Source organism: Taudactylus pleione, unplaced genomic scaffold (assembly GCF_031769625.1).
Source record: "Taudactylus pleione unplaced genomic scaffold, aTauple2 ptg000374l, whole genome shotgun sequence".
NCBI classification, from domain to species: Eukaryota; Metazoa; Chordata; class Amphibia; order Anura; family Myobatrachidae; genus Taudactylus; species Taudactylus pleione.
In genome coordinates, this window is record NW_028284775.1 from 3,912,341 (window position 1) to 4,056,519 (window position 144,179).

Below are 144,179 nucleotides of genomic sequence, written 5' to 3' on the forward strand. Positions count from 1 at the left end.
GAATTTTTTTATTGTTTGTGGAGTGCACTTTGAGGGTTACACCACCCTTTAACAGACAGACGCACACTTGTCGCTGCTGCTTTAAGGATGCAGGTACGGCTACAGTCCACACATTTCACAAAGACAGAAAAAAAAGAAGAATTTTTTTATTGTTTGTGGAGTGCACTTTGAGGGTTACACCACCCTTTAACAGACAGATGCACGCTTGTCGCTGCTGCTTTGAGGATGCAAGTGCGGCTACAGCCCACACAATTCACAAAGACAGAAAAAAAAGAAGAATTTTTTTATTGTTTGTGGAGCGCACTTTGAGGTTACACCACCCTTTAACAGACAGATGCACGCTTGTCGCTGCTGCTTTAAGGAAGCAGGTGCGGCTACAGCCCACACATTTCACAAAGACAGAAAAAAAAAGAAGAATTTTTTTATTGTTTGTGGAGCACACTTTGAGGGTGTCACCACCCTTTAACAGACAGACGCACGCTTGTCGCTGCTGCTTTAAGGATGCAGGTGCGGCTACAGCCCACACATTTCACAAAGACAGAAAAAAAAGAAGAATTTTTTTATTGTTTGTGGAGTGCACTTTGAGGGTTACACCACCCTTTAACAGACAGACGCACGCTTGTCGCTGCTGCTTTGAGGACAGTATCATATACAGTGACAGTAGACTTGTCAGAAATTGTTGGCACCTCCTTCAGTCTGGACCAGATGTCCAAACCGGCCCTTGACTTATGACACAGGCGCACGCTTGGCGCTGCTACTGTGTTGATGCACGTGCGGCTACTTCGCACACAAGTCACAAACACATAAAAAAAATAGTTTTTTATTTTTTGGAGCACTTTGAGGGTTACACCACCCTTTAACAGACAGACGCACGCTTGTCGCTGCTGCTTTAAGGATGCAAGTGCGGCTACAGCCCACACAATTCACAAAGAGAAAAAAAGAAGAATTTTTTTATTGTTTGTGGAGCGCACTTTGAGGGTTACACCACCCTTTAACAGACAGACGCACGCTTGTCGCTGCTGCTTTATGGATGCAGGTACGGCTGCAGCCCACACATTTCACAAAGACAGAAAAAAAAGAAGAATTTTTTTATTGTTTGTGGAGCGCACTTTGAGGGTTACACCACCCTTTAACAGACAGATGCACGCTTGTCGCTGCTGCTTTGAGGACAGTATCATATGCAGTGACAGTAGACTTGTCAGAAATTGTTGGCGCGTCCTTCAGTCCGGACCAGATGTCCAAACCGGCCCTTGACTTATGACACAGGCGAACGCTTGGCGCTGCTACTGTGTTGATGCACGTGCAGCTACATCGCACACAAGTAACAAACACATAAAAAAAATTGTTTTTTATTTTTTGGGGCACTTTGAGGGTTAAACCACCCTTTAACAGACAGACGCACGCTTGTCGCTGCTGCTTTAAGGTTGCAAGTGTGGCTACAGCCCACACAATTCACAAAGAGAAAAAAAGAAGAATTTTTTTATTGTTTGTGGAGCGCACTTTGAGGGTTACACCACCCTTTAACAGACAGACGCACGCTTGTCGCTGCTACTTTAAGGAAGCAGGTGCGGCTACAGCCCTCACATTTCACAAAGACAGAAAAAAAAAGAAGAATTATTTTATTGTTTGTGGAGCGCACTTTGAGGGTTACACCACCCTTTAACAGACAGACGCACGCTTGTCGCTGCTGCTTTGAGGACAGATTCATATGCAGTGACAGTAGACTTGTCAGAAATTGTTGGCACGTCTTTCAGTCCGGACCAGATGTCCAAATCGGCCCTTGACTTATGACACATGTGCATGCTTGGCGCTGCTACTGTGTTGATGCACGTGCGGCTACATCGCACACGTCACAAACACATAAAAAAAAAAGTTTTTTATTTTTTGGAGCACTTTGAGGGTTACACCACCCTTTAACAGACAGACGCACGCTTGTCGCTGCTGCTTTGAGGATGCAAGTTCGGCTACAGCCCACACATTTCACAAAGACAGAAAAAAAAGAAGAATTTTTTTATTGTTTATGGAGCGTACTTTGAGGGTTATACCACCCTTTAACAGACAGACGCACACTTGTCGCTGCTGCTTTAAGGATGCAAGTGCGGCTACAGCCCACACATTTCACAAAGAGAAAAAAAGAAGAATTTTTTATTGTTTGTGGAGCGCACTTTGAGGGTGACATCACCCTTTAACAGACAGACGCACGCTTGTCGCTGCTGCTTTAAGGATGCAGGTGCAGCTACAGCCCAAACATTTCACAAAAACAGAAAAAAGAAGAATTTTTTTATTGTTTGTGGAGTGCACTTTGAGGTTACACCACCCTTTAACAGACAGATGCACGCTTGTCGCTGCTGCTTTAAGGATGCAAGTGCGGCTACAGCCCACACATTTCACAAAGACAGAAAAAAAAAGAAGAATTTTTTTATTGTTTGTGGAGCACACTTTGAGGGTGTCACCACCCTTTAACAGACAGACGCACGCTTGTCGCTGCTGCTTTAAGGATGCAGGTGCGGCTACAGCCCACACATTTCACAAAGGCAGAAAAAAAAGAAGAATTTTTTTATTGTTTGTGGAGCGCACTTTGAGGGTTACACCACCCTTTAACAGACAGACGCATGCTTGTCGCTGCTGCTTTGAGGACAGTATCATATACAGTGACAGTAGACTTGTCAGAAATTGTTGGCACGTCATTCAGTCTGGACCAGATGTCCAAACCGGCCCTTGACTTATGACACAGGCGCACGCTTGGCGCTGCTACTGTGTTGATGCACGTGCGGCTACATCGCACACAAGTCACAAACACATAAAAAAAATAGTTTTTTATTTTTTGGAGCACTTTGAGGGTTACACCACCCTTTAACAGACAGACGCACGCTTGTCGCTGCTGCTTTAAGGATGCAAGTGCGGCTACAGCCCACACATTTCACAAAGAGAAAAAAAGAAGAATTTTTTATTGTTTGTGGAGCGCACTTTGAGGTTACACCACCCTTTAACAGACAGATGCACGCTTGTCGCTGCTGCTTTAAGGATGCAAGTGCGGCTACAGCCCACACAATTCACAAAGAGAAAAAAAGAAGAATTTTTTTATTGTTTGTGGAGTGCACTTTGAGGGTTACACCACCCTTTAACAGACAGACGCACACTTGTCGCTGCTGCTTTAAGGATGCAGGTGCGGCTACAGCCCACACATTTCACAAAGACAGAAAAAAAAGAAGAATTTTTTTATTGTTTGTGGAGCGCACTTTGAGAGTTACACCACCCTTTAACAGACAGACGCACGCTTGTCGCTGCTGCTTTGAGGACAGTATCATATGCAGTGACAGTAGACTTGTCAGAATTTGTTGGCACGTCTTTCAGTCCGGACCAGATGTCCAAATCGGCCCTTGACTTATGACACATGTGCATGCTTGGCGCTGCTACTGTGTTGATGCACGTGCGGCTACATCGCACATGTCACAAACACATAAAAAAAATAGTTTTTTATTTTTTGGAGCACTTTGAGGGTTACACCACACTTTAACAGACAGACGCACGCTTGTCGCTGCTGCTTTGAGGATGCAAGTTCGGCTACAGCCCACACATTTCACAAAGACAGAAAAAAAAGAAGAATTTTTTTATTGTTTATGGAGCGCACTTTGAGGGTTATACCACCCTTTAACAGACAGACGCACGCTTGTCGCTGCTGCTTTAAGGATGCAAGTGCGGCTACAGCCCACACATTTCACAAAGAGAAAAAAAGAAGAATTTTTTATTGTTTATGGAGCGCACTTTGAGGGTGACATCACCCTTTAACAGACAGACGCACGCTTGTCGCTGCTGCTTTAAGGATGCAGGTGCAGCTACAGCCCAAACATTTCACAAAGACAGAAAAAAGAAGAATTTTTTTATTGTTTGTGGAGCACACTTTGAGGAAGTCACCACCCTTTAACAGACAGACGCACGCTTGTCACTGCTGCTTTAAGGATGCAGGTACGGCTACAGCCCACACATTTCACAAAGACAGAAAAAAAAAGAAGAATTTTTTTATTGTTTGTGGAGTGCACTTTGAGGTTACACCACCCTTTAACAGACAGATGCACGCTTTTCGCTGCTGCTTTAAGGATGCAAGTGCGGCTACAGCCCACACATTTCACAAAGACAGAAAAAAAAGAAGAATTTTTTTATTGTTTGTGGAGCACGCTTTGAGGGTGTCACCACCCTTTAACAGACAGACGCACGCTTGTCACTGCTGCTTTAAGGATGCAGGTGCGGCTACAGCCCACACATTTCACAAAGGCAGAAAAAAAAGAAGAATTTTTTTATTGTTTGTGGAGCGCACTTTGAGGGTTACACCACCCTTTAACAGACAGACGCATGCTTGTCGCTGCTGCTTTGAGGACAGTATCATATACAGTGACAGTAGACTTGTCAGAAATTGTTGGCACGTCCTTCAGTCTGGACCAGATGTCCAAACCGGCCCTTGACTTATGACACAGGCACATGCTTGGCGCTGCTACTGTGTTGATGCACGTGCGCCTACATCGCACACAAGTCACAAACACATAAAAAATATAGTTTTTTATTTTTTGGAGCACTTTGAGGGTTACACCACCCTTTAACAGACAGACGCACGCTTGTCGCTGCTGCTTTAAGGATGCAAGTGCGGCTACAGCCCACACAATTCACAAAGAGAAAAAAAGAAGATTTTTTTTATTGTTTGTGGAGCGCACTTTGAGGGTTATACCACCCTTTAACAGACAGACGCACGCTTGTCGCTGCTGCTTTAAGGATGCAAGTGCGGCTACAGCCCACACATTTCACAAAGAGAAAAAAAGAAGAATTTTTTATTGTTTGTGGAGCGCACTTTGAGGGTTACATCACCCTTTAACAGACAGACGCACGCTTGTCGCTGCTGCTTTGAGGATGCAAGTGCGACTACAGCCCACACAATTCACAAAGACAGAAAAAAAAATGAAGAATTTTTTTATTGTTTGTGGAGCGCACTTTGAGGTTACACCACCCTTTAACAGACAGATGCACGCTTGTCGCTGCTGCTTTAAGGATGCAAATGCGGCTACAGCCCACACAATTCACAAAGAGAAAAAAAGAAGAATTTTTTTATTGTTTGTGGAGTGCACTTTGAGGGTTACACCACCCTTTAACAGACAGACGCACACTTGTCGCTGCTGCTTTAAGGATGCAGGTACGGCTACAGCCCACACATTTCACAAAGACAGAAAAAAAAGAAGAATTTTTTTATTGTTTGTGGAGCGCACTTTGAGGGTTACACCACCCTTTAACAGACAGATGCACGCTTGTCGCTGCTGCTTTGAGGACAGTATCATATGCAGTGACAGTAGACTTGTCAGAAATTGTTGGCGCGTCCTTCAGTCCAGACCAGATGTCCAAACCGGTCCTTGACTTATGACACAGGCGCACGCTTGGCGCTGCTACTGTGTTGATGCACGTGCGGCTACATCGCACACAAGTCACAAACACATAAAAAAAATTGTTTTTTATTTTTTGGAGCACTTTGAGGGTTACACCACCCTTTAACAGACAGACGCACGCTTGTCGCTGCTGCTTTGAGGATGCAAGTGCGGCTACAGCCCACACAATTCACAAAGACAGAAAAAAAAAGAAGAATTTTTTTATTGTTTGTGGAGCGCACTTTGAGGTTACACCACCCTTTAACAGACAGATGCACGCTTGTCGCTGCTGCTTTAAGGAAGCAGGTGCGGCTACAGCCCACACATTTCACAAAGACAGAAAAAAAAAGAAGAATTTTTTTATTGTTTGTGGAGCACACTTTGAGGGTGTCACCACCCTTTAACAGACAGACGCACGCTTGTCGCTGCTGCTTTAAGGATGCAGGTGCGGCTACAGCCCACACATTTCACAAAGACAGAAAAAAAAGAAGAATTTTTTTATTGTTTGTGGAGCGCACTTTGAGGGTTACACCACCCTTTAACAGACAGACGCACGCTTGTCGCTGCTGCTTTGAGGACAGTATCATATACAGTGACAGTAGACTTGTCAGAAATTGTTGGCACGTCCTTCAGTCTGGACCAGATGTCCAAACCGGCCCTTGACTTATGACACAGGCGCACACTTGGCGCTGCTACTGTGTTGATGCACGTGCGGCTACATCGCACACAAGTCACAAACACATAAAAAAAATAGTTTTTTATTTTTTGGAGCAATTTGAGGGTTACACCACCCTTTAACAGACAGACGCACGCTTGTCGCTGCTGCTTTAAGGATGCAAGTGCGGCTACAGCCCACACAATTCACAAAGAGAAAAAAAGAAGAATTTTTTTATTGTTTGTGGAGCGCACTTTGAGGGTTACACCACCCTTTAACAGACAGACGCACGCTTGTCGCTGCTGCTTTAAGGATGCAGGTACGGCTACAGCCCACACATTTCACAAAGACAGAAAAAAAAGAAGAATTTTTTTATTGTTTGTGGAGCGCACTTTGAGGGTTACACCACCCTTTAACAGATAGATGCACGCTTGTCGCTGCTGCTTTGAGGACAGTATCATATGCAGTGACAGTAGACTTGTCAGAAATTGTTGGCACGTCTTTCAGTCCGGACCAGATGTCCAAATCGGCCCTTGACTTATGACACATGTGCATGCTTGGCGCTGCTACTGTGTTGATGCACGTGCGGCTACATCGCACACGTCACAAACACATAAAAAAAAAAGTTTTTTATTTTTTGGAGCACTTTGAGGGTTACACCACCCTTTAACAGACAGACGCACGCTTGTCACTGCTGCTTTGAGGATGCAAGTTCGGCTACAGCCCACACATTTCACAAAGAGAGAAAAAAAAGAAGAATTTTTTTATTGTTTATGGAGCGCACTTTGAGGGTTATACCACCCTTTAACAGACAGACGAACGCTTGTCGCTGCTGCTTTAAGGATGCAAGTGCGGCTACAGCCCACACATTTCACAAAGAGAAAAAAAGAAGAATTTTTTATTGTTTGTGGAGCGCACATTGAGGGTGACATCACCCTTTAACAGACAGATGCACGCTTGTCGCTGCTGCTTTAAGGATGCAGGTGCAGCTACAGCCCAAACATTTCACAAAGACAGAAAAAAGAAGAATTTTTTTATTGTTTGTGGAGCACACTTTGAGGAAGTCACCACCCTTTAACAGACAGATGCACGCTTGTCACTGCTGCTTTAAGGATGCAGGTACGGCTACAGCCCACACATTTCACAAAGACAGAAAAAAAAAGAATAATTTTTTTATTGTTTGTGGAGCGCACTTTGAGGGTTACACCACCCTTTAACAGACAGACACACGCTTGTCGCTGCTGCTTTGAGGACAGTATCATATGCAGTGACAGTAGACTTGTCAGAAATTGTTGGCGCGTCCTTCAGTCCGGACCAGATGTCCAAACCGGTCCTTGACTTATGACACAGGCGCACGCTTGGCGCTGCTACTGTGTTGATGCACGTGCGGCTACATCGCACACAAGTCACAAACACATAAAAAAAATAGTTTTTTATTTTTTGGAGCACTTTGAGGGTTACACCACCCTTTAACAGACAGACGCACGCTTGTCGCTGCTGCTTTAAGGATGCAAGTGCGGCTACAGCCCACACATTTCACAAAGACAGAAAAAAAAAGAAGAATTTTTTTATTGTTTGTGGAGCGCACTTTGAGAGTTACACCACCCTTTAACAGACAGACGCACGTTTGTCGCTGCTGCTTTGAGGACAGTATCATATGCAGTGACAGTAGACTTGTCAGAATTTGTTGGCACGTCTTTCAGTCCGGACCAGATGTCCAAATCGGCCCTTGACTTATGACACATGTGCATGCTTGGCGCTGCTACTGTGTTGATGCACGTGCGGCTACATCGCACATGTCACAAACACATAAAAAAAATAGTTTTTTATTTTTTGGAGCACTTTGAGGGTTACACCACACTTTAACAGACAGACGCACGCTTGTCGCTGCTGCTTTGAGGATGCAAGTTCGGCTACAGCCCACACATTTCACAAAGACAGAAAAAAAAGAAGAATTTTTTTATTGTTTATGGAGCGCACTTTGAGGGTTATACCACCCTTTAACAGACAGACGCACGCTTGTCGCTGCTGCTTTAAGGATGCAAGTGCGGCTACAGCCCACACATTTCACAAAGAGAAAAAAAGAAGAATTTTTTATTGTTTATGGAGCGCACTTTGAGGGTGACATCACCCTTTAACAGACAGACGCACGCTTGTCGCTGCTGCTTTAAGGATGCAGGTGCAGCTACAGCCCAAACATTTCACAAAGACAGAAAAAAGAAGAATTTTTTTATTGTTTGTGGAGCACACTTTGAGGAAGTCACCACCCTTTAACAGACAGACGCACGCTTGTCACTGCTGCTTTAAGGATGCAGGTACGGCTACAGCCCACACATTTCACAAAGACAGAAAAAAAAAGAAGAATTTTTTTATTGTTTGTGGAGTGCACTTTGAGGTTACACCACCCTTTAACAGACAGATGCACGCTTTTCGCTGCTGCTTTAAGGATGCAAGTGCGGCTACAGCCCACACATTTCACAAAGACAGAAAAAAAAGAAGAATTTTTTTATTGTTTGTGGAGCACGCTTTGAGGGTGTCACCACCCTTTAACAGACAGACGCACGCTTGTCACTGCTGCTTTAAGGATGCAGGTGCGGCTACAGCCCACACATTTCACAAAGGCAGAAAAAAAAGAAGAATTTTTTTATTGTTTGTGGAGCGCACTTTGAGGGTTACACCACCCTTTAACAGACAGACGCATGCTTGTCGCTGCTGCTTTGAGGACAGTATCATATACAGTGACAGTAGACTTGTCAGAAATTGTTGGCACGTCCTTCAGTCTGGACCAGATGTCCAAACCGGCCCTTGACTTATGACACAGGCACACGCTTGGCGCTGCTACTGTGTTGATGCACGTGCGCCTACATCGCACACAAGTCACAAACACATAAAAAATATAGTTTTTTATTTTTTGGAGCACTTTGAGGGTTACACCACCCTTTAACAGACAGACGCACGCTTGTCGCTGCTGCTTTAAGGATGCAAGTGCGGCTACAGCCCACACAATTCACAAAGAGAAAAAAAGAAGATTTTTTTTATTGTTTGTGGAGCGCACTTTGAGGGTTATACCACCCTTTAACAGACAGACGCACGCTTGTCGCTGCTGCTTTAAGGATGCAAGTGCGGCTACAGCCCACACATTTCACAAAGAGAAAAAAAGAAGAATTTTTTATTGTTTGTGGAGCGCACTTTGAGGGTTACATCACCCTTTAACAGACAGACGCACGCTTGTCGCTGCTGCTTTGAGGATGCAAGTGCGACTACAGCCCACACAATTCACAAAGACAGAAAAAAAAATGAAGAATTTTTTTATTGTTTGTGGAGCGCACTTTGAGGTTACACCACCCTTTAACAGACAGATGCACGCTTGTCGCTGCTGCTTTAAGGATGCAAGTGCGGCTACAGCCCACACAATTCACAAAGAGAAAAAAAGAAGAATTTTTTTATTGTTTGTGGAGTGCACTTTGAGGGTTACACCACCCTTTAACAGACAGACGCACACTTGTCGCTGCTGCTTTAAGGATGCAGGTACGGCTACAGCCCACACATTTCACAAAGACAGAAAAAAAAGAAGAATTTTTTTATTGTTTGTGGAGCGCACTTTGAGGGTTACACCACCCTTTAACAGACAGATGCACGCTTGTCGCTGCTGCTTTGAGGACAGTATCATATGCAGTGACAGTAGACTTGTCAGAAATTGTTGGCGCGTCCTTCAGTCCAGACCAGATGTCCAAACCGGTCCTTGACTTATGACACAGGCGCACGCTTGGCGCTGCTACTGTGTTGATGCACGTGCGGCTACATCGCACACAAGTCACAAACACATAAAAAAAATTGTTTTTTATTTTTTGGAGCACTTTGAGGGTTACACCACCCTTTAACAGACAGACGCACGCTTGTCGCTGCTGCTTTGAGGATGCAAGTGCGGCTACAGCCCACACAATTCACAAAGACAGAAAAAAAAAGAAGAATTTTTTTATTGTTTGTGGAGCGCACTTTGAGGTTACACCACCCTTTAACAGACAGATGCACGCTTGTCGCTGCTGCTTTAAGGATGCAGGTACGGCTACAGCCCACACATTTCACAAAGACAGAAAAAAAAAGAAGAATTTTTTTATTGTTTGTGGAGTGCACTTTGAGGTTACACCACCCTTTAACAGACAGATGCACGCTTTTCGCTGCTGCTTTAAGGATGCAAGTGCGGCTACAGCCCACACATTTCACAAAGACAGAAAAAAAAGAAGAATTTTTTTATTGTTTGTGGAGCACGCTTTGAGGGTGTCACCACCCTTTAACAGACAGACGCACGCTTGTCACTGCTGCTTTAAGGATGCAGGTGCGGCTACAGCCCACACATTTCACAAAGGCAGAAAAAAAAGAAGAATTTTTTTATTGTTTGTGGAGCGCACTTTGAGGGTTACACCACCCTTTAACAGACAGACGCATGCTTGTCGCTGCTGCTTTGAGGACAGTATCATATACAGTGACAGTAGACTTGTCAGAAATTGTTGGCACGTCCTTCAGTCTGGACCAGATGTCCAAACCGGCCCTTGACTTATGACACAGGCACACGCTTGGCGCTGCTACTGTGTTGATGCACGTGCGCCTACATCGCACACAAGTCACAAACACATAAAAAATATAGTTTTTTATTTTTTGGAGCACTTTGAGGGTTACACCACCCTTTAACAGACAGACGCACGCTTGTCGCTGCTGCTTTAAGGATGCAAGTGCGGCTACAGCCCACACAATTCACAAAGAGAAAAAAAGAAGATTTTTTTTATTGTTTGTGGAGCGCACTTTGAGGGTTATACCACCCTTTAACAGACAGACGCACGCTTGTCGCTGCTGCTTTAAGGATGCAAGTGCGGCTACAGCCCACACATTTCACAAAGAGAAAAAAAGAAGAATTTTTTATTGTTTGTGGAGCGCACTTTGAGGGTTACATCACCCTTTAACAGACAGACGCACGCTTGTCGCTGCTGCTTTGAGGATGCAAGTGCGACTACAGCCCACACAATTCACAAAGACAGAAAAAAAAATGAAGAATTTTTTTATTGTTTGTGGAGCGCACTTTGAGGTTACACCACCCTTTAACAGACAGATGCACGCTTGTCGCTGCTGCTTTAAGGATGCAAGTGCGGCTACAGCCCACACAATTCACAAAGAGAAAAAAAGAAGAATTTTTTTATTGTTTGTGGAGTGCACTTTGAGGGTTACACCACCCTTTAACAGACAGACGCACACTTGTTGCTGCTGCTTTAAGGATGCAGGTACGGCTACAGCCCACACATTTCACAAAGACAGAAAAAAAAGAAGAATTTTTTTATTGTTTGTGGAGCGCACTTTGAGGGTTACACCACCCTTTAACAGACAGATGCACGCTTGTCGCTGCTGCTTTGAGGACAGTATCATATGCAGTGACAGTAGACTTGTCAGAAATTGTTGGCGCGTCCTTCAGTCCAGACCAGATGTCCAAACCGGTCCTTGACTTATGACACAGGCGCACGCTTGGCGCTGCTACTGTGTTGATGCACGTGCGGCTACATCGCACACAAGTCACAAACACATAAAAAAAATTGTTTTTTATTTTTTGGAGCACTTTGAGGGTTACACCACCCTTTAACAGACAGACGCACGCTTGTCGCTGCTGCTTTGAGGATGCAAGTGCGGCTACAGCCCACACAATTCACAAAGACAGAAAAAAAAAGAAGAATTTTTTTATTGTTTGTGGAGCGCACTTTGAGGTTACACCACCCTTTAACAGACAGATGCACGCTTGTCGCTGCTGCTTTAAGGATGCAGGTGCGGCTACAGCCCACACATTTCACAAAGACAGAAAAAAAAGAAGAATTTTTTTATTGTTTGTGGAGCGCACTTTGAGGGTTACACCACCCTTTAACAGACAGACGCACGCTTGTCGCTGCTGCTTTGAGGACAGTATCATATACAGTGACAGTAGACTTGTCAGAAATTGTTGGCACGTCCTTCAGTCTGGACCAGATGTCCAAACCGGCCCTTGACTTATGACACAGGCGCACGCTTGGCGCTGCTACTGTGTTGATGCACGTGCGGCTACATCGCACACAAGTCACAAACACATAAAAAAAATAGTTTTTTATTTTTTGGAGCAATTTGAGGGTTACACCACCCTTTAACAGACAGACGCACGCTTGTCGCTGCTGCTTTAAGGATGCAAGTGCGGCTACAGCCCACACAATTCACAAAGAGAAAAAAAGAAGAATTTTTTTATTGTTTGTGGAGCGCACTTTGAGGGTTACACCACCCTTTAACAGACAGACGCACGCTTGTCGCTGCTGCTTTAAGGATGCAGGTACGGCTACAGCCCACACATTTCACAAAGACAGAAAAAAAAGAAGAATTTTTTTATTGTTTGTGGAGCGCACTTTGAGGGTTACACCACCCTTTAACAGATAGATGCACGCTTGTCGCTGCTGCTTTGAGGACAGTATCATATGCAGTGACAGTAGACTTGTCAGAAATTGTTGGCACGTCTTTCAGTCCGGACCAGATGTCCAAATCGGCCCTTGACTTATGACACATGTGCATGCTTGGCGCTGCTACTGTGTTGATGCACGTGCGGCTACATCGCACACGTCACAAACACATAAAAAAAAAAGTTTTTTATTTTTTGGAGCACTTTGAGGGTTACACCACCCTTTAACAGACAGACGCACGCTTGTCGCTGCTGCTTTGAGGATGCAAGTTCGGCTACAGCCCACACATTTCACAAAGAGAGAAAAAAAAGAAGAATTTTTTTATTGTTTATGGAGCGCACTTTGAGGGTTATACCACCCTTTAACAGACAGACGAACGCTTGTCGCTGCTGCTTTAAGGATGCAAGTGCGGCTACAGCCCACACATTTCACAAAGAGAAAAAAAGAAGAATTTTTTATTGTTTGTGGAGCGCACATTGAGGGTGACATCACCCTTTAACAGACAGATGCACGCTTGTCGCTGCTGCTTTAAGGATGCAGGTGCAGCTACAGCCCAAACATTTCACAAAGACAGAAAAAAGAAGAATTTTTTTATTGTTTGTGGAGCACACTTTGAGGAAGTCACCACCCTTTAACAGACAGACGCACGCTTGTCACTGCTGCTTTAAGGATGCAGGTACGGCTACAGCCCACACATTTCACAAAGACAGAAAAAAAAAGAATAATTTTTTTATTGTTTGTGGAGCGCACTTTGAGGGTTACACCACCCTTTAACAGACAGACGCACGCTTGTCGCTGCTGCTTTGAGGACAGTATCATATGCAGTGACAGTAGACTTGTCAGAAATTGTTGGCGCGTCCTTCAGTCCGGACCAGATGTCCAAACCGGTCCTTGACTTATGACACAGGCGCACGCTTGGCGCTGCTACTGTGTTGATGCACGTGCGGCTACATCGCAAACAAGTCACAAACACATAAAAAAAATAGTTTTTTATTTTTTGGAGCACTTTGAGGGTTACACCACCCTTTAACAGACAGACGCACGCTTGTCGCTGCTGCTTTAAGGATGCAAGTGCGGCTACAGCCCACACATTTCACAAAGACAGAAAAAAAAAGAAGAATTTTTTTATTGTTTGTGGAGTGCACTTTGAGGTTACACCACCCTTTAACAGACAGATGCACGCTTGTCGCTGCTGCTTTAAGGATGCAAGTGCGGCTACAGCCCACACATTTCACAAAGACAGAAAAAAAAAAGAATTTTTTTATTGTTTGTGGAGCACACTTTGAGGGTGTCACCACCCTTTAACAGACAGACGCACGCTTGTCGCTGCTGCTTTAAGGATGCAGGTGCGGCTACAGCACACACATATCACAAAGGCAGAAAAAAAAGAAGAATTTTTTTATTGTTTGTGGAGCGCACTTTGAGGGTTACACCACCCTTTAACAGACAGACGCATGCTTGTCGCTGCTGCTTTGAGGACAGTATCATATACAGTGACAGTAGACTTGTCAGAAATTGTTGGCACGTCCTTCAGTCTGGACCAGATGTCCAAACCGGCCCTTGACTTATGACACAGGCGCACGCTTGGCGCTGCTACTGTGTTGATGCACGTGCGGCTACATCGCACACAAGTCACAAACACATAAAAAAAATAGTTTTTTATTTTTTGTAGCACTTTGAGGGTTACACCACCCTTTAACAGACAGACGCACGCTTGTCGCTGCTGCTTTAAGGATGCAAGTGCGGCTACAGCCCACACAATTCACAAAGAGAAAAAAAGAAGAATTTTTTTATTGTTTGCGGAGCGCACTTTGAGGGTTATACCACCCTTTAACAGACAGACGCACGCTTGTCGCTGCTGCTTTAAGGATGCAAGTGCGGCTACAGCCCACACATTTCACAAAGAGAAAAAAAGAAGAATTTTTTATTGTTTGTGGAGCGCACTTTGAGGGTTACATCACCCTTTAACAGACAGACGCACGCTTGTCGCTGCTGCTTTGAGGATGCAAGTGCGGCTACAGCCCACACAATTCACAAAGACAGAAAAAAAAAAAGAAGAATTTTTTTATTGTTTGTGGAGCGCACTTTGAGGTTACACCACTCTTTAACAGACAGATGCACGCTTGTCGCTGCTGCTTTAAGGATGCAAGTGCGGCTACAGCCCACACAATTCACAAAGAGAAAAAAAGAAGAATTTTTTTATTGTTTGTGGAGTGCACTTTGAGGGTTAGACCACCCTTTAACAGACAGACGCACACTTGTCGCTGCTGCTTTAAGGATGCAGGTGCGGCTACAGCCCACACATTTCACAAAGACAGAAAAAAAAGAAGAATTTTTTTATTGTTTGTGGAGCGCACTTTGAGAGTTACACCACCCTTTAACAGACAGACGCACGCTTGTCGCTGCTGCTTTGAGGACAGTATCATATGCAGTGACAGTAGACTTGTCAGAATTTGTTGGCACGTCTTTCAGTCCGGACCAGATGTCCAAATCGGCCCTTGACTTATGACACATGTGCATGCTTGGCGCTGCTACTGTGTTGATGCACGTGCGGCTACATCGCACACGTCACAAACACATAAAAAAAAATGTTTTTTATTTTTTGGAGCACTTTGAGGGTTACACCACACTTTAACAGACAGACGCACGCTTGTCGCTGCTGCTTTGAGGATGCAAGTTCGGCTACAGCCCACACATTTCACAAAGACAGAAAAAAAAGAAGAATTTTTTTATTGTTTATGGAGCGCACTTTGAGGGTTATACCACCCTTTAACAGACAGACGCACGCTTGTCGCTGCTGCTTTAAGGATGCAAGTGCGGCTACAGCCCACACATTTCACAAAGAGAAAAAAAGAAGAATTTTTTATTGTTTATGGAGCGCACTTTGAGGGTGACATCACCCTTTAACAGACAGACGCACGCTTGTCGCTGCTGCTTTAAGGATGCAGGTGCAGCTACAGCCCAAACATTTCACAAAGACAGAAAAAAGAAGAATTTTTTTATTGTTTGTGGAGCACACTTTGAGGAAGTCACCACCCTTTAACAGACAGACGCACGCTTGTCACTGCTGCTTTAAGGATGCAGGTACGGCTACAGCCCACACATTTCACAAAGACAGAAAAAAAAAGAATAATTTTTTTATTGTTTGTGGAGCGCACTTTGAGGGTTACACCACCCTTTAACAGACAGATGCACGCTTGTCGCTGCTGCTTTGAGGACAGTATCATATGCAGTGACAGTAGACTTGTCAGAAATTGTTGGCGCGTCCTTCAGTCCGGACCAGATGTCCAAACCGGTCCTTGACTTATGACACAGGCACACGCTTGGCGCTGCTACTGTGTTGATGCACGTGCGGCTACATCGCACACAAGTCACAAACACATAAAAAAATTTGTTTTTTATTTTTTGGAGCACTTTGAGGGTTACACCACCCTTTAACAGACAGACGCACGCTTGTCGCTGCTGCTTTAAGGATGCAAGTGCGGCTACAGCCCACACAATTCACAAAGAGAAAAAAAGAAGAATTTTTTTATTGTTTGTGGAGCGCACTTTGAGGGTTATACCACCCTTTAACAGACAGACGCACGCTTGTCGCTGCTGCTTTAAGGATGCAAGTGCGGCTACAGCCCGCACATTTCACAAAGACAGAAAAAAAAAGAAGAATTTTTTTATTGTTTGTGGAGTGCACTTTGAGGTTACACCACCCTTTAACAGACAGATGCACGCTTGTCGCTGCTGCTTTAAGGATGCAAGTGCGGCTACAGCCCACACATTTCACAAAGACAGAAAAAAAAGAAGAATTTTTTTATTGTTTGTGGAGCACACTTTGAAGGTGTCACCACCCTTTAACAGACAGACGCACGCTTGTCGCTGCTTATTCAAGGATGCAGGTGCGGCTACAGCCCACACATTTCACAAAGGCAGAAAAAAAAGAAGAATTTTTTTATTGTTTGTGGAGCGCACTTTGAGGGTTACACCACCCTTTAACAGACAGACGCATGCTTGTCGCTGCTGCTTTGAGGACAGTATCATATACAGTGACAGTAGACTTGTCAGAAATTGTTGGCACGTCCTTCAGTCTGGACCAGATGTCCAAACCGGCCCTTGACTTATGACACAGGCGCATGCTTGGCGCTACTACTGTGTTGATGCACGTGCGGCTACATCGCATACAAGTCACAAACACATAAAAAATATAGTTTTTTATTTTTTGGAGCACTTTGAGGGTTACACCACCCTTTAACAGACAGACGCACGCTTGTCGCTGCTGCTTTAAGGATGCAAGTGCGGCTACAGCCCACACAATTCACAAAGAGAAAAAAAAGAATTTTTTTATTGTTTGTGGAGCGCACTTTGAGGGTTATACCACCCTTTAACAGACAGACGCACGCTTGTTGCTGCTGCTTTAAGGATGCAAGTGCGGCTACAGCCCACACATTTCACAAAGAGAAAAAAAGAAGAATTTTTTATTGTTTGTGGAGCGCACTTTGAGGGTTACATCACCCTTTAACAGACAGACGCACGCTTGTCGCTGCTGCTTTGAGGATGCAAGTGCGGCTACAGCCCACACAATTCACAAAGACAGAAAAAAAAAAAACAAATTTTTTTATTGTTTGTGGAGCGCACTTTGAGGTTACACCACCCTTTAACAGACAGATGCACGCTTGTCGCTGCTGCTTTAAGGATGCAAGTGCGGCTACAGCCCACACAATTCACAAAGAGAAAAAAAGAAGAATTTTTTTATTGTTTGTGGAGTGCACTTTGAGGGTTACACCACCCTTTAACAGACAGACGCACACTTGTCGCTGCTGCTTTAAGGATGCAGGTACGGCTACACCCCACACATTTCACAAAGACAGAAAAAAAAGAAGAATTTTTTTATTGTTTGTGGAGCGCACTTTGAGGGTTACATCACCCTTTAACAGACAGATGCACGCTTGTCGCTGCTGCTTTGAGGACAGTATCATATGCAGTGACAGTAGACTTGTCAGAAATTGTTGGCGCGTCCTTCAGTCCAGACCAGATGTCCAAACCGGTCCTTGACTTATGACACAGGCGCACGCTTGGCGCTGCTACTGTGTTGATGCACGTGCGGCTACATCGCACACAAGTCACAAACACATAAAAAAAATTGTTTTTTATTTTTTGGAGCACTTTGAGGGTTACACCACCCTTTAACAGACAGACGCACGCTTGTCGCTGCTGCTTTGAGGAGGCAAGTGCGGCTACAGCCCACACAATTCACAAAGACAGAAAAAAAAAGAAGAATTTTTTTATTGTTTGTGGAGCGCACTTTGAGGTTACACCACCCTTTAACAGACAGATGCACGCTTGTCGCTGCTGCTTTAAGGAAGCAGGTGCGGCTACAGCCCACACATTTCACAAAGACAGAAAAAAAAGAAGAATTTTTTTATTGTTTGTGGAGCACACTTTGAGGGTGTCACCACCCTTTAACAGACAGACGCACGCTTGTCGCTGCTGCTTTAAGGATGCAGGTGCGGCTACAGCCCACACATTTCACAAAGACAGAAAAAAAAGAAGAATTTTTTTATTGTTTGTGGAGCGCACTTTGAGGGTTACACCACCCTTTAACAGACAGACGCACGCTTGTCGCTGCTGCTTTGAGGACAGTATCATATACAGTGACAGTAGACTTGTCAGAAATTGTTGGCACGTCCTTCAGTCTGGACCAGATGTCCAAACCGGCCCTTGACTTATGACACAGGCGCACGCTTGGCGCTGCTACTGTGTTGATGCACGTGCGGCTACATCGCACACAAGTCACAAACACATAAAAAAAATAGTTTTTTATTTTTTGGAGCAATTTGAGGGTTACACCACCCTTTAACAGACAGACGCACGCTTGTCGCTGCTGCTTTAAGGATGCAAGTGCGGCTACAGCCCACACAATTCACAAAGAGAAAAAAAGAAGAATTTTTTTATTGTTTGTGGAGCGCACTTTGAGGGTTACACCACCCTTTAACAGACAGACGCATGCTTGTCGCTGCTGCTTTGAGGACAGTATCATATACAGTGACAGTAGACTTGTCAGAAATTGTTGGCACGTCCTTCAGTCTGGACCAGATGTCCAAACCGGCCCTTGACTTATGACACAGGCGCACGCTTGGCGCTGCTACTGTGTTGATGCACGTGCGGCTACATCGCACACAAGTCACAAACACATAAAAAATATAGTTTTTTATTTTTTGGAGCACTTTGAGGGTTACACCACCCTTTAACAGACAGACGCACGCTTGTCGCTGCTGCTTTAAGGATGCAAGTGCGGCTACAGCCCACACAATTCACAAAGAGAAAAAAAGAAGAATTTTTTTATTGTTTGTGGAGCGCACTTTGAGGGTTATACCACCCTTTAACAGACAGACGCACGCTTGTCGCTGCTGCTTTAAGGATGCAAGTGCGGCTACAGCCCACACATTTCACAAAGAGAAAAAAAGAAGAATTTTTTATTGTTTGTGGAGCGCACTTTGAGGGTTACATCACCCTTTAACAGACAGACGCACGCTTGTCGCTGCTGCTTTGAGGATGCAAGTGCGGCTACAGCCCACACAATTCACAAAGACAGAAAAAAAAAAGAAGAATTTTTTTATTGTTTGTGGAGCGCACTTTGAGGTTACACCACCCTTTAACAGACAGATGCACGCTTGTCGCTGCTGCTTTAAGGATGCAAGTGCGGCTACAGCCCACACAATTCACAAAGAGAAAAAAAGAAGAATTTTTTTATTGTTTGTGGAGTGCACTTTGAGGGTTACACCACCCTTTAACAGACAGACGCACACTTGTCGCTGCTGCTTTAAGGATGCAGGTACGGCTACAGCCCACACATTTCACAAAGACAGAAAAAAAAGAAGAATTTTTTTATTGTTTGTGGAGCGCACTTTGAGGGTTACACCACCCTTTAACAGACAGATGCACGCTTGTCGCTGCTGCTTTGAGGACAGTATCATATGCAGTGACAGTAGACTTGTCAGAAATTGTTGGCGCGTCCTTCAGTCCAGACCAGATGTCCAAACCGGTCCTTGACTTATGACACAGGCGCACGCTTGGCGCTGCTACTGTGTTGATGCACGTGCGGCTACATCGCACACAAGTCACAAACACATAAAAAAAATTGTTTTTTATTTTTTGGAGCACTTTGAGGGTTACACCACCCTTTAACAGACAGACGCACGCTTGTCGCTGCTGCTTTGAGGATGCAAGTGCGGCTACAGCCCACACAATTCACAAAGACAGAAAAAAAAAGAAGAATTTTTTTATTGTTTGTGGAGCGCACTTTGAGGTTACACCACCCTTTAACAGACAGATGCACGCTTGTCGCTGCTGCTTTAAGGAAGCAGGTGCGGCTTCAGCCCACACATTTCACAAAGACAGAAAAAAAAGAAGAATTTTTTTATTGTTTGTGGAGCACACTTTGAGGGTGTCACCAACCTTTAACAGACAGACGCACGCTTGTCGCTGCTGCTTTAAGGATGCAGGTGCGGCTACAGCCCACACATTTCACAAAGACAGAAAAAAAAGAAGAATTTTTTTATTGTTTGTGGAGCGCACTTTGAGGGTTACACCACCCTTTAACAGACAGACGCACGCTTGTCGCTGCTGCTTTGAGGACAGTATCATATACAGTGACAGTAGACTTGTCAGAAATTGTTGGCACGTCCTTCAGTCTGGACCAGATGTCCAAACCGGCCCTTGACTTATGACACAGGTGCATGCTTGGCGCTGCTACTGTGTTGATGCACGTGCGGCTACATCGCACACAAGTCACAAACACATTAAAAAAATAGTTTTTTATTTTTTGGAGCAATTTGAGGGTTACACCACCCTTTAACAAACAGACGCACGCTTGTCGCTGCTGCTTTAAGGATGCAAGTGCGGCTACAGCCCACACAATTCACAAAGAGAAAAAAAGAAGAATTTTTTTATTGTTTGTGGAGCGCACTTTGAGGGTTACACCACCCTTTAACAGACAGACGCATGCTTGTCGCTGCTGCTTTGAGGACAGTATCATATACAGTGACAGTAGACTTGTCAGAAATTGTTGGCACGTCCTTCAGTCTAGACCAGATGTCCAAACCGGCCCTTGACTTATGACACAGGCGCACGCTTGGCGCTGCTACTGTGTTGATGCACGTGCGGCTACATCGCACACAAGTCACAAACACATAAAAAATATAGTTTTTTATTTTTTGGAGCACTTTGAGGGTTACACCACCCTTTAACAGACAGACACACGCTTGTCGCTGCTGCTTTAAGGATGCAAGTGCGGCTACAGCCCACACAATTCACAAAGAGAAAAAAAGAAGAATTTTTTTATTGTTTGTGGAGAACACTTTGAGGGTTATACCACCCTTTAACAGACAGACGCACGCTTGTCGCTGCTGCTTTAAGGATGCAAGTGCGGCTACAGCCCACACATTTCACAAAGAGAAAAAAAGAAGAATTTTTTATTGTTTGTGGAGCGCACTTTGAGGGTTACATCACCCTTTAACAGACAGACGCACGCTTGTCGCTGCTGCTTTGAGGATGCAAGTGCGGCTACAGCCCACACAATTCACAAAGACAGAAAAAAAAAAAGAAGAATTTTTTTATTGTTTGTGGAGCGCACTTTGAGGTTACACCACCCTTTAACAGACAGATGCACGCTTGTCGCTGCTGCTTTAAGGATGCAAGTGCGGCTACAGCCCACACAATTCACAAAGAGAAAAAAAGAAGAATTTTTTTATTGTTTGTGGAGTGCACTTTGAGGGTTACACCACCCTTTAACAGACAGACGCACACTTGTCGCTGCTGCTTTAAGGATGCAGGTACGGCTACAGCCCACACATTTCACAAAGACAGAAAAAAAAGAAGAATTTTTTTATTGTTTGTGGAGCGCACTTTGAGGGTTACACCACCCTTTAACAGACAGATGCACGCTTGTCGCTGCTGCTTTGAGGACAGTATCATATGCAGTGACAGTAGACTTGTCAGAAATTGTTGGCGCGTCCTTCAGTCCAGACCAGATGTCCAAACCGGTCCTTGACTTATGACACAGGCGCACGCTTGGCGCTGCTACTGTGTTGATGCACGTGCGGCTACATCGCACACAAGTCACAAACACATAAAAAAAATTGTTTTTTATTTTTTGGAGCACTTTGAGGGTTACACCACCCTTTAACAGACAGACGCACGCTTGTCGCTGCTGCTTTGAGGAGGCAAGTGCGGCTACAGCCCACACAATTCACAAAGACAGAAAAAAAAAGAAGAATTTTTTTATTGTTTGTGGAGCGCACTTTGAGGTTACACCACCCTTTAACAGACAGATGCACGCTTGTCGCTGCTGCTTTAAGGAAGCAGGTGCGGCTACAGCCCACACATTTCACAAAGACAGAAAAAAAAGAAGAATTTTTTTATTGTTTGTGGAGCACACTTTGAGGGTGTCACCACCCTTTAACAGACAGACGCACGCTTGTCGCTGCTGCTTTAAGGATGCAGGTGCGGCTACAGCCCACACATTTCACAAAGACAGAAAAAAAAGAAGAATTTTTTTATTGTTTGTGGAGCGCACTTTGAGGGTTACACCACCCTTTAACAGACAGACGCACGCTTGTCGCTGCTGCTTTGAGGACAGTATCATATACAGTGACAGTAGACTTGTCAGAAATTGTTGGCACGTCCTTCAGTCTGGACCAGATGTCCAAACCGGCCCTTGACTTATGACACAGGCGCACGCTTGGCGCTGCTACTGTGTTGATGCACGTGCGGCTACATCGCACACAAGTCACAAACACATAAAAAAAATAGTTTTTTATTTTTTGGAGCAATTTGAGGGTTACACCACCCTTTAACAGACAGACGCACGCTTGTCGCTGCTGCTTTAAGGATGCAAGTGCGGCTACAGCCCACACAATTCACAAAGAGAAAAAAAGAAGAATTTTTTTATTGTTTGTGGAGCGCACTTTGAGGGTTACACCACCCTTTAACAGACAGACGCATGCTTGTCGCTGCTGCTTTGAGGACAGTATCATATACAGTGACAGTAGACTTGTCAGAAATTGTTGGCACGTCCTTCAGTCTGGACCAGATGTCCAAACCGGCCCTTGACTTATGACACAGGCGCACGCTTGGCGCTGCTACTGTGTTGATGCACGTGCGGCTACATCGCACACAAGTCACAAACACATAAAAAATATAGTTTTTTATTTTTTGGAGCACTTTGAGGGTTACACCACCCTTTAACAGACAGACGCACGCTTGTCGCTGCTGCTTTAAGGATGCAAGTGCGGCTACAGCCCACACAATTCACAAAGAGAAAAAAAGAAGAATTTTTTTATTGTTTGTGGAGCGCACTTTGAGGGTTATACCACCCTTTAACAGACAGACGCACGCTTGTCGCTGCTGCTTTAAGGATGCAAGTGTGGCTACAGCCCACACATTTCACAAAGAGAAAAAAAGAAGAATTTTTTATTGTTTGTGGAGCGCACTTTGAGGGTTACATCACCCTTTAACAGACAGACGCACGCTTGTCGCTGCTGCTTTGAGGATGCAAGTGCGGCTACAGCCCACACAATTCACAAAGACAGAAAAAAAAAAGAAGAATTTTTTTATTGTTTGTGGAGCGCACTTTGAGGTTACACCACCCTTTAACAGACAGATGCACGCTTGTCGCTGCTGCTTTAAGGATGCAAGTGCGGCTACAGCCCACACAATTCACAAAGAGAAAAAAAGAAGAATTTTTTTATTGTTTGTGGAGTGCACTTTGAGGGTTACACCACCCTTTAACAGACAGACGCACACTTGTCGCTGCTGCTTTAAGGATGCAGGTACGGCTACAGCCCACACATTTCACAAAGACAGAAAAAAAAGAAGAATTTTTTTATTGTTTGTGGAGCGCACTTTGAGGGTTACACCACCCTTTAACAGACAGATGCACGCTTGTCGCTGCTGCTTTGAGGACAGTATCATATGCAGTGACAGTAGACTTGTCAGAAATTGTTGGCGCGTCCTTCAGTCCAGACCAGATGTCCAAACCGGTCCTTGACTTATGACACAGGCGCACGCTTGGCGCTGCTACTGTGTTGATGCACGTGCGGCTACATCGCACACAAGTCACAAACACATAAAAAAAATTGTTTTTTATTTTTTGGAGCACTTTGAGGGTTACACCACCCTTTAACAGACAGACGCACGCTTGTCGCTGCTGCTTTGAGGATGCAAGTGCGGCTACAGCCCACACAATTCACAAAGACAGAAAAAAAAAGAAGAATTTTTTTATTGTTTGTGGAGCGCACTTTGAGGTTACACCACCCTTTAACAGACAGATGCACGCTTGTCGCTGCTGCTTTAAGGAAGCAGGTGCGGCTTCAGCCCACACATTTCACAAAGACAGAAAAAAAAGAAGAATTTTTTTATTGTTTGTGGAGCACACTTTGAGGGTGTCACCAACCTTTAACAGACAGACGCACGCTTGTCGCTGCTGCTTTAAGGATGCAGGTGCGGCTACAGCCCACACATTTCACAAAGACAGAAAAAAAAGAAGAATTTTTTTATTGTTTGTGGAGCGCACTTTGAGGGTTACACCACCCTTTAACAGACAGACGCACGCTTGTCGCTGCTGCTTTGAGGACAGTATCATATACAGTGACAGTAGACTTGTCAGAAATTGTTGGCACGTCCTTCAGTCTGGACCAGATGTCCAAACCGGCCCTTGACTTATGACACAGGTGCATGCTTGGCGCTGCTACTGTGTTGATGCACGTGCGGCTACATCGCACACAAGTCACAAACACATTAAAAAAATAGTTTTTTATTTTTTGGAGCAATTTGAGGGTTACACCACCCTTTAACAAACAGACGCACGCTTGTCGCTGCTGCTTTAAGGATGCAAGTGCGGCTACAGCCCACACAATTCACAAAGAGAAAAAAAGAAGAATTTTTTTATTGTTTGTGGAGCGCACTTTGAGGGTTACACCACCCTTTAACAGACAGACGCATGCTTGTCGCTGCTGCTTTGAGGACAGTATCATATACAGTGACAGTAGACTTGTCAGAAATTGTTGGCACGTCCTTCAGTCTAGACCAGATGTCCAAACCGGCCCTTGACTTATGACACAGGCGCACGCTTGGCGCTGCTACTGTGTTGATGCACGTGCGGCTACATCGCACACAAGTCACAAACACATAAAAAATATAGTTTTTTATTTTTTGGAGCACTTTGAGGGTTACACCACCCTTTAACAGACAGACACACGCTTGTCGCTGCTGCTTTAAGGATGCAAGTGCGGCTACAGCCCACACAATTCACAAAGAGAAAAAAAGAAGAATTTTTTTATTGTTTGTGGAGAACACTTTGAGGGTTATACCACCCTTTAACAGACAGACGCACGCTTGTCGCTGCTGCTTTAAGGATGCAAGTGCGGCTACAGCCCACACATTTCACAAAGAGAAAAAAAGAAGAATTTTTTATTGTTTGTGGAGCGCACTTTGAGGGTTACATCACCCTTTAACAGACAGACGCACGCTTGTCGCTGCTGCTTTGAGGATGCAAGTGCGGCTACAGCCCACACAATTCACAAAGACAGAAAAAAAAAAAGAAGAATTTTTTTATTGTTTGTGGAGCGCACTTTGAGGTTACACCACCCTTTAACAGACAGATGCACGCTTGTCGCTGCTGCTTTAAGGATGCAAGTGCGGCTACAGCCCACACAATTCACAAAGAGAAAAAAAGAAGAATTTTTTTATTGTTTGTGGAGTGCACTTTGAGGGTTACACCACCCTTTAACAGACAGACGCACACTTGTCGCTGCTGCTTTAAGGATGCAGGTACGGCTACAGCCCACACATTTCACAAAGACAGAAAAAAAAGAAGAATTTTTTTATTGTTTGTGGAGCGCACTTTGAGGGTTACACCACCCTTTAACAGACAGATGCACGCTTGTCGCTGCTGCTTTGAGGACAGTATCATATGCAGTGACAGTAGACTTGTCAGAAATTGTTGGCGCGTCCTTCAGTCCAGACCAGATGTCCAAACCGGTCCTTGACTTATGACACAGGCGCACGCTTGGCGCTGCTACTGTGTTGATGCACGTGCGGCTACATCGCACACAAGTCACAAACACATAAAAAAAATTGTTTTTTATTTTTTGGAGCACTTTGAGGGTTACACCACCCTTTAACAGACAGACGCACGCTTGTCGCTGCTGCTTTGAGGATGCAAGTGCGGCTACAGCCCACACAATTCACAAAGACAGAAAAAAAAAGAAGAATTTTTTTATTGTTTGTGGAGCGCACTTTGAGGTTACACCACCCTTTCACAGACAGATGCACGCTTGTCGCTGCTGCTTTAAGGAAGCAGGTGCGGCTACAGCCCACACATTTCACAAAGACAGAAAAAAAAGAAGAATTTTTTTATTGTTTGTGGAGCACACTTTGAGGGTGTCACCACCCTTTAACAGACAGATGCACGCTTGTCGCTGCTGCTTTAAGGATGCAGGTGCGGCTACAGCCCACACATTTCACAAAGACAGAAAAAAAAGAAGAATTTTTTTATTGTTTGTGGAGCGCACTTTGAGGGTTACACCACCCTTTAACAGACAGACGCACGCTTGTCGCTGCTGCTTTGAGGACAGTATCATATACAGTGACAGTAGACTTGTCAGAAATAGTTGGCACGTCCTTCAGTCTGGACCAGATGTCCAAACCGGCCCTTGACTTATGACACAGGTGCATGCTTGGCGCTGCTACTGTGTTGATGCACGTGCGGCTACATCGCACACAAGTCACAAACACATTAAAAAAATAGTTTTTTATTTTTTGGAGCAATTTGAGGGTTACACCACCCTTTAACAAACAGACGCACGCTTGTCGCTGCTGCTTTAAGGATGCAAGTGCGGCTACAGCCCACACAATTCACAAAGAGAAAAAAAGAAGAATTTTTTTATTGTTTGTGGAGCGCACTTTGAGGGTTACACCACCCTTTAACAGACAGACGCATGCTTGTCGCTGCTGCTTTGAGGACAGTATCATATACAGTGACAGTAGACTTGTCAGAAATTGTTGGCACGTCCTTCAGTCTGGACCAGATGTCCAAACCGGCCCTTGACTTATGACACAGGCGCACGCTTGGCGCTGCTACTGTGTTGATGCACGTGCGGCTACATCGCACACAAGTCACAAACACATAAAAAAAATTGTTTTTTATTTTTTGGAGCACTTTGAGGGTTACACCACCCTTTAACAGACAGACGCACGCTTGTCGCTGCTGCTTTGAGGATGCAAGTGCGGCTACAGCCCACACAATTCACAAAGACAGAAAAAAAAGAAGAATTTTTTTATTGTTTGTGGAGCGCACTTTGAGGTTACACCACCCTTTAACAGACAGATGCACGCTTGTCGCTGCTGCTTTAAGGAAGCAGGTGCGGCTACAGCCCACACATTTCACAAAGACAGAAAAAAAAAGAAGAATTATTTTATTGTTTGTGGAGCGCACTTTGAGGGTTACACCACCCTTTAACAGACAGATACACGCTTGTCGCTGCTGCTTTGAGGACAGTATCATATGCAGTTACAGTAGACTTGTCAGAAATTGTTGGCACGTCTTTCAGTCCGGACCAGATGTCCAAATCGGCCCTTGACTTATGACACATGTGCATGCTTGGCGCTGCTACTGTGTTGATGCACGTGCGGCTACATCGCACACGTCACAAACACATAAAAAAAAAAGTTTTTTATTTTTTGGAGCACTTTGAGGGTTACACCACCATTTAACAGACAGACGCACGCTTGTCGCTGCTGCTTTGAGGATGCAAGTTCGGCTACAGCCCACACATATCACAAAGACAGAAAAAAAAGAAGAATTTTTTTATTGTTTATGGAGCGCACTTTGAGGGTTATACCACCCTTTAACAGACAGACGCACGCTTGTCGCTGCTGCTTTAAGGATGCAAGTGCGGCTACAGCCCACACATTTCACAAAGAGAAAAAAAGAAGATTTTTTTATTGTTTGTGGAGCGCACTTTGAGGGTGACATCACCCTTTAACAGACAGACGCACGCTTGTCGCTGCTGCTTTAAGGATGCAGGTGCAGCTACAGCCCAAACATTTCACAAAGACAGAAAAAAGAAGAATTTTTTTATTGTTTGTGGAGTGCACTTTGAGGTTACACCACCCTTTAACAGACAGATGCACGCTTGTCGCTGCTGCTTTAAGGATGCAAGTGCGGCTACAGCCCACACATTTCACAAAGACAGAAAAAAAAAGAAGAATTTTTTTATTGTTTGTGGAGCACACTTTGAGGGTGTCACCACCCTTTAACAGACAGACGCACACTTGTCGCTGCTGCTTTAAGGATGCAGGTGCGGCTACAGCCCACACATTTCACAAAGGCAGAAAAAAAAGAAGAATTTTTTTATTGTTTGTGGAGCGCACTTTGAGGGTTACACCACCCTTTAACAGACAGACGCATGCTTGTCGCTGCTGCTTTGAGGACAGTATCATATACAGTGACAGTAGACTTGTCAGAAATTGTTGGCACGTCCTTCAGTCTGGACCAGATGTCCAAACCGGCCCTTGACTTATGACACAGGCGCATGCTTGGCGCTGCTACTGTGTTGATGCACGTGCGGCTACATCGCACACAAGTCACAAACACATAAAAAAAATAGTTTTTTATTTTTTGGAGCACTTTGAGGGTTACACCACCCTTTAACAGACAGACGCACGCTTGTCGCTGCTGCTTTAAGGATGCAAGTGCGGCTACAGCCCACACAATTCACAAAGAGAAAAAAAGAAGAATTTTTTTATTGTTTGTGGAGCGCACTTTGAGGGTTATACCACCCTTTAACAGACAGACGCACGCTTGTCGCTGCTGCTTTAAGGATGCAAGTGCGGCTACAGCCCACACATTTCACAAAGAGAAAAAAAGAAGATTTTTTTTATTGTTTGTGGAGCGCACTTTGAGGGTTACATCACCCTCTAACAGACAGATGCATGCTTGTCGCTGCTGCTTTGAGGATGCAAGTGCGGCTACAGCCCACACAATTCACAAAGACAGAAAAAAAAACAACGAATTTTTTTATTGTTTGTGGAGCGCACTTTGAGGTTACACCACCCTTTAACAGACAGATGCACGCTTGTCGCTGCTGCTTTAAGGATGCAAGTGCGGCTACAGCCCACACAATTCACAAAGAGAAAAAAAGAAGAATTTTTTTATTGTTTGTGGAGTGCACTTTGAGGGTTACACCACCCTTTAACAGACAGACGCACACTTGTCGCTGCTGCTTTAAGGATGCAGGTACGGCTACAGCCCACACATTTCACAAAGACAGAAAAAAAAGAAGAATTTTTTTATTGTTTGTGGAGCGCACTTTGAGGGTTACACCACCCTTTAACAGACAGATGCACGCTTGTCGCTGCTGCTTTGAGGACAGTATCATATGCAGTGACAGTAGACTTGTCAGAAATTGTTGGCGCGTCCTTCAGTCCAGACCAGATGTCCAAACCGGTCCTTGACTTATGACACAGGTGCACGCTTGGCGCTGCTACTGTGTTGATGCACGTGCGGCTACATCGCACACAAGTCACAAACACATAAAAAAAATTGTTTTTTATTTTTTGGAGCACTTTGAGGGTTACACCACCCTTTAACAGACAGACGCACGCTTGTCGCTGCTGCTTTGAGGATGCAAGTGCGGCTACAGCCCACACAATTCACAAAGACAGAAAAAAAAGAAGAATTTTTTTATTGTTTGTGGAGCGCACTTTGAGGTTACACCACCCTTTAACAGACAGATGCACGCTTGTCGCTGCTGCTTTAAGGAAGCAGGTGCGGCTACAGCCCACACATTTCACAAAGACAGAAAAAAAAGAAGAATTTTTTTATTGTTTGTGGAGCACACTTTGAGGGTGTCACCACCCTTTAACAGACAGACGCACGCTTGTCGCTGCTGCTTTAAGGATGCAGGTGCGGCTACAGCCCACACATTTCACAAAGACAGAAAAAAAGAAGAATTTTTTTTATTGTTTGTGGAGCGCACTTTGAGGGTTACACCACCCTTTAACAGACAGACGCACGCTTGTCGCTGCTGCTTTGAGGACAGTATCATATACAGTGACAGTAGACTTGTCAGAAATTGTTGGCACGTCCTTCAGTCTGGACCAGATGTCCAAACCGGCCCTTGACTTATGACACAGGCGCACGCTTGGCGCTGCTACTGTGTTGATGCACGTGCGGCTACATCGCACACAAGTCACAAACACATAAAAAAAATAGTTTTTTATTTTTTGGAGCAATTTGAGGTTTACACCACCCTTTAACAGACAGACGCACGCTTGTCGCTGCTGCTTTAAGGATGCAGGTACGGCTACAGCCCACACATTTCACAAAGAGAAAAAAAGAAGATTTTTTTTATTGTTTGTGGAGCGCACTTTGAGGGTTACATCACCCTCTAACAGACAGACGCACGCTTGTCGCTGCTGCTTTGAGGATGCAAGTGCGGCTACAGCCCACACAATTCACAAAGACAGAAAAAAAAACAACAAATTTTTTTATTGTTTGTGGAGCGCACTTTGAGGTTACACCACCCTTTAACAGACAGATGCACGCTTGTCGCTGCTGCTTTAAGGATGCAAGTGTGGCTACAGCCCACACAATTCACAAAGAGAAAAAAAGAAGAATTTTTTTATTGTTTGTGGAGTGCACTTTGAGGGTTACACCACCCTTTAACAGACAGACGCACACTTGTCGCTGCTGCTTTAAGGATGCAGGTACGGCTACAGCCCACACATTTCACAAAGACAGAAAAAAAAGAAGAATTTTTTTATTGTTTGTGGAGCGCACTTTGAGGGTTACACCACCCTTTAACAGACAGATGCACGCTTGTCGCTGCTGCTTTGAGGACAGTATCATATGCAGTGACAGTAGACTTGTCAGAAATTGTTGGCGCGTCCTTCAGTCCAGACCAGATGTCCAAACCGGTCCTTGACTTATGACACAGGCGCACGCTTGGCGCTGCTACTGTGTTGATGCATGTGCGGCTACATCGCACACAAGTCACAAACACATAAAAAAAATTGTTTTTTATTTTTTGGAGCACTTTGAGGGTTACACCACCCTTTAACAGACAGACGCACGCTTGTCGCTGCTGCTCAGAGGATGCAAGTGCGGCTACAGCCCACACAATTCACAAAGACAGAAAAAAAAAGAAGAATTTTTTTATTGTTTGTGGAGCGCACTTTGAGGTTACACCACCCTTTAACAGACAGATGCACGCTTGTCGCTGCTGCTTTAAGGAAGCAGGTGCGGCTACAGCCCACACATTTCACAAAGACAGAAAAAAAAAGAAGAATTTTTTTATTGTTTGTGGAGCACACTTTGAGGGTGTCACCACCCTTTAACAGACAGACGCACGCTTGTCGCTGCTGCTTTAAGGATGCAGGTGCGGCTACAGCCCACACATTTCACAAAGGCAGAAAAAAAAGAAGAATTTTTTTATTGTCTGTGGAGTGCACTTTGAGGGTTACACCACCCTTTAACAGACAGACGCATGCTTGTCGCTGCTGCTTTGAGGACAGTATCATATACAGTGACAGTAGACTTGTCAGAAATTGTTGGCACGTCCTTCAGTCTGGACCAGATGTCCAAACCGGCCCTTGACTTATGACACAGGCGCACGCTTGGCGCTGCTACTGTGTTGATGCACGTGCGGCTACATCGCACACAAGTCACAAACACATAAAAAAAATAGTTTTTTATTTTTTGGAGCACTTTGAGGGTTACACCACCCTTTAACAGACAGACGCACGCTTGTCGCTGCTGCTTTAAGGATGCAAGTGCGGCTACAGCCCACACAATTCACAAAGAGAAAAAAAGAAGAATTTTTTTATTGTTTGTGGAGCGCACTTTGAGGGTTACACCACCCTTTAACAGACAGACGCACGCTTGTCGCTGCTGCTTTAAGGATGCAGGTACGGCTACAGCCCACACATTTCACAAAGACAGAAAAAAAAGAAGAATTTTTTTATTGTTTGTGGAGCGCACTTTGAGGGTTACACCACCCTTTAACAGACAGATGCACACTTGTCGCTGCTGCTTTGAGGACAGTATCATATGCAGTGACAGTAGACTTGTCAGAAATTGTTGGCGCGTCCTTCAGTCCGGACCAGATGTCCAAACCGGCCCTTGACTTATGACACAGGCGAACGCTTGGCGCTGCTACTGTGTTGATGCACATGTGGCTACATCGCACACAAGTCACAAACACATTAAAAAAATTGTTTTTTATTTTTTGGAGCACTTTGAGGGTTAAACCACCCTTTAACAGACAGACGCACGCTTGTCGCTGCTGCTTTAAGGATGCAAGTGCGGCTACAGCCCACACAATTCACAAAGAGAAAAAAAGAAGAATTTTTTTATTGTTTGTGGAGCGCACTTTGAGGGTTACACCACCCTTTAACAGACAGACGCACGCTTGTCGCTGCTACTTTAAGGAAGCAGGTGCGGCTACAGCCCACACATTTCACAAAGACAGAAAAAAAAAGAAGAATTATTTTATTGTTTGTGGAGCGCACTTTGAGGGTTACACCACCCTTTAACAGACAGATGTACGCTTGTCGCTGCTGCTTTGAGGACAGTATCATATGCAGTGACAGTAGACTTGTCAGAAATTGTTGGCACGTCTTTCAGTCCGGACCAGATGTCCAAATCGGCCCTTGACTTATGACACATGTGCATGCTTGGCGCTGCTACTGTGTTGATGCACGTGCGGCTACATCGCACACGTCACAAACACATAAAAAAAAAAGTTTTTTATTTTTTGGAGCACTTTGAGGGTTACACCACCCTTTAACAGACAGACGCACGCTTGTCGCTGCTGCTTTGAGGATGCAAGTTCGGCTACAGCCCACACATTTCACAAAGACAGAAAAAAAAGAAGAATTTTTTTATTGTTTATGGAGCGCACTTTGAGGGTTATACCACCCTTTAACAGACAGACGCACGCTTGTCGCTGCTGCTTTAAGGATGCAAGTGCGGCTACAGCCCACACAATTCACAAAGAGAAAAAAAGAAGAATTTTTTTATTGTTTGTGGAGCGCACTTTGAGGGTTACACCCCCCTTTAACAGACAGACGCACGCTTGTCGCTGCTGCTTTAAGGATGCAGGTACGGCTACAGCCCACACATTTCACAAAGCCAGATAAAAAAGAAGAATTTTTTTATTGTTTGTGGAGCGCACTTTGAGGGTTACACCACCTTTTAACAGACAGATGCATGCTTGTCGCTGCTGCTTTGAGGACAGTATCATATGCAGTGACAGTAGACTTGTCAGAAATTGTTGGCGCGTCCTTCAGTCCGGACCAGATGTCCAAACCGGCCCTTGACTTATGACACAGGCGCACGCTTGGCGCTGCTACTGTGTTGATGCACGTGCGGCTACATCGCACACAAGTCACAAACACATAAAAAAATTTGTTTTTTAATTTTTGGAGCACTTTGAGGGTTACACCAGCCTTTAACAGACAGACGCACGCTTGTCGCTGCTACTTTAAGGAAGCAGGTGCGGCTACAGCCCACACATTTCACAAAGACAGAAAAAAAAGGAAGAATTTTTTTATTGTTTGTGGAGCGCACTTTGAGGGTTACACCACCCTTTAACAGACAGATGCACGTTTGTCGCTGCTGCTTTGAGGACAGTATCATATGCAGTGACAGTAGACTTGTCAGAAATTGTTGGCGCGTCCTTCAGTCCAGACCAGATGTCCAAACCGGTCCTTTACTTATGACACAGGCGCACGCTTGGCGCTGCTACTGTGTTGATACACGTGCGGCTACATCGCACACAAGTCACAAACACACAAAAAATATTGTTTTTTATTTTTTGGAGCACTTTGAGGGTTACACCACCCTTTAACAGACAGACGCACGCTTGTCGCTGCTGCTTTGAGGATGCAAGTGCGGCTACAGCCCACACAATTCACAAAGACAGAAAAAAAAAGAAGAATTTTTTTATTGTTTGTGGAGCGCACTTTGAGGTTACACCACCCTTTAACAGACAGATGCACGCTTGTCGCTGCTGCTTTAAGGAAGCAGGTGCGGCTACAGCCCACACATTTCACAAAGACAGAAAAAAAAAGAAGAATTATTTTATTGTTTGTGGAGCGCACTTTGAGGGTTACACCACCCTTTAACAGACAGACGCACGCTTGTCGCTGCTGCTTTGAGGACAGTATCATATGCAGTTACAGTAGACTTGTCAGAAATTGTTGGCACGTCTTTCAGTCTGGACCAGATGTCCAAACCGGCCCTTGACTTATGACACAGGCGCACGCTTGGCGCTGCTACTGTGTTGATGCACGTGCGGCTACATCGCACACAAGTCACAAACACATAAAAAAAATAGTTTTTATTTTTTGGAGCAATTTGAGGGTTACACCACCCTTTAACAGACAGACGCACGCTTGTCGCTGCTGCTTTAAGGATGCAAGTGCGGCTACAGCCCACACAATTCACAAAGAGAAAAAAAGAAGAATTTTTTTATTGTTTGTGGAGCGCACTTTGAGGGTTACACCACCCTTTAACAGACAGACGCACGCTTGTCGCTGCTGCTTTAAGGATGCAGGTACGGCTACAGCCCACACATTTCACAAAGACAGAAAAAAAAGAATTTTTTTATTGTTTGTGGAGCGCACTTTGAGGGTTACACCACCCTTTAACAGACAGATGCACACTTGTCGCTGCTGCTTTGAGGACAGTATCATATGCAGTGACAGTAGACTTGTCAGAAATTGTTGGCGCGTCCTTCAGTCCGGACCAGATGTCCAAACCGGCCCTTGACTTATGACACAGGCGAACGCTTGGCGCTGCTACTGTGTTGATGCACGTGCGGCTACATCGCACACAAGTCACAAACACATAAAAAAAATTGTTTTTTATTTTTTGGAGCACTTTGAGGGTTAAACCACCCTTTAACAGACAGACGCACACTTGTCGCTGCTGCTTTAAGGATGCAAGTGCGGCTACAGCCCACACAATTCACAAAGAGAAAAAAAGAAGAATTTTTTTATTGTTTGTGGAGCGCACTTTGAGGGTTACACCACCCTTTAACAGACAGACGCACGCTTGTCGCTGCTACTTTAAGGAAGCAGGTGCGGCTACAGCCCACACATTTCACAAAGACAGAAAAAAAAAGAAGAATTATTTTATTGTTTGTGGAGCGCACTTTGAGGGTTACAACACCCTTTAACAGACAGATGTACGCTTGTCGCTGCTGCTTTGAGGACAGTATCATATGCAGTGACAGTAGACTTGTCAGAAATTGTTGGCACGTCTTTCAGTCCGGACCAGATGTCCAAATCGGCCCTTGACTTATGACACATGTGCATGCTTGGCGCTGCTACTGTGTTGATGCACGTGCGGCTACATCGCACACGTCACAAACACATAAAAAAAAAAGTTTTTTATTTTTTGGAGCACTTTGAGGGTTACACCACCCTTTAACAGACAGACGCACGCTTGTCGCTGCTGCTTTGAGGATGCAAGTTCGGCTACAGCCCACACATTTCACAAAGACAGAAAAAAAAGAAGAATTTTTTTATTGTTTGTGGAGCGCACTTTGAGGGTTATACCACCCTTTAACAGACAGACGCACGCTTGTCGCTGCTGCTTTAAGGATGCAAGTGCGGCTACAGCCCACACAATTCACAAAGAGAAAAAAAGAAGAATTTTTTTATTGTTTGTGGAGCGCACTTTGAGGGTTACACCACCCTTTAACAGACAGATGCACGCTTGTCGCTGCTGCTTTGAGGACAGTATCATATGCAGTGACAGTAGACTTGTCAGAAATTGTTGGCGCGTCCTTCAGTCCGGACCAGATGTCCAAACCGGCCCTTGACTTATGACACAGGCGCACGCTTGGCGCTGCTACTGTGTTGATGCACGTGCGGCTACATCGCACACAAGTCACAAACACATAAAAAAATTTGTTTTTTATTTTTTGGAGCACTTTGAGGGTTACACCACCCTTTAACAGACAGACGCACGCTTGTCGCTGCTGCTTTAAGGATGCAAGTGCGGCTACAGCCCACACAATTCACAAAGAGAAAAAAAGAAGAATTTTTTTATTGTTTGTGGAGCGCACTTTGAGGGTTACACCAGCCTTTAACAGACAGACGCACGCTTGTCGCTGCTACTTTAAGGAAGCAGGTGCGGCTATAGCCCACACATTTCACAAAGACAGAAAAAAAAAGAAGAATTTTTTTATTGTTTGTGGAGCGCACTTTGAGGGTTACACCACCCTTTAACAGACAGACGCACGCTTGTCGCTGCTGCTTTGAGGACAGTATCATATGCAGTGACAGTAGACTTGTCAGAAATTGTTGGCACGTCTTTCAGTCCGGACCAGATGTCCAAATCGGCCCTTGACTTATGACACATGTGCATGCTTGGCGCTGCTACTGTGTTGATGCACGTGCGGCTACATCGCACACGTCACAAACACATAAAAAAAATAGTTTTTTATTTTTTGGAGCACTTTGAGGGTTACACCACCCTTTAACAGACAGACGCACGCTTGTCGCTGCTGCTTTGAGGATGCAAGTTCGGCTACAGCCCACACATTTCACAAAGACAGAAAAAAAAGAAGAATTTTTTTATTGTTTATGGAGCGCACTTTGAGGGTTATACCACCCTTTAACAGACAGACGCACGCTTGTCGCTGCTGCTTTAAGGATGCAAGTGCGGCTACAGCCCACACATTTCACAAAGAGAAAAAAAAAGAAGAATTTTTTTATTGTTTGTGGAGCACACTTTGAGGGTGTCACCACCCTTTAACAGACAGACGCACGCTTGTCGCTGCTGCTTTGAGGATGCAAGTGCGGCTACAGCCCACACAATTCACAAAGACAGAAAAAAAAAAGAAGAATTTTTTTATTGTTTGTGGAGCGCACTTTGAGGTTACACCACCCTTTAACAGACAGATGCACGCTTGTCGCTGCTGCTTTAAGGATGCAAGTGCGGCTACAGCCCACACAATTCACAAAGAGAAAAAAAGAAGAATTTTTTTATTGTTTGTGGAGTGCACTTTGAGGGTTACACCACCCTTTAACAGACAGACGCACACTTGTCGCTGCTGCTTTAAGGATGCAGGTACGGCTACAGCCCACACATTTCACAAAGACAGAAAAAAAAGAAGAATTTTTTTATTGTTTGTGGAGCGCACTTTGAGGGTTACACCACCCTTTAACAGACAGATGCACGCTTGTCGCTGCTGCTTTGAGGACAGTATCATATGCAGTGACAGTAGACTTGTCAGAAATTGTTGGCGCGTCCTTCAGTCCAGACCAGATGTCCAAACCGGTCCTTGACTTATGACACAGGCGCACGCTTGGCGCTGCTACTGTGTTGATGCACGTGCGGCTACATCGCACACAAGTCACAAACACATAAAAAAAATTGTTTTTTATTTTTTGGAGCACTTTGAGGGTTACACCACCCTTTAACAGACAGACGCACGCTTGTCGCTGCTGCTTTGAGGATGCAAGTGCGGCTACAGCCCACACAATTCACAAAGACAGAAAAAAAAAGAAGAATTTTTTTATTGTTTGTGGAGCGCACTTTGAGGTTACACCACCCTTTAACAGACAGATGCACGCTTGTCGCTGCTGCTTTAAGGAAGCAGGTGCGGCTACAGCCCACACATTTCACAAAGACAGAAAAAAAAGAAGAATTTTTTTATTGTTTGTGGAGCACACTTTGAGGGTGTCACCACCCTTTAACAGACAGATGCACGCTTGTCGCTGCTGCTTTAAGGATGCAGGTGCGGCTACAGCCCACACATTTCACAAAGACAGAAAAAAAAGAAGAATTTTTTTATTGTTTGTGGAGCGCACTTTGAGGGTTACACCACCCTTTAACAGACAGACGCACGCTTGTCGCTGCTGCTTTGAGGACAGTATCATATACAGTGACAGTAGACTTGTCAGAAATAGTTGGCACGTCCTTCAGTCTGGACCAGATGTCCAAACCGGCCCTTGACTTATGACACAGGTGCATGCTTGGCGCTGCTACTGTGTTGATGCACGTGCGGCTACATCGCACACAAGTCACAAACACATTAAAAAAATAGTTTTTTATTTTTTGGAGCAATTTGAGGGTTACACCACCCTTTAACAAACAGACGCACGCTTGTCGCTGCTGCTTTAAGGATGCAAGTGCGGCTACAGCCCACACAATTCACAAAGAGAAAAAAAGAAGAATTTTTTTATTGTTTGTGGAGCGCACTTTGAGGGTTACACCACCCTTTAACAGACAGACGCATGCTTGTCGCTGCTGCTTTGAGGACAGTATCATATACAGTGACAGTAGACTTGTCAGAAATTGTTGGCACGTCCTTCAGTCTGGACCAGATGTCCAAACCGGCCCTTGACTTATGACACAGGCGCACGCTTGGCGCTGCTACTGTGTTGATGCACGTGCGGCTACATCGCACACAAGTCACAAACACATAAAAAAAATTGTTTTTTATTTTTTGGAGCACTTTGAGGGTTACACCACCCTTTAACAGACAGACGCACGCTTGTCGCTGCTGCTTTGAGGATGCAAGTGCGGCTACAGCCCACACAATTCACAAAGACAGAAAAAAAAGAAGAATTTTTTTATTGTTTGTGGAGCGCACTTTGAGGTTACACCACCCTTTAACAGACAGATGCACGCTTGTCGCTGCTGCTTTAAGGAAGCAGGTGCGGCTACAGCCCACACATTTCACAAAGACAGAAAAAAAAAGAAGAATTATTTTATTGTTTGTGGAGCGCACTTTGAGGGTTACACCACCCTTTAACAGACAGATACACGCTTGTCGCTGCTGCTTTGAGGACAGTATCATATGCAGTTACAGTAGACTTGTCAGAAATTGTTGGCACGTCTTTCAGTCCGGACCAGATGTCCAAATCGGCCCTTGACTTATGACACATGTGCATGCTTGGCGCTGCTACTGTGTTGATGCACGTGCGGCTACATCGCACACGTCACAAACACATAAAAAAAAAAGTTTTTTATTTTTTGGAGCACTTTGAGGGTTACACCACCATTTAACAGACAGACGCACGCTTGTCGCTGCTGCTTTGAGGATGCAAGTTCGGCTACAGCCCACACATATCACAAAGACAGAAAAAAAAGAAGAATTTTTTTATTGTTTATGGAGCGCACTTTGAGGGTTATACCACCCTTTAACAGACAGACGCACGCTTGTCGCTGCTGCTTTAAGGATGCAAGTGCGGCTACAGCCCACACATTTCACAAAGAGAAAAAAAGAAGATTTTTTTATTGTTTGTGGAGCGCACTTTGAGGGTGACATCACCCTTTAACAGACAGACGCACGCTTGTCGCTGCTGCTTTAAGGATGCAGGTGCAGCTACAGCCCAAACATTTCACAAAGACAGAAAAAAGAAGAATTTTTTTATTGTTTGTGGAGCACACTTTGAGGAAGTCACCACCCTTTAACAGACAGACGCACGCTTGTCACTGCTGCTTTAAGGATGCAGGTACGGCTACAGCCCACACATTTCACAAAGACAGAAAAAAAAAGAATAATTTTTTTATTGTTTGTGGAGCGCACTTTGAGGGTTACACCACCCTTTAACAGACAGACGCACGCTTGTCGCTGCTGCTTTGAGGACAGTATCATATGCAGTGACAGTAGACTTGTCAGAAATTGTTGGCGCGTCCTTCAGTCCGGACTAGATGTCCAAACCGGTCCTTGACTTATGACACAGGCGCACGCTTGGCGCTGCTACTGTGTTGATGCACGTGCGGCTACATCGCACACAAGTCACAAACACATAAAAAAATTTGTTTTTTATTTTTTGGAGCACTTTGAGGGTTACACCACCCTTTAACAGACAGACGCACGCTTGTCGCTGCTGCTTTAAGGATGCAAGTGTGGCTACAGCCCACACATTTCACAAAGACAGAAAAAAAAAGAAGAATTATTTTATTGTTTGTGGAGTGCACTTTGAGGTTACACCACCCTTTAACAGACAGATGCACGCTTGTCGCTGCTGCTTTAAGGATGCAAGTGCGGCTACAGCCCACACATTTCACAAAGACAGAAAAAAAAGAAGAATTTTTTTATTGTTTGTGGAGCACACTTTGAGGGTGTCACCACCCTTTAACAGACAGACGCACACTTGTCGCTGCTGCTTTAAGGATGCAGGTGCGGCTACAGCCCACACATTTCACAAAGGCAGAAAAAAAAGAAGAATTTTTTTATTGTTTGTGGAGCGCACTTTGAGGGTTACACCACCCTTTAACAGACAGACGCATGCTTGTCGCTGCTGCTTTGAGGACAGTATCATATACAGTGACAGTAGACTTGTCAGAAATTGTTGGCACGTCCTTCAGTCTGGACCAGATGTCCAAACCGGCCCTTGACTTATGACACAGGCGCATGCTTGGCGCTGCTACTGTGTTGATGCACGTGCGGCTACATCGCACACAAGTCACAAACACATAAAAAAAATAGTTTTTTATTTTTTGGAGCACTTTGAGGGTTACACCACCCTTTAACAGACAGACGCACGCTTGTCACTGCTGCTTTAAGGATGCAAGTGCGGCTACAGCCCACACAATTCACAAAGAGAAAAAAAGAAGAATTTTTTTATTGTTTGTGGAGCGCACTTTGAGGGTTATACCACCCTTTAACAGACAGACGCACGCTTGTCGCTGCTGCTTTAAGGATGCAAGTGCGGCTACAGCCCACACATTTCACAAAGAGAAAAAAAGAAGATTTTTTTTATTGTTTGTGGAGCGCACTTTGAGGGTTACATCACCCTCTAACAGACAGATGCATGCTTGTCGCTGCTGCTTTGAGGATGCAAGTGCGGCTACAGCCCACACAATTCACAAAGACAGAAAAAAAAACAACGAATTTTTTTATTGTTTGTGGAGCGCACTTTGAGGTTACACCACCCTTTAACAGACAGATGCACGCTTGTCGCTGCTGCTTTAAGGATGCAAGTGCGGCTACAGCCCACACAATTCACAAAGAGAAAAAAAGAAGAATTTTTTTATTGTTTGTGGAGTGCACTTTGAGGGTTACACCACCCTTTAACAGACAGACGCACACTTGTCGCTGCTGCTTTAAGGATGCAGGTACGGCTACAGCCCACACATTTCACAAAGACAGAAAAAAAAGAAGAATTTTTTTATTGTTTGTGGAGCGCACTTTGAGGGTTACACCACCCTTTAACAGACAGATGCACGCTTGTCGCTGCTGCTTTGAGGACAGTATCATATGCAGTGACAGTAGACTTGTCAGAAATTGTTGGCGCGTCCTTCAGTCCAGACCAGATGTCCAAACCGGTCCTTGACTTATGACACAGGTGCACGCTTGGCGCTGCTACTGTGTTGATGCACGTGCGGCTACATCGCACACAAGTCACAAACACATAAAAAAAATTGTTTTTTATTTTTTGGAGCACTTTGAGGGTTACACCACCCTTTAACAGACAGACGCACGCTTGTCGCTGCTGCTTTGAGGATGCAAGTGCGGCTACAGCCCACACAATTCACAAAGACAGAAAAAAAAGAAGAATTTTTTTATTGTTTGTGGAGCGCACTTTGAGGTTACACCACCCTTTAACAGACAGATGCACGCTTGTCGCTGCTGCTTTAAGGAAGCAGGTGCGGCTACAGCCCACACATTTCACAAAGACAGAAAAAAAAAGAAGAATTTTTTTATTGTTTGTGGAGCACACTTTGAGGGTGTCACCACCCTTTAACAGACAGACGCACGCTTGTCGCTGCTGCTTTAAGGATGCAGGTGCGGCTACAGCCCACACATTTCACAAAGACAGAAAAAAAGAAGAATTTTTTTTATTGTTTGTGGAGCGCACTTTGAGGGTTACACCACCCTTTAACAGACAGACGCACGCTTGTCGCTGCTGCTTTGAGGACAGTATCATATACAGTGACAGTAGACTTGTCAGAAATTGTTGGCACGTCCTTCAGTCTGGACCAGATGTCCAAACCGGCCCTTGACTTATGACACAGGCGCACGCTTGGCGCTGCTACTGTGTTGATGCACGTGCGGCTACATCGCACACAAGTCACAAACACATAAAAAAAATAGTTTTTTATTTTTTGGAGCAATTTGAGGTTTACACCACCCTTTAACAGACAGACGCACGCTTGTCGCTGCTGCTTTAAGGATGCAGGTACGGCTACAGCCCACACATTTCACAAAGAGAAAAAAAGAAGATTTTTTTTATTGTTTGTGGAGCGCACTTTGAGGGTTACATCACCCTCTAACAGACAGACGCACGCTTGTCGCTGCTGCTTTGAGGATGCAAGTGCGGCTACAGCCCACACAATTCACAAAGACAGAAAAAAAAACAACAAATTTTTTTATTGTTTGTGGAGCGCACTTTGAGGTTACACCACCCTTTAACAGACAGATGCACGCTTGTCGCTGCTGCTTTAAGGATGCAAGTGTGGCTACAGCCCACACAATTCACAAAGAGAAAAAAAGAAGAATTTTTTTATTGTTTGTGGAGTGCACTTTGAGGGTTACACCACCCTTTAACAGACAGACGCACACTTGTCGCTGCTGCTTTAAGGATGCAGGTACGGCTACAGCCCACACATTTCACAAAGACAGAAAAAAAAGAAGAATTTTTTTATTGTTTGTGGAGCGCACTTTGAGGGTTACACCACCCTTTAACAGACAGATGCACGCTTGTCGCTGCTGCTTTGAGGACAGTATCATATGCAGTGACAGTAGACTTGTCAGAAATTGTTGGCGCGTCCTTCAGTCCAGACCAGATGTCCAAACCGGTCCTTGACTTATGACACAGGCGCACGCTTGGCGCTGCTACTGTGTTGATGCATGTGCGGCTACATCGCACACAAGTCACAAACACATAAAAAAAATTGTTTTTTATTTTTTGGAGCACTTTGAGGGTTACACCACCCTTTAACAGACAGACGCACGCTTGTCGCTGCTGCTCAGAGGATGCAAGTGCGGCTACAGCCCACACAATTCACAAAGACAGAAAAAAAAAGAAGAATTTTTTTATTGTTTGTGGAGCGCACTTTGAGGTTACACCACCCTTTAACAGACAGATGCACGCTTGTCGCTGCTGCTTTAAGGAAGCAGGTGCGGCTACAGCCCACACATTTCACAAAGACAGAAAAAAAAAGAAGAATTTTTTTATTGTTTGTGGAGCACACTTTGAGGGTGTCACCACCCTTTAACAGACAGACGCACGCTTGTCGCTGCTGCTTTAAGGATGCAGGTGCGGCTACAGCCCACACATTTCACAAAGGCAGAAAAAAAAGAAGAATTTTTTTTATTGTCTGTGGAGTGCACTTTGAGGGTTACACCACCCTTTAACAGACAGACGCATGCTTGTCGCTGCTGCTTTGAGGACAGTATCATATACAGTGACAGTAGACTTGTCAGAAATTGTTGGCACGTCCTTCAGTCTGGACCAGATGTCCAAACCGGCCCTTGACTTATGACACAGGCGCACGCTTGGCGCTGCTACTGTGTTGATGCACGTGCGGCTACATCGCACACAAGTCACAAACACATAAAAAAAATAGTTTTTTATTTTTTGGAGCACTTTGAGGGTTACACCACCCTTTAACAGACAGACGCACGCTTGTCGCTGCTGCTTTAAGGATGCAAGTGCGGCTACAGCCCACACAATTCACAAAGAGAAAAAAAGAAGAATTTTTTTATTGTTTGTGGAGCGCACTTTGAGGGTTACACCACCCTTTAACAGACAGACGCACGCTTGTCGCTGCTGCTTTAAGGATGCAGGTACGGCTACAGCCCACACATTTCACAAAGACAGAAAAAAAAGAAGAATTTTTTTATTGTTTGTGGAGCGCACTTTGAGGGTTACACCACCCTTTAACAGACAGATGCACACTTGTCGCTGCTGCTTTGAGGACAGTATCATATGCAGTGACAGTAGACTTGTCAGAAATTGTTGGCGCGTCCTTCAGTCCGGACCAGATGTCCAAACCGGCCCTTGACTTATGACACAGGCGAACGCTTGGCGCTGCTACTGTGTTGATGCACGTGTGGCTACATCGCACACAAGTCACAAACACATTAAAAAAATTGTTTTTTATTTTTTGGAGCACTTTGAGGGTTAAACCACCCTTTAACAGACAGACGCACGCTTGTCGCTGCTGCTTTAAGGATGCAAGTGCGGCTACAGCCCACACAATTCACAAAGAGAAAAAAAGAAGAATTTTTTTATTGTTTGTGGAGCGCACTTTGAGGGTTACACCACCCTTTAACAGACAGACGCACGCTTGTCGCTGCTACTTTAAGGAAGCAGGTGCGGCTACAGCCCACACATTTCACAAAGACAGAAAAAAAAAGAAGAATTATTTTATTGTTTGTGGAGCGCACTTTGAGGGTTACACCACCCTTTAACAGACAGATGTACGCTTGTCGCTGCTGCTTTGAGGACAGTATCATATGCAGTGACAGTAGACTTGTCAGAAATTGTTGGCACGTCTTTCAGTCCGGACCAGATGTCCAAATCGGCCCTTGACTTATGACACATGTGCATGCTTGGCGCTGCTACTGTGTTGATGCACGTGCGGCTACATCGCACACGTCACAAACACATAAAAAAAAAAGTTTTTTATTTTTTGGAGCACTTTGAGGGTTACACCACCCTTTAACAGACAGACGCACGCTTGTCGCTGCTGCTTTGAGGATGCAAGTTCGGCTACAGCCCACACATTTCACAAAGACAGAAAAAAAAGAAGAATTTTTTTATTGTTTATGGAGCGCACTTTGAGGGTTATACCACCCTTTAACAGACAGACGCACGCTTGTCGCTGCTGCTTTAAGGATGCAAGTGCGGCTACAGCCCACACAATTCACAAAGAGAAAAAAAGAAGAATTTTTTTATTGTTTGTGGAGCGCACTTTGAGGGTTACACCACCCTTTAACAGACAGACGCACGCTTGTCGCTGCTGCTTTAAGGATGCAGGTACGGCTACAGCCCACACATTTCACAAAGCCAGATAAAAAAGAAGAATTTTTTTATTGTTTGTGGAGCGCACTTTGAGGGTTACACCACCTTTTAACAGACAGATGCATGCTTGTCGCTGCTGCTTTGAGGACAGTATCATATGCAGTGACAGTAGACTTGTCAGAAATTGTTGGCGCGTCCTTCAGTCCGGACCAGATGTCCAAACCGGCCCTTGACTTATGACACAGGCGCACGCTTGGCGCTGCTACTGTGTTGATGCACGTGCGGCTACATCGCACACAAGTCACAAACACATAAAAAAATTTGTTTTTTAATTTTTGGAGCACTTTGAGGGTTACACCAGCCTTTAACAGACAGACGCACGCTTGTCGCTGCTACTTTAAGGAAGCAGGTGCGGCTACAGCCCACACATTTCACAAAGATAGAAAAAAAAGGAAGAATTTTTTTATTGTTTGTGGAGCGCACTTTGAGGGTTACACCACCCTTTAACAGACAGATGCACGTTTGTCGCTGCTGCTTTGAGGACAGTATCAAATGCAGTGACAGTAGACTTGTCAGAAATTGTTGGCGCGTCCTTCAGTCCAGACCAGATGTCCAAACCGGTCCTTTACTTATGACACAGGCGCACGCTTGGCGCTGCTACTGTGTTGATACACGTGCGGCTACATCGCACACAAGTCACAAACACATAAAAAATATTGTTTTTTATTTTTTGGAGCACTTTGAGGGTTACACCACCCTTTAACAGACAGACGCACGCTTGTCGCTGCTGCTTTGAGGATGCAAGTGCGGCTACAGCCCACACAATTCACAAAGACAGAAAAAAAAAGAAGAATTTTTTTATTGTTTGTGGAGCGCACTTTGAGGTTACACCACCCTTTAACAGACAGATGCACGCTTGTCGCTGCTGCTTTAAGGAAGCAGGTGCGGCTACAGCCCACACATTTCACAAAGACAGAAAAAAAAAGAAGAATTATTTTATTGTTTGTGGAGCGCACTTTGAGGGTTACACCACCCTTTAACAGACAGACGCACGCTTGTCGCTGCTGCTTTGAGGACAGTATCATATGCAGTTACAGTAGACTTGTCAGAAATTGTTGGCACGTCTTTCAGTCTGGACCAGATGTCCAAACCGGCCCTTGACTTATGACACAGGCGCACGCTTGGCGCTGCTACTGTGTTGATGCACGTGCGGCTACATCGCACACAAGTCACAAACACATAAAAAAAATAGTTTTTATTTTTTGGAGCAATTTGAGGGTTACACCACCCTTTAACAGACAGACGCACGCTTGTCGCTGCTGCTTTAAGGATGCAAGTGCGGCTACAGCCCACACAATTCACAAAGAGAAAAAAAGAAGAATTTTTTTATTGTTTGTGGAGCGCACTTTGAGGGTTACACCACCCTTTAACAGACAGACGCACGCTTGTCGCTGCTGCTTTAAGGATGCAGGTACGGCTACAGCCCACACATTTCACAAAGACAGAAAAAAAAGAATTTTTTTATTGTTTGTGGAGCGCACTTTGAGGGTTACACCACCCTTTAACAGACAGATGCACACTTGTCGCTGCTGCTTTGAGGACAGTATCATATGCAGTGACAGTAGACTTGTCAGAAATTGTTGGCGCGTCCTTCAGTCCGGACCAGATGTCCAAACCGGCCCTTGACTTATGACACAGGCGAACGCTTGGCGCTGCTACTGTGTTGATGCACGTGCGGCTACATCGCACACAAGTCACAAACACATAAAAAAAATTGTTTTTTATTTTTTGGAGCACTTTGAGGGTTAAACCACCCTTTAACAGACAGACGCACACTTGTCGCTGCTGCTTTAAGGATGCAAGTGCGGCTACAGCCCACACAATTCACAAAGAGAAAAAAAGAAGAATTTTTTTATTGTTTGTGGAGCGCACTTTGAGGGTTACACCACCCTTTAACAGACAGACGCACGCTTGTCGCTGCTACTTTAAGGAAGCAGGTGCGGCTACAGCCCACACATTTCACAAAGACAGAAAAAAAAAGAAGAATTATTTTATTGTTTGTGGAGCGCACTTTGAGGGTTACAACACCCTTTAACAGACAGATGTACGCTTGTCGCTGCTGCTTTGAGGACAGTATCATATGCAGTGACAGTAGACTTGTCAGAAATTGTTGGCACGTCTTTCAGTCCGGACCAGATGTCCAAATCGGCCCTTGACTTATGACACATGTGCATGCTTGGCGCTGCTACTGTGTTGATGCACGTGCGGCTACATCGCACACGTCACAAACACATAAAAAAAAAAGTTTTTTATTTTTTGGAGCACTTTGAGGGTTACACCACCCTTTAACAGACAGACGCACGCTTGTCGCTGCTGCATTGAGGATGCAAGTTCGGCTACAGCCCACACATTTCACAAAGACAGAAAAAAAAGAAGAATTTTTTTATTGTTTGTGGAGCGCACTTTGAGGGTTATACCACCCTTTAACAGACAGACGCACGCTTGTCGCTGCTGCTTTAAGGATGCAAGTGCGGCTACAGCCCACACAATTCACAAAGAGAAAAAAAGAAGAATTTTTTTTTTGTTTGTGGAGCGCACTTTGAGGGTTACACCACCCTTTAACAGACAGATGCACGCTTGTCGCTGCTGCTTTGAGGACAGTATCATATGCAGTGACAGTAGACTTGTCAGAAATTGTTGGCGCGTCCTTCAGTCCGGACCAGATGTCCAAACCGGCCCTTGACTTATGACACAGGCGCACGCTTGGCGCTGCTACTGTGTTGATGCACGTGCGGCTACATCGCACACAAGTCACAAACACATAAAAAAATTTGTTTTTTATTTTTTGGAGCACTTTGAGGGTTACACCACCCTTTAACAGACAGACGCACGCTTGTCGCTGCTGCTTTAAGGATGCAAGTGCGGCTACAGCACACACAATTCACAAAGAGAAAAAAAGAAGAATTTTTTTATTGTTTGTGGAGCGCACTTTGAGGGTTACACCAGCCTTTAACAGACAGACGCACGCTTGTCGCTGCTACTTTAAGGAAGCAGGTGCGGCTATAGCCCACACATTTCACAAAGACAGAAAAAAAAAGAAGAATTTTTTTATTGTTTGTGGAGCGCACTTTGAGGGTTACACCACCCTTTAACAGACAGACGCACGCTTGTCGCTGCTGCTTTGAGGACAGTATCATATGCAGTGACAGTAGACTTGTCAGAAATTGTTGGCACGTCTTTCAGTCCGGACCAGATGTCCAAATCGGCCCTTGACTTATGACACATGTGCATGCTTGGCGCTGCTACTGTGTTGATGCACGTGCGGCTACATCGCACACGTCACAAACACATAAAAAAAATAGTTTTTTATTTTTTGGAGCACTTTGAGGGTTACACCACCCTTTAACAGACAGACGCACGCTTGTCGCTGCTGCTTTGAGGATGCAAGTTCGGCTACAGCCCACACATTTCACAAAGACAGAAAAAAAAGAAGAATTTTTTTATTGTTTATGGAGCGCACTTTGAGGGTTATACCACCCTTTAACAGACAGACGCACGCTTGTCGCTGCTGCTTTAAGGATGCAAGTGCGGCTACAGCCCACACATTTCACAAAGAGAAAAAAAAAGAAGAATTTTTTTATTGTTTGTGGAGCACACTTTGAGGGTGTCACCACCCTTTAACAGACAGACGCACGCTTGTCGCTGCTGCTTTAAGGATGCAGGTGCGGCTACAGCCCACACATTTCACAAAGGCAGAAAAAAAAGAAGAATTTTTTTATTGTTTGTGGAGCGCACTTTGAGGGTTACACCACCCTTTAACAGACAGATGCATGCTTGTCGCTGCTGCTTTGAGGACAGTATCATATACAGTGACAGTAGACTTGTCAGAAATTGCTGGCACGTCCTTCAGTCTGGACCAGATGTCCAAACCGGCCCTTGACTTATGACACAGGCGCACGCTTGGCGATGCTACTGTGTTGATGCACGTGCGGCTACATCGCACACAAGTCACAAACACATAAAAAAAATAGTTTTTTATTTTTTGGAGCACTTTGAGGGTTACACCACCCTTTAACAGACAGACGCACGCTTGTCGCTGCTGCTTTAAGGATGCAAGTGCGGCTACAGCCCACACAATTCACAAAGAGAAAAAAAGAAGAATTTTTTTATTGTTTGTGGAGCGCACTTTGAGGGTTATACCACCCTTTAACAGACAGACGCATGCTTGTCGCTGCTGCTTTAAGGATGCAAGTGCGGTTACAGCCCACACATTTCACAAAGAGAAAAAAAGAAGATTTTTTTTATTGTTTGTGGAGTGCCCTTTGAGGGTTACATCACCCTTTAACAGACAGACGCACGCTTGTCGCTGCTGCTTTGAGGATGCAAGTGCGGCTACAGCCCACACAATTCACAAAGACAGAAAAAAAAAAAAAGAATTTTTTTATTGTTTGTGGAGCGCACTTTGAGGTTACACCACCCTTTAACAGACAGATGCACGCTTGTCGCTGCTGCTTTAAGGATGCAAGTGCGGCTACAGCCCACACAATTCACAAAGAGAAAAAAAGAAGAATTTTTTTATTGTTTGTGGAGTGCACTTTGAGGGTTACACCACCCTTTAACAGACAGACGCACACTTGTCGCTGCTGCTTTAAGGATGCAGGTACGGCTACAGCCCACACATTTCACAAAGACAGAAAAAAAAGAAGAATTTTTTTATTGTTTGTGGAGCGCACTTTGAGGGTTACACCACCCTTTAACAGACAGATGCACGCTTGTCGCTGCTGCTTTGAGGACAGTATCATATGCAGTGACAGTAGACTTGTCAGAAATTGTTGGCGCGTCCTTCTGTCCAGACCAGATGTCCAAACCGGTCCTTGACTTATGACACAGGCGCACGCTTGGCGCTGCTACTGTGTTGATGCACGTGCGGCTACATCGCACACAAGTCACAAACACATTAAAAAAATTGTTTTTTATTTTTTGGAGCACTTTGAGGGTTACACCACCCTTTAACAGACAGACGCACGCTTGTCGCTGCTGCTTTGAGGATGCAAGTGCGGCTACAGCCCACACAATTCACAAAGACAGAAAAAAAAAGAAGAATTTTTTTATTGTTTGTGGAGTGCACTTTGAGGTTACACCACCCTTTAACAGACAGATGCACGCTTGTCGCTGCTGCTTTAAGGAAGCAGGTGCGGCTACAGCCCACACATTTCACAAAGACAGAAAAAAAAAGAAGAATTTTTTTATTGTTTGTGGAGCACACTTTGAGGGTGTCACCACCCTTTAACAGACAGACGCACGCTTGTCGCTGCTGCTTTAAGGATGCAAGTGCGGCTACAGCCCACACAATTCACAAAGAGAAAAAAAGAAGAATTTTTTTATTGTTTGTGGAGCGCACTTTGAGGGTTACACCACCCTTTAACAGACAGACGCACGCTTGTCGCTGCTGCTTTAAGGATGCAAGTGCGGCTACAGCCCACACAATTCACAAAGAGAAAAAAAGAAGAATTTTTTTATTGTTTGTGGAGCGCACTTTGAGGGTTACACCACCCTTTAACAGACAGACGCACGCTTGTCGCTGCTGCTTTAAGGATGCAGGTACGGCTACAGCCCACACATTTCACAAAGACAGAAAAAAAAGAAGAATTTTTTTATTGTTTGTGGAGCGCACTTTGAGGGTTACACCACCCTTTAACAGACAGATGCACACTTGTCGCTGCTGCTTTGAGGACAGTATCATATGCAGTGACAGTAGACTTGTCAGAAATTGTTGGCGCGTCCTTCAGTCCGGACCAGATGTCCAAACCGGCCCTTGACTTATGACACAGGCGAACGCTTGGCGCTGCTACTGTGTTGATGCACGTGCGGCTACATCGCACACAAGTCACAAACACATTAAAAAAATTGTTTTTTATTTTTTGGAGCACTTTGAGGGTTAAACCACACTTTAACAGACAGACGCACGCTTGTCGCTGCTGCTTTAAGGATGCAAGTGCGGCTACAGCCCACACAATTCACAAAGAGAAAAAAAGAAGAATTTTTTTATTGTTTGTGGAGCGCACTTTGAGGGTTACACCACCCTTTAACAGACAGACGCACGCTTGTCGCTGCTACTTTAAGGAAGCAGGTGCGGCTACAGCCCACACATTTCACAAAGACAGAAAAAAAAAGAAGAATTATTTTATTGTTTGTGGAGCGCACTTTGAGGTTTACACCACCCTTTAACAGACAGATGTACGCTTGTCGCTGCTGCTTTGAGGATAGTATCATATGCAGTGACAGTAGACTTGTCAGAAATTGTTGGCACGTCTTTCAGTCCGGACCAGATGTCCAAATCGGCCCTTGACTTATGACACATGTGCATGCTTGGCGCTGCTACTGTGTTGATGCACGTGCGGCTACATCGCACACGTCACAAACACATAAAAAAAAAAGTTTTTTATTTTTTGGAGCACTTTGAGGGTTACACCACCCTTTAACAGACAGACGCACGCTTGTCGCTGCTGCTTTGAGGATGCAAGTTCGGCTACAGCCCACACATTTCACAAAGACAGAAAAAAAAGAAGAATTTTTTTATTGTTTATGGAGCGCACTTTGAGGGCTATACCACCCTTTAACAGACAGACGCACGCTTGTCGCTGCTGCTTTAAGGATGCAAGTGCGGCTACAGCCCACACAATTCACAAAGAGAAAAAAAGAAGAATTTTTTTATTGTTTGTGGAGCGCACTTTGAGGGTTACACCACCCTTTAACAGACAGACGCATGCTTGTCGCTGCTGCTTTAAGGATGCAGGTACGGCTACAGCCCACACATTTCACAAAGCCAGAAAAAAAAGAAGAATTTTTTTATTGTTTGTGGAGCGCACTTTGAGGGTTACACCACCCTTTAACAGACAGATGCACGCTTGTCGCTGCTGCTTTGAGGACAGTATCATATGCAGTGACAGTAGACTTGTCAGAAATTGTTGGCGCGTCCTTCAGTCCGGACCAGATGTCCAAACCGGCCCTTGACTTATGACACAGGCGCATGCTTGGCGCTGCTACTGTGTTGATACACGTGCGGCTACATCGCACACAAGTCACAAACACATAAAAAAAATTGTTTTTTATTTTTTGGAGCACTTTGAGGGTTACACCACCCTTTAACAGACAGACGCACGCTTGTCACTGCTGCTTTAAGGATGCAAGTGCGGCTACAGCCCACACAATTCACAAAGAGAAAAAAAGAAGAATTTTTTTATTGTTTGTGGAGCGCACTTTGAGGGTTACACCACCCTTTAACAGACGCACGCTTGTCGCTGCTACTTTAAGGAAGCAGGTGCGGCTACAGCCCACACATTTCACAAAGACAGAAAAAAAAAGAAGAATTTTTTTATTGTTTGTGGAGCGCACTTTGAGGGTTACACCACCCTTTAACAGACAGACGCACGCTTGTTGCTGCTGCTTTGAGGACAGTATCATATGCAGTGACAGTAGACTTGTCAGAAATTGTTGGCACGTCTTTCAGTCCGGACCAGATGTCCAAATCGGCCCTTGACTTATGACACATGTGCATGCTTGGCGCTGCTACTGTGTTGATGCACGTGCGGCTACATCGCACACGTCACAAACACATAAAAAAAATAGTTTTTTATTTTTTGGAGCACTTCGAGGGTTACACCACCCTTTAACAGACAGACGCACGCTTGTCGCTGCTGCTTTGAGGATGCAAGTTCGGCTACAGCCCACACATTTCACAAAGACAGAAAAAAAAGAAGAATTTTTTTATTGTTTATGGAGCGCACTTTGAGGGTTATACCACCCTTTAACAGACAGACGCACGCTTGTCGCTGTTGCTTTAAGGATCCAAGTGCGGCTACAGCCCACACATTTCACAAAGAGAAAAAAAGAATTTTTTATTGTTTGTGGAGGGCACTTTGAGGGTGACATCACCCTTTAACAGACAGACGCACGCTTGTCACTGCTGCTTTAAGGATGCAGGTGCGGCTACAGCCCACACATTTCACAAAGGCAGAAAAAAAAGAAGAATTTTTTTATTGTTTGTGGAGCGCACTTTGAGGGTTACACCACCCTTTAACAGACAGACGCATGCTTGTCGCTGCTGCTTTGAGGACAGTATCATATACAGTGACAGTAGACTTGTCAGAAATTGTTGGCACGTCCTTCAGTCTGGACCAGATGTCCAAACCGGCCCTTGACTTATGACACAGGCGCACGCTTGGCGCTGCTACTGTGTTGATGCACGTGCGGCTACATCGCACACAAGTCACAAACACATAAAAAAAATAGTTTGCTTTTTTTGGAGCACTTTGAGGGTTACACCACCCTTTAACAGACAGACGCACGCTTGTCACTGCTGCTTTAAGGATGCAAGTGCGGCTACAGCCCACACAATTCACAAAGAGAAAAAAAGAAGAATTTTTTTAGTGTTTGTGGAGCGCACTTTGAGGGTTATACCACCCTTTAACAGACAGACGCACGCTTGTCGCTGCTGCTTTAAGGATGCAAGTGCGGCTACAGCCCACACATTTCACAAAGAGAAAAAAAGAAGAATTTTTGATTGTTTGTGGAGCGCACTTTGAGGGTTACATCACCCTTTAACAGACAGATGCACGCTTGTCGCTGCTGCTTTGAGGATGCAAGTGTGGCTACAGCCCACACAATTCACAAAGACAGAAAAAAAAAAAGAATAATTTTTTTATTGTTTGTGGAGCGCACTTTGAGGTTACACCTCCCTTTAACAGACAGATGCACGCTTGTCGCTGCTGCTTTAAAGATGCAAGTGCGGCTACAACCCACACATTTCACAAAGACAGAAAAAAAAAGAAGAATTTTTTTATTGTTTGTGGAGCACACTTTGAGGGTGTCACCACCCTTTAACAGACAGACGCACGCTTGTCGCTGCTGCTTTAAGGATGCAGGTGCGGCTACAGCCCACACATTTCACAAAGACAGAAAAAAAAGAAGAATTTTTTTATTGTTTGTGGAGCGCACTTTGAGGGTTACACCACCCTTTAACAGACAGATGCATGCTTGTCGCTGCTGCTTTGAGGACAGTATCATATACAGTGACAGTAGACTTGTCAGAAATTGTTGGCACGTCCTTCAGTCCGGACCAGATGTCCAAACCGGCCCTTGACTTATGACACAGGCGCACGCTTGGCGCTGCTACTGTGTTGATGCACGTGCGGCTACATCGCACACAAGTCACAAACACATAAAAAAATAGTTTTTTATTTTTTGGAGCACTTTGAGGGTTACACCACCCTTTAACAGACAGACGCACGCTTGTCGCTGCTGCTTTAAGGATGCAAGTGCGGCTACAGCCCACACAATTCACAAAGAGATAAAAAGAAGAATTTTTTTATTGTTTGTCTAGCGCACTTTGAGGGTTACACCACCCTTTAACAGACAGACGCACGCTTGTCGCTGCTACTTTAAGGAAGCAGGTGCGGCTACAGCCCACACATTTCACAAAGACAGAAAAAAAAAGAAGAATTTTTTTATTGTTTGTGGAGCGCACTTTGAGGGTTACACCACCCTTTAACAGACAGACGCACGCTTGTCGCTGCTGCTTTGAGGACAGTATCATATGCAGTGACAGTAGACTTGTCAGAAATTGTTGGCACGTCCTTCAGTCGGGACCAGATGTCCAAATTGGCCCTTGACTTATGACACAGGTGCACGCTTGGCGCTGTTACTGTGTTGATGCACGTGCGGCTACATCGCACACGTCACAAACACATAAAAAAAATAGTTTTTTATTTTTTGGAGCACTTTGAGGGTTACACCACCCTTTAACAGACAGACGCACGCTTGTCGCTGCTGCTTTGAGGATGCAAGTGCGGCTACAGCCCACACAATTCACAAAGACAGAAAAAAAGATGAATTTTTTTATTGTTTGTGGAGCGCACTTTGAGGGTTACACCACCCTTTAACAGACAGACGCACGCTTGTCGCTGCTGATTTAAGGATGCAGGTGCGGCTACAGCCCACACATTTCACAAAGAGAACAAAAAAGAAGAATTTTTTTATTGTTTGTGGAGTGCACTTTGAGGGTTACATCACCCTTTAACAGACAGATGCACGCTTGTCGCTGCTGCTTTGAGGATGCAGGTGGAATCTAGACGGGATTTGGAACCAGGGACACACTACCTCCATCAATTGTCTAAATCCCACTGCTCTAATGGCGGATACCGGCCGCACGTCTAACACCAACATAGCAGTCAAGGCCTCAGTTATACGTTTTGCTTCAGGATGACTGCTGTCGTACTTCATCCTCCTCGCTAAGGACTGTTGGAGGGTCAATTGTTTAGTAAAAGTAGTGGTGTTCCTACTTCCTCTCTGGGATGATGAACAACTCCCAGCAGCAGCAACAGCACTAGGAGGAAGTGGTTCTTGATCTTTCCCTATTTTATTTTTATCGGAGAAAGTTTGGTCCTCCATTTATGTTATATTGATATATACGTGCGGCTAAGGCGCACACAAACACAGAAAATATTTTTTTATTTTTGTTGGAGAGTAGTGCACTTTGTGGGTTACACCACCCTTTAAGAAATGAGCCAGCCGGCTCTTTACTTATGGGACACAGGCGCATGCTTGGCGCTGCTCCTTGTTGATGCACGTGCGGCTACAGTGCACACAAATCACAAACACAGAAAATATTTTTTTATTTTGTTTGGAGTGCCCTTTGGGGGTTACAGCACCCTTTAGCGGTCAATCCATCCGGCCCTTTATTTATGGGACACAGGCGCACGCTTGGCACTACTTTGTTGATGTACGTACGGCTACTGCGCACACAATTCACAAACACAAAAAAAAAAAATATTTTTATATTTTGTTTGGAGTGCCCTTTGGGGTTTACACCGCCCTTTAACGGACAAGCCAGCCGGCCTTTTACTTATGGGACACAGGCGCACGCTTGGCGCTGCTCCTTTGTTGATGCACGTGGAGCCACAGTGCACACAATTCACAAACACAGGAAAAAAAAAAATTTTTTTACCACTTGGGGGGAGCACCCCTGATGGACAGAGCACCCCCTGGACAACACTACAGCACCACTTTAGGACTGGGACACTGCACAGGACTTTGGAGTGGACACAGCCCCTATGGACAACTGACTGCACAACACAGTCCAGCCAGCCCCTATGGACTTTGAAGTAGTGGACACAGCCCCTATGGACAACAGCAGCACAGCACAACACTACACTGCACTGCACTACACTACACTACAACACTACACTACACTACACAGCCCAGCCAGCCCTAACTCCCACCCTCCCTCTTCACTGTCCACAGCCGAGTGAGAAAATGGCCGCGACACGGGTACCTTATATAGTCCCGGAAGGCGGGATGATGACTTTTTGCCTCGATTTCAGATCCGAGTCAGGCGGGAAAAGTCGAGCCTGACTCGGATCGGCCTCGGATCGGGGGGGCTCGGGGGGGTTCGGATTTCAGAAATCCGAACCCGCTCACCCCTAATATATATATATATATATATATATATATATATATATATATATATATATGGATGTAGTCGGGATCCACAAACACAGAAAATATTTTTTTATTTTTGCTGGAGAATAGTGCACTTTGTGGGTTACACCACCCTTTAAGAAATGAGCCAGCCGGCTATTTACTTATGGGACACAGGCGCACGCTTGGCGCTGCTCCTTTGTTGATGCACGTGCAGCCACAGTGCACACAATTCACAAACACAGAAAATAATTTTTTTTTTGGTTTGGACTGGAGTGTACTTTGGGGGTTACAGCACCCTTTAACGGTCAAGCCAGCCCGCCCTTTACTTATGACACAGGCGCACGCTTGGCACTACTTTGTTGATGCACGTGCGGCTCCTGCACACACAATTCACAAACACAGAAAATATATATTTTTTTGGTTTGGAGTGTACTTTGGGGGTTACAGCACCCTTTAACGGTCAAGCCAGCCTGCCCTTTACTTATGACACAGGCGCACGCTTGGCACTACTTTGTTGATGCACGTGCGGCTACTGTGCACACAATTCACAAACATAGAAAATAATTTTTTTTTGGTTTGGACTGGAGTGTACTTTGGGGGTTACAGCACCCTTTAACGGTCAAGCCAGCCGGCCCTTTACTTATGACACAGGCGCACGCTTGGCACTACTTTGTTGATGCACGTGCGGCTACTGCGCACACAATTCACAAACACACAAAAAATATAATTTTTTTAGCACTTGGGGGGAGCACCCCTGATGGACAGAGCACCCCCTGGACAACACTACAGCACCCCTTTAGGACTGGGACACTGCACAGGACTTTGGAGTGGACACAGCCCCTATGGAGAACTGACTGCACAACACAGTCCAGCCAGCCCCTATGGACTTTGTAGAAGCGGACACAGCCCCTATTAACAACAGCAGCACAGCATAACACAGCCAGCCCCTATGGACTTTGAAGTAGTGGACAACAGCAGCACAGCGCAGCACAACACTGCTCTGCACTACACTACACTACACAGCCCAGCCAGCCCTAACTCCCACCCTCCCTCTTCACTGTCCACAGCCAAGTGAGAAAATGGCGCCGACGCGGGTACCTTATATAGGTTCCAAAACCCGCGAGACTCGGAAGGCGGGATGATGACGTTTTGCCTCGATTTCAGATCCGAGTCAGGCAGGAAAAGTCGAGCCTGACTCGGATCTGCCTCGGATCGGGGGGGCTCGGGGGGGTTCGGATTTCAGAAATCCGAACCCGCTCACCCCTATAATATATATATATATATATATATATATATATACACACCCACACAAAGATCAGTGAAGGGTGGTAATGATCAATAATCATCACCCTTCAGAGGTGTCGCAGACCGTGGACGGCAGCTGTGTCAGCCTCCTAAATCAGCTCTGCTTCACTACAGCGCAGCCGCAGGCCCAATGTGTCTGTTGTGACACACTGGCTGCAGTACACACAGTATGGAGGGAGGCAGGAGTGAAGGATGGAGGAGTTAGGCGGAGACAGGGCTTTGCTGCATTTTACAGATCTACCAGCAGCTAGCTATCTGATTTATCCCATTTCAGGGACCATAGTGTATGGCTATGATGTCCTCTGTATTTTGTGGTGGTCGTTGGTGCGCTCTGTATTATATGGCACTCAATGCAATGTTCTTTGTAGTGTATGGTGGTCGCTTTGACGCTTAGGGGCATATCCAATTAGCCGCGTTTAATTGCCGGGCAAAAGTCCTGTGACGCTGGGATTAGATATTCAATGAAATAGCTTTTTCCCCGCGTCATTAAAACAGGAGTCAAGCGTGAGAACCCACTAATTCCGTGAGAACTGCGGAATCAGTGTGTTATACCCTCTCGCACGAGGCCGAATAGGCCGGCTTCACACGGATTTTACCTCGCACCTACATGAGGTGCGAGGTAAAGTCTGACAGCGGGGACTTGCGCACGAGATCTAGGGGACACCCGTGTGTGGAATCCCCGCTAATTGAATCCCAACCAACGCGATAATTAGCCGCGGGTGATACTCCATGGCTAATTGGATATGCCCCTTAGTGTATTATATGATGGGCAATGATGCACTGTATTATATGGCACTCACCGCAATGCTCTCTGTATTATATGGTGGTCTACTGTAATGCTCTGTATTATATGGTGGTCACTGTGATGCTCTGTATTATATGGCTGTCACTGTGATATTAATTGTAACAGAGGCCATGAATTATGAGTTATGACCAATCTGTGTGTAGTTTATATGTCCCCCATTTTCGTTTGTATGGATTTTGCCACAGCACTTGTAACCCCCTGCAGTGGCACACAATAGGCCCTTCCTAAATTTCAGCTCCAGGCCCATGTGGACCTTAATCTGGCACTGCCAAGAGGTTCCTGGAATTAGATAGCTGCAAGAAAGTGTCAGACAAGGTATTATTATTATTATTATTATTATTATCCTTTATTTATATGGCGCCACAAAGGTTCCGCAGCGCCTTACACAGTACATAAATGAGCACACAAGAAAAACAGTTAATAGTAATACAAAACAATGCAGGACAAGGACAAGGTTATAAACTCAGCTGCAAAACACAAGCAGCAGGACATGAGCAACCAGGTGTTAGGTGCTGTTGTGGGGAGTTAGGAGTAAATGATACTATAAGTAGGGGGAGGAGAAACACGTGAGGATGAGGGCCCTGCTCGTGAGAGCTTACATTCTAAAGGGGAAGGGCAGACAGACAGGGACGACACAGAGGGGTAGATAGTGAAGAAGGAGCATGGAGCAGTGGGTTAGGATATGTGCTGCGGAATGTGTGTGTATTAGATGACCTGATGTTATGTAAAAATTAAGTCATTCATACATCTATCTCTATGATAGAAAATAGATTGTTTGTGTTATTTACATGAGAGATGTACAAAGTAAAGTAGAAGCACTTTAATTTGTGTGTTACATTTTAGCATCTATATACAGCCTGACAAGAAATGCAGCTATTATGGGACTGTCCCGCCATCCTAATACAGTAGTGACTACTTTAGTTCCAGCTGCTGGGTGCTATGCCATGCTCCTGTGAGTGGGTGCATCTCATGCTAGACCCACTCACAAATGGGTGCAGCCATAAATGATGTGGTCCCACAGGATGTTGCAGTACCCGGGCCCAGAATTTCTCTTGGCAGCCCAAGGTATTATTGTTACTGTTATTTATCTATTACTATTTCCTTATATCCATACTCAGAAGTGTGCAGGGCTGGACTAGCCATCTTGCACTTCTGGCAAATGTCAGATGGGCTGATGGACCGGTCCGGAGTGAAACCCTGGCCAAGCAGCTCCGCCTCCCGGTGCACTGCTCAGCCAGGATACTGAGAGACGGGGGCTTGTGGTGAGGTCATGCCCATGTGTGGCAAAACCACACCACGCCTGGTGAGGTTACGCTCCGGTAGGTGAGGTCACGCCCCCCAGCCAGGGCTGGACTGAAGCCGGGTCCGTCCATGGTAGTGTGTAATAAGTGGGAAAATAGGACTGCTGAGGTATGTACATACACATGCATTTCTCCATTCTGACTATATAACTGCTATTTCTAGTCTAGTACTTGCTGGCAATTGTGTTGGTGTATTTCCAGAGATCCAGCCTGACTGTCAATGGATACACCTGGCTCAATTTTTACAACGCACTATAAGTATTTCCCCTCTGTGATTAGTCAGATACAGCTGGAGATAGATCCCTAAAAACTTATTAGCCAAGTTATAGGTTATTTATTCACATAAATACTAGTTACTGTTTGTCCACATAATAAAGGAGACATGGCCAAATGTAATAGGATGTGATCGGTTGATATATGCAGTTGGATGTAAAGCAGAAATTTATTAATAAAAATCTATTCCAGGTTGATTTTGCCTTTAATAAAATTGCTGCTTTAAGTCTAGTGGCAAAATCAATAAAACATCTGCACTTTTGACAAACTGCATATTATATTTATACCAATGTGTTGAAATGATATATCCCACACATACTTGCCTACTTTTGATAAACCATATGGAAAGCAACACCTATGAGTGTGCGTTAAAGTGGGCGTGCACTCCTACATCTGAGAGGCGTGTCATAAGATTGATTTATATCCAAATGTAAATTAGGCCAAAAGCAGTTAGGGGTAAATTTACTAAGATGGGAGTTCTATTTAAGAAGTGATGTTGCCCATAGCAACCAATCAGAGTCTACTTCTCATTTATCTAGCACCTTCTAGAAAATAATACCTGGAATCTGATTGGTTGCTATGGGCAATATCACTTCTTAATAGAACTCCCATCTTAGTAAATTTACCCCTTAGTAAGAAATACTTGTTGATGAAAACATACTGATATTTTTCAGAAAATACTTGTAGACATAGGGATCATTGTGCCTTATAAAACTCATGATATATTTGAAAGTTTCTATCATGTCCCCGCTTTCCATTCTATGCTTCAAACTATACATATTAAGATCTTTTAGTCTTTCCTGGTAACGTTTGTGATGTAGGCTATGCACCATTTTAGTTTCCCTTCTTTGTACAATCTCTAATGTATTTATATCCTTCTGGAGATGTAGCCTCCAGAACTGAACACAGTATCCTAGATAAGGCCATAATAATTACCTTTACAGTGTCATTATTACTTCTTTCTTCCTACTAATGATTCCTCTCCCTATGCAACTAATCTAACTTGCCTTTCTTATTGCTTTGTTACATTGCTTACCTGCCTTTAAGTCACCTGAAATAATAGACCCCTCAGGGCTGTAACTAGGGCGGTGCAGCCGGTATGCCCGCACAGAGCGCACATGCTCTGTGGGCGGAACTGGCTGCCTCCACCCGCAATCACCCCTCTCATCTGAATTGGACGTCTGATGCCATGTATAATAGTAATGGTCCACCCCCTCCCTGTCTGTTGTAGTGTCATGACGTCTCTCCCATTCCAGTCCCAGAGTGCCCTGCACCGAGGAGCTGTTCCTGTGGCATTTGGCTGCAGCCCAGTGCAGAGAGGAGGCAGCACAAGGGAGGACAGAGACAGCGGCAGTGACTTGCTCAGGAGATGGGGCTATACAGTAAGTGCTGAGAGACCTCGGGGGGTGAGGGGGGCTTTGTACCGTGTGGCATACGGCTCTATTTACTACAATCCGCATACTGAATGCATATTGTAGTGTGATATTATCGACTGAATTCACATTGCGAATTCAGGCAATATCACAGGGATTTACTACAAATCCCTTGCAGGCAGGGCCGGACTGGCCATCGGGAAATTCTGGCAAATGCCAGAAGGGCCGATGACCAGATGGGCCGGTCTGGCTGTCGCTGTCCGCAGGACCGATCGAGCAGCCCTGCCTCCCTCTCTTGCAGATACATACTGACTGTGTCCTCTGCCCCGCCTCCTTCCTGATGCTTTCTCAGCTCCGCCTCTCTAGCCGACACTGTCCTTTGGGTGTCAGCGCAGCTGCCGGGTGCCTGTGACTCCTGCCCTTCAGTATCTGTTGTGCATGTGACATCATGACGCACGCGCGTATGACGTCACATACGCGCATGCGTCATGATGTCAAACACACTACAGAAACTGCATTGCAGGAGAGAGGAGCCGGGACAAACACAGACCACAGAGCCGGGACGCGCATGGAGAGAGGAGCCGGGACGCACACAGACCACAGAGCCGGGACGCGCATTGAGAGAGGAGCCGGGACGCACACAGACCACAGAGCCGGGACGCGCATGGAGAGAGGAGCCGGGACGCACACAGAGCACAGAGCCGGGACGCGCATGGAGACAGGAGCCGGGACGCACAGAGAGCACAGAGCCGGGACGCGCATGGAGAGAGGAGCCGGGACACACACAGACCACAGAGCCGTGACGCACATGGAGAGAGGAGCCGGGACGCACACAGAGCACAGAGCCGGGACGCGCATGGAGACAGGAGCCGGGACGCACACAGAGCACAGAGCCGTGACGCGCATGGAGAGAGGAGCCGGGACGCACACAGAGCACAGAGCCGGGACGCGCATTGAGAGAGGAGCCGGGACACACACAGACCACAGAGCCGGGACGCGCATGGAGACAGGAGCCGGGATGCACACAGAGAAGTTCAAGTAGATGTTGAGGTAAGTTTCTTGCTGTGGACCCAGCGGGTGCCTGCTCCTGCCAGTATTGTTATTTTCATTTTGTAACTCACACGACCAGCCTACTCTTATTATGATGGGTGAGGTGGGGGTGGGGGTGAGCAGTGTTATTTAAAATAGTGTCAGTAATTTCTATGATTTATTTGGGGGGGGGACTTGTATATAATGCAGCCACACTGACTGAAGGATGTAATAATCTTTATTATAAGGCATACAGGACCTGCTAGGATCCTACAATCAATGAGGGAGGCACCTTAAAAAGTGGGAGGCACATATAGAAACCGTTGTAATTCCTACACCGTTCACCTGATTTGGATGTAATTACCCTCAAATTAAAACTGAAAGTCTGCAGTTAAAGCACATCTTGTTGGTTTCATTTCAAAGCCATTGTGGTGGCCAAAATATGAAAATTCTGTCAATGTCCCAATATTTATGGACCTGACTGTATATAATGCAGACATACTAATGGTTGTAATAATAAGTATTATAAAAGTGCCTTCCCCTTGCCCTCTCACTGATTGTAGCAGCCTAGCAGGTCTTCCATCCCTTATACTACATATTATTCCACCCCTCAGACAGTGACTATATTAATTTTTATTGTTATTAATGCAATGATTACAAAATATGTGCTACAGCTTGCATTTATGCGATACAGGCAGTTGAGGGGTATGCAGTCAGGAAGCCAGCGGTCAAAATGCAGACTGCCGGCTTCCCGAACAGCGTAATCCCACCAAGGGATTTAATACCGATGCCTATGTTAATCCCGACGTCGGAACACCGACCCCTGCCATCCCGATCGTCCGTGATGGGTAAGTAGAACACTTAGCCCAGGGATGGGGGGTTAGGTTTAGGAACCCCCGGGAGGACTTAGGGTTAGACACCCCCCCAGGGAAGGTTAGAGTTAAGCTAGGGGAAGGGGGGGTTAAGGTTAGGCACTAGGGAGTGAGGTTGGGGTTAAGCAACCCAAAAGATTGTTAGGTTTAGGGTGCGGGGAGGGGGGTTATGTTTAGACACCTCTGGGACGAGGTTAGGGTTAGGCACCACTAAAGGAGGGTTATGGGAGGGACAGGGTTAGGGATAGTTAAAATACTCACCCTGTCAGGATCTTCTGTCTTCCGGCATTGGCATTACATCCATCATGCTTAGGTCCAGCGGGATGTCATACAGATTCCAGTTGAGGACCCGGTTTTAAAACAGAGTGGGTCCTGCAATCACCGTCAACAGCGTCTCCCCAACCAATCACTGCCAGCAGTTATTGGTTTGGGAGACACTGCCGGCAGCGATTGGTTTTGGGAGACACTGCCGGCAGCGATTGGTTTTGGGAGACACTGCCGGCAGCGATTGCTTTGGGAGACACTGCCAGCGATTGGTTGCTGCGGACATAGCACACACACATACACCACGTCCTGCAGACCCGCTATTTCAGCCATTCGCTGCCGGCAGCATCTCTTAACCAATCTCTGTTGGCAGGATCTCATCCGTCACTGCCACCTCGGAACATCTCCTTCCTTCTCTGTCCGCCCTCGTACTTCATTGCCAGCGAATCCTCCTTGGCTGCAGCAGCAGTGATGAAAAGGGGACGCGTCTTGTAGACATGCCGCCTTTTCAATGACCACGCCCCCTTTTCAGGCGTGCGCTCACAAGTGCCCTCTCTAGCACCAGCGCCCTGCCTGCCACCGATGCTAGAGTGAACCTTTGTTAAGGTGCATATGGAAAGGCATGTTCAGAGTGACGAGAAAGGGGTGTGTGTCATGTTGACACGCCCATTTTAAAGTGACCACGTCCATTTTTTTGATGCGCACATGGGGGGGGCTCCATTTTTAAATTTGCCCTGGGCTCTAAATACCCTTGTTACGCCACTGCTTGTATGTTTTTCTAATATTAATTATATATGTATGAGCATAGACTAAGAAGTGGGAGGGGTCATGAATAGTAAGGGGAGTAGTCTTTGCCTTGAGCCAGATGCTGACGCAAGGTGGGCCTGTGTGCTCTTGAAATGCCAGGGCCTCTTTTTAGTCCCAGTCCGGCCCTGCTTGCAGGGATAGAGCTTGTGATAAAGCTCTGTCCCTGCGAATCCCATCCGCACACTAGTCACGGTATTTTTGCAAAAAATACTGTGACAAAGTGCCCGCGCATGCGCCGACCGGCCACCGCTGCTACCTCCCCCCCAGTGCTAAACCCCGCCCCCGCAATCACGGACTCCCCGCGACCCCCCACCCCCCCGCCCTTAATAGCACTTACCTGCATGATCCGGGCCTCCGGTGATGTCCTCCATCCGTCCAGTCAGATTATATCCCATACTGCACTGGGACCCGATAACCTGATGACCGGGCCGCAGTGCACTATGGGAGACCAGCTGACCGGAGGGGAGACATCACCGGAGGCCCGAATACCGGTCCCTGGAGTCAGGTAAGTAAAAAAAATAAAAACATTTTTTTTTCTTTTTTTTACAGTAATCAGCTTGCGGTCTGTTTTAGACCACACAGCTGATTACTGGGACCAACTCCCGGCTCTGCTCTCCCCGTTAGAGCAGAGCAGGAGTCCGGTAACCGGGGGAGACCCTGGATAACGCCACCTCCAGGTGGCGTTATTATCTCAAGGCTTTCCCCGATATTTTTTTACAATTTATTTTTAGTAACTCTGGTCGGATCACATTTCCCATTACAATTATGGGAAATGCGATCTGCTTACTAAAAATAAGTGATAATTAGGGGTTGACGTAGAATTTTACGAATTCTAGTCCAATTGCCCTATAGTAACTGTAGGTGATACTACAATAATGTGAAAAGGGTGTCTTTTTCACTTTTAGTAAAAATAATGTTAATAAATAGAGCCCATAGTGTGTAATACAGTGACTGCCATATAATATAGATAGTATCGCAGTGACTGCCATATAATGCAGAGAGCAGTGTAGTGCCCACCATATAATGCAGAGAGCAATGCAGTGCCCACCAAATAATGCAACACATCCATGCCTCTCATAGCACGCTGTGCACTGTTTCCACAGTGCCAGCATATACGTGTACAGTATCTTGTTGCGCACTGTCCAAACAGTGCCAAAACCTTTGTATACCCTATTGCACACAATGCACTGTACAAACAGTGCCAATACATCTGTTTAGCTTGTAGCACACTACCAAAATGCCACACATTGGGCCTGATTCAGCAGCGATTGCTAATGCGATCGCAGCTGCAGATTTGCATGGATTGTAGCTGCGAAAATATGCTAATGCTTGCCAAAGCTCAGCCAGCGTAAAGACGTTCACTGCTGCTTTCTCACATCCATTCAATGTTGCTCTTCTTTGTAAACATCGTCATGCAGCATTTACAACAATAATACATGTTGGTAGCTGCTCAGTCACTTCAGTAATATCACTCAGGTGCATGTAAGGGAGAGGTTATTCTATACAAGAAACAACAAAAAGTAATCCCCCAGCACACTGAATGAAATCAGAAATAAGATTTGAAAAACTACATGGTGGTAGATAATTCAGAGAGCTCAGTTGCTTATATTTGCAAAGATATGGCTAAGCCTCCGGGCGGCCGCATCACGGCGTCTCTCATACCGGAGGTCCTTATCACTTGGTCAGAATCTGGTGAGAGACTAAAGTGTTATAGATGTAAGATTAAAACAAAAACTTTGTGTTGATAAGTGAAGGGTGTAATTAAAATGCTAAGAAAAATGCCGACCCCCGGCTTCCCGACTGTGAAATCCCGGCAAGAGACTAATGATAAGCGTCTAAATCCCGATGCCTATCATCAGTCCCACGCCTCCTTTTGCATGATTCCTCTGTGCATCTGCAATCGCAATGCAATCGCTGCGCACATGCAGTGCGGCTTATACGCATGTGCAATGGTAAACAAGCGTTCAAGGTGCATCCGTAATTGCAATTCCATTCACTACTGAATCAGGCCCTTTGTGTACAGTGCTACTGTGTTAAACGGGATGTAGTCGGCATCCCGGCATGCGGGATGCCAACGGTCTAAATACTGGCACCGAAATCCCAACAGGTTGGGAACCCGGCATCAGTATCCCGGCCGTCGGCATCACGAAGGTAAGTATCGGGGTGTTAGGAAGAGGTTAGGGTTAGGGATGTGCGCCGGACCATTTTTGCCGGATTTGGATTTGGTTCTAATTCGTCGTCCGGCTTTGGATTTGGATTTGCCAAACTGCGGTGACTGGCTTTGGATTTGGATTTTTACAAAAATTGACAAATAAAGCTAAAATCACATAAATTGGTCCTTTTCTTCTTCTTAGAGTATTATTAACCTCAATAACATTAATTTCCAGTCATTTATAGTCAATTTAGACCACCTCACAGCTTATAATATTGTTTTCAACATTATTGGCCAAAGGTTGCAGTGAGCTGACTGGTTACTAAGTGACAAAGCAGCGGCACAGACACCACAATATAAAGCACATCTATGATGACACATTGCCACACAGTAGTGGCAGAAATTAAAAGTAGTGCACCCACCCAGTGGGGTATGGCCAGCAGAATCACAGTACTTGTTTACATAGTGGGCTACGGCCCAAGGAGTCACAGTGCGCAATCTTATTCACATTCCATCACATAGTGCCCCTGATTCACATTACACCATAAAGTAGTGTCTCTTATTTATGTTAAAACACACAGTAGTGCCCCTTTTACACAATGCCCACAGTAGTGACCCTTTTACACAATGCCCACAGTAGTGACCCTTATACACAAAGCCCACAGCAGTAATGCCCCTTATACAATGCCCACAGTAGTAGTGCCACTTATACAATGCTCCCAGCAGTGGTGTCCCTTACACAATGGCCCCAGTAGTGGTGCCCCCTATGCAGTCCCCTTAGTAGTAGGGCCCCCTATGCAGTGCCCCAGTAGTAGTATGCCCCCCAGTAGTATGCCCCCCCATAGCAGTGCCCCCATTAGCAGGCCCCCAGTAGTAGTGCCACCATTAGCAGGCCCCCAGTAGTAGGGCCCCCATTAGCATGCCCCAAGCAGTATGCCCCCCAGTAACAGTGCCCACCAGTAGTAGTGCCCCATTACCATGCCCCCAGTAGTAGTGCCCCCATGAACATGCCCCCAGTAGTGGTATGCCGCCTATTAGCAGGCCCCCAGTAGTAGTATGCCCCCCTTAGCAGGCCCACAGTAGTAGTATGCCCCCCCTTAGCAGGCCCCCAGTAGTAGTATGCCCTCCATTAGCAGGCCCCCAGTAGTAGTATGCCCCCCCTTAGCAGGCCCCCAGTAGTAGTATGCCCCGCCTTAGCAGGCCACCAGTAGTAGTGCCCTCCCTTAGCAGGCCCCTAGTAGTAGTAGTGCCCCCAGTAGTAGTAGTGCCCCCATTAGCAGGCCCCCAATAGCAGTATGCCCCCCCTTAGCAGGCCCTCAGTAGTAGTATGCCCACCACTAGCAGGCCCCCAGTAGTAGTATGCCCCCCATTAGCAGGCCCCCAGTAGTAGTATGCCCCCCCAGTAATGCCCCCTTACACACACACATAAAAAAAAAACTTACCTGAATCCCCGCTCCCGCCGTCGTCCGCTCTGCTGTAAACGCACGGAGGGAGCCGGAAGACGGAGCTCATGAGTGAGCTCCAACCGACTCCCTCCATGCAGCAGCCAATGAGAGTCTGTGTGACTCTCATTGGCTGCTATTACAAACACATAGCTGCCGCCGGCAGTTGTGTGTTTGATCTGTGTAGGGCAGACCGCAAGAATCCGACATCAGGAGGCTGCGGCCTGGCCTCGAACGGGGATCCAAGTCAGGCAGGGAACACCCGAACAGCGTTCGGGTGGACTTGGATCCCCAATGTTCGGACCGGTTCAGATTCCACAGAATCCGAACCGCTCATCTCTAGTTAGGGTTAAGGTGTGAGGTTAGGGCTAGGCACTAGGGGGAGGATTAGGCACTGGGGAGGGAGTGTTAGGATTATGGTGCGGGGATGGGGAGGTTAGGTTTAGGCACTAGGGGGGGAGGTTAGGTTTAGGCACCGGGGAGGGGGTATTAGGCTTAGGGTGCAGGGAGGTGGAGGCTAGGCTTAGGCAATATGGCGTGCTTAGAGTTAGGCACAGAGGAGGAAGGGTTAGGGTTATGGTAGGGGATGGGAAAATACTTACCATGCGTTCCTATGGGTGTCAGGATTCTGGCTATCGGGTTGCCGCTGTCTGTATTCTGACCAGCAGCATCCCAGCAGCCAGGATTTCATATCCAACCCATGTTAAACACCTCAGGGTAATCCATGGCTACCACATCTCGGAGTATCACAGCTGTATCTCTTTGAGTGTGTGCCCCTGTAGAAGCAAAATGCCAAGGCTTCACCGGGTCTGATCCAGGCAATATTACGAAGGTGGAAGCGACATGAATGGCAGAGGGCATGAATGTGAGGTAACGGACTTGTGAGCAGAGGAGAGGGTAATTTCAGTGGATAGTCAGAGGGGGAAGGTTAGTGAACTCTGCTGGGTGGAAATACTATATGGAAAACGAGTATTGCTAGAACAAACAGTGGGGTATGTCCAAAATGAGTATAAATGTAGTAAACACAATCTTACAGTTACACAATATTCAATATAGAGAGCATGGTCACCGGGAATAGGCATGCACAGTACATTTCATCAGGGTATGCACCCTAGAATATATACATTATATATATTTAAATTGATAAATAGTAACTATATCCAAACAGGGCCCCAACATTCCAGGATCTGGCCAGCAGCAACAGAGCTAAATACACCACCAGCAGCTGCAACTAGTCAAAGCTTTAAAAATCGGTATGAGAGACCGGTACGGGTTTTCAATGGTCCCAACTCTAGCGGGTCGGTCCCAATATTGGGGAACTGTCCCTCACAGTCAGGACTGTGATGCTTTTACAATTGTCCCTGCCAGCAGCTCTTACCCTGCTGCAGTGTCTGATGGTGGAGGGGTGAGAGCGCTGTCTATGCAGGCAGCAGAAGATATCATCAGCGGTAGTCACTGTCTCAGCGCAGAGTTCCTTTCCACATGGCACAGTTGCGGCAGAGACTGCTGTGAGGAACATAGAATCCTCCTCCACTGCTGCTGGTAGAACCTATGTGAGAAGGGGGAGGTAAGGGGTTTGGAGCATCGGCTATTCCCATTTTCCACTTGTCACAAATGCTCCCCCATGTTTCACCCCTTGTCAGATGTGACCACACCACCACTTCCAAGCGACGGCCTGTGTCTGGATAGGAACAGAGCAATTAGGCCTGTGTCTGGAAGGGAATGGAGCTACTTGGCCCATGTCTGGAGGGTAACAGAGCGGCTTGTTTTGTAGCTATAGGGGAACAAAGCAACTTGGCCTGTGTGTTGAGGGAACTGGGGCCTGTGCCCAAGAGGAACAGAGTGTCACAGCCCTTGTCTGGAGGGGAATGAGCGGGTTGGACTTGTATGTGGAGGGGAATGGAGCAATTTGACTTGTGTGTGAAAGGGAATGGAGCTACTTGTCCTATGTTTGGAGGGATATTTAACAATTTGTCTTTTGTCTTGAGAGTGGCAGAGCGACATGGCCTGTGTTCTGAGGGGAATAGAGTGACTTGGTGTATGGAGTGAGACATAGCAATTTTGCCTGTGTCTGGAGGAAAATGAGCGGCTTGTCCTGTATCTGGAAGAGAACCGAGCAATTTGACTTGTGTCTGAAAGATAACAGAGCTACTAATCCATGTTTGGAGAGGAAGTGAATGATTTGATCTGTGTCTAGAAGGGGACATAGTGGCTTGGACTGTGTCTGGAGGTGAACAAAGTTACTTGGCTTGTGTCTGGGGATGATAAAGCGAGTTGGCCTGTGTCTAGAAGGGGACATAATGGCTTGGACTGTGTCTGGGGGTACAGAGGCCTTGATTCAGAGCCGGACGCTCTGACAGAGCGCTCGCTCTGAATCAGGGCCAGGCTATTTTTTTTTTAGAACGGCCTCGTGGCCACTCGCATAGCTGTGGGTGACCACCCACAGCTATAGCGAGCGACCAGGAAGATGGTCGCAATGGTCAAGACCATCGTGACCATCGGGCTTGCGACGAGACCCTTGTGGTAGGGTCTCATTGCCGCAAGCCCCAGAGAGATTTTGGCTCTAGCAAAGCTGTAATCTCTCCCACTGACATCACTCGTGATGTCAGTGGGGCCGGCCCCAAACGGAGGCGTTCACATGGGAAGGCCTCCGTTTGGGCAGCCACTCCCCTGGCCCGCCCACCAAAGGAGGCGTGTTGTCACTCAACATCGACAGCACGCCCCCTTTGGTACAAGATCCGGAGCGACGGATTGCCCGTCGCTATATGGGTCTCGTGCATGCGCACGACGGAGCCGGCTCCATCGTGCGCATGCGCTCTGGGCCACCATCGACCCGGTTGCGAGCGCTCAGCGCTTGCGACCGGGTCTGAAACAGGCCCAGAGTGCCTTGAACTGTGAATGGAGGAGGACAGAGTTACTTGTCCTGTGTATGGAAGGGGACATAGTGATTTGGCTTCACTATAGAAATCACTTGGAGTCGTGGCCATTTCCCCGGCATTTTCCGCATGTGCAGTAGACTAGTGCGCTGCTGGGCGCCAGGTAGAGAGGAGGGGGCCCCAGATTGAGACTGTACACGGGCCCTTTCTCTCTTACTACGCCCCTGGTGTTCACGTCATACTTGCCGGCTCTCCCACAATTAGCGGGAGGCTCACAAAAATCGGGTGGCGCTCTCTGCCATCCGCAAGAAAAAGCAAGTCTCCCGGACTGGTGTCAACCCCCCCTACACCGTCCCAAATTCCCGCATGTGTATGCATCGCAGTGCGCGTGCGCGAACCAGTCATTGCGATCGGGAATCATGCGTTCTTAACACAAAGACTGAGAGCTACTTTGAGTGACAGAGTGTGCTGTTTGTGGGTGGTAACAGGGGAAGGTGCTTGTAAACGAGGGAGTGGTGCTGCGAACGCAGGCGTGTCTGGGCGTCAAAATGGAGTTTTATGGGTGTGCATAATTAGCATGGAAGGGTCATTGTACACATCACTTGGTTGTATTTCAGCCTGCAGTGATCGCAGTGCTTGCGGTGGGTTAAGGTCTACCTCAAGCGCTGCATGCAGCTCCGATGGCTCTCGATGGTTCTGATTAATCATACACTTCCAGGAAATTACGTGTGCTAAGAAAGAAAAGTGGGCATCTTTATACCGGCTTACGCTCACTCTGCCGTCGCTCTCTAAGACATAGAGGGCGTCCTTACACCAGACAGTGCGATCACGGAATTTGCATACAAGGCCCAATTTGGCAGCGAGAGAGCGCAGCTTAGCATCCGGGTCTGAATTGCCCCCACAGTGCAGAACCTCTGGTACACCCATCCTAATTAATAATCATTCACTTGGAGGGGTTTAAATAGCATAATTTGGCCAATAAAGACATGTCAGTTTTCAGGTGGATTTCTCTATAAAGTTCAATCATGGATTAAATGTGGGACAGGTATATGGATGTGTAAATAATGTGGGACAGGTACGTGGAGGTGTAAATGATGTGGGACAGGTATGTGGAGGTGTAAATGATGTGGGACAGGTATGTGGAGGTGTAAATGATGTAGGACAGGTATGTGGAGGTGTAAATGATGTAGGACAGGTATGTGGAGGTGTAAATGATGTGGGACAGGTATGTGGAGCTGTAAATGATGTGGGACAGGTATGTGGAGGTGTAAATGATGTAGGACAGGTATGTGGAGGTGTAAATGATGTGGGACAGGTATGTGGAGGTGTAAATGATGTAGGACAGGTATGTGGAGGTGTAAATGATGTGGGACAGGTATGTGAAGGTGTAAATGATGTGGGACAGGTATGTGGATGTGTAAATTATGTGGGACAGGTATGTGGAGGTGTAAGTGATGCGGTATAGGTATGTGGAGCTGTAAATGATGTGGGACACGTATGTGGAGGTGTAAATGATGTGGGACAGGTATGTGGATGTGTAAATGATGTGGGACAGGTATGTGGAGGTGTAAATGATATTGGACAGGTATGTGGAGGTGTAAATGATGTGAGATAAGTATGTGAAGGTGTAAATGATGTGGGACAGGTATGTAGAGGTGTAAATGATGTGGAACAGGTATTTGGAGCTGTAAATGATGTGGGACAGGTATGTAGAGGTGTAAATGATGTGGGACTGGTATGTGGAGGTGTAAATTATGTGGGACAGGTATGTGGAGGTGTAAATGATGTGGGACAGGTACATAGAGGTGTAAAAGATGTGGGACAGGTACATAGAGGTGTAAAAGATGTGGGACAGGTATGTGGATGTGTAAATGATGTGGGACAGGTATGTGGAGGTGTTGTATTGATGGGAGAGGGGTTTTTGAACTTGCAGATGAGAGGTAAAAGTGTTTATTCCAACTTTTAACAAGCTTGTATACAGTACAACACTGAAAACTACTATACAGACATTTTTATGTACTCGAAAATACTGGAAAGACTTTAATTTGCTGAAAAACACTTGCCTGCTATAATTTTTCAACCATTAATAAAAAGTGCAAAAATCAGCATTTGACACCTTTTAAGAACCTCCGTACTTTTCTTATGACTACTGCTATCTCAGTTGATCCTGCTATCTCAGTTGTCATTTTTTGGTGGGTCCAGGATGGTTTTCCCACTTTTCCATGCACTTCTCCCAGGTCGCATATTGTAGAAAAGTCGAACACCCTCACCGCGGGTCCTGCAAATTGTCATTTCTAATCGGATCTCGCATTTCTCGGGCGCTCACATTCATGCAATGGGCCTGATTCAGCTGTGCACACTAGTGAATGCAGAATCCCAATGTTCGGGAATCTGCGCATGACCCGTTCTGCACAGTCCCCAAGATGGAGGCCCTTCACCGCCGTTGAGGGGGAGGGAAGAATTCAGGGTCTCCGTCGGCTGACGGATATTTCCTGGCTTCTTCATCTCAACTGCGGCAGCCTAACTCCATGGGTCATCTTAGCCGGCCGATGTCCCGCAAAGTATCTGATACTGCTTTAGACAACGCAGCTCGGATACATAATGCAGCAGGAGGCGTGACGCCTCCTGCTGCATTACCACATGAGCACAGATGGAATTGCAAAACTGCTTGTGAGGAGCTTTGCGATTCCATCTGAAGCTGAATCAGGCCCAATGTCTGCAAGTTTCATGAAACAAACTTGCATTTGCAAACTCGCACCTAATAGGATGGAGCCCACTGTGCTTGCTCTATGGGTTGATTGTATGATGCTGATTGCTGCAGAGAGAGGTGTGGGGAGGGTATATATAGGGGAAAGACCCTGGTCATGGACTGCAGCGTGCACTGAAATATGGCCTGCCCATGCTGCATCATTACCCAGCACATATCTGCACTTTTTGGGGTATAATTTAAGGATAACGTGGGGTTATATAATTTGTCTGGAAAACTAATTTTTGCAGGGACGAGTTCGAGGAGCCCAAACCCAGAATCTTGCCAAGGAGGTGTCTATTTCTTTCTGTATTTGCATTTGAGATGGATGGAATTGCACAGCCTCTTGAGCGTGGCTCAGGCCCTTAATTTGGTTCTGATGCAGGGACGACATAACACATAGGATTTATTATAAGACTGACTTTCATTGATTTGTCCAGTTTGATAAAGATAGGAAAGCAGCTGGCTTTGCGTTGCATGATGGTTCCTGTAGTCCTAGTCCGAGGTTCAGTGCTTGGCAGTGGTGGATTTTACCTAGGTGTTGAAAAGTTGTAGCCTTCCACCCAGTAAAATCCACCACCTCCAGGAAGCCCCCCAGTGCGTGCACTAAACCCCCCAGATCGTGCACTAGCTGGCTTCACATTACTACACATGGTTTGTTTACAACCATTATTAGACTCACGCTGATTCTGCTATTTTTAGAACTATTGTGTATTTCTATAAAATTGTATATTAAGTGGTTGATTATGTGTGTATTATTTGGATCTGTATTTTTTTGGAAAAAAGCATAAAAACAGCTAAAAATCACAGAATTTGTGGGTTTTCTGTTCCTATGCTATTATTAACCTCAATAACATTAATTACCACTCATTTCCAGTCTATTCTGAACACCTCACACCTCACAATATTGTTTTTAGGCCAAAAGATTGCACTGAGGTAGCTGGATGACTATACTAAGTGACACAAGTGGGCTGCACAAACACGTGGCCCATCTAGGAGTGACACTGCAGTGCAGACAGGATGGCAGTTTGAAAAACTAGGCCCCAAAAAGTGCATAATGCAAAAAAAAAAAAAGAGGTGCAAGATGGAATTGTCCTTGGGCCCTCCCACCCACCCTTATGTTGTGTAAACAGGACATGCACACTTTAACAAACCAATCATTTCAGCGCCAGGGTCTGCCACACGACTGTGGCTGAAATGATTGGTTCGTTTGGGCCCCCACAAAACAAGCTGGCAATGAATCTGTCCCTGCACAAACTGGCTCTATGGAGGCAAGATGTTGTCCTCATCCTCCTCGTCCACCGATTCCTCACCCTCTTCAGTGTTGTGTACCTCCTCATCCTCACAGAGTATTAATTCGTCCCCGCTGGAATCCACCACCACAGGTCCCTCTTTACTTTCTGGAGGCTGGTCTCCCTGGAAGAATTGATAATTCATTTTGATGAACATCATCTTCTCCACATTTTGTGGAAGCAACCTCCCACGCCTTTCGCTGACAAGGTTCCCGGCTGCACTAAACACTCTTTCGGAGTACACACTGGAGGGGGGGAAACTTAGGTAAAATATAGCCTGTACAGGGGCCTCCAAATTGCCTCTTTTTCCTGCCAGTACAGGTACGGACTGTCTGACATGCCTACTTGGATGCTGTCACGGATGTAATCCTCCACCATTCTGTCAATGGTGACAGTATCATATGCAGTGACAGTAGACATGCCAGAAATTGTTGCCAGGTCCTTCAGTCTGGACCAGATGTCCCAACTTGGTTCTGTCTGCCCTGCATCACCACCAGTGGGTTGCTTAGGATACCTAAGTTGTTTCCTGGCAGCGCCAGTTGCGGGAGAAAATGAAGAAGGAGCTGTTGACGTGTCAAGTTCCGCTTCAGCTGACAGTGTTTTCACCAGCAGGTCTTTGCACCTCTGCAGGCTTGTGTCGGCCGGAAAGAGAGACACCACATAGGCTTTAAACCTAGGACCGAACACGGTTTTCCAAAATGTAGTGGTCTGATTTCAACAGATTGACCACCCTCGAATCCTGGCAAAGTGAATGAAGAGCTTTATCCACAAGTCCCACACGCCGAGCAGAATCACTCCGTCTTAGCTCCTCCTTCACTTTCTCCAGCTACTTCTGCAAAAGCCTGATGAGGGGAATGACCTGACTCAAGCTGGCAGTGTCTGAACTGACTTCACGTGTGGCAATTTTGAAGGGCTGGAGAACCTTGCACAACATGGAAATCATTGCATTGATGGTATTTCATCGTCTATGTCATGACTAGTGGCAGCAGCTTCAGCACTAGGAGGAAGTGGTTCTTGATCTTTCCCTATTTTATTTTTATTGGACAAATTGTCCTCCATTTATGTGATATTGATGCATGTGCAGCTAAGGCGCACACAAACACAGAAAAAGATTTTTTTTTTTCCGCCACTTTTGGGGGTTACACCATCCTTCAACAGATGAGCCAGCTGGCCTTGACTTATGACACAGACCAACACTTCGCGCTACTACTTTGTTGATGCACGTGCGGCTACTGCGCGCACACAATTCACAAACACAGAAAAAAATTTTTATTTTTTTTTCGGAGTGCACTTTGGGGGCTACACCACCCTTTAACAGACGAGCCAGCCGGCCCTTGATATATGACACAGGCGCACGCTTGGCGCTACTTTGTTGATGCACATGCGGCTACAGCGCACACAGGCCCTGATTTAGAGCCGGACGCTCTGACAGAGCGCTCGCTCTGAATCAGGGCCGTCCTTCCTGATTTTAGAGCGGCCTCCTGGCCGCTCGCATAGCTGTGAGTGACCACCCATAGCGAGCGGCCAAAAAGATGGTTGCGATGGTCAAGACCATCGTGACCATCGGGCTTGCGATGAGACCCTTGTGGTAGGGTCTCGTCTGCCGCAAGCCCTGGAGTGCTTTTGGCTCTATCAGAGCCAAAAGCACTCCCACTGACATCATGGGAACGCCTCCGCCTGGCCAGCCACGCCCCCGGCACGCCCACCTAAAGGGGGTGTGCTGTCACTCACCATCGACAGCACGCCCTCTTTGTAGCGAGACTCATAGCGACGGCTTTCCCGTCACTATCCGGGTCTCGCGCATGCACATGATGGAGCCAGGTCCGTCGTGTGCATGTGCACTGGCCCAACATCGACCCGCTTGCGAGTGCTCAGCGCTCGCGAGCGGGTCTGAATCAGGCCCACAATTCACAAACACAGAAAAAAAGATTTATTTTTTTTTGGAGTGCACTTTGGGGGAAACACCACCCTTTAACAGATGAGCCTGCCGGCCCTTGATTTATGACACAGGCGCACGCTTGGCGCTACTTTGTTGATGCATGGGCGGCTACAACGCGCACAATTTACAAACACAGGAAAAAATTATTGTTTTTTTGCACTTGAGGGGAGCACCCCTGATGGACAGATCACCCCCTGGACAACACTACAGCACCCCTCTAGGACAACAGCCTTTATGGGACACTTCACAACACAGCCCAGCTAGCCCTTATAGACTTTGGAGTGGACACAGGCCATGATTCAGAGCCGGACGCTCTGAAAGAGCGCTCGCTCTGAATCAGGGCTTTTTTTTTTTTCTTTTTGGAACGGCCTCCTGGCCGCTCGCATGGCTGTGGGTGACAACCCACAGCTATTGCGATCGGCCAGGATGATGGTCGCGATGGTCAAGACCATCGCAACCGTCGGGCTTGCGACGAGACCCTTGTGGTAGGGTCCGCATGCGCAGTGTGCATGCGCAGTGGCCTAACATCGACCCGCTCATGAGCGCATAGTGCTTGTGAGCGGGTCTGAATCAGGCCCACAGCCCCTATGGACAACTGACTGCACAACACAGCCCAGCCAGCCCCTATGGACAACGACAGCACAACACAGCCCAGCCAGCCCTTATGGACTTTGGAGTGGACACAGCCCCTCTGGAGAACAGCAGCACAGCCCAACCAGCCCTAACTCCCACCCTCCCTCTTCACTGTCCACAGCCGGAGTGAAAAATGGCACAGACTCGGGGACCTTTTGTAGAATCCAAAACCCGCGACATACGACAGCGGGATGATTAAGTTTTGCCACAATTTCAGATCCGAGTCAGGCGGGAAAACTCGAGCCTGACTCGGATCCGACTCTATAATAATAATTCTATAAATCCGAACCTGCTCATCCCTAGTATTATTAAATGTAATTGTTTATGATAGTGCCTGACTCCTGAACAATTTTGACTATTGTGTTGTGCAGTCTCTTCATTGTTTATTTTTGTGTGCCAATGACCTCAGTCTGTTTTCTGACCATGCTTGTGATATTCAGGAGCTTCCTATTCAGTATAATGAAAACCATCACTCGGGGTCTCTGGTGAAAGCCCAGTTTCTCTTAAGATCCAGGTAGACTATTGTAAATCACTATCAGGTCCATATCTGGACCAAATATTATAGTCTACTCAGACCATGGATCCCACGGACATTATGCTTCCAGTGTAAGCTCTGCAGCACCTACAGTCAGGTCCATAAATATAGGGACATTGACAGAATTTTCATATTTTGTTCTCTATTCACCACCACAATGGCTTTGAAATGAAACAAACAAGATGTGATTTAACTGCAGACTTTCAGAATTAATTTGAGGGTAATTACATCCAAATCAGGTGAACGGTGTAGGAATTACAACGGTTTCTATATGTGCCTCCCACTTTTTAAGGGGCCAAAAGTAATGGGACAAACTAAACAATCCTAAATCTAACTTTCACTTTTTAATACTTTGTTGCAAATCCTTTGCAGGCAATTACAGCCTGAAGTCTGGAACGCATAGACATCACCAGACGCTGGGTTTCATCCCTGGTGATGCTCTGCCAGGCCTCTACTGCAAATGTCTTCAGTTCCTGCTTGTTCTTGGGGCATTTTCCCTCCAGTTTTGTCTTCATCAAGTGAAATGCATGCTCAATCGGATTCAGGTCAGGGGATTGACTTGGCCATTGCATAACATTCCACTTTTTAGCCTTAAAAAACTCTTTGGTTGCTTTTGCAGTATGCTTCGGGTCATTGTCCATCTGCACTGTGAAGCACCGTCCGTGAGTTCTGAAGCATTTGACTGAATATGAGCATATAATATTGCCCAAAACACTTCAGAATTCATACTGCTGCTTTTGTCAGCAGTCACATCATCAATAAATACAAGGGAACCAGTTCCATTGGCAGCCATACATGCCCACTGTGATTTTTTGGGTTGTTTGTGGACCCGGGGTGGTAGCAGGAGCGATCACAGAAGCAGATTTAAAAGTAAAACTAGAATTTTTAATAAGTGTTTGAGTAGACATATAATGGCAGTAAGTAAAAGTCCAGGAATATATAATGTGCACAAGAGTTCTGTGGTGGGAGTAAAAGGGTTAATGTCCAAGTAGAAACAATTAGAGTTGTCCAGGTGTGTAGGTAGTGAAACTGAAAATAATCAAGCCAGGTTTGCAGGTAGTGAACTGAAAATAAACAAGCCAGGTATACAGGTAGTGAACTGAAGCGCAGGATGTCAGCAGGCTCAGGCACTCAGGTATGGGCAAGGGTGATGGAGGAAGCGGGGTAGTCCAGTGGGAGCTAGGAGCTGACAGGCAGACTGGCAGACAGCGAATTCACAGGAACAGGAAAGCACAGAGAACTCCCTCTCAGCTAGGCTGAGATACACGTTGCACTGGCAAAGAAGGAAGGCACTGACCCTTCCTAAATACCCCATGCCGTGCTGTTACTGGATGGAGGGAACATGTGACTCACCAGGTTTGGCCAGCCGCATCACATGGCCAGAAGACAAGATGGCGGCACCCATGTCAAATGGAAAGGAGACGCTGCCAGGCCTCACCAGCGCAGAGTGACAACAGGGCCGCACAACAACGTGCACAGCCAAAGCCCCCCGCCAGACACCAGCTCTGCCACCAGACAGCCCGCGCCACAACGACCTCACAGGTAACACCCGCCTAGCGCCATGCTTAAATACCCTGGCCGTGACACCCACGCCACAACACTACCACCACCATGCTTCACTGATGAGGTGGTATGTTTTGGATCATGAGCAGTTCCTTTCCTTCTCTTCTCTTCCCATCACTCTGGTACAAGTTGATCTTTGTCTCATCTGTCAATAGGATGTTGTTCCAGAACTGTAATGGCTTTTTTAGATGTTGTTTGGCAAACTCTAATCTGGTCTTCCTGTTTTTGTGGCTAACCAATGGTTTGCATCTTGTGGTGAACCCTCTATATTCACTCTTGTGAAGTCTTCTCTTGATTGTTGACTTTAACACATATACATCTACCTCCTGAAGAGTGTTCTTGATTTGGCCAACTGTTGTGAAGGGGTTTTTCTTCACCAGGGAAATAATTCTTTTGTCATCCACCACAGTTGTTTTCCGTGGTCTTCCGGGTCTTTTGGTGTTGCTGAGCTCTCCGGTGCGTTCTTTCTTTGTAAGAATGTTCCAAACAGTTGATTTGGCCACACCTAATGTTTTTGCCATCTCTGTGATAGGTTTGTTTTGATTTTTCAGCCTAATGATGGCTTACTTCACCGATAGTGGCAGCTCTTTGGATCTCATATTGAGAGTTGACAGCAACTGATTCCAAATGCAAATGTCACACCTCGAATCAACTCCAGACCTTTTACCTGCTTAATTGATAATGAAATAATGTGGAAATAGCCCACACCTGTCCATGAAATAGCTTTTGAGTTGATAGTCCCATTACTTTTGGCCCCTTAAAATGTGGGAGGCACATATTGAAACCGTTGTAATTCCTACACCGTTCACCCGATTTGGATGTAATTACCCTCAAATTAAATCTGAAAGTCTGCAGTTAAAGCACATCTTGTTTGTTTCATTTCAAAACAATTGTGGTGGTGAATAGAGGCCAAAATCTGAAAATTCTGTCAATGTCCCAATATTTATGGACCTGACTGTATCTGAGCAAGCTACCTTCTCTTCTCTTCTCTTCCCTATCTGCCGGCTATCTTAGCAAGCTGAGATTCAGGAAAATAAGAAGCTACTCAATGTTCTTTAAGGGCTCATTTGCTGCATAGACAAAGAATATATGTCTGCGCTTGTGTTCACAAAGACAATAATGAAAATAATTGATAAAAAATATATAACAATTTATTGTACATATAAACTAGAACTGCAGTTCCTAATAAAATTAATACCAGCAGAATCCAATAGGACAAATGAAGTTACATGAATTGCATAACTAGTATGATAAATCTCATTCACATTACTATCCATAAACAATAGTAAATGGATTAATAGCCCCAATGGTGTAAGGGGAAAATAACGGAAGAGGAAGGGTAATAAAATGTCTGTGAGTGTGAAGCACTCACCGCTTCCCCATGATTAACATGATGGAAATTCCAAGGTGATGTCCCGTAAGGCTCCTAGTACACAGATGGAGCGACTTGGATAAAAATAGCAAAGTTATGAACTCCAGTAATCAATAGAATAAAAAGGCTACTCGCCGTCAGTGTAATCCACAGTGGGAGAGGGACTCCGGCAATAGATCCGCGGTGTCTGCCAATGTCAGGGGACACGATGTGCTGCACTCTGGTGTTCTTGCTAGCACAAGGCCTTTTGATAAAACCCCTGAGAGAGGGGAGGAACGCATTAAGGGAATAGGTCCGGCGTTTGCCCCCCCCCCCCCTCCATCACAGCAGCTCAGCACACAGCTTGTGCTGGGCTGCTGTGTGAGACTGCAGTCTCTTATGGCTGTGGGGGGAGCGATCACACTGATCGCGCCCCCCGCTGCTTAGCGCCGGCCTGGGGGGCTTACTGCGCCCCCCACCCCGGCGGGCAGCGCAACAAAGTGATGATTTTTTTTCAAGGGGGCGTGGCCACACCTCTCGCAATTAGGCCACACACCCTACATTACACGGCCCCGGCCAGGCTCTCAACGGCCCTGATCATGTGTTAAGTCAATCACCTTCTACTTTTCGTTTTACTTCGGCCAAACACAGGCCATCTCTCAATATGACAATTCCAACATTTAGGCGTCTATTTCCTAAGCTGTGTTAGGAGAAAAGTGAAAGGAGTTAAAGTTCCAGCCAATCAGCTCCTAACTGCCATGTCACAGGCTGTGTTTGAAAAATGGCAGTTGGGAGCTGATTGGCTGGTACCTTATCTCCATTCACTTTATCTCCTAACACAGCTTAGTAAATAGACCCCATAATGTTAAAGAAGAAATACCAGTAACACCAAAGCAAATGAAAGAGCAGAAGTAATGACATATATCTGCAATCCATTTAGAATTCTCCATAAGGGCTTTAGTACATGTGTTAATCACATGGATGACATATCAGCAGCGTGCATCTGTTTGAGATAAGGATCACTTATTAATATTGTAAGAAATGTCACAGGGAAGATAGTGCTATATGACGCTGGTAACTGTCAGTAACTGTCACTTGTGTGACTTCTGCTTTGCATTTCCCAAAAGAGGAACCAGGTACATGTGCTCTTTGGGGCCCATTTATTAATGATCGCATTTTGCAATGCGATCAGGGCATGCAGTACCGCCCATGATCGCATTGCAAAATGCGATCCTATCTGCCGGATGTATTATCCGGGACATGCAGGGAGACGGGCTCCGAAAAGAGCCCGTCCCTGCGATGTCTCCGGAGGGCAGTCAGGGCTTCTGCGCATGCGCAGTCCCGCGGACTTCACATGAGCATCGTCCATTCCCGGCGGAGGGATCTGGCAGATCCATCTGCCGGCTGATATGCGGTGAGTCCACATAGACTACAGTGGCTAACGCTATCTTTAGATACATTTTGCAGCATCGCATCCCCCATAGAAACCTATGGGGGATGCGGCTGCCGGCGGCAATGGAGGGATCGCAGCAGGTATCGGAGATAGCTGCTGTGGTCCCTCCTTCATACATCTGGGGGATACTAAGTATTTGAGGTAAACCCCCAAAAACATGTGTTTTCGGGAAATTTACCTCAAATTCTCTTTGATAAATGGGCCCCTTTGTCTCGTCCTTGATAAATAAAGAGAAAAGTATGGAAGTATGGTGGCTGCTGGTAATATATCACGTGGTATGGCCTTTTCCTATTCAGATATTAGCATATAAGCAGATTTTGGATGTACAACATTCACTAACTGATTTCTCAGCTTCAGTTTCACATAGATTCGGAAAATCTCATAATCTTACCAAATCGCTCTTCTCACGTAATTTCCACTTCGGTTTCAGCTTTTATGGCTGATTTTTTTCTCACCCTGGATTACAAAAAAGAACTGTCCATTGAATTACAAAGATAGAAGATGTTGCATTTTATTACTGAAAGAAAACATTTTATATAATAATAAAGCAGTGAATAGCCCTTTGGGGAGTTTTATACAATTAAACTTTATTTAATTTCATACTTTTTGTTGTTGAGTTTGTTACAAATGTTATGCATTTCTTGATACTACATACACACCAGAATCAAAAAAGTTATTTGGTAAAAAATGTGCTTTTAAAAAAAAAAAACATATGACAGAGATTGAATGTGGCTAAATATTGCATAGAAATCATATGTACTGTACCAAATCAAAATGTAAAAATTACTACAATAAAACTGTAGATTGTGCAAAGTATATTAAAAATAATATCATATACTGCCAGAGCTACAACATAATAATACCATATATTCCCAAAGCTTCAAATGTGTGACTTGAATGAAAAAGACAATAAAATAAAATTGGATTTCACCCTCAGGGTAGGCTATCACCAGCAGAATAGTGGGATCAGCTAGAATTCAGGGGTCTAGTTACTAAGCAGTGTTAGGAAACAGAGTGAAAAGTGATAAGTAAGTGATAAGGTGCCAGCCAATCAGATCCCAACTGTCATTTTTCAAACACAGCCTGTGAGATGACAGTTGGGAGCTGATTGGCTGGCACCTTATCACTTACTTATCACTTTTCACTCTGTTTCCTAACACTGCTTAGTAACTAGACCCCTCAATCACTTGGAGATGTTACTGTAGATAGGTTTAATCTTGATGGGCACCATGGCTGCATATGTTCGATATGTGGGTTGAGGCATGGCACAGCTGCCTAGGGCATCAGGATCTGTGGGCGCCCCTGAGTCTGCCTCTCATAAAATGAAGGATGTCTCTGAGAGAGGCATCCTTGTTGTACTTAATACTGGCGGCGGCTGTGCAACTTCTAAGATACCATCTCCACACTTTCACCTGAGGGGTTGGGGGGGGTGTGTGTGCGCACGCACTGGCCCTGCGTAGCTGGGGAGTTACAGTAGCTGGAGGATGCATACTATAGATGCCTGGCCACACAATCTGCAAGTTATTGCACCTAATTTAAGGAGCGCACTGTGGGTCTGATTCAGAGTTGAATACAAATCAGCAGTATGTAATCCCGCATTGCCTGCATGTAAATAAATGCGTATATACACTCATATGTAGAGCTGAATGTATCTTGTAGTGCATCAGTCCCCTGCTCCGCTCAGCTCCCCCACTAGCCCATATACGTATGCACCCACCACTATGCTGATACTGGACTAGGAGGGTTCTGTGAGAAACAAAGGGATGCGTATATGGTTTTTCTGCAAATAGAGGTGCCCGACATAGTACATAGTACTAGAAAGATACATTCAGCTCTGCATATGAGTGAAAATACGCATTTATATCCATGCAGGCAATGCCGGAGCACACTGATTTGTGTAATAGATTACGTTGAATGAATATCCACTAATGCTGTTTTCCTTTTCCTTCTTTGTTGTCTCCAGGGCCTGCTGCCCCCTTCACCCAGTCACGCATCACTGTATACAACAGTCAAACTGGTGTTGCATGCTCTGCTGGGACGTCTGTGGGAGGAGGCCAGCAGAGTTGGATCAGGAGCACCGCTGGGATATGTGTACCGAGTTTCCTTCTCTCAGGTCTGCCCATCCCTGTATTTGCTTGCTGCTATTATGCATGGAAGAGCAAGAGGAGAAGAGGCAGACAGGACAAGAAGAGGGGGTGGCCCAAATAAGGAGAGAGGAGAGAGGGGGCAGGCCAGATGAGAGGGGGCAGGTTGGATGAGGATAGTGAATGGACCAGATGAGAGGGGGCAGGCTGGACGAGAAGAGGGGGCGGGCCAGATGAGAGTGGGCAGACTTGATTAGCAGATGGGTGGGCCAGATGAAGAAGTGGTGGGGTTTAAAGAAGAAGAGAGAGTTAGCTGGTGGGAGAGAGGGACAGCTCCAATGTGGTTATAGTCAGAACAGAGGGTTAGCTGGGGGATCTATAAGAAGGAAAAAAAGAGGGAGAACTGAGAGTAAATAGAAAGATAAAGAAGGGAAAGAGCTGGAGGTATAGGATAGAGGATAGAGCACATGAGACAAAGGAGAGCTGAGGGGATAACACTGTTTGGTTGGGGGAGAGAGACTGAGGGCAGAATTCAATTCTTTCTAGCCGCTATTGCGCCCGACGGAGCTATTCAATTCTTGCTCCTGTCGGGCACGATGAGCTGCCAGCACTCCATTTCAGCTCGCAGCCCCTGGGGGATGAGAGCTGAAATGTGCGAAAAGTGACATGTTTGGGCGCCCAAACATCACTTTTCGCGATCGCGCCCAGCACTTTGGTTGGGTTTAGCTGCTTTACGCGGCTAAACCTGACCTCTATGGGCGCGATCAGCGCAAACATCTTGGACAATTGTATAGCGGCCCGCGATCTCCTGTCACTTTAGACGGGAGATGCGGGCCGCGAATACAATTGAATATCGCCCTGAGAGTCCAAGATGGTGAAACATGCAGCTGCTGGCGATCCGGTGTGCCGGTAGAGAGTACGGCGGAAGCAATAAGGAACTGGATTAGCCGACAGTGCTGGAACCTGTGCAGCCAATGGTCTCAAGGATAGTCCGTGCTTGTGTGAATGTATAAGTTTTTTTTTTTAATTATTAAAACTTACACTGTATGGAAATTACACCTCAGTTTCCATCTTTCCCGTCCCACCCTCCACTCTGTCAGGCTCTGCCCCCTGTGCTTTTCTGACCTACCCCAGCTACTCTGCTCCCCATCCCCTTACTGTCACATTTGGGGAGAGATGGGGGACCTTTCCAAATTTTGCTATGAACCCAAAAAGGTCTAGTTACACCCCTGCAACAGCTGATTACTAATCATGTCTCTGTCCCTCCTTTACTTTTGCACAGCTGGCTGCCTGTCATCTCCTTCTTACTTAAATGACCACTGACTTTCATTCAGGGCCAGTTTTATTATAGTTGGATGGAAATCCAATTGGGCTGCATAGTAATGGGATGTAGGGTACTGCACAAGACATGAATTTTAGAGCATATTTTATCTTTTTGTCCACTTGTGCTTGGAATGGCGGGTCAGGGACACTAATGTGTAACTTCACTACAAATAAGTTGTGGAGATGTGTCTTGTATTGACTTATGCACAATGACAGATTTTACATAGGAGCTGCATCACCCTCCGTAAAATCAGCCACACCAAGTGAGTCAGTCGGAGTGTGCACACTGGCTTCACTGGCTGTGGCTTCTCATTGGAAGAACTATCTGCTAATCATACATAGGACAGGCAGTCCCAGGGGGAGGTGTTTTCTCTCCCTGGAACTGACATTACTTACAGAGATTGGCAGAGAGAGCTTTCAATGGGAAGGCACTCCCTTGTCTTGCTGTCAGACCTAGCCTGTTTCTAGGGGCTGCAGCTGATGCAGTCCCTAAGGCCTTGAAACTGGAGTTTGTGCGCATGTCCAGGCAGGGGAGTAGCGAGGGTGGTTTCAGTGGAGCATGAGCTCCAGGCGCCAAAATGGACAGAGGGCGCCATTCAGGTTTCCCGAATTCATGGGGCGCTGCACAGTATGATAGCCGCCTGTTAGTTTTATCTCGTTTGTTTGCTCTATATCTTAAATAAGTTATCTGAGAATGAGATCCGTTTCTACATTTCATGTTCCCTCAAGCTGTGCAAATTGCCTCCCCTCCGGCCCTCCCTCCTCTGTGATCATCTTCTGTCACCTCCCCTTTCCTGTCACAGTGATTACATTCACTTCTCACCTATTTAATTCCCTCCCCTCTCTACCTTGTGATTGGCTCTTTGCCCTTGTCCACTCCTTTCTTATTGTCTTCTGTCACCTCCCCTTTCCTGCTAGATTGATTACATTCACTTCTCACCTCTTTAATTTCCTCCCCTCTCTACCATGGAATCGGCTCTTTGCCCCTGTCTACTCCTTTCTTATTGGCTTCTGTCACCTCCCCTCTCCTCTCCTTTTCTTATTGGCAGGTAGGAGTTTAAAAATAGTCACTGCTTTGCTATGTAAAGTAATGAGGTGCTCCTAGGCATGACCACAACGTGTTATTTGAAAGGTCTTTTAAAAAATACTGTATTAGGAGACCTGAAATAATGGTAGACAGAACATGATTAGTAGTACTCAAATTAATATAGGTGCAATGTATATTTGCAAAGTAGGAGTTCCCATAGGTTTTCCCACTCCAGACATGCACTTTCTCCGGGTGCCATTTTTCCACGCTACTCCTCTGTGTCCCGGCACCTGTCAGATCCATATCACATGCACAATGGACCTGGCAGGTTCTGGGACAGAATAAAATAGAACACTGGGACTGACGGAACACTGAATGGGCAGCCCTCCTCATCAAACATGGTAGAATTTGCTACTATTAATGGCAGAGCTGGGATGGCAGGGTGATGCTTTGCTTAGAACACCTAGAAACCTTGCACCAGCGCTGAAAAGACTCTATAGGCAGTGCAGTACTTCTTAGTGTTCGTGTCCCCGCCCCATCAGCATGACATCATAATGTCATCTTGTCAGGGGGCGTGGCCGGCACAGGGCGCAGTGAGTATGTAAATAAATTGTGTATCCTAAACTGTTTAAACTCTATGTCCAATAAATGGCTCATTAAGAGAACCTTAATGAAACAGTAATAATAGCCTTTGTACAATTATTTGTGTCTGTTAATAAAGAAAAAAAGTTTATTATACATAAGAAATGCAAAGCATGATTTATGTCATGGAGAGAGAATTGAGGCACAAGCCAGGGATCTGGTTGAACTTTATTAAACCCCTAGGTGATTTCAAACAAGGCCCCACTTTTAAGGGGTATATTTATCAATATTTTTTTGAAACAATAATGTGAAAATGGGTGTTTTCACACCCATTTCACATTATTTTAGTATCACCTAAATGTATTAAAGGCCTATTGGAGGAGTTTTTATAAAGAACTCCTCTAAGCCCTTAAATTCAAATTCTTTTAGTAAGCAGGTCGCATTATATTGTGAAATAATAATAACGGAGGGACTCTTGCAATAATAACTCCATCTTCTGCTCTGCCCTTCCTGCATGCTCACAGGTAGAGCAGCGCCTGCTTCTGTGATCAGCCTCTATGTCTAAATAGACCACAGGCTGATCACAGAGAAAATAAATAGACATAATAGAAAATATATAAAATTTAACCTACCTCCATTCAAGCATCGGTGGTCAGTGGGCCTCTTCTGTGTCCCAGTCATCTGATCTGTACGGACAGCTTCAATGGCGGCCGGGACTTTCTCTTCACCTTTAGTTGATCGAACAGATCAGCTGACCGGGTCACAGAAAAGGAGTCTACCGACCACCGATTCTGGTGCAGGTAAGCTTAATGGTATTTATTTTCTATTATAAGTAAAGAGAAAGGCAGGAGAGGAGGCAGGGACCTGGGCAGCAGCAGAGGGGTCGGGACAAACTCAGGAGCACAGTGTGGGGGGGCATCAGGGGCAGGAATGCAGCAGAGGGGTAGCTGGCGCATGCGTAAACACATTCTCAGGATATTTTGTGCAAAAAATATTCTGAGAAGTGCAGGGAGGGGATTTGCAGGGACAGAGCTTTCTCGCAAGCTCTGTTTCATGATGTGATTTTTGATACATTCTTGCAGTGTATTCAAATATTGCATTGCGAATTCAGGGCCTGATTCAGAGCCGGACACTATTTGCGGACGGTCGTTCCAAAAAAGGGGCCAGCTATTTAAATTGTGCGCTCACTCATTGCGGTTTGTTGACACCTCTATGCCTGAGCGAGCGAGCAAACGAAAAATGCGCTTGCTATTTTGTAAAGACGCCCCTTTGCCGTTCGCATCACACGTCATCTCTGGTATTTATTTGATTAATCGGGTATATCGAAAGGCATCTGAACTGCTCGCAGTGCTTGTGGTAGGTTTTTCCGACCGTAATCACTGCGAGCAGTTCAGGCTAAAAGACAACCAAGTGACGTGGTCGATGACGCTCCTTTACTAATTATGCACTCCCATTAAACGCCCTTTTTACCATTAGGCACGGCTGCATTTGGATCTCCACTCCCACGTATTCAAGCACCTTCCCCTGTTACCTCCCACAAACGGTACATTCTGTCAATCAAATTAGCAGCCCCTCGCTGTTTTGCGAGCGCACGATTTCCGACAGCAATGACTGGTTTGCGCATGCGCATTAAGACCCATACGCATGGGCAGTTGTGCGAACATCGCTCATTGCGAACGAGCGGCCGCTTATGAGCGGCTCTGAATCAGGCCCTCAGTTCAAAAAAGGGAAGAAATATATACATCTACACACACCTCTTAAGATTAAGTGAAGATTAAGTGAAGGGGGTGCAGCCGACTGACAAATCTAATAGTTAGATATTCATATGAGAGATGAGAGGTTATGTCAGTTAGAGAGTGCACATTAGTATTCTTTATTCACATATAAAAATTTTACTTTTACTCGATATGCATTAAAAATATCCCTTTATGAGATATTAGCAGAGGTCAAAAAAATGAAAGTGATAAGAAAAGTATATATAGAAAAAGTGTATTAAAATAAAGTATATGCCTGCTGTGTGACTTTTATTTATTAATCATTGATTATATTTCAGATTTTGGTACTGAGCTCTGAGTCACAGGGGTAATAGAAGGATAAGATGGTATTTAAATATGTTTTCACAATTTCCCACTTGCTCATGGATTATATTTGGCAACTATTTAGCTATACCCTTTCCAATATGAAAATATATATGAGTCAAGTCCTTCAATATACTGTCAGTGGATTGATATAATCTTACTTTAAATAAGGATATTCAATCCTTATTTTAATAATTATAGTGTCACACTGACAGCCTCTGAACTCTGAGAGGTATATTTTAGCTTAGTCTCCTAAGCATATTGATTTATATTATGACCTTTGTTGGTATATGGGTCTAATACCTACTTATTGACACAATCTATGATCAGTCTTTGTATATTGCCAATTTATATAGTAATACATTTCAGTACAGTCTATAGTAGTTCCTTGTTATGGTGCATACACACGGTCAGATTTATTGTCAGATATAAACGATAACGATTTTAAAAACTGTCTGAAATCGTTCAAATCGTTGGTAAAATTGTTCAAATCGTTCATTGTTCATCTGACAGATCTGACCGTGTGTATGCACCATTAAGGTTGTAATGCAAACGTTCAGAGACTAGACCTTGCAACATTGTAATCTTCATCTGTTGTCCAGCCTATGTACTAGGAGCACAAGTATATTTCTCTAGTACTATTTAAATTGCTATCATCTGCAGTCAATCTCAATTGGCTTTCTAATTGGTATCGTATGATCTCTTGCTGCAGAGTCTGGTAGCTAACTTAAGGTGCGTATCCACTACGCGACCCTGGAAAGGCAGTACGATTACGACATCGTAATCTTACCGTCGTTCCCTATCCCCTGCATGCCTATACTGAATGATTAGCCGTTCAGTGTAGGCACCGTCCGTCATCCCTGAACATGGTCAATCTGTCATTATCGGCAGATTGACCGGCATACTCAGCCGATGATTAATTTCGGAAACGACCAGCGGGAACGTGCATCGCTGGTCGTTTCTGACATTATTGTGCATGATTAATGGACAAATGAATGATAATGATGTCGTTATCGTTAAGTCGTCCATTAATATCACGTAGTGGATACGCACCTTTATGTGTTTATATCACAGCATTTTAGACAATGAAACAATGTTGCCAATATTAACTGGGTTATCAGAACTCATTCATGAACACAACAAATGGTTGGAGAGACTATTGGCGCTTCTAAGCAAGCTGCAGCCCTTTCAATAAAGATCTTCCCTAAAAGATCTAAGAATTTATAGGATATACAGAAAAAATTGAAATAACAGCGCTGCTTGCTGTGTCACAGTAAAATAATGATAAGGTAGATGGAATACTTATCCGAATTAGTAGAACTTAATATGCCCCTCTTATGATGATAATTTCTTCTTCTACCAGAAACTCCGTAGATACATAGAAAAAAGGGGGGTATGTATGGTGCCAGTGTGTGATTTTTTATAAAGTAATAATACACTTCAAAATTATTTAAACACAATACTGAGAATACGAATTGAGGCGTACCCCAACTCACTGAATTGGAGATGGGTATACTCCTATATTGATTTCTCAAAATAGAAATTCATCCAACATTGGTAAACGCACCCCCTGCAGTACCAGATAGATTTTCGAAGTATGACAATAAGGCGTACCCCAACTCACAGGTTAAGAGAAGGGTATGCTCCTAAATAGGTATCTTTAAATCCAAAGTCCAACGAACAGGTCTAAACACACACCTGGACTTACACTTATAAGGAAAAACAGGATATATAAAGGTATCTTTGACCCAAAAGAAACTTGAAAGCAGAAAGCGTACCAGTACTCACAAAGCTTCTAGTTGTTACAAGCTCATAAAGGTATCTTTCATTTCAGGTTTCTGGCAATCTTCAACACATGGAAAAATAACTTTTCTTCCATTAATCCAAATAATGAATGGTGATATAAATTGTTTGTAAAATGAAGTTTTAATTGCAAACAAGTGGTTGCATGAATATAAATATAAAAATATAAAAAAACATTCTCAGGGGGAAACAGCTGCGCTGTGACAGACTGAGCCAACAGTGGTGTGGAGACAATGGGGTCCGGATCCCAAATATGCACAAAGACTGGATACTAATGCAATCCTCCAGCACCTACCTCAAGTCAGTACACCACATGCAGCGATCCCCGTGAGAAGGTAACCTTCCAAGCCAACGCGTTTCGAAAATGAACTCTTTTTCAAGGCATGAAGGTACATACTAAGCCCTCAGTTTATATACACATCCCCGTGTAATTTCCAAGATGGCGTCTTCTCTCCTTCCGGTCCGCATAGCGCACAGTCGTTTCCCGTCTGTTACAGTGATCAGCCGCTCTTCCTTCTTATCGATGTCTCCTCACTCTCTTTCAATAGCGGGGACACTGGGCATACCCGTCTGTGTAGAAAACAGACTCTGGTTGACTAAGTTCCCCGGAATTTCACCGGAAGTCGTAAGAAGGAAGAGTTTTTAAAATTGGAGATTTTGCCCATAGCAACCAATCAGATTCTAGCTAACATCTTCTAGAAGGTGCTAGTTAAATGTTAAGTAGATATAATAATTTGGAAAGGGCAAATGGGAAAATAGATCCCGCACAGGAATAATGATTAAATTATGTTTTAATAAGAGATTCTTGGTATAAATCCGTATTAGTAATGAGATGTTGGTGGTGCTCCCAGGAATTAATGAAATAATGTATCTCAAAATTAAATCTTTTTTGGGGGCACTCTTGTGTGACTAGTGTAATATAATGTTGTTAAAACGTAACTTTTAATTGACCCACTATCTAAAATAAATGTAAAAAAGAGAAAAACACAATTATGGCGAAAATATGATGTTTTCTGTGGTAGTTATCCGGTCCTTATCCCTCAAACAAATGTTGTATATGCAACACTATATATTCAAATAGCACGGGATCATTTAGTAGTAAGCAATGTGCAAAAAATTGTGAGAATATAGCATATAACCCATGAGATATTATAGCAATGTACTTAATTGTAGTATAAGAGATGACAGTATCTAGTTCCCAATGTTAATCAACTGAAACACAGTATTGTGAAATATGACATAAATCCCTTGTACCAGCAATAATGTAAAATTCCACATATCCCTTAAAGAAACATATAGTGAAAGATTATCCAATAACTGCACATGACCCCTGAAACAATTAATAATGTTGTATTAGTGATACACTTTCTGTATTGCACAATTCCCTTGTTCATAGATTAACATGGATTATAGGGAACAGTTGTACTCAATATAACACCAGTTCTCCAGATCCCACGGCTATGACCTCCCACAGCCTTACTTCCCGCCCCGGCCATTGTTGCTGGAGAGCAGGAGGGAATGAGTGAGACCGAGGACTGTGGGAACCAGACCTGCTCCGGGTGCCCCAGTGTAGAGCAGATGCTGGCGTTGAGTCCTGGGAAGACCCCTATCAGCTTACTTCAGGAGTATGGCACTCGGGTAGGAAAGCTCATCAACCCAACTTTACCTTTCGTGTATCTGTTGGAGACATCAACTGCACTGGTCAGTTCCTTGAATCATCCATCCTGTGTTAGAGGTGAAATGGCCACTGGCCAATTGTCTGGGCTGTGGAGGTGGTTTCAAGACTTTTTTTTATTTTTTTTTATTTTCAAACTTTAATAGCTAGATCATATATTCTACCTAACTGTTCCTCTGTACAGCCTATTGTGTAAAAGAGTCATGGAGTAGTCATGGAGTAGTGTAGCTGCTATTATATGGGACAATAAATGCTGTGACCACTATTTCTGTTTATATATTGAGTACAGGCTTGATGCCATAAACAGTTTTATTGTCCTTTTTCAATCTACAGATTTGTCTATAAGGAACTGTGCAATATAAGATTATCCACTGTAATCGATGTGTTCTGTATTTTTATTACAGGAGTGTCGAAGCTGGATTAGTGGCTGAGATGGAATCAGCGTAAAAAATTAGCGTGCACGATGCCATCTTGCGAATGGCAGCTAGACTCCATTTTTGAAACAAGAATCTGCAAGACGCCATTTTGCGACCAGCGCCATTTTAAGTTACAACTCACAAGCTAAGTACAGATGGCAATGTTTTTGATAATCTTTTTAGAAGCCATGACAGGCCCATTCTGGGGACAACCTTGCATAGAGAAATACCAAAACAACTAGAAAAACAGCCTCCTGAGAAAAGTAAATAGAATAGACAATACACCAGAATACTGTGAGTGTTTTACATACAAATTGGGAATCCCTGTATATAGACAAGTATAGTTGTGGCAATTGTAATATAACCCAGACATTGATCTACACAATTGAATTTTTCTGAATCCTAAACAGGTTTTAGTCTCACTCCCAGACAGAATGGCCCCAGCTTCACAGCTGGGGTCTCCACCTTGTTTGAGAAGTGAAGCTCACTGCCCATAACACATTTGCATTGCAGTTTGAAACTGTTAGTAAGGAATGAGATATGTGTGTGTGTATATATATATATATATATATATATATATATATATGTTAAATCCACCATAAATAGAACCTCATGCATAAACACCGCACATTACGCACAGTTGCGCTGCTAACATGACGCACAGTAGCGAATGCACATTATCCTGCATGCGAACAATGTTTATTAGCTGCATGCGTGCACATCTGCCCCAAATCAGATAAACCTATCTAGCGTCTTTTCCCATATCCCTAATACTTACATAATGCACACTTACACAAAAGGTCCCATAGCTATAAAGTAAAAGATCCAAGTTTTATTCATTTATTACAAATGCTGTGAAATAAAGACTATTTGGTATCTAAGGTATAATACATGATAAATAAACCGTGTTTGGTATTATACTGATCTGCACTTTCTCCACAGCTTTCTGGTATCATCGGTGTGAAGATCGGAACATGCGTTCGCAACTTATGGACCATAAAGAACCAAAATGTACTTTGTAAAACCAACAGTCTAGATTTGCATGAGGTGGGAAAACGAAGGCAACCAGCTGTTGGAGGTTGGACTGTGGCCATTTGAATCAACCTGTTAAGTGCCTTGTAACAAACGCACCGTGAAGGAGAGCCAATGGAATCGCAACAAGACCTCTCTTTTGTTCAGCTCATTTCTGGGGGGGTATAAATATGTGTGCTCTGACCCTGGGTTTCTAGTCTATTCTGCTGATTGCTAATTGACGGAGGTCTCTTGCTGATGCTGGAATCTTGTCCCAGAGCGCTTGCGTATGTATGACTGTATCTTGGGTTTGTATAATTTCTTTGCGCTAAATTGTACTTAGATCACAGCGTGTATTATCTGTACTTTGGTTGAATAATACTTTGTGCTTTGGAAACACATGTTCAAGGTCTAAGGTCTTTATTTTACTGTATGACTGCGTACGCAATTAGCGTAAATCTTAGAGGTTATAGGTAGGTTTTAGAAGGTATAGGTAGGAAGGTATATAGCCAGTATCCTTAGTTGGGGGCTGATTGTGAAGTCACGTACCTAATCACACGATATATACATGGATATCTATATCTCAGCAAAGGGTGGATAGTGGCCACAAGCAGTCTTACCTGCAACCATTCAATGCTGAGAGATCGCTACCCGTTATCGTGTGACCAAGAGACGCTGACTAGAATCCAGGGACAAGAGAGGAAGAAGTTTGTTTTCCTTTGTTGATAGAATTTTGCGTTTAAAAGGAGTGTCGCAGTATTGCGCACACAGCTAAGTCGCATTTTTGCGCGCAATAGGGACCCACTTTTGTGTACGCAGCTAAGGGTATGTCATACAGTTGTGTGGTAGTCGCATCATTATGTATGCGACTAGTTGCACAATAGCGTATACGCATTTTACTGTTGTGCTGCCACGTGTTTAAACAAAGCCATTGAGTTTACAATATCAATTGTTGCTAATATCTGGGTTAACGTGTATTTTTCTGCACAGGAAAAAAGTGTGTAACTGTGAGTATTTATTTAGGGTGTAACACGGGACCTAAATGTTAAGGGTATCGTGGGACCCTTAAGTGCTAGACGCAGGAGTTGGCCTAGTGACTCGGTAGCAGCTTATAATTTACTTTACACAAAGCAGGTGTATGGGTTGTTATTTTTGTTAGGGTTCGGCCCCCAGCTTGATTATAGCGTTCAGTAATCAATGTGTGTGATCTGTTAGGCTTATTTGAACACTATAATTGAACCGCATAATTTTGGTTAAATTGTGATTGTGAGCTGGTGGGAGGGTGGACGAAATCAACTGGAACACAAAGGGTACTTTGCTGCCCCCTAACAGTTGAAAGGTAGTCAAAAGGGATTGCTGAGCGGAAGCGGCCTTTACTTCCGTAGGTGAGTGGAAGCGTCTAGAAGTCCTCCATAGGGTTTGCGGATACACCCTTTTTCAAAGGCGTCCGCAGGTAAGTGAAAGTATCTTAATTGTCTTTCACCAGTTTACATTTTTATTGAAAAACGTAGGAGTTGTCCAAAGATGGGAGCTACGCAAACAATAGAAATGTTAGACAATGATGTGCTGCTAATGGAAGCACCGCTTGGATCGGCCCGTCGTATTATGCATACTAAGTACGGTACTTATGCAATAAGGTATTGTGACGTATGGATTAAAATAACGATGAAGAGTGTTAGACCATTTCTCACGATTGGTAGTTTTGATAAAGATGTATTGGATAATGTCCGGGATCACATCAGTCTGATGCGTTCTCAAGAGAAAAAGTAAAATATTATGAATGTTTAAAATTGTGGCAGCATGAAGGGGATGCGTGACTTAAAAATCTGCAAGCGACACAAACTAGCGTTGCGAGCGCATTGCCAGCAAATACACCCGCAGCGCTGGATTGCAATGCATGCGAGCCGCAAAATGGCGCGCACGTGTGGCAAGGTAGCTTTGCGAAAGGCATTGCCAGTAGTTCACGCGCACCACCGCCACCTTATGTGGATGGAGGTGCAGATACAGTCATGAAAAAAACTCTTAAAAATGTAACAAGCAACTTGTACCCTCTCTTAAGTAACCATAAAGAAAATGTTTATGATGTGGATGATGAGCCTATTGTTATGTCTGCCGTTTCCCATGCTGTGCACATGTTAGATGCGACACCACGACAAGCTCAAGTGGTGCCGCCATCTCCATCTGTAACAGCACGGGAAGTGTTAAACTCCTCTGCGCCCATGGAGGAAGTTGTTAATACTATACGTTGCAGCAACAGATTAAACCCCCAGCCAGGTAATAAGGTCAAAGGTAGCACTGCGGCCGGTCTGCATCCCATTCGGACAATCACTGTTCCGAATGGGAATGCGGACGCGAACGGAGTTGTACCTACAAGGGATGTGGTAATGCATTGTCCTTGGACAAGACCAGAGCTAAATTCCATCTTAAATGATTTCCCCGATCCCAAAAAGGAATTAGCCAAATGTCAAAGATTTTTGAGAAATTTGGATAGTTCTCATGAGCCCACCAATAAAGATTGGCGGGTGGTGTTAAGGGCCTGTCTACCACGCAATAGCGACATGACAAAATTTATCACGGATTGTGTATTGGATGGTGATGTTCCTTTAACAGACCAAGTAAACCAAGGTAATATTTCCCGCATTATAACTCAGTTGGGTATATATTTTCCAGTAGTAGTTAACTGGAACAAAATTTTTACCATAAAGCAAAAGGAGAATGAATCTGCAGAAGATTATTGTGACCGGGATCTGCAGGCTATCACCCAGTACACTGGGTTAGAGGATATCTAAAAACCCGGGTTCAGATCTCACAGCCTGGCTGGAGGGGAGTCACAATAGATACCCTCATAGAATCCGCCATAGAACATGATAAAAACATCTCAAAGAAGAGAGAGACCCAGAGCGAGAAACTAATGGGTGTCAGTATTCAAGCTCTGGAAGGAATGACGGTAACATCACAGCCAGCAGATACACCTGCACCCACACACACACCTGCACCTGAACAGTTACACGCCCTCACTAGTCCCACACCACTGCAAACACAACCCTATCCCACTTACCCTGCACAACCACAAGTCCCATACTATCCACAAACTACATATCCCCAATCATATCCTTTCCCTCAATATCCTTACCCATACCCACCACCTCTTCCTTCTGCACAACTCGCACAACAACCCTTTTCTTCATCCAATCCACGAACATGTTTTAATTGTAATCAGCCAGGACATGTAAGTAGAAACTGTACAGCAAAAAGGGTAGGACCCCCAAATCAGGGAAAACCTGGATATCCCCATAAGGGATATGCACAGAGACCAGCAACTGTCCAACAGGCACCAGCTCCAATCGTGGCCGTTAATGCTTTATTGGAGAGTGGGAGCCAACGCTAGGGGTCAGGTCATACCTGTAGTCTACAGATAGTCAGGTTAACGGGAGGTACTAGGGAAGTCATGATGGTTGATGTAGCTGGTACTAAATATCCTTTTCTTGTAGACACAGGGGCGACCAGGTCAGTGATAAAATCTCCCGTTAATTTACAGGTAACCAACAAGACAGTACCAGCAATGGGCATAATGGGTAAAGTGCAACACTATCCTTTAACAAAATCCACAGAGGTTACTATTGGGCCGTTGCATACCAGGCATTCTTTCCTTCTGGCTGCTGCGGCTCCTACTAACCTACTGGGAAGAGATTTGTTATGTAAGATGGGATGTGTCATATATTGCACCCCTAATGGTGTATTTCTAGATATCCCAGAGAGAGTTGCGCACGAGGTGAGGGATATGTTTGACACTCCCCAAAGGATAATGTATCACTCTACCAGTGTAAATGGAAATCCATCTCAGGTAGATCAAATGTTATCCCAAATTCCAGATTCACTTTGGACCAAGGACAGAGAGGACACTGGATTAATGGCAAACGTAAGCCCCGTAATGGTAAACTTAAAAAGCGGTAGGCAAGCTCCAAAAATTCCTCAGTACCCACTAAAACAGGAGGTAGAATTAGGAGTTTATCCAATAATTGGACGATTATTACAACAGGGAATTTTAGTTCATACAGCTAGTGTAGCCAACAGTCCCATCTTCCCGGTGAGAAAGAGTGGTGGGAGGGGTTACAGGCTGGTACAAGACCTTAGAGGTGTTAATAAGGTGGTAGAGAGCCAATTTCCCGTAGTGCCAAATCCAGCTGTCATTCTTATGCAGATCCCACCAAATGCAACCCATTTCACTGTCATTGACCTCTGTTCTGCTTTCTTCTCTGTACCTCTTCATCCTGACTGTCAGTACCTTTTCGCTTTCACATAAACAGGTGTACAATACACATGGACACGATTGCCCCAGGGTTTCATAGACAGCCCCAGTATCTCCTCCCGGGCCTTGCACGACTGTTTACAATCTTTCAACCTGCCAATGGGTCTGTTCTAATCCAATATGTTGACGATTTATTGCTATGTTCTGATTCGTATATGTCATGTTTAAATGATACTATACTTTTGTTGCTTCACCTCTCGCACACAGGCCCTGATTCAGAGCCGGACGCTCTGACCAGAGCGCTCGCTCTGAATCAGGGCCATCCTATTTAAATTTGGAGCGGCCTTTTGGATGCTCGCATAGCTGTGGGTTACCACCCACAGCTTATGCGAGCGTCCATGATGATGGTCGCGATGGTCAAGACCATCGCGACCATCGGGCTTGCGACGAGACCCTGCGGTAGGGTCTCACTGCTGCAAGCCCTGGAGTGATTTTGGCTCTATCAGAGCCAAAATCACTCCCACTGACATCACTAGTGATGTCAGTGAGGCCGGCCCGAGACGGTAGGGGTTCCCATGGGAACGCCTCCGTCTGGCAGCCACGCCCCCAGCATGTCCACCAAAGGGGGCGTGCTGTCACTCACCATTGACAACATGCCCCCTTTGGTGCGAGACCCGACCTGACCTCAGGAGCAGGCACTACCTCCTCTGAGTCTGGAATATAAAAAAAAAATTTTATTTGTTTTTCCCCCCCAAAAAAACAGAGACGTTTATAATTTTGTCTAACAAAATTAAATTACCTTCTTGCACATGTGGAGCGTTGAAGTCGGCCATGTCAGTGTCCATAGTGGACACGCCGACTATCTCCTCTTCCGTCACACATCCCTGAGCCAATGTCTCCAACCTTGTCAAGGCCAGCTCCTCAGGGATGGGACCACCACCTGTCCCCGCAGCATGGTCCACCCTACTCCGTAGCTTCCTCTTCAGTTGATACTTGAAATCCGTCAAGCTGTCAATGTAATTTTTGAAATTTAAAGTGTTAGTTTTTTTAAATAAGATCAAGCTTTGGACTTCAGTACACTCACAATATCATTTTCTTACCGTTTTTTTACGACTTTCTGTGTTCTGTAGGTTGTCCCCACACCATTAACAGCCCTGGATATCTCCTCCCAAATCCTGTGTTTGGCTCCAGCCCCCATATTTCTGGGTGCATTGACTAGGTTCTCCATTGTCATGGTCACCAATGTCTCAAGCTCGATCCGTGAAAATGGAGGGTTTCTTGGCCTTGGCCTGCTTGGGCCCGCCTCCTCCTCCTCCTCCTCTACTGGTGGACTTTGATTCCCAGCACCTACAACAAATTTTAAAATAGTAAAAAATTTACATTTTTTTTTAGGGAAATATGGCCAGTTCTTCTGTTGTGTAAAAAATGTGACTTGCACTTACTGGCTCAGTTGGCCTCTGCTCACCATGCTCCTCGGTTGACATTCTGCTAACCTGTGAGAGAGCATGAAGAATACTGCTTGTGCAGACTTTTTTATAGATGTGATCGCATCCCTGGATTGGTCACCCGTGCATGCTTATTTCCCTAACTACAAATGCACACCTTTTCTGCATTCCGTAATTACTACGTGGGTTGTGCTAGATGTGAGCGCATCCCTGGATTGGTTACCCGTGCATCCTTATTTCCCTAACTACAAATGCACACCTTTCCTGCATTCCGTAATCACTGCGTGGGTTGTGCTAGATGTGAGCGCATCCCTGGATTGGTCACCCGTGCATCCTTATTTCCCTAACTACAAATGCACACCTTTCCTGCTTCCGTAATCACTGCGTGGGTTGTGCTAGATGTGAGCGTATCCCTGGATAGATTACCCGTGCATGCTTATTTCCCTAACTACAAATGCACACCTTTCCTGCATTCCGTAATTACTGCGTGGGTTGTGATAGATGTGAGTGCATCCCTGGATTGGTTACCCGTGCATCCTTATTTCCCTAACTACAAATGCACACCTTTCCTGCATTCCGTAATTACTGCATGGGTTGTGCTAGATGTTAGCGCATCCCTGGATTGGTTACCCGTGCATCCTTATTTCCCTAACTACAAATGCACACCTTTCCTGCATTCTGTAATCACTGCGTGGGTTGTGCTAGATGTGAGCGCATCCCTGGATTGGTCACCCGTGCATCCTTATTTCCCTAACTACAAATGCACACCTTTCCTGCATTCCGTAATCACTGCGTGGGTTGTACTAGATGTGAGCGTATCCCTGGAAAGATTACCCGTGCATCCTTTTTTCCCTAACTACAAATGCACACCTTTCCTGCATTCCGGAATTACTGCGTCGGTTGTGCTAGATGTGAGCGCATCCCTGGATTGGTTACCCGTGCATCCTTATTTCCCTAACTACAAATGCACACCTTTCCTGCATTCCGTAATCACTGCGTGGGTTGTGCTAGATGTGAGCACATCCCTGGATTGGTTACCCGTGCATCCTTATTTCCCTAACTACAAATGCACACCTTTCCTGCATTCCGTAATCACTGCGTGGGTTGTGCTAGATGTGAGCGCATCCCTGGATTGGTCACCCGTGCATCCTTATTTCCCTAACTACAAATGCACACCTTTCCTGCATTCCGTAATCACTGCGTGGGTTGTGCTAGATGTGAGCGCATCCCTGGATTGGTCACCCGTGCATCCTTATTTCCCTAACTACAAATGCACACCTTTCCTGCATTCCGTAATCACTGCGTGGGTTGTGCTAGATGTGAGCGCATCCCTGGATTGGTCACCGGTGCATCCTTATTTCCCTAACTACAAATGCCCACCTTTCCTGCATTCCGTAATTACTGCGTGGGTTGTGCTAGATGTGAGCGCATCCCTGGATAGGTTACCCGTGCATCCTTATTTCCCTAACTACAAATGCACACCTTTCCTGCATTCTGGAATTACTGCGTGGGTTGTGCTAGATGTGAGCGCATCCCTGGATTGGTTACCCATGCATCCTTATTTCCCTAACTACAAATGAACACCTTTCCTGCATTCTGTAATCACTGCGTGGGTTGGGCTAGATGTGAGCGCATCCCTGGATTGGTCACCCGTGCATCATTATTTCCCTAACTACAAATGCACACTTTCCTGCATTCCGTAATCACTGCGTGGGTTGTGCTAGATGTGAGCGCATCCCTGGATTGGTTACCTGTGCATCCTTATTTCCCTAACTACAAATGCACACCTTTCCTGCATTCCGTAATCACTGCGTGGGTTGTGCTAGATGTGAGCGCATCCCTGGATAGATTACCCGTGCATCCTTATTTCCCTAACTACAAATGCACACCTTTCCTGCATTCCGTAATCACTGCGTGGGTTGTGCTAGATGTGAGCGCATCCCTGGATAGGTCACCCGTGCATCCTTTTTTCCCTAACTACAAATGCACACCTTTCCTGCATTCCGTAATCACTGCGTGGGTTGTGCTAGATGTGAGCGCATCCTTGGATTGGTTACCCGTGCATCCTTATTTCCCTAACTACAAATGCACACCTTTCCTGCATTCCGTAATCACTGCGTGGGTTGTGCTAGATGTGAGCGCATCCCTGGATTGGTTACCCGTGCATCCTTATTTCCCTAACTACAAATGCACACCTTTCCTGCATGTTTCAATAATTGGGGTTTGGTTTCTTTATTTAAGGCAAAGCCAAATGTTCCCTTACTTGTGGGTTGTAGTTGGTGTATTTGGTGGTGCAGGAGGTGTTTGATAGTACTTAAATAGTTCTCAGTTGATTGAGAGGTGCTTGTGTGTGTTGTTTGAGAGGTGCTTGTGTGTGTTGATTGAGAGGTGCTTGTTTGAAGTTGATTGAGAGGTGCTTGTGTGTGTTGTTTGAGAGGTGCTTGTTTGAAGTTGATTGAGAGGTGCTTGTGTGTGTTGTTTGAGAGGTGCTTCTTTGAAGTTGATTGAGAGGTGCTTGTGTGTGTTGTTTGAGAGGTGCTTGTTTGAAGTTGATTGAGAGTTGCTTGTGTGTGTTGTTTGAGAGGTGCTTGTGTGTGTTGATTGAGAGGTGCTTGTTTGAAGTTGATTGAGAGGTTCTTGTGTGTGTTGTTTGAGAGGTGCTTGTTTGAAGTTTATTGAGAGGTGCTTGTGTGTGTTGTTTGAGAGGTGCTTGTGTGTGTTGTTTGAGAGCTTCTTGTGTGATTTTTTTTTGTTTTGTTTACATTTTTATTTTGGTTGTGTTTTTTTGTTTTTTTTGGGTTTTTTATTTAGTTTTTTGGGGGGTTGGGTTTTTTTTGTGTTCCCTTCTTTTTGGTGTTTGTTTTTTGTGTTCATTTCTTTTTGGTGGCTCTTTTTTGTGTTCCTTTCTTTTTGGTGTTTGTTTTTTGTGTTAATTTCTTTTTGGTAGTTTTCTTTTGTGTTCCTTTCTTTTTGGTGTTTGTTTTTTGTGTTAATTTCTTTTTGGTGCTTCTTTTTTGTGTTCCTTTCTTTTTGGTGTTTGTTTTGTTGTGTTTTCAATTTTTTGTGGTGGTGGTTCTTGTGTTCCATTTTTATTTTCATTTTTTGTGTTTTGTTTTTGGTGGTGGTTTTTCATTGACAAATTTGATTGGTTCGGACTTTTAATAAACACCGTTAATTGGTGTGCTTGAGCCGGTTAGTTGTTTGGTTTGGTTGGCCGGGCTTTTGTCTATTTCATAAATACAACGTTATTCGAAGAATCAAGTAAGTGTGCCAGCCTACTCCATTTTGATTTTGTTTTTTTTGGGATCAACAATCATAAAAAAATTACATTTTTATACTAATTTTTATATTTTTTAAAATATTTATTGAAGGTGTTTAACACTCCATTTTGGACTTGAATCAGGTAAGTGTCTATTTATTCAAACCTACACTTTTTTTTTTTTTTTTTTGATAAAATTTTACTTGGAATATTGTTTATTGATCTATTTTTTAAATGTAAATTTGTACATTTTACAACAATTCATATTGGCGATTTAAAAAATTAAGCATGGTTTTAACACTAAAAGTAGTAATATTGGTTTGACCTCAAAAAATCTAATTTTTTTTATTCCCTCTAATTTTAAAAATGTACAACAAATACACATGTAGTGATTTCCGAAGATGGCACTGCCCGACCCTGTAAGAATATGCACCATTATTATAAAGCTAAGTATTTTTGCACAAATAATCAAAAAACAGTCTGTAGAACCAATTAAAATTATAAATTTAACTTTACAGAGCGATGTTGGACAGCTAATAGTGGCCATGTTGACCCCCACCAACCTTCCTCAGCCTCCTCCTGGGCGTAGACATAGGAGGCGTGCAAGGGCCAAGATATATAGAACACGTGTTCACCCTTTTTGGAATGCCTGATGATGTGGTTGTAACCACTTATCGCCTGCCTCCAAATATTATCCTAGACACTCTTTCAATAATAAAGAATGATCTAGAAAGCCAGATTCACATTCCTACAGCAATCTCACCAGTTACACAGTTGTTGGCGGTGTTACATTTCTGCACCTCAGGGTCCTTCCAAACCACTGTGGGGCTCGTGGGTGGCCTCTCCCAGCCCTCATTTTCACGGATCCTGAGGCGTGTGCTAGATGCATTTTTCAATCATCTAGCACATTTTATTAGTATGCCTTTGGATACAGAATCCCTTGATGTGGTAAAGCAGAAGTTTTTTGAAATTGCAGGCTTTCCACACATCATAGGGGTAGTGTATTTGACTCACATAGCACTTCAGCCCCCTGCATGCAGGGAACAAACATATAGGAACCAAAAACATTACCATTCCCTAAATGTAATGGTGCTATGTGATACCTCCCTCCAGATCCTCTCCCTGAATGCAAAATTCCCAGGCTGCAGCCATGATGCGTACGTGATCCAGCATTCAGGGATTTGGCCAAAATTAAGCACACTGCAAGCTAGTGACGCGTGGATTCTTGGTAAGTATAAATCCAGTATGTATTTCCAGAAATAGTGTAAACAGGTTCTCATGGTAAATGTATGTATCTTTTGGTGTCCCATTTCCATCAAGTGACAGTGGATATCCTTGCACACCCTGGCTGCTGACTCCTTATTTGACTCCCACACCAGGGCCACAAACTCACTATAATGCCGCGTTTACTGCCACCAGGCAGGTGGTGGAGTGCTGTATCGGCCTTTTAAAGGGCCGGTTCCGGTGTCTCCATCACTCTGGTGGTGCACTCATGTACTCCTCAGATATGGTTTCTTGCATTGTGGTCCTGTGTGGGATTTTACACAACATTGCAATAAGGAGTCGAGTACCCATGCAGCCAGAGGAGGCCTTGCCAGAGGATGGCCCCCCAGAGGAAGGTGTTGTGATGCTGTCGGGGGGCCAGACACGATGATGTTGTTTCACGTTTTTTTAGGTAGGAATATTGACATTTTTTTTTAAAAAGAAAACACTTTTTTCAAATGTATTTTAATGTGTACCTTTTTCTTTTCTTTTCCTACCCACCAAATCACAACACTTTCCAAAACCTGCAAAAAAATGGAACCCATTGGCAATACCCTGTATGTTTTTGGACAACTAACACATTTTGCACAGATATACCCTAACATGTTTAGTTAATTTGACTTTTGTTGTATGAACTTGTATGTTTCCCATTCCAAAATCTGTTTGTTTTTTACTATCGTTGTTTATGTTTGACTAAGCCAGATGTTTTCTTTGCCCAAACCCTGAGGACATTTGTTATGTGTGAATGTGTTATGAATTTTTATTTACGTGTTAAAGCCTGTTGGCAACATGTTTGTTATTTAATAAATGTTTTAAATTAAAAACAAATGTTTTTGTTTTTTTTTTACAATGAAAGCCATTTTGAGGTGGATAATGTATGCCAACCCCTAAATAAAAAATATACAACATTACTGCAAATGTACTTAAGGTTTAATAATAAATTTTTGCAGTTCTTACACTATAGAACGGCACCCACCTTTGTTCACAAAGTTTTTAAAATGCAGAATTACACCCTTTAATGTGTTGCAAAAAAAAGGACAAATGTTTGAAACACAAAAACTTTATTATTTTTTGGGGGGCCAGAAAAATGTAAAAATATGAAAAGAAAAGAACTAAACATCCTCCAAACGCCCCACAATTCATTGGAGGCAGCAGTAGGCCTGCATTAAATATTCTGATGTGTCGCGAAGCTCCTCCCTTATTTCCCTCAGGATGTGGGTTAGATCTGTGAACAAAAATTTTTTTTGGGGGATTAAATACTTCATTAAAATTACAAACATTTGAACATTACACATTATTCAATGTACCAAAAAGTGGTTAAACACAAGGATGTTACGGTGTGTTTGAAAGTATCAGCCACACAACATTATTAATCGGTTTATACTTTTATGTTGTTAAAATAATTTGAAACCCTAACTATGTGGCATAAGCCAAAAACCACTATGATGATGTTAAAAATAATGGGAGGTGTATTCTTAAGTCATGATGGCCATATCCTTAAAACACAATGCACGTATTCACTGCTAGAATGTTCTTGATAATCCTAAAATACAATGTGTTTGCTATGGCAAACATCACTTTTCCTAAGTACATTAGTACATTTTAAACACAGTATACACAACATCAACAAGGGTAGTCTGGTTCATAGCATCTTGCCAAGTTGTGTAACATGTTTATTTACATTATAAAATACTAATCCGAATGTAATCATTATTTCCTAAAAATACAAAACATTTTTTAAAAACAACAAAACCTATATTTTTGTGGTCCACAATAAAAAAAGACCCAGGCACAAAACCTAAGGTCGTAATTGTGAAAAACAGCATTACTGCGCAATGATTTGGACCCCATACAGAAATTTTTAAAACAAAAAAAGGTCATAAATATGTACAAATACATGGATTACAACAACACCCAAAAAAAAACAAAAAACATACCCTCAGAGTGGTCGGACACAACCACAGATGTCGGTGGAGAAGGAGAATATTCGGGAGTTGGGGGAATGGTGGAAGGGGAAATGGAGCAGGAAAGATCCAAGGGAGGGGAGATTTGTGAAATTTGGGATGAGTGGGCAGGGGGGGAGAGAGGAATACTTGGGGAAGATTGGAAGAGGGAGGGAGGGTTACTGGGGGAGTATGGTGGTGGGGAGGGAGGGCTGGGTTGAGGAGTTGCTGATGGTGAGGGCTGCAGGTTGCCACCAGCATGTCTTGTATTCTGCGTGCCCTTCTCTGTGTCCGCTGTGCTTCTAAAATGTAAACATTAAAAAAAATATATATATATTTTGGAATTTCGGCTACACAATACAAGTACACTTTACACATTCTGGACAATAGGGACAACATACAGGAGGTTTTTTTAACATTGACTAAAATAATTGGCAAAGGAACATACATTTTTAACAGTACACTAATTATTACTTTAAAACAAACGCATACTTACGTCTGCGTAGCTGCGCCCGCAAATTCATCAGGAGCACAGGTGACCGGCGGCGCAGGTCAGACCAGCGCCTTTCCAATTGCACCATATTGCGCCTGTAACCCGCTGATCGGAGGGCTCGCCTCACCTCCGCATAGGCCGCCCGCTTTATGCGGTTGGAAATGGGCGGCACAGCGTGGGTAATTCGCCTCTCCAGGACATTTACCAGGACAAGCAACTCTCTCCTGGTAAAGGCCGCGGCTCTCATGATGGCAATGGCCGATTTTTCAGAAAACATGAAATATACATGGAGTACAAAAAATATGATTGGCTAAAATATTTACACTTTCCTCTAAAAAACCACTATTGGACAATCCTTTAATCATGTGTCCTGAAAAATAAGGTCACATTTGATTGGCTACAACACGCAGTGTGCAATTCCAAACATAAGAGTGCAAATGATCCTAACGCAAAATGCACATGCATTTATAAAGTTAACACAATTAGCAAACGTACATTCACAGGTAATAAACCTTACTTTGTTTTGAAAATTGTGTGAAAATAAAACAACGGAGAAAACAACCACGAAATGAACAATAAAGTTTATTGACACATGATAAAAAACTCGTTTTAAAGAACAGCAAGAGTTAAACAATTAGATAATTGACAACAAGCTAATAACAAGCTGATCGATAGTCCATGTAAACATGACATGTGACCATCAAAACAGCACATACGGCCGCAACCATCAGAACATAATTAGCATACAGCGACTGACAGCGTCTGACTACGATTGACTTGTTCGTTCATTCAGATCAGTCGGTAGCTAGAGGAGGTGCAGTGCTAACGAATGGGCATCACTTTGTTTACGATCGCCCTGCCGTACGATCGGATTTTGCGGTCGTTGGTCGTACGACCGTGCGGCCGCAACGACTGACTCTGAATGAGGTCCTTAGTCTCTTCTTCAAAGCCCAACCATGTTATACACACAGAGGAATCAGAGCAGGCTTTCCTTAATCTTAAGGATAGTCTGACAAAAGCACCTGCATTGGGAATACCTGATTATGAAAAACCCTTTGATTTGTATTGTACGGAAGCCGATGGTTGTGCTGCAGTTGTCCTCACACAAAAACATGGTGATGCCAGTAGGCCCGTAGCATATGACAGTGCCCAATTGGACACTGTAGCAAGATCACTCCCAATGTGTTTAAGAAGTGTAGCAGTGACAGCTCTATTGATTGTTTGACTGATCGGTGGGAAGGTCCGTACCAGGTGCTGCTGACAAGTACTACATCTTTGAAGGTGGCTGAGAGAGATACCTGGGTCCATTCCACTCACTGCAAAAAGGTCAACCAACCGGTGGAGAAACAAGGCGGAGACAAGGCTGATAACGTGGACCTGTCGATAGCAAGCCTGTTCCGGGAGGATTGAAAAGGTTGTAGTGAGATACCTGAACTAAAAGAAATTTGCAGGTCTTTGTTGTGACAATTGACTGGCCTGCTGTGTTCATTTTCATATTCTCTTCTAGAGTGTTCACCATCCTGGTTGGTTCGGGACTGTCTGGTTTCTGTGTTGGGGGACCGACAGAGGAGATGGGAGCTGATGGCAGCGCTGATGGAGTGGAGTCAGGAGGAGTGTTATGCCAATCAGGGGAGTGTTTGACCAATCTTAGTACTGTAATTGTTAAAAGAGCTGTTATTTCGGATACTCGGGAAGATTTATCGTCTGAAGATTCCTGTATTTGTGAGTTTTGTGGATCCCTAGTTGATGAGAACTGTATCCAAAGGTGCCAACCTAAATATAACCTGTACTGGGGTGGGTATCCTTTAGAGGATTATCATAGCAAAGGCATAGGCAAAGTTTTAAATCAAACTGATTATTGGGTGAGCTCACATGTGCCACAGGTTCAATATAGTGTAGGGTTGGTGCCATTTCCGCTGAATACCACAGAAATTTTAGAATTGCAAATAGGGAAAACCTTGGATGGAAAATTCCTCTCATCCAAACCACCTCATTTCAAATTATATCAATTCCAAGCAGATAGATCACTTTTGTGTTTGAACATAACCAAAACCAATAAAGCAGGGAATTGGGAAGTGACGGGGAATAATCAGACGATGACCTTCTCACTGAAAGCTGATAATGAATCTACGAATCATGATCTGTTACGCTCAATTAAATCTAATGGGAGAAGCTTTAGGTATCGTTATACATTGAGTTCCACCAAAGAAATTATTGGTAAGGTACCAGATGGATATTGTGCTAAGATAATACAACCAGATACTTGCATGTACCAGATGGAAGAGCCTGAAATAGGACTGTTTGCAAGGGAAATGTGTTTAATGATAATGATGCATTCTATCCCTTATGTTCTCCCCGATAATGTATATTTTATATGTGGAAGAAAAGCGTATAAATGGCTCTCCCCGAGTTCCGAAGGTTTGTGTTACCTGGGAAGAGTAGTCCCAGAGGTTATGACCCTCACACATGTTGAAATGCTCGGTATTCATAAAAACACACCATCACCATATCTTCACACACAGTATGAACACAGAGGCAAAAGAAATATGATACCTGGTGACTTGCATAAAGACACTCAGTTAATTAGTGAGACAACTGGCTTTCAAGTTTTAGTAGCATTGGATCCCACCAGGATCGCTCGGGGTACACAAAATTTTAGATATATTCAGGATCTTGCTAAATTGATAGATAATATCACCGAGATGTATGATGACACTTTCAGGTATACAGGTAGAGAATTGCAAGCGTACAAGAAAGAACTGGTGCAACACAGACTAGTGTTAAATTATTTAACCGCTGTCACTGGAGGATATTGCGTAACCTTGGCCACCCAAATTGGAGTGAAGTGTTGCACTTTTGTCACCAATGATACTAGCGATCCCAAAGAGGTAATAGATCAAAAGATGGATGAAATTCTGCAGCTGAAATAGGAATTTCGGAAGAACCATAATGCTTCAATGGCTGAAGTAGAGAAAAAGGTAGAGGAATGGGTGTCATGGTTGAACCCTGTAAAATGGTTCTCAGGTCTAGGGAAATGGGCCCAGGAAATGATCACAAGCGTTGGCAACTTCCTGATCCTTATACTGGGCATCATCATAGTAATTGGCATATGTGCCCGGTGTGCTCCTATTGTGTTGAAGTGTGGAAAATGTAAGAATGGAACGAAATTATGATGGTGGTCAGTAATGACAATATGAATACTGAGGTAAATATAGAACTGCATTACAACCCTGAACTTGGGAATACCATCATATAATTTATTATGTTTAGACGTGCATGACATGTATTATTATTAAAATGTTATTTTCAAACATCTCAAATAATGTCCCTCAAGACTTCCTTTATAAGACTGGTGCATCCCCACATCTTTCACATGTGCGTATAATGGTAGTTTTTTGTCCCCTCCTAGAGACACATTATTGATGGATTAAGAACCACCTTATGCCATCCCATAATAACATTAAATAATATATGTATGCATGCCTAAAATTAATTTTAACATCAGGATGTGATAGCACGTTGTTCGCTATCAAAGGGTGGACTGTCGAAGCTGGATTAGTGGCTGAGATGGAATCAGCGTAAAAAATTAGCATACGCGACGCCATCTTGCGAATGGCAGCTAGACTCCATTTTTGAAACAAGAATCTGCAAGACCCCATTTTGCGACCACCGCCATTTTAAGTTACAACTCACAAGCTAAGTACAGATGGCAATGTTTTTTATAATCTTTTTAGAAGCCATGGCAGGCCCATTCTGGGGACAACCTTGCATAGAGAAATACCAAAACAACTAGAAAAACAGCCTCTTGAGAAAAGTAAATAGAATAGACAATACACCAGAATACTGTGAGTGTTTTACATACAAATTGGGAATCCCTGTATATAGACAAGTATAGTTGTGGCAATTGTAATATAACCCAGACATTGATCTACACAATTGAATTTTTCTGAATCCTAAACAGGTTTTAGTCTCCCAGACAGAATGGCCCCAGCTTCACAGCTGGGGGTCTCCACCTTGTTTGAGAAGTGAAGCTCACTGCCCATAACACATTTGCATTGCAGTTTGAAACTGTTAGTAAGGAATGATGTGTGTGTATATATATATATATATATATATATATATATATATATGTTAAATCCATCATAAATAGAATCTCATGCATAAACACCGCACATTACGCGCAGTTGTGCTGCTAACATGACGCACAGTAGCGAATGCACAATATCCTGCATGCAAACGCTGTTTATTAGCTGCATGCATGCACATCTGCCCCAAATCAGATAAACCTAACTAGCGTCTTTTCTCATATCCCTAATACTTACATAATGCACACTTACACAAAAGGTCCCATAGCTATAAAGTAAAAGATCCAAGTTTTATTCATTTGTTACAAATGCTGTGAAATAAAGACTATTTGGTATCTAAGGTTTAATACATGATAAATAAACCGTGTTTGGTATTATACTGATCTGCACTTTATCCACAGCTTTCTGGTATCATCGGTGTGAAGATCGGAACATGCGTTCGCAATTTATGGACCGTAAAGACATAAAGAACCAAAATGTACTTTGTAAAACCAACAGTCTAGATTTGCATGAGGTGGGAAAACGAAGGCAACCAGCTGTTGGAGGCTGGACTGTGGCCATTTGAATCAACCTGTTAAATGTCTTGTAACAAATGCACCGTGAAGGAGAGCCAATGGAATCGCAACAAGACCTCTCTTTTGTTCAGCTTATTTCTGGGGGGGTATAAATATGTGTGCTCTGACCCTGGGTTTCTTATACTACAATCCAGTACATTGCTATAATATCTCATGGGATATATGCTATATTCTCACAATTTTTTGCACATTGCTTACTACTAAATGATCCCGTGCTATTTGAATGTATAGTGTTGCATATACAACATTTGTTTGTGGGTAAGGACCGTATAATTACCATAGAATACATCATATTTTCGCCATAATTGTTTTTTTCTCTTTTTTTCATTTATTTTAGATAGTAGGTCAATTAAAAGTTACGTTTTAACAACATTATATTACATTAGTCACACAAGAGTGCCCCAAAAAAGGAATTTTTTTCTTCCTTTTTTTCCTTTGCAAAAATAATTTTGAAATGTTAAGTAGAATCTGATTGGTTGCTATGGGCAACATTTCCACTTCTAAAAACTCTCACTTTAGTAAATATACCCCAATTGTTCCTATGGCTAAATACATTTTCATATAAGGTTGCTCTTATATGGATCCCCTTGTAAAACACAATAGATGAGCAAGACCTGAAAAGTATCAGTGTGTTTTCATCAATATGTAGATCTTACTAACTGCTTTGGGGCTCGCTTACATTTGGATGTAAATCAGGTTTATGACACGCCTCTCATGTGGCAGTACACGTCCACTTTAATGCTGTGTACACAGGCCTGCCAAGACCCGCGGCGGGCCCTAGTAACAGGGGGCGTGGCCTAATTGTGATAGGCATGGCCACGCCCCCTTAAAAAAAAAAAAAGATTTTCAGCGCCGCAAAGCGGTGGTGCGTGCTGGCATGGGGGCGCTCTGAGCCCCCTCAGCAGGCGCAAAGCCAGGGGGGGCGCGATCAGTATGATCACACCCCCCACAGGCATAGGAAACTGCTGTGGCTGCTGCTCAGCGGCCACGAGCAGTCTCCCACTGCAGCTCAGCACACGCTGTGTGCTGGGCTGCTGTGAGGGAGGGGCGGGGTGGCGTCAGACCCGGACCCGGGTAATTTGTACCCGTCCCCCCCCTCTCGGCGCCCCTGTGTGTACATACTGTTGCTTTCACAATCCCCCTAAAATGCAGTTTTAAAAGCAGGCAAGTATGATCTGAATGGAACTGCTGGGAAAACACTATCAGGGCCTGATTCAGCAAGGATCGCTATTCTGCTTATACGCACACAATGCAGTTGCTAATATCAGCGGGGATATGCAATGTTTGCATTCGCAATGCAATCTCAGCCTAACATAAGGACGCCCACTTCCCCTTACTCACATCTGTATACTTGGACAACATAGCGAAACAATCAGTAACATCAAGTAACATCGGACCCATACGCACAGTTAAGGCAGGTCAGAACTCACTCAGGAATTGCTAATTTCAGAGTACGCTATGAGGCCTCTGGCTGCGTATGGTATTGCAGTGACTAATTTATGCACACTCCTGCAACGCCATCCCAACGCACTGGCACGCCTGCGTTCACCCGACCACCTCCCGTCACCACCCACAAACGGTACCTCCTGTCAATAACTCTACAATGAGGGAAGATCACTGACTGGAGAAAGAACATGTACCGGGGGAATTTAATTTCCTTTGAACTCACCGATAAGGACAGCGCTTGTGAACTATCCCCAAAAAAATCTGACTATAATCTGCTTTACTAATATTATCATTAACATAAACAATATATATAGGAAAAAGAGAAAAAAATAAGTGGATTATGGATGTACTGTTCCTACATCTATGTGTCTCAAAAATATATAAGCATTTTGGTTCATAGTTGAATTTCTAACATCTATGACTTAAATAAACACTTGAGGCCAAATGTAATTGGGTGAGAGTTTAGAAACTCTCACACTATGGGGTCAATCCTATTAGGTGCGAATTGTGAGTAGCGAGTTTCTTTCTTGAAACTCGCACACTTCACAGCGAAGCGCGCTCCCGAGAATTCTCCAATCCAATTGTGCGAGTTGCTAAGTGGATTGCAAAATGAATTTGCAATGCAAATTTGAAGTGTAAATAGCAACTCGCACCTCGCAGTTCGCATCTAATAGGATTGACCCCAATACATTGGTCGAGTTGTATTTTCAAAATGGGAAAACATCTGGATAAGAGTTAAGCCGTGAGAGTTGTTTGAGTCTCAAAAACATGCAAAATTATATGTTCTCGGACTCTATTGGCCGAGTTTAAAAAGTGAGAGATTACTTTGCAAATTGTTTATTCTTTATTATAACTAGCTTTTTCTTTTGTTTAGAATCATATAGCGAGCTTTTGGCTAAAATCAGAAGTCTAATGGACTATTTATCAGTGTGCCACAGATGTACTGCACAGATGGCTTTCACAGACTGCAGGCAGCTGAAGTCAATAAGATTTATTACTTAGAATAAGCCATTGTGTCCTTTTGAACCAGTATTGCAAGCGTGGATTCTTAATAAAATCAACTAAATATAATTCTGTTGACACTAGAGCTCTGCACAAGCTTTTCATTTTATACAAGAGAAAAAGACTGAAATAAACCTTTGATGTAGTAATAGTACAAAAAATGTTTACAGAAACATAGTTATACCAGTAATATTTCCAGGCTGCTATGTTTTTCACCACTCTTTGCCATTAAATATACAATATGCTGTTGATAATATATTTTGTACCATCCACTGATGCAGCTGGTGCCTGGCAAATCATTGTGACGTATACTAAAGTGTTGTGTTGTAAATTTCGACAAATTTCAAACAGCTGTGTTTGGTATTGAGAAATTAAGTTTAGTGATGACTAGAGTAAAGTCAACTATACCTAAGCTTGAATTACACAGGTTCTGTGGCTGGCTGACTTCAAGCTCTGAAATCCGAACCCCCCGAGCCCCCCCGATCCGAGCCGGATCCGAGTCAGGTTCGAGTTTTCCTGCCTGACTCAGATCTGAAATCGAGGCAAAACGTCATCATCCTGCTGTTGGATTCTCGCTGGTTTTGGATTAAATAAAAGGTCCCCGCGTCGGCGCCATTTTTCACTCCGGCTGTGGACAGTGAAGAGGGAGGGTGGGAGTTGTGCTGCTGTTGTCATCCATAGGGGCTGTGTCCACTCCAAAGTCCATAGGGGCTAGCTGGGCTGTGTTGTCCAGTGTCCCATAAAGGCTGTAGTCCTAAAGGGCTGCTGTAGTGTTGTCCAGGGGATGCTCTGTCCATCAGGGGTGCACCCCCCAAGTACGAAAAAAAATAAATTTCTGTTTGTGTGTGCTGTAGCCGCACGTGCATCAACAAAGTAGCGCCAAGCGTGCGCCTGTGTCATAAGTAAAGGGCCTGCTGGCTCGTCTGTTGAAGGGTGGTGTAACCCCCAAAGTGCCTGAAAATTTTTTTTTCTGTGTTTGTGACTTTTGTGCGCTGTAGCCGCACGTGCATCAACAAAGTAGCGCCAAGCGTGTGTCTGTGTCATAAGTAAAGGGCTGGCTGGCTCGTCTGTTAAAGGGTGGTGTAACCCCCAAAGTGTGCTCCAAAAAAAAAAAGAAAATCTTTTTCTGTGTTTGTGTGCGCCTTAGCCGCACGTGCATCAATATCACATAAATGTAGGACAAAAATTTGTCCAATTAAAATAAAATAGGGAAAGGTCAAGAACCACTTCCTCCTAGTGGTTCAGCTGCTGCCACTAGTCATGGCATAGACGATGAAATGCCATCAACTTTGTCTGCCAAGGCCGATGCTCAATATCATAGTAGAGGGCATATAAAATCCCAAATGGCAAAGTTCAGGAAAATGACCAAAGAATAAAAGTAAATCGTCTGAGGAGAAATGTAAACTTGCCAATATGACATTTATGACACGGAGTGGCAAGGAATGGCTAGGGTCCTCCTCTATGTTCATGGCTAGTGGTTCAGCTTCATATGCGATGGAAGCCCTCCTCCTGCTACAAAAAAATCAAACGATTTAAGCTGGTAAAAGCACAGCAAAGAATTGTGCTTTCTAATTCTAAGAAGATATCACAAATCCCCATGGAGAGTCTAAGTGTGGCGACGGTTGCAATGCCTGACCTTCCCAACACTGGACGGGAAAAGGTGGTTCCTTCGACCATTTGCATGCCCTCTGCAAGTGCTGGAAGGAGCACCCACAGTCTACTTGCTGATATTCAAATTGAAGATGTCACAGTTGAAGTACAACAGGATGAGGATATTGGTGTAACTGGCGCTGAAGAGGAATTTGAAGAGGAGGATTCTGATGGTGAGGTGGTTTGTTTAAATCAGGCACCGGGAGAGACAGTTGTTGTCCGTGGGATGAAAAAGCCCATCACGGTCATGCCTGGGCAGAGGACCAAACATCCGACCTCTTTGGTCTGGAAATATTTCTATCCAAATCCGGACAACAGCTGTGCCATATGTAAAGGTGAAATAAGTAGGGGTAGGCACGTTAACCACCTAGGAACATCCTCCCTTATACGTCACCTGCACCGCGTTCATAAAAAAGTTACTGTCAAGTTCAGAAACTTTGGCTAAGACCGTAAGCAGTCCAGGGACACCTAAATCCCTTTGTCCTGTTGTATCCAAGTGCCTGCAACCACACCGTCAACTCCCTCCTCGTCATTTTTGTCCTCAGTCAGGATCGGAAATAGTCCTGCAGGCCATGTCACTGTCATGATTGACTCTCCTATCTGGGATTCCTCCTGCATTGCTACACCTACTGCTGCCGCTGCTGCTGTTGCTGCTGGGAGTCGTTCATCATCCCAGAGTGGAAGTAGGAACACCACTACTTCTTTTACTAAGCAATTGACCCTAGTCCTTAGCGAGGAGGATAAAGTACGACAGCAGTCATCCTGAAGCAAAGCGGGTAACTGAGGCCTTGACTGCTATGTTGGTGTTAGACGTGCGTCCGGTATCCGCCATTGGTGCAGTGGGATTTAGACAATTGATGGAGGTAGTGTGTCCCCGGTACCAAATCCCATCTAGATTCCACTTCACTAGGCAGGCGATACCGAGAATGTACAGAGATGTCAGAAAAAGTGTCCTCAGTGTCCTAAAAAATGCAGTTGTATCCAATGTCCACTTAACCACGGACATGTGGACAAGTGGAACAGGGCAGACTAAGGACTATATGAATGTGACAGCCCACTTGGTAGATGTATCGCCTTATGCAGCAACAATAGCAGCATCACCAGTAGCAGCATCTCAGAAACGCCAGCTCGTTCCAAGAAAGGCTACGCTGTGTATCACCGGTTTCAGTAAGTGGCACACCGCCGACAACCTCTTAGAGAAACTGAGGGAAATCATCGCCCAATGGCTTACCCCACTTAGACTCTCCTTGGGATTTGTGATATCTGACAACACCACCAATATTGTGCGGGCATTACATCTGGTCAAATTCCAGCACGTCCCATGTTTTGCTCACACAATAAATTTGGTGGTGCAAAATTTTCTGAAAAACAACAGGGGCATGCAGGAAACGCTTTGGGTGGCCCGAAAAATTTCTGCCCACTTTCGCCATTCAGCAACTATGTGCCGAAGACTGGAGCGCCAGCAAACACTCTTGGACCTGCCCTGTCATCACCTAAAGCGGTTTTGATGTGGTGGAACTCAACCCTCTATATGCTTCGGAGCATGGAGGAGCAGCAAAAGGCCATTCAAGCTTACACATCCACCTATGGCATAGGCAAAGGAGGGAGTATGCACCTGACTCAAGCACAGTGGAGAATGATTTCCGTGTTGTGCAAGGTTCTCCAGCCCTTCGAACTTGCCACACATGAAGTCAGTTCACTGCCAGCTTGAGTCAGGTCATTCCCCTCATCAGGCTTTTGCAGAAGCAGCTGGAGAAAGTGAAGGAGGAGCTGAGACTGAGCGATTCCTCTCAGTATGTGGGACTTGTGGATGAAGCCCTTCATTCGCTTTGCCAGGATTCGAGGGTGGTCAATCTGTTGAAATCAGACCACTACATTTTGGCCACCATGCTTGGTCCTAGGTTTAAAGCCTATGTGGTATCTCTCTTTCCAGCCGACACAAGCCTGCAGAGGTGCAAAGACCTGCTGGTGAAAACACTGTCAGCTGAAGCGGAACGTGACACGTTAACAGCTCCTTCTTCATTTTCTCCCACAACTGGGGCTGCCAGGAAACAACTTAGGTATCCTAAGCAACCTGCTGGTGGTGATGCAGGGCAGACAGGACCAAGTTTGGACATCTGGTCTGGACTGAAGGACCTGGCAACAATTTCAGACATGTCCACTGTCACTGCAAATGATATTGTCACCATTGACAGAATGGTAGAGGATTACATTACAGCATCCAAGTAGGCATGTCAGACAGTCCGTACCTGTACTGGCAGGAAAAAGAGGCAATTTGGAGGCCCCTGAACAAACTGGCTCTATTTTACCTAAGTTTCCTCCCCTCCACTGTGTAAAGAGTGTTTAGTGCAGCTGGGAACCTTGTCAGTGAAAGGCGTAGGAGGTTTCCTCCACAAAATGTGGAGAAGATGATGTTTATCAAAATGAATTATCAATTATTCCAGGGAGACCAGCCTCCAGAAAGTACAGAGGGACCTGTGGTGGTGGATTCCAGTGGGGACGAATTAATACTCTGTGAGGATGAGGATGAGCAATCGGTGGATGAGGAGGATTAGGACGACATCTTGCCTCCGTAGAGCCAGTTTGTGCAGGGACAGAGTAATTGTCAGCTTGTTTTGTGGGGGCCCAAACTAACTAATCATTTCAGCCACAGTCGTGTGGCAGAACCTGGGGCTGAAATGTTTGTGCATGTCTTGTTTATACAACATAAGGGTCGGTGGGAGGGCACAAGGACAATTCCATCTTGCACCTCTTTTTTTTCTTTGCATTATGTACTGTTTGAAGTCTAGTTTATCAAACTGCCATCCTGTCTGCCACTGCAGTGCCACTCCTAGATGGGCCGCGTGTTTGTGCCGCCCACTTGTGTCGCTTAGCATAATCATCCAGCTACCTCGGTGCAACCTTTTGCACATAAAAACACTATTGTGAGGTGTGAGGTGTTTAGAATAGACTGGAAATGAGTGGAAATTAATGTTATTGAGGTTAATAATAGCATAGGATCAGAAAAACACACAAATTCTGTGATTTTAGCTGATCCAAAACACAAAACCCAGAACCCAAAACACAGAAGGGTGGTTTTGGCAAAACGAATCCAGAGCCAAAACACGAAGAAAGATCCAAATCCAAAACCAAAACACAAAACACGAAAAGTGGCCGGTGCACACCCCTAGTTTTAATCAGCCACAGAACTTAATACACATGTCCTGAATAAAAGGGATGATAGGGCAAGCATAAATATACCCAGGATCTTATATACAGTTGAATGCAATTTTGCAGCCCGAACATAGATGTAAAATGCAGGTCACAAAATTGCCTTCTTAACAGCATACGTTGAGGTGAATGTATATTAAGATGAGCAATTATTGTTAAGCATCTCCAGTAATTTTTCATAACATAACAATTGTTCATTCTACTGTATGTACTCAACCAATAAGAAAATGTTTCCTGCATATGCATATTCATCCTTGTGCTTTCTAATATATTAGAAAATGCCAAATTCGCAGTTTGTTTTACTTGATGCATGTGCTTTTTAAAGCAGGTAATTTCTTTTACATCACGATTGCAATTCACATACACATTAGCATTTTATAGTAAATAGAACTTATTATTTCGATTACCAAAGCGATGGACTAACTTGGCTGGAACTTAACTTCTCAATTAATTGGCAGCAGGTTCTGATGCTAATAAGTTTCTATGGGACCAGAAGCTCCATTGGGTTTCACTCAAGAACACGGTATCCTAGGGAGTTTGTCAACGATCACATGGGGTCATCCCTCCAGCTGTTTGCTAGTTTCAGTTTCCCAGGTATGTTTGATGAGGAACCGATCCCAAGGCTGCAAGACATTTTCTCTACTGTGCCAGTTGTAATAGGCTTTGTTCCTGTCCCCCAAGTTCGTAGCAGTCAGTTCTACCAAATCACACACTTCTTTTAATTCTTTCTATAGCTGAGCCATGTAAGTTGCATGAAGCCAGAAGTGGGTATTTGCTGAGACCTCAAAATAGATGTCCATGAAGAGTTGGTTCTCTCTTCCAAACATCAATACATGAGGAGAATGTCCAGAAGTCTTGCTTTGTGTGCAGTTATAGGCATGTATCAGTTGGCTGGTGGGCACACCACTATGATTTTTGGATATAGGACCTGATTCAGAGCCGCTCGCTAGATGCGATCGCTCGCATCCAGCGTATGCAAATTTTTTCAAAGTGACGACATGGGAAGCGATAGCTTGCCAAGGCATAAACACACCCACTTTGGCTGTGCGAGCGATCGCTCTGTGTATGCAGACACCCAAAAGCGTTTGCTGAGACACCCAATAGCGCAAGTCATCTCCAGGAAGTGTATTAAAATATTGGTACATCGAGCACCATCGGTAACGAACACAGCGCTTGTGGTTGCCTTACCCTGCCGCAAGCACTGCGAGGACTTCAGTGTAAAAAACAGGCATGTGACGTGTGCTATGACGTTGCCTGTTAATTATGCACGCCTTAAAAACGGCGTTGAAACACCGAGGCACGCCTGCGTTCGCACCTTCACACCCCCGTTATTAGTGTCCTGCCCCTGTTACCACCCACAAACGGCCTCTCCTGTTACTCATTTCACTGGGCTGTCTTTGCTGGGCGAGCGAGCGGGATGCGATCGCACAGAGCACTTCGCGCATTCGCATAATGAATTGTGCACATGCGCATACGCAAACCATCGGGCCGCTTGCGAGTGCACAGCGCTAGTGAGCAGGTCTGAATGAGGTCCATAGTGTCAGGAAGCGTGTGTTTGAATCTTTGATCCTGGTAGTATAGCATTGGGTATAGCAGGTAATGGTCGGTCACCACAAACATGTTGCTGACATTCCTGTCATTTTGATCAGTTGAGCGAAGGTCTATACACAATACCTCCAGTGGTCCAATATTGGAAATGTCAACATTGGTGCAACTCTAGTGGGACTTTCTCAACAAGCAAATTCCACAGGTATTACAGTATTTCTCCACGTCAGCATGCATCCTTAGCCAGTATGGAGTTTCAGCAATCAGTTTTGTGGTCTTTTCTACTCTGATGTTTTAGGATAGGAGAAAAAAGTTATTTTCTCTTGGCACTCATGCACCTTTCTATCATTTATGGGCCAATGTCTTCTGTCTGCTATAAGTTGCCCCTGCTCTCATCTCTACATATCTCTAGCAACACTCGCCCGCTCTACTCCACAGCCCTTCTGCTCAGTCAGCTCTCCTCAGTTGTCTTGCTCTTTTTTTTCCCAAAGTATCCCACTCTCCCTTTGTGCCGGTTAGTCTTCCTATTTCCCAATGTGACTTATGTTTGCTTGTCTCATATTAGCCACAAGCCTTATCTCTGGTGCTGCAGGAGCTACCATGATTGGTAGATTGAAGAGCAGCAACTGCAGTATAGACATCTCATCATGGTAGGGTTTACATCAGCTACTGGTACAGGCTAGAGGACAACATTATTCATTAATAATTGAGAGTACAGAGTAGGGAATCACAAAACAGTGTGAGGAAATTGGTTCAGACCACTATGAACCCATGAGTCATCAATATAATTAAATAGATAGGATGAGAAGTAGTAACCATGTTTAGTCCCTTTCTGCATAATCACCCTATCTCCTCTAGTCCCAATAACAAGTAAACACACAGAGGTATGATAAAAGTAACATATCAACAGTAACAGATCAAATGTAAACACGACGTGCTAAATCCAAGCTGCTCCAAAACTGCAAACAGTTTGAGGTCAAGCTATGGTATCAAAAGCTTTGCGCGTGTCCAAGCTTAACAGCATACCCTCACAATCGACCTGAAAATGTGGGGGACATTCGGTGCATACACATTTACTGATGTGTATTTCTTGTGCTCATTCTTTACATCCACTATCATGTAATATCTCTCTGTGTCTAGAACAGAAACATTAGAGTCCAATGTTTTATAACGTAGATAATGAAGTAAAAGTATTGCCACCCCTCATGCTTTAGAATGATAAAAAGACATAGATTTGTTAATCCACCTAGCCCAGAAGGAGAAGACATCCCTGTCCAACAAAGTGTCCCCTGTAGGAAAACCAGAACCAGTCTGAGTTTTTGAAGATAAGTAAAAGCGTTTTTTTCTTTTAATTGGTGAATTGAGGCCATCGACATTCCAAAACATCAATGGAGAATGGGGGGACGTGTGAGGGAACATTACTGTGTGGACACTGTCAGCCGACCTGGTACAGGGAATAGATAGCATAAACAGAATCATACTTTCAAAGCAAATTTAAGGTACTATAAAGAGACACATCTGGAGACACTAATAAAAACAGCATATGGCTCCCCTCAATGTCATGCATGAAATCGATGAAGTACAAAAACATTTTTTTGAGGACTAAGAGATAATCACATGTGTGTTTTGTGAGGGATGCTCTAGAAAATAACAAAAAAAACAGAGTAAGAGCAATGAGCCAGGATTAAAGCACTTTGACTTGAAATTTATAGTTATCTTTGTTAATTACAAGCACATTTAACAATTATTTGGATTAATTCATTCATGAATCTCAAAGGCTAGATGGGTATTTATAGCATTACTCTTTTTTTTTTTTAAATAACGCCAAGGACTTTTCTACTATGAGTTTACTGAGACAATAAAAAAAAATATTTATTTAATAATTGAATATTTAAAAATTTGTTTCTATAGTACATGTAAAGATACAGCTTACTTAAGGTTAAATGTGCAGAATTTTGTGGCCAAAGGCAGAAAAGGAATATTTTGATAAACATTTTTTTTTAAATATTCTTCATCTTTAAATACTACCTTAAATTTAAAGTATTTACGCTTATGCAATACAAATAGCTGTACTGAACTATTGTCTTGATTCTCTTATTGGACAACATGCTCTGCCAAAAATATGGAAAGAATGTTTCATGTACAGTAATCAATAAAAAATGTCTGTTCGACTTACATACATAAAAGCAAAGGTTTTATACTAAGAGCATTCGATAAAAGCCACATGTATTATATTTCTCAAAATATACATTAACACTTGTCTTTGAATGAGAAGGCAATAAAGAAGAGCTTCTAGAAAAAAAGGCCTTTGGTTCTTTGAGGGTCCGTAAATAACAGTATACTGTACGAACATCTGTTATCATCAATTTGGCAGGATACATAAGAGCAAATCTTCTATTCTGACCTATTATCATTTTGCACACCTTAGAAAAGTCCTTCCTTTTTTAGTATATTACAGTAGAAAATGCTTGAAATATCAGGATCCCCTGAGCCTCCAGTATCAAGTTCTGAGAAGCATGGTATGCAGCCAGAACTTACTCCTTGGTTCTAAAATCATGGTATTGAGCTAAAGCAGTCCTAAGCCTCCCTGCTTGCTGTGTAGGACCACATATTTTGCTCTTTTAACTTGAGGGACAGCATTATCAGCATGAATGCCTAATGTACATGGAATCAAAAGGCTAATGTACTCAATCAATTGTGTGCCATTGACTAATTCTAGGATGACTATGATTCACAAGGTATTGTGGTGGATCCTATTCTCTAGGTCATCCAATTAATTAGTTAAAGAGTGAATGGTATGTGACTGAGGAGTTAATTTGTCATCCTATAAATAACGGTTTTAACAACCTTTTTTACACATATATATAAAATTTTTAAGTGTCAGCCCCATTCATCAATATTGTAACACAGGAAATATTTCTGAAAATATGATTTTGTCTCCGAAAGTTGATGAATAGCATAATTTCTACATCCCCATACTTTAGTATGGGGATGTAGAAATTATGCTATTCATCAACTTTCGGAGACAAAATCATATTTTCAGAAATTGAATGTGTAACTGTACGCCGTCCTCAGTGGATGCGGAGGAGGGACTGGAGCTGCCGCCAGGTGACAGATCCTGGCGCAGTCAGAAGTGATGAAGCGGGCAGTGGGGGGGAGCCGGACCTGCTGTCGGGGGACAGATCCCTGCACAGCGCTGGCAGTGCACAGGTGATGGAGTGGGTGACCGAGGATGGCAGAGGATGCGGTCAGGGTGCAGGATCACTGTGGAAAAGTGACAGTCCCGGGCCCCATAGACATGGAGAAGCACTGTGACAGGAGCCGCCGTGGACACTGTCGAGAGAAAGCAGGAAAATATCTAGCACTTCTGAAAACTGTCTCTGCAAAAAGAGCAGCTTTTTAGAAGAGATACTTATGTAAAGGTGGCATGATGGATGCCTCTGATATTGAGGCTGAACTCAATGCGAGTTCAAAACTTAATTAGCATAAAATATTTTTTAGTATTGATAATAGACCACGTAAAGTAATCATGGCTTGTAGTGTCTGCACGATCGATGCCCCACTGCCTTTGGCAAAGCCAAACATGACACAAGTCTACGAGAATGCCTCAAAGTGCCCTCCCCTATCAGTGACCTGCTGCTGAATCAGTAAGTGAGTCTGTCTATGTTTGTGTGTGTCTGTGCACTATATATAGCCCGGTATAGAAAATTAATAGATGTTAGGGAGAAAAAGGACCAAAACACTATTTAATCTTACTGAATTTGCTGTCAGTCTATGTGCCAAGGCAATGAATGGCTGATGAGAGATCAGAGAGGTAAGCATAAGATAAAGGAGAAAGAAGACTTATGTCTGCTGTTATAGCCATACAGTCATTGAGATCCTGATATGCAGATACATTGCAGGGAATCCAAGATAGGATGTTCAATGAGAGGACTTGTATAGTCTTCCCCTCCCTTTTAAAATGTAAGCTCTTATGAGCAGGGTCCTCTACCCTCTTGTGCTTCTCCCTACTTTAGTTTCATCTACTTCTTACTCACCTCTAGGGCACCTAACACATGGTTGCTTATGCTCTGTTGCTTATCTGGGTGTTATGGTCGCTAATGTACAGTAGCAATATATATTATCCATGTCCTGGTCCTTTATTGTTCAGTAAGTCGAGACTCCTTCCACCTTGATTAGCACCCCTCCCACCTGTTCTTGGGTGTTTTTAATTAGCAAGGAGTCCTTGCACTCCAAGACTGCACATCTCATGAGGCACACTGATGGTAAGACCTATTATATATATCCTGTGTCAGTTAAGGGCTGGTGTGGCTGGACCTGCCTGATAGAGGTCACCTGGACGCGGTGGGCAGGCCAATAATTATGGCCAATATTATGCAAAGAACCTCTTTGATGCTATTTAGCAGTTATATTACTAGGTTCAGCATGGTTAGAGTGTGCACTTGCATTTGTCTCTTTATGCTTGCAGCACTACAAGTCTCAGCAGGTAGCACCTCACATTGTGCTTAGGGTGTGCAATCTAGGGCCCCTCCCCCTATGTATTCTGTACTGTGTGTATGTATGTACACTGGAAGGACGAGACTCCTTCCACCTTGATTAGCACCCCTCTCACCCATTCCTGGGTGTTTTTAATTAGCAAGGAGTCCTTGCACTCCAAGACTGCACATCTTATGAGGCACACTGTGGGTAAGACCTATTATATATATATGCTGTGTCAGTTAAGGGACTGGTATTGGGGTGCGGGGCTCTCTGGGCTGGTGTGGCTGGACTGCTTCATGGCATCATAATGTACACTTTTTCACTTCCTTAGTTTGTTTTTTATATTTGTAGCACTTCATACACTTTTTACTATAACCTCCTACTTATGTAGGACTTAACACATAGGCTTTCTTCTTTGTTATTCTTTAACCCTCACTTTAAATCTCACACTATTGTGATGCCATGGGGCGGTTCTGCTGGGTTGGCCTGGGGGGTCCCGTGCCCTATATTTGTTCCATAGGAGTGTTAGGGACCTGCCTGATAGAGGTCACCTGTACGCGGTGGGCAGGCCCATAATTATGGCCATTATTATGCAAAGAACCTCTTTGATGCTATTTAGCAGTTATATTACTAGGTTCAGCATGGTTAGAGTATGCACTTGCATTTGTCTCTTTATGCTTGCAGTAAGTCGCTTGTCAACAATTTGTTTATGTACTTTGTAAGGCAGTGCGGAACACTTGTGGTGCAATATAAATAAATGATAATAATAATAATAATAATAATAATAATAATAATAATGATAATAATATAGGAAGAAAGGTTCCTGTGCCAGAAACCTGTTGTTATAACTATTACAAACATGGCACCAAAAAGGAGCTCTCCTTTGATTTGCCTCTTATCGAATACCGCCTTTGTGAGTACTTTGTTATTCAACTCCATGGGTGCATTACTTGATTCTCTAATTAGCTATTTATTGTTCTAGATGTTCTATTTCTATTGTTGGTCTGAGTAGTTACCCTGCTTTTTTCATCAATTCCCTCTTGTTCATGAAATGTTGATCATGTCAAATGCACCCAGTAACGGAATCCTTTGCTATAAAAATTAAGTCAGTAGAAACTCCAGCCAAGAATATATTAGCTGGTTCGTGTTTCTCTTTCAGGAGCTGTGTTAAAATCAGGCCACAATAGGGGCTTGATTTTGAGTTGAATGCTGCAGCATCTGTGAGTGGGTCTTTTGCTGGTCTAGCATATGCGACTTTACAGGGGCGTTTTAAGAGAGGAGGGAGCCCATGTGCAGCTTCTGTTTGGGCCCCCTCCTCTCTGTCAGTGGCTTAGCGGCACTAAGCGCTGTAGATTATGGCTTCTTGCCAGAATCTACTGCACATGCACGGGTCTCCGGGAAAATGGGGCCCGCACCTGCTTTCTCAGATCACTGGGAAGCAGAGCAGCACATCAGGATCAGCGGAGAGGTAAGTATAATTACCTAGGGTGCAGGGTGTGCGGTGTGGGCCCCCATGGACCCAGGGGCTCGTGTGCACCGCACACCTTGCACCCATTATAAAGATGCCTATGCAACTTTATGCTAATACTGCTACAGAAGAAAAGGGTGTTCCCTCCAGCACACTGCAACAATATCAGCAAATATACTTGAACCCTACATAATAGAAATTCAGAGGTATTAGTTGCATACATTTGCAAATATATGATTAAGCGCCGGGCCAGCGTCCCTAACATTCAGGGGGTCACATCTGAGGCGCAGGGCACAGCAAAAGAATCCAGCCAAGTACCATCCCCAGGGCTTCACATGAAAATAGGAAAAAAGGTAATAGTGAAGTGTAAAGTATAGATGTGTAAAGATAATTAATAAGTGTTAATATACTAAGAACTAATTAAAATTACATGAATAATAAACAGACAATGAAAAAGGTGATTTGAAAATGTATCTATGTGAGTTAAGTGGTGATGCCCTTAAGAAGCCCAGCTAGATCAACCCTGGGGGCCCCACGCCCAAACGCACACCCCAAAATAATTAATGCTACCTAATAGTAGCACCAACTCTGGGTCATATAATTACATATTAATGTACTGGATAATAACAGCACATATATAAAAGCAGAGAGCTGACTCACCTAGGAGGTACCCCAGAAACCTCCAAATGGCACTATATGAACAAGCACATCCTCCCAATGCTGGCTCCCTTCATGCCTCAGAGAACTGCAATAAAAAATATAGTGGTTGCTCACATCAGCTTAATGGTATTGCACAGGTGCTTGTAAAGGGTGGGGTTTACTCTGAACCACAGAAGAAAAGGGTGTTCCCTCCAGTACACTGCAACAATATCAGCAAAAATACTTGAACTCTACAGAATAACACCTTTTTTCCTATTTTCGTGTGATGCCCTGGGGATGGTCCTTGGCTGGATTCCTTTGGGGTGCCCTGTGCCTCAGATGTGAACCCCTGAATGTTAGGGACGCCGGTATAGAGGAGCCTTGTCGCTGGCCCGGCGCTTAATCATATATTTGCAAATGTATGCAACTAATACCTCTGAATTTCTATTATTATGTAGGGTTCAAGTATTTTTGCTGATATTGCTGCAGTGTGCTGGAGGGAACACCCTTTTCTTCTGTGGTTCAGAGTAAACCCCGCCCTTTACAAGCGCCTGTGCAATACCATTAAGCTGATGTGAGTGACCTTCATGCACCTGAATAGCCACCTCTCAGTCATCGCCCAGGAACACGTCCGAAGATGAAGACACTGGCTGGGACATGTCCTCAAAATGTTCCTGACACACCTGCATTTTAGTCACCACTCCCTGTTACCTCCTTCAAATGGTCACCAGCTGTCAAACTGCATCTATATACACACTGCAAACACCGTCGCAAGACCATCATGGCATGATGCATGCACAGTAGACAAAACATCAGCCAGTTGTAAAAGAAACAAAACTTCATTCACCTCTGAATCAGGCCCTAAGTGCCTTGGGGTCTCTTCATTATCACTTAATTTCTACAAAAGCAGGTGAAAATGTTCACCTAATTTTGTACAAATTACGTTTTGGGGCCTTTTATTATAAAGGTAACGCAGGAGATTTCTGTGATATCTACTACTTACCTTTCACTCCCTATGTGGCCCGCTGTCCCCATACAATAGTATGAGACAGAAATTTATTATGCTCCAAAAATACAATTATTTCGTAGCTTCCCTGTGGGAGCATTCGGCATCTTCAGATGGAAGTTGTTCCCACACACCCTCTCCTTATAATTTTTGGATCAGCTTGCTCCGGCGCTCGAAGTGAGTTAGAATGTTAATTATCGGGGGCCATCCGGACCCTGATATATAACATAATGAATAGGTCCCTTAGAGGCTTATACAGAGTAAGTACTATCACAGTCGTCAGAGTGCAAATTGCGCAAAGTTGCACTATGGCTGCTCAGAAATGTGTTTGAATGTATATGCACCTATTAAGACATAAAGCCTCTTACCACTTATGATAATTTCTGAAGGCTTATGATTATATCGGTCAATCAGGGTGGAAAGGGATGGAACAGGGGTGTTTTGCAGTAAGCAATGGGGGAGATGAACTAAGTCTTGGAGAGAGATAAAGTGGGGACAGATAAAGTACCAGCCAATCAGCTCAAAACTGTCATTTTATAAGTTGCGCTTGAAAAATGACAGTTAGGAGCTGTGAAGTTGGTACATTATCTCTCGCCAAAGTTTAGTGTAGTTCATCTACCTCAATGTACAATACGGATGTGCACATGAAAATACGCCCTGAACAAATGGATCATTTGCAGGTGGCCAAGGCCTGATGCAAATACAGATATTAAGCCTAGCAAATCGCTTCTGATTGACCGCTTGTGAACACCCCGCTCACATTGATTGGAGCTTCTGTGAGTGTTCATATGTTTTTTTTTTAAAATATATATTTTTCTTCTAAATAGGGGTAATTTCTGTGATATGAGAGAGATTTTAGCATTTAAAATGATGCAGAAGATATACATTTGCGACACGCAATTCAAGCAGAGTGCATTTCAGTGGTAAGGGTTTATGATGTGTACCTATTGTAAAATGGGCACATTTGATAGCTGTGCAGAAAGAATCACATCCTGGTTGGAGCTGGAACTAAGCATACTGTATTGGTAAAAATACACTTAATTTGCTCCTTTTTTTACGTATAACTCTGTGTCTTACTCTGCATCAGTCCTAGAAAGACAAATATTACTATACTAAGTACAGATGAGTGGTTCGGTTTTACTTGATTATGTTCAGATCTCAAAAACTGTATCAAATTGGCTATCCCACGTGTTTAATATAGCCAATAATATAAATCTAAACTAATCTAAATTTGGCAAAAAGAACCTAGTCAAAACCAAACTGCTCAGCTCTAATAATAAGTATTTCTTTTATTAGAGGATTATAAGACCTACAGTGTCAAACTAAAATATGTATACTGTATCACACACTAACCTCAACATTAACCTAGTTAATCATATTCCTTTTCAGAACCAAACTAAATCAAGACCTACCCAAAGCTCATAACTTGCTGTATACCATAATCAGGTGTATAATGATACCATACCTGAATACAATATTTGAGTGGATGAAACATAATAAAACTTATCATTGCAAAGTGAATATTTTATTTTATACCATCAACAGCAATTTGACTTGAAATTTATAATTACCTTTGTTAATTACAAGCACATTTAACAATTATTTGGATTAATTCATTCATGAATCACAAAGGCTAGATGGGTATTTCATAGCATTACTCTTTTTTTTTTTTTTTTTTAATAACTCCAAGGACTTTTCTACTATGAGTTTACTGAGACAATAAAAAAAAATATTTATTTAATAATTGAATATTTAAAATTTTGTTTCTATAGTACATGTAAAGATACAGCTTACTTAAAGGTCAAATGTGCAGAATTTTGTGGCAAAAGGCAGAAAAAGGAATATTTTGATAAACATTTTTTTTTAAATATTCTTCATCTTTAAATACTACCTTAAATTTAAAGTATTTAAGCTTATGCGATCCAAATAGCTGTACTGAACTATTGTCTTGATTCGCTTATTGGACAACAGCCATCAAAAAACATGCTCTGCTAAAAATATGGAAAGAATGTTTCATGTACAGTAATCGATAAAAAATGTCTGTTCTACTTACATACATAAAAGCAAAGGTTTTGTACTTAGAGCATTTGATAAAAGCCACATGTATTATATTTTATAGTTTTCATACTGCAGTTTTGGGGCCAAATGTAATAGGGTGAGAGTTTAGAAAATGTAAGAGGTTAACAGTAACCTCTCACATTGGTCGATTTTTATCTCTAAAATGGGAAAACATATGGATGAGAGTTTATATTGTGAGATTTTTTTAAGTCTAAAAACATGAGAGTTTTCATGTTCTAGAACTGTATTACATTGGACGAGTTTAGTAAGTGTGAGAATTTACTGCTAAACTGTCACATTTTCTATACTCTCACCCTATTACATTTGTCCCTTGATGTTTACGGTCCATGTTAAAATGATGTTAAATGTGGATTCTAAAACTTTTTCGCTTTAAAACTAAAGGTTTCAATGAGGTTCACTGATATTACACATATTGGGCACAAATTAGTGTAAAATGTATGTTACCAAATACTGTGCACAGCTACAAACCTCACAAAGCAAGGTACAAGTTGAATATTATTTGTTGCATTTTGGAGATACTTTGGGAAAAATTAAAGAGGTGTAAACAGCAGCCAAATATAAATACAATGAACAGTATTTATTAAAATGTATTTAAAGAGCAAATGTATAGTCAAAAAACAATCAGATATTTGCTTTTATTAAGGCAAATTTATGACTATGTAAAAGTACAAATCTGTAGCATAAATGTCCCTTTGTGACATCCCGTGCCTCCTTTTGCACAAGTATACCCAACATTCTAGAAGTAGACATGACATACGAGTTGAAGTGGTACTGCCTAGGTGTTGCTAGTTATATGCAGATTAGGCTTTTCCAGGCATGGATTCAGTGTCTTGGCGTCCAATATGCGCACAGAGTTTTCGTTGCCTCACTGGCTGTCACTCTCCAAGGGGGTGACACCAAAATGCCACCAACTCCTCAGTGACGGGTAGCTGGGAGCTGCACAGTAACATCACAGTGCAACTCCCAGACACTGAGGAAGAACAGCAGTGCAGGGAGAGTATTTGGGGGCAGCTCAGCATCCCTGGGAGTACTGGGTATGCCCCCAGAGTGTTCAAACCTGTTGGGGGGTGCCATGAGGCCACGCCCTTTACCAGTGAGGCCACAGCCCCTTTTCGAGCACATGCGCCTCACTGGGTGTCACCAACTCCAATGCTGCCACTATACCTCCCTTGTCAATATCCAGAGAATATACACCAATCAAGTGGTTGCCAAACTGTGCACCACTTTGCAATCACAGGGGAACTGCTAAAAGGTGGCATTTACATAAACTGCACTACTTAGTGTGCACATGTTCATCCACTTCCTGGCTTCCTCAACACAGAGTTCAGTGCCCTGTCAGAAGGCAGACTTCAATGCAAGTAGGGTCCCCTCTGCTCACCTGCCCATCCCTGATTCCAATCACTCCCCCAATGTTTGTCCTAGCCTCTGAATCTTTGCTCCCTCCCACTTTGTGTATGTTTGTAATGAGGCCCATACTGTGTATGCATATAATGAGGCCCATACATCTGCAATCAATTGGGGCAATTCCCTGTTCGGCAGATGACCAGACCAGGGGATTGTGAAAATCCAACATGTTGGACAATCTTGATTTGCCAATTTCCGACCCAAAACTTATCATAATCTGCGAATCTGGGATTTTTAACATGCTGTATTTTCCCGATCCCACGAGATATCACCTATCATTGGAGTCTGCCGATTGGCAAATCAAGTCGGCAAATCGGAATTGGGGCATCGGGCAATTTCCCAGCAGATGTACAGTATATCCTGCATTACTCCCCTTTGTATAAGTCTATCTGTCTCTAATTTTGTATGTGTACCTTTCTCTGTCTCCCCATATTTGTCTCTGTTCACCCATGTATGTGTATGTCTTTCATTGTCTGCCCCTTTTCCTATATTAGAATAGTTTTAAAAGTGGTTATTAGTACCTAGTATGTCAAATAAGTACTTTTATTTGTGTTTGTCTGTATAATTAGCCTAAGAACGCAGAAAAGCTACTGTTCTTTTTAACTTTCTAAATACCTCTGTACTTGTTATAGAAATCCAACATGTTTTTGTAAATCATCCAAGATGTAGTGAATAAAACCATCTGGAGAACTTAACATGAAAAGAAACCCATCTATTTCTGTATTTTGCATACTTGATAGTTATTTTATTTATGTCCTGCTCCAGTGTACGGCATGTGTAAGTTGTGACCTTGCATATGGTTTTTAAAAGTCATCCCATACTTCCGTTTGGATTTCCCAGTTAAACATTTATAGGTGCTGCCTGACACTGCCCATAAATATTTAGGGCCTCTAAATATCTAACTTAAACTAGCCACATATTTGAACCTGAATATGGATGATATTGAAATTGAAATGATGTATAAAAACTGTGACTTCAATCTGGACAGTTGTGTACACACTTTAAAGACGCAATGATCTAGCGACAGCCTGATATGGTACAACTTTATATTGTGTACACAGTGCATGATTTGCTGTATGATCTCACAAAATATTGTGACCGGGGAACGTTACCGCATTGTACATTGATTCATCCCATCTGACATGCAACACATCGGATGGGACAATGTGATGAACGATGTGTGTAAATGACAGATTGGGAGTACCCATTACATGGTGGTCGTGCAGAGTAGTCGCAGGTACCATGATTGCACGACATATTGTGTAGTGTGTACCTAGCTCTTGCCACGCCATAATTAGTCTATGTTTCTTAGTATCTGTGATTCTGAGACGTTTATGAAGATTATGGGGCTAATTGTCAGCTTGGACCTATTCAATTAGGCCTTGCATCCCTACAAGTAATGCATTAAATGCAGACTCTGGTGTTTCATGTGCGGGAAACCCCATATATTCCAGCATTTTACACAGGATCTAGGGGTTACGCGCATTACCCCAGGGTTTACCGTGTGGGAAAAATTTGGAATAATTGAATAGCTCTGGTCTTGAAACCTGGAGCTTTTCCCAGTGCCGTAAACACATGCCTAATTGACTATGTAATGCCCCTATGCTTCTGATTGTTGCAGGGTCGGTGTGGTCAGTGTCACTATTAATGTACTTAGCGCTCCTTTGTCACTGTAGTGTCTGCCAATAAGAAGGCTGTTACTTTCATTAGGAAGGGGTGCAGACTTAGCCAGGGTCAGTGCAGTTCACTAAAAGGACATTGTAGATGGTTTTGGGTGCGAGATCCTCTGTATAGGACTTTCTTAGTTGTTGATGCTGCCACTTATACCCCTTTTACACCAACCTGAAAATCCCAGGTTGATGCACGTGAACGCGCATCAACCCGGGATTTTTGTCAGTATAAAGGATCAACCTGGGTCCAGGGACCTGTGGATCCAACTCGGGTAACTTGCAGGGTTGGCCACGGGTCATTCCCATGTCACCCTGCAGTGTAAGTGGCGCGATCCGGGTCATGATTAGATAATCTCCAAGCGTCCACTGCAACGCTGGAGGAGTCGGGTCACTGCAGACCCAGCTCCGGTGTGGCCGGCTTCAGCGACGCTTGAAGATTACATCATCACCAAGTATCCACTGCAATGCCGGAAGAGCCGGATCACTGCAGACCCAGGGCCGGGTCGGTGCCGTGGTGTAAAAGGGGTTTGTCCCGGGTCTGATCCAGGTTGGAAACATGATCCAAATCCCGAGTCAGACCCAGGACTTTGGTGTAAGAAGGGCATTAGAGATAGCAGGGTATCCAGAACACTCTGTGGTTACATGAAAACAGAAAGTGATCTATCTCTTGGATGCAGGCAAATTAGAAAACCAGAGTGTCCCAGCCTAGATAATCCTAAATAGTCCAACTAAGGCCCTTAGTTGTATAACATCCTCTTGAATTACACAATATTTTATTGATACGGAGTACAAAGGTACATGAGTCACTGCCCACTTCCTCAAATAGAAACATACTGTAATTAAATATACTTTGTGTAATTTGACATTAATTTAAAAATTTTCAAAATATATGTAAACCATGGACATAACAATTGTTGGCGCAGGGGATGCCATTGCTTCTGGGCCCAGAGGCTTAGGGTCTTATTCACTTGCACGCAGGTCATATAGTTGCCTATATATATGAACTGGGGCACTACAGTGTGAATAATACTGGGGTCAGTGTGTAGCATAATGTGAATTAGGGCACTACTATGGTGCATAAGATGAACTACGGCACTATTATGGGGCATAAAATTAACTACAACACTATTATGGGGCATAACACTATGGGTCATGAAATGGACAGCAGCTACAGAGAGAGGTGTCTTTCTGAAAGCATTGACGCATTTAAAATGTTGCTATAGAACCCACGGAGTTTTGCCTACGTTCCTGATGTAAACTTATCATAAAATGAAGATAAACAATCAGTGAGATGGTGTTGTTGAAAAACACCATTGGACTTGCCACATTTAGCTTTTATAAGCATTAATCAATCTTCCCTGTGATATACCCCTAGACCGTCTATTCTCAATTAGACCCTTGGTACATACCCTGGTGGGATGTAAGCTGATTGAAAACAGTACAGAGTAAGTATCATTTCAGGTCCATCCTTATACAAGTAATGTCATAATATACAGTGAAAACAAGCAATCCATCCTCCCCTTTCTTTCTAAAAACAAATGATTATGCAATTAACATTGGGCTTTTGCACTACTTGCCTGTACCACAACTACAGAGGTGTCCACATACATCTTACTGCCTTGCGCTTTAAATTGCCTTACTTGTCGCGCCATGCTGTGTCATGACTCTGTAGCAGAGCGTCTTGTGCTCCCTATCTAAAAAGGATTGTGAGGCTACTCTGTTTTAGTATTTTAGTATCATAATGAAATGTTAGGCACAAGCGGGGGGAGGTTAGGGTTAGGCACAAAGTGGGCAGAGGTAAAGAACTAACCAATCAGCTTCTGTTATTTTACAGGCTGTATTTTAAAAGTGACAGCTACAAGCTTATTGATTTGTACTTTGGGGGAGATTTATCAAACCTTGGAGAGATAAAGTGGAGAGAGATAAAGTACCAACAAATAGCTCATAACTGTTATTTTCCAAACACAGCCTGTAAAATGACAGTTAAGAACTAATTGGTTGGAACTTTATCCCTCTCCAAGCCTTGATAATCACTTTATAGTATCTCTCTCCAAGCTTTGATAAATCACCTCCACATGTTTTAGACCAGGGACCTGCGTGAGGAGAGTGGGTATTGTGCTGCAGCGCTCATTACCCTCCCCCCCTGCGCGCAAAGGCCGGCATACCAAGCCATGCTCTTGTCGCATCACCCCCCTTCCCCCTGCTCTGGTGCCTAGGGAAAGTGCCTCACTTGCCCAACCCTTGTTGAACCAGGGATGTACATATATCTGTGTTGCTGTGTGGCACTGCATTCACCTGTTCAGCGATCTACTCCCACCAACATATTTGCTTTGCAGCCATGTTTTGTCCGATTTTATTGTGTAGCTATGGACACCATGAGCTGCACCAACACGTCAATGACATTGGAACTGACGTTTTGGCAGACACTTTGGCAGATACTTCTTCATGAGCACATGGCTGAGTCTGCTTCTCAGACGGGGAAATTTTTATTTATAGTTTTTCATTTTAATTTAGTTGTTTGCCTAAAATCACGTCATTCCATTGTGCAGTTGAAATGTTGATGGAACGATCCTTGGTGGAGGAAGTCAGACCTCCCGACTAAGCTCCTCTGCAAGCGTCAGTACATATACGGTATGTAAATAAATCTCTATAGATTTTACACATTTTAGATTTTTTTATCATAGTTGCCAGTATTAAAGGAGTCTGGAAAGTAGGATTTAGAAGAACATTTGCTTTTACAGCAGAGGTCATACTCCAAACTCCAAACTCAAGCAGCTGCTATGTTTTAGTGATGCCAAATTATTACTTAGACATCTGTAAACTGCCAAAAATCTATGAAACAGTGCAGTCAGTCTGAGGAATATGGTTGTGTTAAATTTACTATGGCCTTCTCTTGTGCAAGTGACAACAGGTTTAATGATAGTAGGAACTTTGCAATCACATAAAATCACACCCACCATGTAATATGTATATGTAAGCAGCCCATAGCTTGATTGAGACATATATATGTTTTATAATACTAACAATGGGCCTGATTCAGAGTTGTACACAATGCTGATGTCTGCAACTGCGCATGCGTGCAACGCTAAGCAAAGTCTTGCAACACACATATGATTGAAGTTTGAGACGGCATTCGCAAAGTATCCTTAATTGCAACGTCCTGAGAAGACCATTGTGATCCATGTGCATTCCTGGGTGGAGTTCAGGAGGTGGCCGAAAGTGAATGCAAAATGAGGCTGTTCCGTGAGCATGTTAGGAGTTCCAAGCGCTATGTTCCAAATCATAGAACCATGGTCTCAGAAGCCGTGTTTAGAGAGAGAGATGTACCTGAATCTGTGCAGCACAGTACTTACTCGAGGAGTCGATGTGCGGCCAATGTTTAGTCGATGAAGGTGTGTTCTCAACCCCCGGGGGATCTGCTCACAAAGCAGATAAGGAAAGTGGGTGTAGCAGCATTTGCTCAGTCCATTGCATGCTAGTTTAGGCGGGGAGTCTGTTGGCATATATTTGCATATTTTTGCACATAGGCTGCCTGAGAAATCACAGCTGAGAATGTAATAACGCACAACTCTAAAATAGGCCCAATGATAATAATATTAAAGGCAGTCACTATTTAATTAGTGTGTTTTAAATGCAAACAGGCCAACAGGGCAGTGGAGGAGGGGCTAGTGGAGGAGGTGTTAAGCCCATCAGAAGATAGACCACTGGAGGACAGAGGCCAGTCCATCGGAGGAGGGGACACAAGAAGTCTCATGAGGATTTTGTTAAGCCTATGTTTTTACTGTAGATATATGGTATATGTGGATGGCGGAAGATGCATCATTACCATACACTTGTTATACAGGAATTGCCTCAGTAATTGTTCAGCGGGATCCGGTCTAAAGATCTACAGTAAATAGGTAGACAATGTCTAGATAGACACCAGATGTTAGACAGTCAATAGGTCGATAGGGACAAAAGGTCAACACGCTAAATGTTGACATGTAACAAGCTCGACAGGTACAAATGGTCGACAGTGTCAAAAGCTCGACATGAAAATGGGCGACACAAAAATGGTCGACATGATTTTTCTGGTTTTTTAGGGTTAGAGTTAGGTACTTACCCCGACGGTTAGGGTTAGGCACCAGGAGAGAGGGTTGGGGTTTGGCACTAGAAGGGACGGTTAGGGTCAGGCACCTACCCCGACGAATAGGGTTAGGTACCCGGAGGGAGGGTTAGGCACCAAGAGGAGCGCTAGGGTTAGAGTTAGGGTGACGATTAGGGTTAGAGAAAAAAAACACATGTCGACCATTTTTGTGTCGACCATTTACATGTGGACTTTTTGACATTGTCGACCATTTGTACCTGTCGACCTTCTTACATGACGACCTTTAGTGTGTCGACCTTTTGTCCCTGTCGACCTATTGACTGTCTAACATCTGGTGTCTATCTAGACATTGTCTACCTTTTCACTGTAGATCTTTCAATCCACATCCTTGTTCAGCATGATTGCAGTGAGCAAAAACACACTTCTGCATCTCTGCAGAGTCCGGTGGTGATTTGCACACAGACCACTTTACAAGGTGTCAGAAATATGGCTGTAATGGCACAAGATCTTTGATGCATAGATACACTGGTTTTATGCCATCGCGGACACATGGCTCAAGAAGGAATGGCGCATATACTGCTGTACAGGACTCAGGCTGCGCAGGACTGAGACAAGTCAAAAAAGATACATGAATATACTTTTCTCAACCTAACTGGGGTTTAGGCTGTTGCAAAGGCAGACACATTTGTCTATTCAGAGGTGGAAGATCAAGAGGATCCAGAATCATTAATAAAAAATGTGATGAAATATGCTTACCAGTGAAAAATGTTATACTGTACAGACATGCTCTTAACACTGTGCAGAGCCTCTCTGAGAGTATCCAGTCATATGCTGCCAGATTGAAACTACTAGCAAAGAAATGTGATTATGGTGCACAAGCAAGTGAGCTCATCAGGGACAGGATTGTGTGTAAAACTTCTAATGATGTAACTCATGCAGATTTATTAAGCGAGAAGGAATTAACACTAGACACGGCTATACACACACACATGTATTCTGCATAGAGATATGCGAGTTCGGTTCCCTGAGAACTGAAGCTCTTCCCCCCCGAACTTAGCATATACGAGGCAGATCCGAGTCGGCTCGGGTTTTCCCGCCTGACTCGGAACGCAAAACGAGGCAAAACATCATCATTCCGCTGTCGGATTCTCACGGCTTTTGGATTGTATAAAGGTCCTGCAATCGCCGCCATTTTTCATTCCAGCTGTGGAGAGTGAAGAGGGAGGGAGCTGGGAGCTGTGCTGCACTGCTGTTGCATAATTGTGACTTGTGAGGTTGTGCTGGGAGCTGTGCTGCTCTGCTGTTGTGCATAATAATTGTGAGGCTGGCTGTTGTCCTTAGGGGCTGGCTGTTATCCAATCCATACCATATAGGGGCTGGCTGTTGTCCTGTCCATAGGGGCTGGCTGGCTGTAGTCCATAGGGGCTAGCTGTTGTCCTGTCCATAGGGGCTAGCTGACTGTTGTCCATAGGGGCTGGCTGACTGTTGTCCATATTAATCCATATAGGGGCTGGCTGGCTGTTGTCCATAGGGGCTGGCTTTCTGTTGTCAGCCAGGGGCTGGCTGGCTGTTCTGCTGTGTTGTCCAGGGGGTGCTCTTCTTCACCCCCAGTGTAAAAAAAATAAAAACAATTTTTTGTGTGTGCGTGTTAGCCACACCACCAGTGTGATATTAAAACTAATTGTTTATGTGTGCGTGATAGCCACACCACCAGTGTGAAAATAAAACTAAATGTTTGTGTGTGCGTGTTAGCCACACCACCAGTGTGAAAATAAAAATAATTGTTTGTGTGTGCGTGTGTGCGTGTTAGCCACACCACCAGTGTGGAAATAAAAATAGTTTTTTTGTGTGTGCGTGTTAGCCTACCACACCACCAGTGTAAAAATAAAAACAATTTTTTGTGTGTGCGTGTTAGCCACGCCACCAGTGTGGAAATGAAAACATTTTTTTGTGTGTGAGCGTGTTATAATTGCTTGGTGACACTGCTGTAAGAGCGCAGTGAGTATGGAGGACAGTCACATGACAGGAGAGCAGGATCCACATACCAGTCTTGTAGCTGCAAGCAGCAGTCATGATGACGATGTAAGGCAGTCAACGTCATCTATGAAGGCCGATGTACCAGGGCTTAAGTCAGGCCATATAAGAAAATCAACTTTTACCCTGTTAAAGAAATAAAAATCTAAAGCTAAGTCAGCTTTAGAGAAACAAATAATTGGCAATATGCCATTCACTACACGAAGTGGCCTTTATTTATGACTGGTGGTTCTAGTTGTGATGATTTAATACCTTTGGCTTGTAGGAGAGGTACAAAAAAATTTAATTTGTCTCCGAAAAGTCACAGATCCCCGAGGAGAGTCCAAGTGTGTCCGTGGTTGCCATGTGTGAGCCTGACCTTTCTAATACTGTACTTGAAGAAGATCCTACTTCCACCATTTGTGTGCCCTCTGCAAATGTGGGGATGAGCAGCACAAGTCAACATGCTGACATAGAATCGAGGATGCTTCTGTGGAATTGCACGAGGAGGATAAGGAGGATATTTATGTAGCTGGCGATAACAACAAGGATGTTGATGAAGATGAGGATGTTGATGCCGAGGATGTTTGTCTAAAAACTGTAAATCAGGCAACAGTTGTTGCCTATGGTGGGAAAAATCCCATTGTTGCTATGCCTGGGCAAAGGACCAAAAAATCCACTTCTCATGTGTGGAATTATTTCCACCCAAATCCAGATGACCTTTGCCAAATGATTTGTAACCATTGCCATGTAACAGTGAGCAGAGGTAAGGACCTTAACCATCTAGAAACCTCGTCCCTGTTACATCTCTTGCAGCGCATTCATCAAATTGGAAAGGGTATTTCAAATTCTGAAACTTTGGCGACAAAAAAAACAAACAACAATCAGTGCAGTGTAACCTATCTGCTCCCTTCTATCTGGATCCAAGCGCCTGCATCATCATCAAAATCCTCATTCATAATCGGAAGTAGTCCTGCATTCAATTTCATTAGCATGACTGACTCATCTCCTATCCATGATTCCTCAGAAGGATCCTTGAGTGCTTTGCTTGTTGCTGCTAGGGGTGGACCAAGAAGACTACTACTAGTAGTAATTTAAAAAAAACAATTGACTATTAAACAGTACTTTGATAGAGGAAGTAAATATAACAGCTGTCACCCAGTTTCACAGCGGATCACTGACGCCATGACGGCTGTGCTAGTATTAGATGGTGAAATAATAGAAAATGAGGATGATAGTGTGGAGAAAGTGCAAAAGGAGGATGAGGGGGAAATTTGTGTCCTATCTGATGCTAATGAAGATGTTGATGATGAGGATGTTGTTTGCGTACATCAGCCACCAGTTGCAGCAGTTCTTGCTCATGATAAAAAGAAAGCCAGAAAAGCCACGTCTTGGGTGTGGAATTATTTTAATCTAAATTCTGACAACAGTTGTGAAGGCATCTGTTCCATTTGTAAAGCCAAAGTTAGCAGAGGAAGGGACATTAACCATCTAGGCACCTTCTCCCTGTTATGTCATTTGCAGCGAGTTCATGCAATTTGTTTAACAAAATTATAATAATTTGTAAATTAATAACAAGCAGTCCAGTATCAGCTACCAGCAGTTTGGACCAGCACATGCAATCTCCACCACCAACACTCTCATCATCAACCTCTTCCTTAATAATTGAAGGTAGTCCTTCCAAAAAATGTTTTGTCAGGGCCCATACAAACCAAGGAGTTCAGCCACGAAAGTGTCAGTCCTAGTCGCTACAGTGCCACAATGGCTTTGAAATGAAACAAACAAGATGTGATTTAACTGCAGACTTTCAGATTTAATTTGAGGGCAATTACATCCAAATCAGGTGAACGGTGTAGGAATTACAACGGTTTCTATATGTGCCTCCCACTTTTTAAGGGGCCAAAAGTGATGGGACAAACTAAACAATCCTAAATCTAACTTTCACTTTTTAATACTTTGTTGCAAATCCTTTGCAGGCAATTACAGCCTGAAGTCTGGAACGCATAGACATCACCAGATGCTGGGTTTCATCCCTGGTGATGCTCTCCCAGGCCTCTACTGCAAATGTCTTCAGTTCCTGCTTGTTCTTTGGGCATTTTCCCTTCAGTTTTGTCTTCATCAACTGAAATGCATGCTCAATCGGATTCAGGTCAGGGGATTGACTTGGCCATTGCATAACATTCCACTTTTTAGCCTTAAAAAACTCTTTGGTTGCTTTTGCAGTATGCTTCGGGTCATTGTCCATCTGCACTGTGAAGCGCTGTCCAATGAGTTCTGAAGCATTTGACTGAATATGAGCATATAATATTGCCCGAAACACTTCAGAATTCATTCTGCTGCTTTTGTCAGTAGTCACATCATCAATAAATACAAGGGAACCAGTTCCATTGGCAGCCATACATGACCACGCCATGACACTACCACCACCATGCTTCACTGATGAGGTTGTATGTTTTGGATCATGAGCAGTTCCTTTCCTTCTCTTCTCTTCCCATCACTCTGGTACAAGTTGATCTTTGTCTCATCTGTCAATAGGATGTTGTTCTAGAACTGTAATGGCTTTTTTAGATGTTGTTTGGCAAACTCTAATCTGGTCTTCTTGTTTTTGAGGCTTACCAATGGTTTACATCTTGTGGTGAACCCTCTATATTCACTCTTGTGAAGTCTTCTCTTGATTGTTGACTTTGACACATATACATCTACCTCCTGGAGAGTGTTCTTGATTTGGCCAACTGTTGTGAAGGGGTTTTTCTTCACCAGGGAAATAATTATTTTGTCATCCACCACAGTTGTTTTCCGTGGTCTTCCGGATCTTTTGGTGTTGCTGAGCTCTCCGGTGCGGTCTTTCTTTTTAAGAATGTTCCAAACAGTTGATTTGGCCACACCTAATGTTTTTGCTATCTCTCTGGTTTGTTTTGATTTTTCAGCCTAATGATGGCTTGCTTCACTGATAGTGACAGCTCTTTGGATCTCATATTGAGAGTTGACAGCAACTGATTCCAAATGCAAATGTCACACCTAGAATCAACTCCAGACCTTTTACCTGCTTAATTGATAATGAAATAACGAGGGAATAGCCCACACCTGTCCAAGAAATAGCTTTTGAGTTGATAGTTCCATTACTTTTGGCCCCTTAAAAAGTGGGAGGCACATATTGAAACTGTTGTAATTCCTACACCGTTCACCCGATTTGGATGCAATTACCCTCAAATTAAATCTGAAAGTCTGCAGTTAAAGCACATCTTGTTTGTTTCACTTCAAAACCATTGTGGTGGTGAATAGAGGCCAGAATCTGAAAATTCTGTCAATGTCCCAATATTTATGGACCTGACTGTAAGAGTGGGTGGGAGGGACAATTCCATCTTGCACCTCTTTTCATTACATTATTATAGTTTATTAAACTGCCATCCTGTCTGCCACTACTGTGTGGCAATGTTTCATATATGTCCTATATTTTTTTAAACTGCCGTGAGTTTGTGCCACTGCTCTGTTGCTTACTTTAGCCAGCCAGCTCGCTGCAGCCATTGGCCTATATTGGTGAAAAATAGTGAAATCAATATTGTGAGCTGTGAGGAGGTTAAAAATACATGGAAATGCCTGAAAATGATTGTTATTACAGTTAATAATACTGTAGGAACAAAAACAGGCCCAAATTATGTGGTTTTAGCTGTTTATATCATTTTTTGGGAAAAATACAGACCCAAAACCAAAAAAAAAAAAAAAAAACACCAAGAAAAAAGATCCAAAACCAGATCCAGATCCAGATCCAAAACCAGAAGAGTTACAGATCCAAAACCAAAACCAAAATACAGGGTCGGCGCATATCTCTAAGCATGAGCAGTCCCATAAAAGTGCAATAGAGTTTAAAAGATAGGGTGATGTATGTGACCTCCAGAAACACATGCAGCAACATTCAATGCTTGCGGCGAACACAATAATTTCACACATTGGTGCAGGTCCAAACCTAAAGCTAATGACAGACAACCTTACACTGCACGTTCCAGCAGCCCATCACATTTCACACAGTAGATGCTCCACCAGAAAACAACTCAGACAGCGTCATGTCACGTGAACTCCTCCAGCACACAGGGACCAAAACACTTATTGACTGCTCTTGCACTGGCAATCTAATTGCTTATGGTGGGCAGGTAATCAAGACCATGGAATCCATAAATTTCTGCTGCAATTTCATAAAGTAGATAGTAATGTCAATTACTACTACTAGGTTTGCCAGACAGCAGAAAACTGGGGTTAATAACTTTAGGTGCTGATGTACATGTCATTCAACAGGATGGTCCAGAGCTAAAAGACTTTACTGATCTGTTCAATTGTAATACCATTGAGAAGCTCCCAGTCACCTATCACATGCATTTAGATGAGACTTATCTTCCATAGTATGTGCTCCCAGATGTGTGCCTTCGGCCATGAAGGACAAAGTGATAGCGGAGCTAAATCACATCACAGCATTGGGCATCATTGCTCCAGTAGTAGAAGTCACCCCGTGAATGTTGGTTATGGTTGCTGCAATAAAAAAAAAAAAGATGGTTCAGTATACATTTGCATTGACCCTGTGCACCTGAACAAAGCTCTGATGAGATCACATCACCCCCTCGGAACTGTGGAGCAAGTATTAGCTGATATGCCAAATGCAAACATATTTACCACTCTGGATGCCAAATGTTGATTCTGGCAGATCTCATTGGACAAGGAATCATGCATGCTCACCACATTCATGACACCTGAATTCCCTACAGCATATGTACTGGCAGTAAAGTATTCCAATGTTGCATGGAGTTTATGGGAGGATAACCTTGTTAGATCACTGACATCCTCATTTGGGGTCACACTATGCAAGAACATTGCATGCTTCTCTGCAAGGTCCTCCAAAGAATCTGTGAAATCAACATGCAGTTAAACCCTGACAAGTGTAATTTCAGAGTAATTGAGATCCTGTATGTTGGTCATCTCCCAACTTCAGAGGGAGTTAAGCTAGACACAAGCTATCCAACACATGCCTACCACCACAGATTAGTTGAGTCTGCAGCACGTTTTGCTATGACCAACTACCTTACAAAATGCCTGCCACACTACAGTGAAGTCACAGCCCCACTCCACCAACTTTTACACATCAATGTTGAAAGGTGTTGGTTGGACTGCCATGCTGCTAC